The sequence below is a fragment of the Musca vetustissima genome, unplaced genomic scaffold, assembly GCF_032173495.1.
Source record: "Musca vetustissima isolate MV318-11 ecotype Yass unplaced genomic scaffold, APGP_CSIRO_Mvet_v1 utg123765, whole genome shotgun sequence".
NCBI classification, from domain to species: Eukaryota; Metazoa; Arthropoda; class Insecta; order Diptera; family Muscidae; genus Musca; species Musca vetustissima.
In genome coordinates this window covers 1-144,179 of record NW_026874041.1, presented here as the reverse complement: position 1 = coordinate 144,179, position 144,179 = coordinate 1, and the positions used below count along the sequence as shown (strand labels likewise).

Below are 144,179 nucleotides of genomic sequence, written 5' to 3'. Positions count from 1 at the left end.
TTAAAAAAAAATAATCTGAAAAATTTGCGTGTTTCAAACAGATTTCTTTCTTTAGAGGATTAAAAATAGATCCACAGCTTTACGATTGTTTGTCTTAATTCAAAATGCCAGACTTATGTCTTCAGACAGACTTATGTCTTCAATTTTGTTGTTGTTATTAATGTTTATGTCTAATTAATTGTAACGTTGAACTTGTAATGTGGGCGAGTAAGAGTCTGATATCGGAGATAACAAGATTATCGATTTATGGGGGCCATGATAAATGGCAACAGAAGTGATTTTTTTCATATACAAAATTAGAAAGAAATAAATTAACGGAGATTTATGAATTAAACCACTTTTTATACCCTCCATCATTAGGTGGAGGGAGGGTATATTAAATTTGTCATTCCGTTTGCAACACCTTGAAACATTTACCGGAGACCTGATAAAGAATAGATGTTCTATATCAAGATAAAATTCGATGTCGATTTATCGGTTGAAATCATGATGGAGATTTTACGTTTTGCACAAACTTTGCTGTTACTTCTAGAATGTTTGGTATTGAAAATAAGATATATCGGTTCATATTTTGGTATAGCTTTCATATAACGGTATCCCCATATATATTCGGAATCTTGGAACTTGTAAGCACGTTTCTCAACCGAAATAGCTGCAGTACTAAATGTGATGCCATTTGTATTTGGCGAACCGGTGGAGCTAGAACCCTGAAATTTGGTTTGGTGGTCGATGATGGAGTGTAGGATAGATGTAGCAAAGGGTTTTTGGAAATTCGAACTATAACTATCCGAAAAGTACGTAAATGTACTAAATTTGGTGCAATTCTGTAGCATGTGAACGGATAGAGCTAAAAGCTTGGAATTTGAAATGCGAATTAGGGTTGGGAAGTAGGGTCGATATAAGGAGATGGTTTTGAAACCTTGTACTCATGTGTACGAAAAGTACTATATGGTACTATATTTAGTACAAATTTAATTTAGAGGTACAAATCGAGCTGGAATTCTGAAAATTGATATTAACATTACCGTCGGAGTATAGGATTGGGATATGTACGTAGTTACAATTTGAATATTAGGTGAAGCAATTGAGCTAGAATCATGAAATTTGGAGTCAGGATCATTGTTGATGTGTATGATTGAGATATCTAGGGAGATTTAGAAATTTGTACTAATGTGTACTAAATTTGGTACAATTTAAATTGTGGGTGAACCGATGGAATTGGAATCCTGAAACTTGGATTTAGGATCACTGTGGGGGTGTTAGTTTGAGTTAAGTAGGAAGTTTTGGAAATTAGTACAACCGATAGAGTTGGAATCATGAAATTTAGATTTTGGAGCACTGTGGTGTTGGTTTGGGTTAAGTTGGAAGTTTTTGAAATTCGTACTAAATGGTACTAAATTTGGTACAATTTGAATTTTAGGTGAACCAATTGAGCTAGAATCATGAAATTTGGAGTCAGGATCATTGTTGAGGTGTAAGATTGAGATATGTAGGGAGTTTTAAAATTTTGTACTAATGTGTACTAAATTTGGTACAATTTAAATTGTGGGTTAACCGAGAGAGTTGGAATCCTGAAACTTGGATTTAGAATCAGTGTGGGGGTAGGATTGGGGTATGCAAGAAGTTTGGGAATTAGTACTACTGTGTACTAAATTTGGTACAATTTGAATTGTGAGTGAACTGATAGAGTTTGAATCCTAAAACATGGATTTAGCATCACTGTGGTGTTGTAGGATCGGGGTATGTAGGAAGTGTTGAAATTTTGTATTACTGTGTACTAAATTTTGTACAGTTTGAATTGTGGGCGAACCGATAGAATTGGTATCATGAAACTTGGATTTAGGATCATTGTAGGGGTGTAGGATTGGGATATGTAGGATGTTTTAAAAATTCGTACAAATGTGTACTAAATTTTGTACAATTTAATTTTTTGGTGAACCAATACAGCTGGAATCCTGAAATTTGGAGTTAGGGTTACAGTTTCAGAATAGTACCAAATGTGGATTTGAGTATACCGATAGAGCTAGAATCTTGAAATTTGAAGTTAGGATCATTGGATTGCATGATTTAGGTAGTAATGGAAAGTTCGAATGTGTATTAAATGGCATTAAACAAATTGGATTTAGGTGAACCGATAGAATCCTGAAATTTGAAATTAAGATTGAGGTATGTGGGAAGTGTTGGAAATTCGTATGTTAATGTAGGAAGTTATGGCAATATATATATTTATGTTTACTAACTGGCACTTAATTTGGATTTGGGTGAAGCTATATTTAAAATTTGGAAATTTAAATTTGAAAATTTAAGGGTAAAAAATGACACCAAATTTTGTATAGAGTTTGATTTCTTTTGCGGTCAGAATTTGTGTGTAGGGTTGAGTACTAAAAGTGTTAATATTGGTTGGTATTGGGTTTTAAATACTTCCCACATTCGCTGACGAAGTAGCGGGTATATGCTAATTGGGTATAAAATCTTCCCGCCAAAAATAATCATAATTGGTTTACGTTTTGGTATAGTCCCCATATAAACCTACCACACAAGTTTATGTACTTTTATTTTTCAAACTGATGGGACTACAAATTGCCATTCCGGGTTCTTGGAAGGTAGACAACATTTTTGCAGAAAAATGTCGTTTTAGGTTCAAGCTTTGTTTTTGTTTTTTGCCAAGTTTTTTCTGAGCCGTGGATTTTTTAAATAATATTTTGTTCAAGGACCATCTGAGGCGTGGATTTTTAAAAATATTTTTTCATAGATCAATCTAAGAGTGGATTTTTAAAGAATATTTTTCAAGGGTTCCTTTTGAGAATATGCATAAAATCACTTTCTTAGACGATTTATGCATGTCCGTCCGTCCGTCCACGTATTTTTGTGAGCAAAGTACAGGTCCCATTTATGATCCGAATGGGATGAAATGTGGCACAGCCCATTTGTTTGGCCCGATGACGAGCCCTATATGAAAATAAAATCGGTGCAGATTTTGATATAGCTCCCATATATATATTCGTCCGATTTTATATAAATAGTGCGCCAAGTTTCCAATATTTGTCCGATTGAGACAACATTTTGCACAGCGTACTGAAATATGTCCAATTTGATGTCTGTGAAGTTTTGTAAAAATCGGTTCAGTTTTAGATATAGCTCCTATATATAGCTTCGTCCGATTTTATGTAAACCACCAAACTCTCAATTTTTTCCGATTGTGACAAAATTTAGTATAACGTATGGAATTGAGACTAGAATGGAGTGTGTTAAATTTCATTGAAATCAGACCAGATATAAATATAGCTCCCATATATAGCTTCGTCCAATTTTATGTTAATGGATCACCAAACTCCCAATTTTTGTCCGATTGTGACGAAATTTGGCATAACTTATGGAATTGAGACTAGAATAGAGTGCGTTAAGTATCACTGAAATCGATTCAGATTTATATACAGCTCCAATATATATAGTTTCGCCCGATTTTATGTGAATTGATCACACCTTTAATTTCGCCCGATTCCAATGCAATGGTCCTACAAATATTCTATGTATGTTCTATCTAAGGAATATAGTTATATTAACATCTCTTGTATGTGCCCAAAGTTGTGAAGGGTATTATATAGTCGGCCCGTCCGACTTTTGATATTTCTTTACGGTAAATAGTATTTTTTTCAAGTGGATTTTTTAAAGAAATATTCGACAAGAGTCTTCGAAAGCGTGGATTTTTAAATGCAAAGTTTGTAAGTGAATTTTTAAAGAAAATTTTCGGCAAAGTCCATCCGAAGTGTGGGGTTTTTAAAGAAAAATCTTCTAAGACCACGCGCTGTGTAGATTTTTAAAGATTATTTTTTTCAGCAGCCATCCGAGTTGAGGATTTCTTAAAGAATACTTTTTCAAGGACATAGACCATAGGTATATATTTTTAACGAATATTTCTCAAGGACCATGAAAACAGTTTTTAGAGAATATTTTTGTAGACTATCCGAATCGAGAATTTTTGAAGAAGAGGGGCCATCCGAATCATATATTTTTCAAGAATATGTTTATGGGTAACCCGAGCTCAGATTTTTGAAGAATTTTTTTTATGGATCCCCGAAAGGTAGATTTTTAAAGAATATTTTTAAGGAACCCATGGACCCCCGGAGCGTAGATTTTTAAAGAATATTTTTTATGGGCGCCGGAGCGTAGATTTTTTATGGACTCCCTCAGCGTAGATTTTTAAAGAATATTTTTTATGGGTCCCGGATCGTAGATTTTAAAGTATGTTTTTTACGAACCGCCTGAAGCGTAGATTTTTAAATAATATTTTTTATGGACCCTCCGAAGTGTAAATGTTTAAAGAATATTTGTTATGGATTTTTAAGGAATATTTTTTATGGACGTAGATATTTTAGAGAATTTTTCATATTTAATTTTTTTCAAAACCCAGTTGAATCGCGGATTTTAAAGAATATTTTAATTAAAAACCATACACCAAATTAAATATATCACATTATGTTGACCGTACCGAACTTTTTATACCCTCCACCATGAGATAAACATTCAAAATGCCTACATTCGATCAGGAATTTTAGATAAAGGCTATGATATTGTAAATAGCTGATAGGAGAAAACGAAGTGCCAAATTACAGACACTTAGGTTGAAAATTGGGCTAAGACCTTGAACATACCAAAAATGACCCATGACCTTTGTATGAACGTGTATTGAAAATGTTATCTGAAGACGTATATACCATCTATGGGATTGGGTTTTTTATGGGACCTTTACCGAAACATCGAATGGAAATTAATATTTATTTAAATAGCTGATAGGAGAAAGCGAAGTGCCAAATTACAGACACTTAGGTTGAACATTGGATTAAGACCTTGAACATGCCAAAAATGACCCATGACCTTTGTATGAACGTGTATTGAAAATGTTATCTGAAGACGTATTTACCATCTATGGGATTGGGTTTTTTATGGGACCTTTACCGAAACATCGAATGGAAATTAATATTTATTTAAAAAAAATATTATTCATCTACACATCGTTTTGATTTTAATTGACAACATGGTGTTTCCGTAGACAGATAAGTCATGCCACATGGTTGACAAACTAACAGAGTTGGGGATTTCTGTTTCTCCATCGTGGGATTGACAATAATTTTTCGTCTACTAAATGATACCCTTCTTTTGGGTTTTCTTTTCTTTTTAATCAAATTCAAATCCTGCATTTCCTGTTCAACAACAGCGTCTTGATCTTCTTTAAATTCCTCTTCCTCTCTTGCAGGATCTTGATATTCCCAGAAATGGCTAACTTTCACTTCCGAATTTAATTCCTCCTTCGATTCATTAGAATCTTGAGAGTTTCTTAATCGCTTTTTTGTGCGCTTCATGGAAGTTCGCCGATGTTTTGATTTTCTAATGGAGGGTTGAGATTTGAGTGGGGGTCTCTCCTCCCTCGGCTGTGGCCATTCAAATATTTTACTTGTTGGCACCAAATCACGAATATCAATTCGTTTACCCTTGTCCGACATTTTCAATATGTCTTCATTGATAATGGGTGTTTCACCCGGTATCACCTCCGTCATTTTATATTGACTTTTCATAGCGGACCGAACCAAACGCTCCAATTCCCTTTCACCATACGATGATGAACGTTTATTTTTTAGGCTGCGTTCTTTTTCTTCCTTTTCTCTTTTAAGGCGTTCCGCTTCTAAGGCCTTTTGTTGTTCCATTAGATGTTGTTTTTGTTTGCGATCCTTTTGTATACGATCACGTATCATTTGGGATTGTGTTTTAATCAAATTCCGAAAATATTTGTCATCATATACAGAGGGTTTCCTTTTCGGCGGGGCGGTTGGTGTGGGAATTGTCTCGTCAGCATCGGTCGAATACGAAGGTTTACTGGTACTGTGACGTGGTATTTGAAAATAATTGGAATTTTTTCTTAACAAGTGTATGGATTTGAAAGTGTCTTTATCCAGAGGTCGTTGAATGTTGATTTGTCTGCCTTTGGTTTTGAATTTTTTGAATTGGCGGCGCATATCTTCCAAATTGGCAGTAGGATTCTTTGGGATTGGCTTATCGAGAGGTGGTGATTTTTTGGATAATGTTTTCCTTGGCTTCAATAAAGCTTGAGATGAAGTGGAGGAAGAAGTTTTGGGTTGTCTTTTTCGATATTTTTGTTTGGGTTTATTTTTAGTTGTTGATAACCTCCTTTTAGCCATAGAGGATCGACTGGATGGGGTGATTGTTGAGCTAGAACTCTTTTTACTTCCCCTTGATCTCTTGGAATGCCTTGTTTTAGTAGACGCTCTTTTAGAATCCCCAATTGGTATGGGTTCTTTTTTACCCTTGCCCCGGCTGGCCATGGTAACTGGAGACTTTTTACCTACCAGAAAATCAAAGGGCACAAATTTATGATTTTTACTGATTTTGGCAATTTTTATAATTTTTCTAACCAAACTTTGCAAACTTTCACTGTGACCCCGTTCTGAGGAACTTTTCAAACGCAGCGACTTCTTGGTTCTTTTTATGCTAAGGGTACCAGAAGAAGTTTTGCTGGTTGACTTTCCGGAATATGACGAATTTCTATCAACAACCAAAGTCTCTCCCAGATGTGAGGCTCTCTTTTTCAAACTTTTTCCCACATTTATCAGAGATTTCTTTTTGGTTCGTAACCCATCAATACTGGAACGTAAATGTTCAATTTTCTGCTGTACAACTTCGTGTTGACTTTTCATTTGCCAGATTTTGTTCTTCAATTTCTTCATAGCAGGATGTTGACGTTTGGTTCTTTTTTTCAACAATTCCTTTCTTCTCCTCGCAGCTCTCAATTCCCTTAAGTAAATTTTCCTATCTTCTCTACTCACCCCTGCCATTGCATGCAGTCTTCTCAAACGTTCTCTTCTCACTAAATTTTTGATCCTCATTTCTCTCCTTAACTTTTTTCTTTTCTTCTTACGTTGTTCCAAAATTCTCTCCAATGTTATTTGCAATTTCTTTTTCAATGTTTTTTTACTCTTTAATTTTCTGCGAAATTTCCGAATTTTCTTTGCGCAGCGTAATCGCAATAAACGATTTCGTTTGATTTTCTTTTGTATCCATTTCAATTGTTTCTTTTTTCCGAGTATTGAAAATTCGAATTCTTTATTTTTCTCCCAAGCAATTTCACGATTTAAATTAAAGATTTTCCTTTTGCGTTTGATTTGTCGTTGTTGTAGCGTTTCAATGGTTTTGATGACATTTTTCAATTCGGCTTTTGTCATTTGAGGATTGGAAAGGGAATGGAAACAAAGGGGTTTAGAACAGAAAATAAATAGCAGAATGTGATTTAAAAAGAAATATGAAAATAGTTTAGAAAATCAACCAATACCCTTTTACATAAAGAAATTAACATTTTGGAAACAAAAATATTTAATTAGTTTGCAGATAGAAAAAAACATCGAGTAAGTTGAAGATAAGTTCCAAGTTGCCATAACAAAATCAAATAGATATTCAATCGAAAAATTACGCTAATAATCTGAAAGTAGGTTAATTTAGGGCTATGTTCAAAATTTCATTACATTATATCATAAAATTGATTCAGATATTTACCAATGGATGACGCTGTTCCTGTTTTTCTGTAGCACAGCCACAAACCAGTAGCAGTGAAATGGAGTTAACACCCTGTAATTGAGATTGTCACCCTGTGATCGAGCTATTAATTACCTTTTTATACCCTTCACCACACTGTGGTACAGGGTATTATGTCTTTGTGCATATGTTTGTGACAGGCAAAAGGAAACGAGATAGAAACATGGTTCCTTTTGAGAATATGCATAGAATTACTTTCTAAGGCGATTTATGCATGTCCGTCGTTTTGTCTGTCCATGTTAACTTGTAAACAAAATGCAGATCGCATTTAATTTTCTAATTGGATGAAATTTGGCACAGCTCATTCATTTAGCCCAAAGACGAACCCTATTAAAATTCAAGAAAATCGGTTCAGATTTAGATATAGCTCCCATATATATATTTTCGTCCGATTTAAGGTAAATGGTGCGCCAAAGTCCCTAAATAGCTTTCGATTGGCACGAAATTTGGCACAACGTACGGGATTAAGCTTAGAATGATGTGTGCTAAGTTTCGTGAAAATCGGTTCAGATTTAGATATAGCTCCCATATATATTTTCGTCCGATTAAAGGTAAATGGTGCACCAAAGTCCCTATCTATCTATCTATCGATTTACACGAAATTTGGCATAGCGCACTAAATTAAGTCTAAATTGATGTGTGTTATGTTTCCTAAAAACCGGTTCAGATTTAGATATAGCTCCTATATATAGTTTCGTCCGATTAAATGCAAATCCTTCGATTTGCACGAATTTTGGCATAGCGTACTGAATGGTGTGTCTTAAGTTTTGGGAAAATCTGTTCAGATTTACATATAGCTCTCATATATATTTTCCTTCGATTTAAACAAATTAAATCTAGAATAACCTATATTGGATTAATGTGTACATATGTTGATATATACGCTTATATCGTGTGAGTTCGTGCAAATGTTGCACCAAATAATAGCCATTACAGTATTCCCCGCTTAATTACCTCCACATTTAATTACCTTTCACGGTTAATTAATCCGATTTCAGAATACCTAGTTATTTTAAGTACAATCCCTTACAAAATTGCACGTTTAATTACCCCCTTTTAATTACCCATTTCATTTATTTGCCCCTAAATAACCGACCCCAAAGTAACCGTACCTTTAAATCTGTTCCATGTAATTACCCAATGTATTTATTTAAATCTGGCAACTTCATTTAAAATGGCTTACATTTTCTAGTGCACTTGCCACACATGTGCACATAAAATCTATTGTTTTGAATGTTTTCGTGAAATGTCTCCCAGAAATACATCTTTGTCTATCAAACTAAAGCTCCAGTTAATATCTCAAGCAAAAAAGAAAGAAAAAACAAAACACCAATGTCCTCCGATATTTACCCTTGCTGGGTATTTAACCGGGGTCCACGGATAATTACCCTAGCGAGGTAAATAACCGTGCTTGCTTAATTACCTTCCACGGATAATTACTCAAAAATCTTGAAATTTTCACTGAGGTAATTAAGCGGGGTTTACTGTAGTACGTTGACATTGTACTGGATTTCGTTAACCTAGTCGTTTCTTAACTGTAATCTACATTGCATATATGTCAAATAAATCCTTATAAAGTTGATTAACCCTGAAAAAAGTTCGAATGTAAATGCCGTTTAAATGTAGGAGGCTATGTTGAAAATTATAATAATTTTAAGGTTGACAGAAAAATTAAGCAAAAAATAATTTTCATTGAACAAGACCTAATAAATTCGGAAAACACCTCCTATTAACCTAAAAGTAGGGAAATTTGGGGCTACATTCAAAATAAATAAATAAAACATAATTCAGATATTTACCGCTAGATGACACCCTGCTTGTTTTTGCTGTAGCATAGACCCAAACCCTCTGTGATCGTAGCTTTATCAAGGATCACAGGGTGTTAACTAAATTTCAACTTTTAAATAAAACCATTCCTAAACATTTTTTTTCTGAAATGAGACGAATTAATATATGGGCGTGCATATTTTTGAAGGTCCTTTGAGTGTGGATTCTTTATTAAATATGTTTTGAAAGAATAAGCCCGGATAACAAATCGAATCATCTATTAGCAACATTTCAACTTTCAGATATTTTTATTTAATCGTTCATCTTTAGAGTGAAATCATAAAAATTCAAAACCAACAACCCTTTTTATGTTTCTTCTTTATATACAAGATTTTTTCGAAAGATATGTCGCAAAACATTTACCATCATAAATGTGATTTCAATCACAAAATATTACATGACGAACAATCTCCGATAAAATAGATAGTAAATACAAAAAGAAAGCGGAAACGTTTGTATCGATAAGTTTATTATTAATGGGAAAGGATAAAGAAATAAAAAGGTATACCGAGTAAAAAGTTCATTAAGATCGACCGCGCCGAAATGTTTAAATCCTCTACCATGATTCGATCGGAACTATTATATGGGAACTGGTAAATTCCTGCCAGGAGAAAAAAACGAAATACCAACCTACAGACATAAATATGGGATAATTGGGCAAGAACTGTTTAAGGGTTTTCCGAAATGAAATTGTTCAAGGTTCTTGCCCCAAAAAGGGGGCTATGTAGGAACATGGATTTATATTTAAGAAGTTCGGTGAAAGAGTTGTTTACCAAACAAGGAATGAACATTTTTAGTCATTCAAAAACCTATAAAGTGACTGGACATAGGGAGCTATACCAAAGGTCGAACGATTGTTTTTCATTTCTGGATGAGATGTTAAAAATATCGAATATGTGCTAACTCGGCTGAAAATCATTAGAAATGGGTCGTTCCGTAGCGAACTAGTTAAACAAAACTATTTCGCAAAAGGAACGATCGGTACTAGGTGCGGTTCTTTCGTTGAGTAATCATTCCTCTAGATCTTCTCGTATATTACCCGACATGAACTAAACTGAACTATGGAACTAAATGAATGACCTAGTTTCTTTTGAGGAGGGAAGGCCCAGATTTGTTCAGGCCCTGCTCTGAACAAATCTGTGATCAAAGAATAGAAAACCTCATGCTCTTCTATGAATAAAATACCTCCTGCTCACCCACAAATAGAAAACCTCATGCTTTTCGGTGAATAGAATAATTCCTGCTCTTCTATGAATAGAATACCTCCAGCTCGTCTATAAATATGAGACTTTCTGCTCTGCTATGAATAGAAGAGCTCCAGCTCTTTTATGAATAGAAGACCTCCAGATCTTCTGTGAATAGAAGACCTCCATCTCTCCCAAAGAAGCAGTTAGGGTTCTCCTCCTTAGAAGAGTTGTAAAACAATCGATATCTTCAATTCTGTCTTCAATAGAGGAACATAATTCATTGTTGTTATTGTCTCTGTCATTTTCCGCACATTTTCAATGCCATCATTTCTTGAGATAATACTTCCTCCTCTCCCCCACCATATTCATCGATATGGTTTATACTTTAAAACGCTTATTAAATTGTGCAGCATATTTTTTTATTTTTTTGTATAATTCTGCTCGGTTTTTTAGTGGTCCAGATTATTATAATTTTTGTTTTCGTTGTTGTTATTGTTGTTGCTGTATGTGCTCTTTAGTATTTAACTCCAGATGCATTAAATGCCACAAATAGGCGTCTTTACGTTGGCAACGGCTTTCCGGTATGCTTACACATGTCCATATATTAAAACATTTAAGCATAAATGATGCATGGCTTTGTGGTACAACCCCGTGCAGAGGCTTCACACTCCATACCACACACACACGCGAACGCACACACACACAGTGAAAATGTGTTTGCGACAACCAAAAACATAACCACAACATGCTGTTACTGTTGTTATTGTTCTTGTACGTGTGAGCGATGCTGATAAGCGTGAAACCAAAGCAACAGTAGAAATTTTTACCAGCTGGAAGGCTAGAACGTAACTTCACTGCACCACCATCAACCAAACAGAAAAAAAATACTTTATGACTGTGATTATGATGTGAATCTTAGAGCCTTAAAGCTGATGAGCTAAGCAAAACAACAACGAAGAAAGGAAAACAGTATCAGCTTTGAGGACGTCCCCATCTACTGTCGTCCATTCGCTATATGTAAATCTTTTGATACGCAAATGAGCTCCATATATGATCATCAGTATCAACATCAGTTTACCGGAGTCTCATCATTTACTGGCCACATGGACATCATCTTCGGGACGATCTGAATTTACATCTGCATTGGCATCACCTTCATCGTCATCATCTTCGCTGTGGCTGGCTGAATGGCCATCATAATGGGTGATGCGTTAAGGCCAGGTCTTAGATATACCAAACGAAGGAAGAATAACAACAACAAGATCAGCATATAGCCATCATCATATGGGGAGTGCATATTATATATGTTCCTGAATGGCTCTTGTTGTTGCTGCTGCTCGCCATTCGATCGATATGTATATTATATGGGGAGTAGTAGTTATTCAAGCGTTCGTTCATCCAACAACCACCAATAACAACACATCTTAACGAAACAATTTCCCCAAAGCTATGGAAATTCTTGCAAGTTTGTCTTCGATAGTTGTTGTAGTTTTTGTTGTCATTGCTGCTGCTGTTGTTGCTATTGTCGATATTTTGCTGGGTTTCATTTTTTATCATTGATATTATTATGGCCGGTATGGTATGACAGGACAGTGTAATATTATGATCTAGAGTGGGAAACTGGAAAAATATGGCTAGGGTGGGAGGAAGGCCGGGAGTAGTAGGGGTGGTGCATTGGGTGGCAGTGAAAGATTGTGTTGAGTTTACTGCCATCATAAAAGAAAACAATGACATTGGAAATTTATTTTGCGAACACTCTCTTGAATACTGGAAACGGAAAAATTGGTCTGGATGGTCATAGGTCCATATTGCAATTTAGAGATATAGGTTTTTATAGAGACGGAATTCCTAACACAGATCTATTTTATTCTTACAAAGACATCTAGTTTATAGACCTTTTAGCCATAACAAAGCTCAAAGTCTTCCTTTAACCGAAATTCTTGTGGATTTCACTTCGCAGAAGATCTCAAGGCCTTCTATACACAAAATAACTATATGCATTCTACTATAGAAGTTCTGGTGGTATTCTATTCTGAGAAGACCTTAGGAGGTCTTTACTACTATTCTAAGAAAGCCTGGAGGTCTGTACTACTAGAGATGTTATATTCGTTGAAGAGCTGGAGGTCCCTTATCCCTAGAAGAGCTGGATGCCCCATATCCCTAAAAGAGCTGGGGTTATAAAATATGCTCTTCTATTTGAAGACCCAATAGATTTTCTAGGAGAAGTTTTTACTACCATTCTGAGAAGGACTAGAAACCTTCTATTCATAGAAGAGCTGGAGATCGCTTATCATAAAAGAGCTGGAGTTCTACATGAAGATCCATAGGTCTTCTATGTGAAGACCCAAAAGATATTCTAGAAGAATGACTTTTTTCATTAAAAAATCTCAGATTTTCTATTCACAGAAATATTGGAGGTTTTTTATTCACATGAGAATTTATGGTATTCTATTTAAATGAGCATTGAAGGACCTCTATTTAGAATTTTTGTACCCACAATAAACTAGAGACATTTTTTCACAAAGAACAACCTTCAGTCTTCTATTTAAAGAAGATTAGATGGTATTTTATCCGTAAAATAACTGGCTATAGAATATATGAAGTTCTACTATTCCGAGAAGAATTGGAGATTTTTAATTCACAGAGTAGCAAGAGGTGTACTATTCATATATTAGGTGTACTATTCATAAAAAGCTTGTATCCGAGAAGTTGTAAAGATCTTCAAAGAAAATCGTTCATTATAAAAAGCTCTGTTATAAAGTTTATTTATGGGAGAATCGAAAACTCGCAGATAAGAAGTTGGAAGCTCTTGAATGAGACATACATATTCCCTATTAAAAGCTATAAAGTTCATTCATAGGACGACCTGAAGCTCTCCATATGAGAATACCTACGGTATTTCGAATGAAAAGGCCCGAAGCTCTTCTACATAGAGGACCCAAAACTGTTATAATGAGAAGGCTTAATATCTTCTATGAGAAGGCCTATTGTAATGAGAAGACATAAGGCTTATCTATAGGGAGCTTTAATATATTTTATAAGAAGACCTTAAACTTTTTAATAAGAATAATACTTAAAGCTCTTATAATGAGAAGACATTAAGCTCTTATAACGGGATTACCTAAGGTTCATCTAATGAGAATACCTAAAGTTCTTCTAATGAGAACACATAAAGCTCTTCAAATGAAAAAACTTAAAGCTCTTCGAATGAGAATATGTAAAGCTTTTAGATCTTCACAAACTATGAAAAACCCTACTACTTTTCCATGATAACACCTTAAGCTCTTCTATAAAAATACCAAAAGCTCTTCTATAAATATAATGTTTTTCTAGTGATAAAGAAGACCTAAAGCTCTTCTATAAGAAGACCTAAAGCTCTTCTATAAGAAGACCTAAAGCTCTTCTATAAGAAGACTTAAAACTCTTCTATAAGAAGACTTAAAGCGCTTCTATAAGAAGACCTAAAGCTCTTCTATAAGAAGACCTAAAGCTCTTCTATAAGAAGACCTAAAGCTCTTCTATAAGAAGACCTAAAGCTCTTCTATAAGAAGACCTAAAGCTCTTCTATAAGAAGACCTAAAGCTCTTCTATAAGAAGACCTAAAGCTCTTCTATAAGAAGACCTAAAGCTCTTCTATAAGAAGACCTAAAGCTCTTCTATAAGAAGACCTAAAGCTCTTCTATAAGAAGACCTAAAGCTCTTCTATAAGAAGACCTAAAGCTCTTCTATAAGAAGACCTAAAGCTCTTCTATAAGAAGACCTAAAGCTCTTCTATAAGAAGACCTAAAGCTCTTCTATAAGAAGACCTAAAGCTCTTCTATAAGAAGACCTAAAGCTCTTCTATAAGAAGACCTAAAGCTCTTCTATAAGAAGACCTAATGCTCTTCTATAAGAAGACCTAAAGCTCTTCTATAAGAAGACCTAAAGCTCTTCTATAAGAAGACCTAAAGCTCTTCTATAAGAAGACCTAAAGCTCTTCTATAAGAAGACCTAAAGCTCTTCTATAAGAAGACCTAAAGCTCTTCTATAAGAAGACCTAAAGCTCTTCTATAAGAAGACCTAAAGCTCTTCTATAAGAAGACCTAAAGCTCTTCTATAAGAAGACCTATAGCTCTTCTATAAGAAGACCTAAAGCTCTTCTATAAGAAGACCTAAAGCTCTTCTACAAGAAGACCTAAAGCTCTTCTATAAGAAGACCTAAAGCTCCTCTATAAGAAGACCTAAAGCTCTTCTATATGAAGACCTAAAGCTCTTCTATATGAAGACCTAAAGCTCTTCTATATGAAGACCTAAAGCTCTTCTATAAGAAGACCTAAAGCTCTTCTATAAGAAGACCTAAAGCTCTTCTATTAAGAAGATCTAAAGCTCTTCTATTAAGAAGACCTAAAGCTCTTCTATTAAGAAGACCTAAAGCTCTTCTATTAAGAAGACCTAAAGCTCTTCTATTAAGAAGACCTAAAGCTCTTCTACAAGAAGACCTAAAGCTCTTCTATAAGAAGACCTAAAGCTCCTCTATAAGAAGACCTAAAGCTCTTCTATAAGAAGGCCAAAAGCTCTTCTATAAGGAGACCTAAAGCTCTTCTATAAGAAGGCCAAAAGCTATTCTATAAGAAGACCTAAAGCTCCTCTATAAGAAGACCTAAAGCTCTTCTAAAGAGAATATCTAAAGCTCTTCTATATGAAGACCTAAAGCTCTTCTATATGAAGACCTAAAGCTTTTCTATATGAAGACCTAAAGCTCTTCTATATGAAGACCTAAAGCTATATAAAACCTCTTCAGCACCTAAAGCTCTTCTATAAGAAGACCTACAGCTCTTCTATGAATTGTTACCATTGCTGAAAGATTATTAAAAACTTTTTCATAATCTCAAAGAGTGGTGGGGCGGCAGTAAAGCTAATGCATGTTTGTCGTTTTGAAAAATGAACGCATTTCCGTTTCCATCGCCTACAAAAACCAACAAAATCAACCAAACCAATGCCGTACCTAGGCAATTGACTTGCCATTCGGTGATCGCGCGGTAATACATTTGCGGGTTTTTGTGTTGACATTCCTTTTTGTAAATGGTCTACTTTAAATGAGAATTTATATGCCATTAGTTTTATAGATCTGGTGTGAAATTCTTTGTTTAGGTAGGAAGGTAGGATGAGTGTGTGTTCGACAGGGACATGAATACCAACAACATTTATCCGTTGTATGTGGATTCATTTTCGTTTTATCCATGGCGAGCCATAAAAAATGACCACCACCACGAGAAAATAATGCTGTTGAAGTTATCAGAAAACAGAGAAGAAGGAGGAGAGACCAAAAATAATAAAATTTCGTATTTAGGGATGTCGAGGTGGGGAATTTTATGGGGAAGAGCTTGGATTCTCATAGACACGCATTAGGTCTTCACAAAAAAGCATTTTAGATCTACACATAGATGAGTTATGCGTCATGTCACAGAAGAACTAGATCGTCAGATAGAATAGGTTTTGGTCATCCCAAAGAACACTTTTATATCTCCTCATAGAAGAGCTTTAGGTCTTCTCATAGAAGAGCTTTAGGAAGTGTCATAAAAGAACTTAAAGACCTATCATGGAAAAGCTTTATATTTTTTAATAAGATTGGCATTAGGTCTCATAGGAGAAATTTTGGTCGTCTCAAAGAGAAGTTTCGAAATTTTTTTATTATTTTTACAAATACTTTTTTTCAATGATTTTCCCAATATTTTCCGTTCTTCGATTTTGCCATCCCTAACATTTCATTTTGTTTTCCTGCTGCTAAGTGCAGATCTTTTTAAAAAAAAACCATACATATCATACATGCGGAGGCAACTAATGTGTAGCTTTACTCGAAGCGTGGGTGTAGGTGTTAGATTGTCGCAGGCCAAGTAATACAAAAAAAAAAACATTCGCTAAGAATGTTCTTCCCCAAACCCAATGGAATGGCATGGCATGGCAGTAGTAGTGGTAGCAGCAGCTATACTCTAGTAGAGATTTGTTGTTGCCTGCCATATTCTTATGACCGGCTTGTCCATCCATACAAATGACTTCAGATTGTAAAGATTAACGTATGGCCAATGGTTTGTAAACACAACAACAACAACAACATCGAACAACCGGACAACTATTCGACCGTTGAGCCATTAAAAGATGCTAAAAGCTGTTGCTGCTAACATAGCCATGGCAATTTATTGGCAAACGAAGTTTTCGAATGAATCGGAACACCAACAACAACAAAATTGATTTCTTCTTCTTCATCTGCTTTCTGGTTGTCTCTATAACAAATGACATTTTCTTTATAGAAATGTTATGATATACCATCAAAGTAGAATATTTGTTTACCTTCTATCGTGCTTAATGATGCAAGGTGTCGCTAGAGTGTAGAATATGGTAGGAATGTAATTTTTCGAAATGCTTGACACTTAGAAGTTATAATGAGCGAACATATGAAGAGGATAGGTGGGTGGGAAGTTTTGGTATTTAATAGTAATGGCTTCGAAACAGAAAAATCGGTCAATAGATATTCTAATGAGAAGGTAATTTATCATAAATTTGTAAAAACTAGAGGACCTATCTTATTATATTTATAGAAGATCTGAAGGTCTCCTATTCATAGAAGAGCTCGAAGTGATATATTCATAGAAGAGCTGGAGGTTTTCTATTCATAGAAGAGCTGAAGGTCTTCTATTTTTAGAAGAGCTGAAGTTCGTCTATTCATAGAAGAGCTGAAGGTGTACTTTTTATAGAAGAACTGAATGTCTTCTATTCACATAGGAGCTGGAGTTCTTCTATTCTTTTTATAGAAGAGCTGAATGACTTCTATTCACAGAAAAGCTGGAGGTTTTCTATTCATATAAGATCTGAAAGTTTTCTATTCATAGAAGAGGTGGAGGTCTTCTATTTTTGGAAGAGCTGAAGGTCCTCTGTTCATAGAAGAGCTGAAGGTCTACTTTAGAAGTGCTGGAGGTCTTCTATACATAAAAGAGCTGGAGGTCTTCTATTCATAGAAGTGCTGGAGGTCTTCCCTTCATAAAAGAGCTGGAGGTCTTCTATTCATAGAAGAGCTGAAGGTCTTCTATTCATAGAATAGCTGGAGGTCTTCTATTCATAGAAGAGCTGGAGGTCTTCTATTCATAGAAAAGCTGGAGATTTTCTATTTATAGAAGAGCCGGAGGTCTTCTATTCATTATATTTATTTTTTTAATAAGCTTTCTTTGGTACAGAGAAAATGCTCATATCGCAAAACGGGAAGAACCCGAAAAGAGAAATGCAGTTGAATACTTTGGAAATTGAGACCAGGTCATTCAAGATACTAAAAATGGGGCAGGACTTCTATGTGGAAACCAAATATAACCTTTTATGCCTTTCCCCAGTTTTCTAATATTTATTGCCAAATTTTATATAGGCCTTCTTAAGGTCCTTTTCAAGGTGTCTCATATGCAGGGGAAGAACCCGAAAAGAGAAATGAAGTCACGCACTTTGGAAATTGAGACAAGGTCTTCCGAAAACCTTAAAATGGGGCGGGACTTCTATGTGGAAACTATATAGAACCTCTTATGCCTTTCCTTCATTTTCATATATTTGTCGCCAAATTTTTTTCCGGGCCTTCTGAAGGTCCTCTTATAGGTGTCATATATGCACAGAAAGAACCCGAAAAGAGAAATGCAGTCACGCACTTTCGAAATTGAGACCAGGTCTTTCAAAAGCCTTAAAATGGGGCGGGACTTGTATGTGGAAACTATATAGAACCTCCCTTGCTTTTTCTACGCTTTCTAATATATTTTTTCCCAAATTTTATACCGGCCTTCTGAAGGTCCTCTTATAGGTGTCTTATATGCAGACATTTCTCCATAGGCCTTTTATCGACAAAAGGCATTCTTATGTCATCTCTAGATTATTTAATTACAGAGAATTTATATAGACCTCTTATATATAGAATAACGTCTATATCGAACTCAGAACTTTTATCGACCGAATATATTATATATATTTTTTTATATACAGGACATGTTATAGGCAGAAGGCCTTCCAGAGATTTTCTATAGACCAAATAAGTTCTATTAGTAAATTTTCCGTCCTGCATTGCTGGAAGAGGACTTATTATAGGCAGAATACCTTCCAAAGATTTTTCTGTATACGAAATAGATTCTATTAGTTTTTTTAACTTAATTTTTCCCGCTAATTGTTTTTGCACTGTGGATTTCGTCCACAACCCACCCACTGTGCATTTAAATCTCTTATTGCATTTCTAGCCTCTATGTTGTTGTTGTTGCTTCTTTTCTCACTAGAAAATCCTCAATTGCCGGACATTATTTTTTTGAATAGCACAGAAATACGAATCATCGTCAGCATCAGTGGTGACCACAGCATCATTATCATCATATGGCAGAAGCAAATTTTATTAGCGGTACAAAGCTTTGGCAGCATCTAAAGGAAACACACATGCACGCACATAGACACACACACTCGTACACACACACATATGCATGCTTCAGATCTTGTTTTTAGTAAAGCTGTCGTTGGAAAGTGTCAAAAGTGATATCGATACAATATATTGTTTCCTTATTGCCTGATGCATTACTAGGAAGTCTATGTATGTGTGTGTGTGAGAATGGGTATGGATATGTGTGGGTAATTGTGGCTAGCATTGGTCTGGCTGGACACACATAGATTGAGTTTTTTTCTTGATATTTATGAGTTGGTATCTTAAGAAGACAACAACATCAACAGTAATGACAACAACAACAATGACGACGATACCGAGACTAGAAATGTGAGGGACTTAAGTCAGGATAAATGCTGGAAATAAATTTGTAAACGATTGTTTGACAATGTTGTCTCTCGCTCTTGTTGACTTCGCGGAGGCTTAAATGATGCGGTTTTTTTTTCGATCCGGTGGAAAAATAGGTGGTGTTGGAGGAGGAGATTTGTTGCGGAAGATATTGTTGGCATTAAATTTGTTGGGGGTTTTTTAATTTGCCATGGAGCATAGCTTAAGAATCTTTTGTCGAACAATTAATGGTTATAAATTGTAATTTTTGTTCCCCATCGCTCTCTCTTTTCAGTTGCCTGCCATGGCTTAAAGTCAGCTTAACTGCCCAGCAAGAACAACAACAACAACAAATATAAGCAAACGACAACAACACCATCAGCCATCATACACCAGTGTAGCTAGGCAGTAATTTTGTCATTGCATTATGTCACATCAAACAGCCAGACGTTCACAGGCTCCAACCAGCCTTGAATGTCCGCTGGCTTCGTTGGGTCGCAACTCAGCCGCTGTTATGGATACACTAAATGGTCTGCATCAGCCTACATTCCATCATCCCCTAAGTTCAAGTCCTTTGGATCCACAGGTCTATCAAATGTCACGTAAATCACCGAATCTAAGCATTGACACCGATACGGAGCCAATTTATCACAGCAATTCCAATGATCCCGCCGAAGATACCGTAGATGGTTTGGTAGAGCCAACAAACAACAATGGAAACCCCACCAATGCGAATAACAACGCCACACAAACGGGAGCCCCACCACCACCAAATCAATTGTACAATCTTTCAAGATCTTCGTCACAAAGTTCTCTCGACCATCCCATACAACCGATACAACATAAGGCCGCCACCTTTGAGTTGCGTTCCAGTCGTGGCCACACCATAAATGGCAATGTCTCCGCCCTACCCTCATCTGCTTCTGTGGGGCGTACAATACAACAGCAACAACGTGCCAATTTGGGTCTACCTTCCAATGCAGCGGCCGGCCCCACCAATCAACAGCAGCGGAATTTTTTAGCCTTGGAACATTTAATGCAATATGGGCGCCATGAGCGTGGACCCAGTGCCTATGTTTTACACAGTAACAGCGGAGATACAGAAGATTCCAGTGATGCCACTCCGGGTGTGGGCCCCTCCTCAAATACAAATCGTTTGGTACGCCATCAGGCGGTACGTACAAGTGCGGCGCCCAACGTCAATGCAAATGGTACGGGTCGTAATTCGCAATATTATTTGGAAAAGAAAATGGAATCATTGTATTTGGGAAGTGCCATAAGGGGTCTGCCCCTCGGTTCAGAGGCTAGCAATTATCAAAGTGAACGTTATTATCTGGAGGATGGGCTGAGAAGCATGTGCAACTTTAGTGATGACAATGAACGGCTGCAAGGTAAGAAAAGTTTTTCTAATTAAAGAAAATATATATTCACCCTCCCTACCCTATACTTTCAGATCCCCACCTAATACATCATCGAGCCTCCAGCCCCAGCGAAACATCCGGTTCGGATCGTTATCTCTTGAATCGTACCAATTCCCCCGCCAATGCATTCAATTCAGCCAATCGCCTCGATAATGGATTTTCCAGTTCGAACAACAACACCTCATCGTCATCAAATTTGGCTTTGGATCAACGATATCATCATACGAAAGTGAAAAGCCTCTCCGATGGCCTGTGTAATTTAGGTAGATTTTCACCTAGTCTTGATCAAGGTTATGCCACACTGGTATCACCCTCACCGACAGGACATCATCCGAATACCATTACGACACATGGTATTGTTCATCATCCACCACCGGCCGCCATGTCTGCGGCAGCGGCAATAGTAAGACGTCATGTCGAGACGGGTCCACCACCATGGTCGAAAAAGGGTCCACTGCGTTCGGGGCCATATTTTGATCGTTTACCCGATGAGGCCATATTGAAAATATTTCAATGGTTTGATAGCTGTGAGCTGTGCAATCTGGCAAGGGTATGTCGAAGATTTGAACAGTTGGCATGGCGTCCCGTTTTGTGGAAAGTCATTTCCCTAAAGGGGGAACATTTAAATGGCGATAAAGCTTTGAAAATGATGTTTCGCCAGCTATGCGGTCAGACACGAAATGGTTCATGCCCTGAAGTTGAGAGAGTTATGTTGGCCGAAGGTTGCCGCATTTCGGATAAAGGTTTACAGTTGCTAACACGCCGTTGCCCTGAGCTGACTCACCTCCAACTGCAAATGTGTGTGAATGTCTCAAATCAGGCCCTCATCGATGTTCTAACCAAATGTACAAATGTTCAGCATTTAGATGTAACGGGTGAGTTGGAAGGGAGGGGATGTTTAGGAGTTGAGAAAATAAGTTGTTGTTTTTGGTTTTTAGGTTGCACCCAAATCAATACCATCACACCAAATCCAAATCTAGAACCTCCACGAAGATTGCTGCTGCAATATTTGGATTTAACCGACTGCACTGCCATAGATGATGTGGGCCTGAAAATTGTCGTAAAAAATTGCCCCCAATTGGTGTATCTTTATCTAAGACGCTGCATACAAATAACAGGTAAAAATATCTATAGGTTATCTACGACGTAGATACTTTGTATACACCATGAAAATAAAACCAGTAAGGAAAGTAGTAAAGTCGGACTCGAAACTTGGCAGACATCACTCGTGCAAATCGAAATATATATAGGGGCTTTGGTGCACCATTTACATGAAATCGGACGAAACTATATATGGGAGCTATATCTAAATCAGTACCGATTTTCACGAAACTTGGCAGACACCATTCTACGTTCAATTCAGTACGTTATGCCAAATTTCGTGCAAATCGAAAGATATATAGTGACTTTGGGGCACCATTTACATGAAATCGGACGAAACTATATATGGGAGCTATATCTAAATCTGGACCGATCCTGGCAGACATCACGCTAGGCTTAATTCAGTACGTTATGCCAAATTTCGTGGAAATCGAAATATATATAGGGACTATACATATGGGGAGCTATATCTAAATCTGGACCGATTTTCACCAAACTTGGCACACACCATTCTACGTTCAATTCAGTACGTTATGCCAATTTCGTGCAAATCGAAAGATATATAGGGACTTTGGGGCACCATTTACATGAAATCGGACGAAACTATATATGGGAGCTATATCTAAATTTTCTGGCAGACATAACTCTAAGCTCAATTCAGTTTATGCCAAATTTCGAAACTATGGCAGACATCACGCTAGGCTTAATTCAGTACGATATGCCAAATTTCGTGCAAATCGAAGTATATATAGGGACTTTGGGGAACCATTTACATGAAATCGGGCGAAATTATATATGGGAGGTATTGCTAAATCTGAACCGATTTTCACAAAACTTGGCAGACATAATTCTAGGCTCAATTCAGTACGTTTTGCCAAATTTGGTGCAAATCGAAATATATATAGGGTCTTTGGTGCACTATTTACATGAAATCGGACGAAACTATATATGGGAGGTATACCTAATTCTGAACCGATTTTCTCAAAACTTTGGCAGACATAACTCTAAGCTCAATTCAGTACGTTATGCCAAATTTCGTGCAAATCGAAAGATATATAGGGACTTTGGTGCACTATTTACATGAAATCGGACGAAACTATATATGGGAGCTATATCTAAATCTGGACCGATTTTCACGAAACTTAGCAAACATCATTTTAGACCTAAATGATTAGGCTGTACCAAATTTCGTGCCAATCGAAAGATATATAGGGACCGTTAACATTAAATCGGTTAAATGTATATATGGGAGCTATATCTAAATCTGAACCGATTTTTCTCAATTTCAATAGGGTTCGTCCTTGGGCCAAATAAGTGACCTATGCCAAATTTCATCCAATTCGGACCATAAATGCGACCTGTACTTTGTTTACAATTTAACATGGACAGACGGACGGACATGCATAAATCGACTTAAAAAGTGATTCTATGCATATTCTCAAAAGGAACCATGTGTCTATCTCGTTTCCTTTTGCCTGTTACAAACATATACACAAAGACATAATACCCTGTACCACAGTGTGGTGAAGGGTATAAAATATAGATAATTTTTAGGCAAATAACTTATTTACCTTACCTATACAACTAGACCAGATAACTAATTATCTTTTTGTCTTCTCACGCCTCTCCCCTTACAGATGCAGGCCTCAAATTTGTGCCAAGTTTTTGTATTGCCCTCAAAGAGCTAAGCGTCTCGGATTGTGTTAATATCACCGATTTCGGCCTTTACGAACTGGCCAAGCTGGGTGCTGTGCTGCGCTATCTATCGGTGGCGAAATGTGATCGCGTCTCGGATGCTGGCCTCAAGGTTATAGCAAGACGATGCTATAAGCTGCGCTATTTAAATGCTCGTGGCTGTGAGGCGGTAAGTGATGATTCCATCACTGTGCTGGCGAGATCATGTCCTCGTTTGCGGGCCCTTGACATTGGCAAATGTGATGTCAGTGATGCTGGCCTCCGGGCATTGGCAGAAAGTTGTCCGAATTTGAAGAAATTAAGTTTACGCAATTGTGATATGATCACCGATCGTGGGGTCCAATGTATTGCCTACTATTGTCGTGGACTGCAGCAGCTGAACATTCAGGATTGTCAGATTTCGATTGAGGGATATCGGGCGGTGAAGAAATATTGCAAGCGATGTGTCATCGAACATACAAATCCGGGATTTTGTTGATGAGGAGAGGGAGAGAATTGGAATATTTGAATATAGATAAAATAAGAAGAAGATTTTAAGTGACCTTGATAATTGTAAATACATTTTTTTAAAATAATTTCTTTTTTTCTTATTTTCCAAAATTTTCTAACTAGAAAATTAATTCTAATACAGTGGCATATGGATATATGGAAAATTCACCTCGAATAATAAAATATTTTATATAATTAATACACAACAATTTATCTGTTCCAGAATCTGCAAGAATATCCTATTTATCGAAATTGTTTTCAAAAAGTTTTAACCCTTTCGGAGTACGAGAACCGACCAAATATTCGATTCAGATTTTCTTTATGTTAATCCACTGTGCATTATAACCGTGTTTCCGCTGATTTTAGAAACCTATTCCACTGTATTTCTTTTGTCAAAAATTCATTATCAAATTAGCCATAAATTATGAACTGATTTTTCGTTCATTGTAAAATATTTAAAGTGTAAAAAAATTATTACATTTTAATTAATTGAAATTGTCTTCTTTCTAGAAAAGTATTGAAATTTATATATATTCTATTTTTTAATTAATAACAATATTTATGCAAAGAATTTCATAATAGCTTAATAGTATATAAATCCGATTTTGTACGTATATATACATATTAGTAATATTTGTCTGTATATAAAAGAAGAAAACATACCAATTATTTTGTTTTTGTTTTACTAAATTATTATATATTAAAAAATAAAATAATTAATAACTTTTTGTAGTAACTTTTTTAAGTGTAAAACTTGTAAATTTTTTTTCAAAAATTTTAAGGTAAGAAAACTTTCCTCCAACTTTCGTCCAAATGAAAAGATTTCCAGGGTCTTTGGTGCACCGAAGACATATATATGGGAGCTATCTATATCTAAATCTGAACCCATTTTCACGAAACTTAGCACACGTCATTCTAGACGTAATTCAGTACGCTATGACAAATTTCGTGCAAATCGAAAGATATATAGGGACTTTGGAACACCATTTACCTTAAATCGGACGAAACTATATATGAGAGCTATATCTAAATCTGAACCGATTTTCACGAAACTTATTACACGTCATTCTAGACTTAATTCAGTACGCTATGCCAAATTTCGGACAAATCGAGAGATATATAGAGACTTTGGTACACAATTTACCTTAAATCTGACGAAAATATATATGAAAATATATATTCAGTACGCTATGACAAATTTCGTGCAAATCGAAAGATATATAGGGACTTTGGTACACCATTTACCATAAATCGGACGAAGACATATGTATGGGAGCTATATCTAAATCTGAACCGATTTTCACGAAACTTTGCACATATCATTCTAGACTTAATTCAGTACGCTGTGCCAAATTTCATGCAAATCGAAAGGTATATAGCGACTTTGGTGCACCATTTACCTTAAATCGGACGAAAATATATATGGGAGCTATATCTAACTCTGAACCGATTTTCACGAAACTTTGCACATATCATTCTAGACGTAATTTAGTACGCTGTACCAAATTTCGTTCAAATCGAAATATATATATAGGGACTCTGGTAAACCATTTACCTTAAATCGGACGAAAATATATATGGGAGCTATATCAAAATCTGAACCGATTTTCACGAAACTTATTACACATCATTGTAGACTTAATTTAGTACGCTGTACCAAATTTCGTTCAAATCGAAATATATATAGGGACCATTTACCATAAATCGGACGAAGACATATATATGGGAGCTATATCTAAATCTGAACCAATTTTCACGAAACTTTGCACATATCATTCTAGATTTAATTTAGTACGCTGTGCCAAATTTCGTTCAAATCGAAATATATATAGGGACTTTGGTTAACCATTTACCTTAAATCGGACGAAAATATATATGGGAGCTAAATCTAAATCTGAACCGATTTTTCCCAATTTCAGCAGGGTTCGTCCTTGTGCCAAACAAATGAGCTGTGCCAAATTTCATCCAATTCGAATCATAAATGCGACCTGTATTTTGTTTATAATTTAACAATGACAGACAGACGGACGGACGGACATACATAAATCGACTCAGAAAGTGATTCTATACATATTCTCAAAAGGAACCATGGGTCTATCTCGATTATTTTTGCCTGTTACAAACATATGCACAAAAACATAATACCCGTACCACAGTGTGGTGAAGGGTATAAAAATTTGAAAATGTTCTCTGGAGAAGTTTTTTCAACCACCAAAGTCCCGGAATGCCAAATTACACCCAATTCGGTTGGAAAATGAGCATAGGATCATCAAAATGCCTATATACGCGATAAACCTTTATAATGGGGGGCCATACCCAAATATCGACATATATTTATAATTTGTGATAGACAGATATGATATGAACTCGAATTAGTATCAATTCGGTTCGAAAAACGTACCCAAAATCCATAAAATAACTAATAAAGGGGGAGTAAAGTTATATGGAGCCTCCCTCAAAAAATGAGAATTCTCAGTAGGCAGGATTTTTGCAATCCTCTATATATATATATATATTGGTCCCGGTTCTTTTCTTCTGTCTGGTCCACTAGAGTGCATAATATTTTCGAAGGGAGTAACTGATTTCATTTAAATTTTGCACATTGTAATTTTTATTCCAAACTTACATCAAGTTCGAAGAAATGGAATGTCGGCCCAATCATTCTAGTACATCCCACACCAAATTTACCGAGTTTTTTGTGAAAATATTTTAACCATGACTTATAATGTTTAAACATGTGACTTATCGGCCCACTCATTCCAGTATCTCCCTCAATAAGGGTCAACATTTTAAAAACTTGTACATATCAAATGTAGCGAATCGAATATCCACATTCATCGAAACTTTGCACAACGTAACTTACCTAGATTATGTCCGAAGATCGGAGCCGTTGGAAGCCTCCTCCTCATCTGTGTCAACATTTTTTAAATTTGTTATATTCTGAAGGTACTAATTGTCCGTCTAAAATGATTTTTAAGTGCCCTACAAAAGGCCTTTATTTGATAAAAAATGATTTTTAAAATCTCTGCTAAAAATAATCGAGAATGGTTCTGTTTATTTTTGGTTTGTTTAATTTTGCGCCCAAAGTCCTCGTAGTCTTTCACAAATAGAAATATTCAATCTTCAAATTCTAATATTCCCACACACTTTTTTTAAACCATGACTAAGGCTCAGATTGGCCTTCGAACATAATTTTTATAAAAATCCAATCCAATTTACGATTAAGTCAAATTTTGACAGATCGGTTGAAATCATTTTGCTTATTACTCAACCTGCTTATTGGATTATGGTCCAATTTTGCCTTATATTTCTGTAATCCACGCCTAAAGTACATTTTCCTTCAAAAAAAAAAAAAAACCTAGGGTCCTGATTGTCCTTCATATGTATTTCAACCGGTTGCCAAATTTAGTCCCAATCGGACAAACTTTGCGAGTTTTGTGTACCATTATTCACTTCAAACTTCATCCAATTCGAATCATAAAGGGTATCTGCACGTTCTTTACAATTTAACATTGATAGGCGGACTGACGGACATACATAAATCGAGTCAGAAAGTGATTCTATACAAATTCTCAAAATTAATTATGGGTCTATCTCGTTCCCTTTTGCCTTTTACTAACGCATGCACAAAGACATTATACCCTGTACCACTGTGTGGGGGAGGGAATAAAAAGTTCCCGATTACAGCCCTAAAATTTCGTGAAAATTATTATATATTAAAAATCCAAAGTACTGGTATTTCTCTAAAAATAAGTCTTAAAATCTACACCCTTGTGGAATTTATTAATTTGAAAATCAATTTTAAAAATCATGTATTGATTGGCCATAAAAACTGATTCCTGAAATTGAATGTAAATTACGGTCTCTAGCCCTTTAAAATGAATTTTAAAAATCCGCACTACCGAACCTAATTTCCCCAACTGTTATGCTCTCGGGGTCTAGGATCCGAAAATACCCGAGTCTCACTTGACCATCTTCTACCGCCTCCGTCCATTGTGTAAAAGCCATGGGCTTCCATATATTCTAGAGCCAAAAATATCAAAACACTTAAACCGATATTAAAATCAGATTCTGAAACACTTGAGAACTCGATCGTGATTATAGCATACCCAAATCCTAGAAAACAAATTATATTCTCTACTACATATTAAATATGCTTCCTATTAGTGGCTTCTAATAACACTAATTTTCAAACAATTAAGTAAAATTAAATTCATTTCGCATTTCTAACAAAAAAATAAACTAGTTTATTATTTTTTTTTATAAATTTCTTTTCATCATTTGCATTTATATTAGAACACAAGAAGGAACCATATTTACACAAAGTGGAACAAAATTGGAAAATCTGTAACACAGTTCTTTCTGAGCGTTTTCTTTTGTTTTCAATTTTGTATTGCCTTTACAAGGAGGCGATTCAATACAAAAACCGATACATAGATGACTGGGAGTTCAACTTACTTTACTAAATAGTCGTGTCTTCATTTCATTTCTCGTATTTAATATAACAATTAAAAATAAAGATACAAATAAGAATAAAAAAAACACTTTCATTAAAACTAAAGCATATTTTTTAACGTCTGGCTATTGATCTATAAAACAATGTCTCTAAAAACATTTCTTTCAACTCCTCTCGACTCGGCCACGAACAATTGTGGACGACCCCAACTCATCGTTGTTTATCACCAGACCCCGTTGCATCTTCTGCCGTTGATTTTGTTTTTGCTGCCTTTAAAGCCTCCTTCAATTCCTGATCGATACGTTCTTTAGCACGGAAAACTTTCGACTGCAGATAAAATGAACCGCCTTTGGCTTTATCGTTCATGGCAAATAAATGTTCATATTTTTTGGTAATTTCTTCTATACTCTTCAGATCTTCGACATTCAGGATTTGTTTTGCTTCTTCCAGTGTCATGCCTACGAGAAAAAAAAAACGTTTTATGTTAGTTGTTATTGTTTTGTAATTGTCACCAGCCCACTTACCCGTTCTGGCATTGGCCTCTGCCCTCTTCTCACCCTGACGACCACCACCGGCTCGTCGAGCAGCCTCTTGTGATGCGGCAATCTCTTGTTTAAGGGCTTTAGCAAAGGCACGTCCAATCGCCTGTGTACCCAAAACAATAATTTGCGCTAAATACTTGGCCATGTTTTCTTGAGACTACCAGCTAATGGAACTTCACCAGATCTCCTCTGTATAAAAATGTATTCGAAAATTGTTGTTATTTAATAAATTTTATAGAAAAATTTCGAAAATTTAGAATATTTACGGAAGATATTGATATTATTCAATCGTTTCTAACCTTAAACAAATGTCAAATTTGACATAGCAGCTGTAACATATGATGGTTAGTAAAAGTGCTGCCAAGTTGTGCCATATGTTGTATGTTGTGAGTTGTTGCGTGGTGAGTATATTTTTAGCTGTTGGAAGAATTTTAATTGGGAACAGAAATATTTATTTTCAACGGAATTGAAACTAAAAAAAGGCGTGTTCGTTTAATTTCCAAATAAGAAATCATCAGTAGCATCTTTGGGGAGATTAGAAGAAAATCTATTTTAAGGGTTAACAATTAAAAACATATAGCAGAAGTATTAAATTTGGAAGGATACTTTTTTTTAATCCCTCGTTCTTCGAAAAATATATTTCTAAACCACGACTTTAAAATGGGATCTGCTGGATCATAAAAAAATATTTCAAATAATTAACGAGTACAGGTCCTTTTTAAGTGATATTATATAAAATAGGGCGAACCATGGTACAATAATACAAGGTAGGGCAGCTTGAGGTGAATAACAAAAATCAACTATGCACGTGTGGCTTCTTCTGCCAAAAATAAAATAAATATACGGAACAGGTGTTTGTGTTTATTTGACATTTTTTCAACACAAAACTAAAAACGCGAAAAATGAATGAAAGGTTATGATTTCTTCCCAAAATCCAGTAGGGAATTAGTAATTATTTCCAGACGAACGTGTTAAAAACATAATCTTCATTTCAATTAAACTTTTATATATTTCAATTTATTTTGAATTTATTTGACATAGTATTCAAAACAATACACTCACATACACAAAATATGTATTTTGATTTGATGGAACAAGCCACCTTCAAAAAAATTTTAATAAGTTGGTAGCTGCGCCCTACCTTGCAATAATTATACCATGTGGCGAACCCTTTGTATTAAGGATATGTCAAATGTTTTTCAACCTCCAAGAACCTGAAATGCCTTTTTGTTTGGAAAGTGTGTTTTATAGTACGTTACATTTAACCGGATTTGGTTAGCCCAGTGGGTTTCAATTGTCAATTCCTTTGCATATATGTCAAATAAATCCTCATAAAGTAGGTTAACCCGGAAAAAAAGTTCTAATGTTTATGCCGTTTTAAACATTAAAAATACCGAAAATGGGCTGGACCTTTATATCGGGACTATGTGAAAAATGTAGACTTATATTAATTTTTGTAGGAAAGATATACAAGAATCTTGTGGCAAAAATTCAGCTGACAGCTTCAAAATGCCGAAATTATTACTCGGTAGGACATACATAGGTACCATCTGATCAAATCCAAATATATATTTTGTGTGTTGACAGAAGAAGCTACTACATACATAGTTGTATTTTTGTTATTAAACTCAAAATGTCTTTAAAAATATTCATAGAAACATCCACGCATCTTTCTATTTATTTGAAAAAACTACAAGAATCTGCATTGCCACATTGCAGTCACTGGGGTAGGAAAATTCAGCTAACAGTTTGAAAATGCGTCGGTACTTTTATGTGGGAGCTTTATCAAAAACATGAACCATTGTTCTTAATATACAGCGATTTCGGTGGAAAAATGCTTCTAAAGCGATGCGGCAAGTAGATGTAGACAAGCAGAAGCCCAAGAGCATGATGCAATAATAAAGTGATGTATCAAAACAAAAACATTTTTTTTGTCTCGATTATCTGTCAAATTTTTCCTTATAATATTTCAAAAAATTGGCAGCATTGCACATCGAATTCAAGTAAAATTTACCACTTTGACAGTTAATCAAGACATCAGCTGCTCTAAATGGGCTACCTATTCATTGTGCCATGGATGGCATCTATTAGTCTGCTTTTCCACAGGCAGATTTTTATTTGGCAAATTTTTTGTTTTCTCTTTTGAAATTTTCGCTTGCTTTTCCATTAGCAAATTTTTCTTTGCCAAATTTGCGAATCAAAATACAAAAGAAAGAAAATAAAAGTGAAAAGTGATTGCATTTTAGAGATTTTTTTTTTTAAATTGTATTTATTTTTTTATATAAATTGCAAAAATTAAAAATTAAATTTCACTTGCACAAATGAAAGCAACAGGCTTGTAAACAAAAGCCGGCTGTGTGTCAGTAAAGCGAATAGGTTCAAAAGGAAATGTCAACAAAATTGTTTTCAACGAACAGAGCAAAGCAGAATTTGCGTGTACGGCAAATTCTGAACAGGCAAATTTTTGTTTTTCTTCCTCGCACCCCTCTCGTCTACAAACTCAGTATTTGCCAAATAAAAATTTGGCTGTGGAAAAGCAGACTAATATATATTTTTACCCTCCAACATCCCGAAATGCCAAATTACAGCGATTTAGGTGGAAAAATGCCTCTAAAGTCTTCAAATTAGCGATGCGGCACTGTTATATGGGAGCAATACAAAACGTAGACCAATATAGTATATTGGCTACCTTGATAGAGGGCAAGCAGAGGCCCAATAGACTAGTCTTCGGTTTTTATTTAGTTTAAACGGCATGTACATTAGAACTTTTTACAGTATATGCAAATGAATTGACAATTGAAACCCACTGGGTTAACGACACCCGGGACAATGTAAACGTACTATTAGGTTTGATAATTCAGCCATGACAATTTTGTGTCAAAGCTGTAAATGATGATGGGATTTATTATTTAAAATTTAACTTGAGAAATAACAGCTATTTCTCGCTCTCTGATACAACATGTTTAATAAAATAATCAATTTTGCCGCAAAACATACGTCCTACAGCAAGTTGCAACCTTATTTCTCCATTATATCAAACAATTGATTATCACATGTGAACACACCTTAATGTTTACATTCTCTGTTTGACATTGGTATTTGTGTTTTTGTCTGAAGTCAATCGACGACAATTTTCAAGTAAAGTGAACCAAATTCTTTATTTCAATTACAGTTTTTGTTGTTAAATTTATCCAAATAATTACTAATTACCATTTCCAATAATTAAAACTTGTCTGTGGAAAATTTTGTGACGAAAATTTAAGTGTATAAACGAAGTCTTTGATTACTACGAGTAAAAACAAAAGCATTATAGTGCAACCCACATCACCACCCCCAACCTGTTTACTTGTTCCTTCCAATTGGACTAGTTTATTCTTCGTGTTGTTCTTTTTCGTAGAAGCGGTTTATGTAAATAATCCTTGGGAAATGTAATACTAGGACGTGCAAATTTAAAATATGGTAAAAATCTTTTTCTAAAAAAAAAAATATTTTATATTTCTTCTGCAAGCTTGGTTTGATAATCTGGTAATAACTTAAGGAAACATGAATCATTCGTAATTGCCGAATTCTGAATTGTTATCAAAATCTCCGGGAAGAAAATTGCAATGCATATTTCAATTTTATTTCGCATTTTGATATGCCACAATTTTTTTCTGTATTTAAAGGCATTTCTCGCAGTTGGTAACGTCCAACGATTATGTGGTACATGCGCAATAGCTATCCCGTGATAATGAGAGAATGGATGTGTTGTTCTTCCAATCGAAGAGGCAAAAGCTGTTCTTGGAGGTTTTGTAAAAAAAAAACTACCATGATTTTCTTGTTTCAACAAACCGAGGTGTCCAATGTTTTCAATGCCTCGAAAATTTTAATTTGTCCAGTTTTCTAAGTTAATTATACCGCCAAAATGGGCACTCAAATTTGTACAAAATTTTAATTAAAGAAATTGCTTTTAGAATAGCTAAGGCTATAGTCATTCGTAATGCTAAAATATAGTCATTTCCGTAGGAAAATGGGCCAATGACCACAAAAATACCTTCAATGGCGCCGAAGGGTTATACCTAAAGATATTCAGAGATTGATATTTTTGATAGGAAGAATTGCCACACAATGTGAAATCAAAGATAAAACCAACTCGGTGGAAAAACATGATATAATTACATTGAGACTATATTCGATCATGAACCGATATTGGAGAGAAATGCCACCAAATTTGATCCAGTACTATATAATTACTGTCAAATAACTGAAAAAAACGTAAGAAACCTCTTAATAATGTCCGTGAAAATAAATTTAAATTTATTTCACAATATTTATTTTTACGTTTTCCAACACTGTATTTTCCAACGAGTTAAATTTAAATTTGAATGCAAGGGATAAGAGGGTTTGTCCCCACTGTGGGAAAACGGCGGGGACTTGAATATTGTGGTATGCCTTTCCTAAAAGGGCATTGAAAATGCTTCTAGGCGAAATTTCCCGAAGCTCTGTGGCTTTTCTTTGACCCGCAGTGGCCTGATTTAAATTCCATATAAGGGGAAAATAGGTTAGGTCCCACTGTGGGAAAACGGCGGGGACTAGAATATTGTGATATGCATTTCCGAAAAGGGCATCGAAAATGCTTCTAGGCCAAATTTTTCCCGAAGCTCTGTGGCTTTTCTTTGACCTTATATTCGCAAATCGAATTTGAAAGTAAGGAAGAAAATGTGTAAAGATAAAATCGTATTTAAGTTATTCTCGTTTGACTTCCTTCAAACAAATTTAGATTTAATTCGAAAATTTACAATTTACAATCCTTCTGGTCCTTAACCTCAAAGAATTTCTTATCAAAATACTTTCGCAATATTTATCATAAATATTTGGTATAGGATATTGCGTCTTTGTTCTTTTTTATTGGCCATATAAATATTGAATGATAGTTCTCCACTATTTTGAAATCGGTCTCTACATCAGTATCACTTCAATAACTATAAAGTAAAAACCCCTTTCCGTGATAACCGAATCTACGACCTAAGTTGTACTCGACCAAAACCCCTGTGTCTATCCTGAAAACAATCTTCCTTTGCATGTATGTTAGTAAAGTTGATGCCAAAATATCAATTTCTAATAGCCCAGTATAATAATTAACTTTATTAATGTATATTAAAATTGTCATTCTTTTAGCAACACCTCGAAATATACACTGGAGACCCCATAAAATATATAATATTGATAAAAACCAACAACAACAATTCTACGTTTCCACGACAGAGGGGTCTACGATCCGAAACGACCCGAGTCTTACTCGGCCAACGTCTGTCACCTCAGCCCATTGTGTAAAAGCAATAGGGCTACAACAACAACAACAATTCTATGTCTATTTAGCTATGTTAGCCTATCCTGACGAATTATAATAGAACTTTTGACAATTTGCACATTCATTACTACTCCTAGGATGTCTGGCATTAAAAAAATATATCGATCCACCTGATCAACGTTTTAGCGTAGCCACCATAAACGATATCTCTCAAATTTCGGTATTTTGGAAAGTTTGAGTAAGTTTTTCAAGCAAAATGGCTGTAAGTTTATATTTCAGATTCTCATTGGTTAGCAAATCTCCCTCCCAAATGTTTTTATTATTGGCTAAAGTTTTGGATTAGCTCCCAATTATTCAACCAAAGTGACACTAAGAGGCTGTAATTTGAAATTTCAGACATGTGTTTTAAACAGAATGGTCAAGGACCTGTTTTTCGTGTCCTCCTGGCAGCAACTTTCCATAGCATAGCCCCATGTAATAGTCCCGTTTGATTTTAGGCATTTTGTAATTCAAATAATTTAAAACTAAAAATGCAATTTTGTTCGCGACTTTTTTGTAGTTTTCTCCATTTAGACGCAGCAAGACAAGATTACATCCTTGAATACAACCATGAATAATCATCTAAATATAAATACCGAATTGATATCCAAAAACGATAATAATTGCTGCAAAACGAAATCCAAACTGCCGGTTGTCAAGGTTACAACGTTTAAGATGGACGTGTTCAGTGGCCGTTTACATAGATTCGAATGTGAACCTGCTGATAGCTTGGCGCATATCACAAGCTTCTTCCTATGCTTTTCTAATTCAATATTATACTTTTCTTATTTTATCGGAACATAATGTTATAACTGACATGTCCTGAATTGGAGTGCCGCAAATGTTGATTACAAGTACAAAAGGGAAACAAACCCCCATATGTTTACTTTATCGTGGACGATAATTTTACATGTCATAAAACAATAAAACTCCGTTGGACGACAATGCATGGACTCCAGCTTTACCAAAAGGAATATTTTCGAACAAATAACAGCCATGTTGTGGCGAACTATGCCATTTGTAAGGCTACTAAGTAGGTAAACAACTGTGTTCAAAAAATTATAAAGAAGCTTACGATTTTGAAAAAAAAATTCTCTTGAAATGAAATTGAATTTTCCAGAAAAATTCAGCCAAGCTGATTGAACTTTAGAAACCTCTTCAAACAAAAGGGGGCAATATGTTCATTGAAAATTAACAAGGAAATTGAATTCAACTTGGTAAAAAATCTATTTGTAAAAAATTCAAAAGGGTTGCCATTAAGCAGAAATGTACTCAGAAATGTGGAAAAAAAATATGAAGGCCCTTTTATGGAAAGTCTTCTTATAAAATATAAATAAGCTAACAAAGAAGTCCCCTATATGAGTCCACTATATGTCTCATTATTATATATGAGGGAAAACTCTTCAAAGGACTAGGAGGTATATAAAAAAGTAAGGAGGTCTTCAGAATTACACACAGGTATTATTATTCACTTCATATAAGTTATATGTTTTTTTTCAAAGATGTTTCGGATTTAATGTCATTGTCGTTTATTCTATTCGATTCAAATTAAATTAAAATTCGGACTAGATCTTGGCTTGGTAAAGACAATGTTTGCTTCAATTCGCCTGATATTGGATATATAAATATGGAAAATTTTGACCCTTTGTGTGGGAGTTGCGCTTATGGCTAATGTATCTTTCATTAGCCAAAAGCTGAGGCTATAAAAATAGGTATTTAATACTAACAAAGTCTACTTACATATGTCGAGATTGTATAAAAAACAAGGCTAACGAGAGACGATGAAAAACAATTCATGATCATCAATATGGTCTTCTTCTAAAATAGCGATGATTTCTTATTACAAGATGGCAAAAATTTCTTCCAGTTAATTAAAATGAGATTCTTATGACTTAAGGGGACCCCACCCATTCTCGGTTTCAAAAAAATTAATTTTTTATTTCAATTTAGTGTGAACCTACACTAACTCAAGAATGTCCCTATAAATTTTCAAGAGAAAATCTCAACAATTTTTGAAGATATAGCCGATTTATTGTTTTAGCATTCGGTGGCAGCAAGAGGGCTTCTCAAATTTTAAAAGCGTTTTTCTCCAAACAGCGTTTTTGTGAATGGCGGGCACGATAACTCAAAAACTAATAACCCAATTGATTTCAAATTTTGGGACGTTTTTCTGTGAGTGTATAGCTATTGTATGAACTAGGATAAAGCCAATCGGTGAAGATCTTCCTTATTTTTTAACTTGGTTTTTGGTCAAAAATTGACAATTTTCCAAAAATATTTTTTCAAAGGTCCGCCGTTTTGTTAATTTTAGAGCGAAGTCAATAATCCTACTTCATACGAGAGCCAGACATATACTCTTTCTAACGCAGTTGGAATTTTCGGATTCCGATGTCCCTTAAAGAATAGTAGCCCAAATCATCTTGCTATTAGGGATTGTTTGATGGTTGGTCGAAAGATTTTCTTGTAGAGGCAAATACGTCTTCTAGAATACAAAAAGTCTCTAAGCTACCAAAGACTTTATGTAGGATTTTGCTAATGAAAATGTTCGTCTCATGCATTAAAAGAATTCTTCCTCAGCTCCTGAAAATTGTTCATAGGGAACAACAATTTGTCATCATTCCTCGAAAAATGGTTCTGGAGTACAGAAAACAAAAAGGTTCCACACAAAGAAGTGCATCAAAAAAAGCAAACAATTTTATAGAATAGCAAAGGGTTTTCTTCGAGAAGGTCAAAGAGAGATGTGTTTTCCTATAGGTGACCAAATGAACCTCTTATAGATGCTCAATGGGATTTCATTTAGAATACAAAACGGTCTCCAAAAGGGTATTCTTTGCATTGAAGGAACTTTTGTGCAATTTTAATGGTTTCATTTCCGCATACATTGAGATTTCCTCCAAGATTTGAACATATTCGATTCCCCACAGACTTATTACACTGAACACCTAGCATTGATTTTACGATTGTACACCTCAGATTTCTTGACACAATCAATAGTCGTAACACTAGATGACACATTCCAGTTAAGGGAGAAAAGGGGGGATGAGATTTTTTCCTTTAACATTTTTCTTTTGGTTTATTATTTCAGATACTATTGATGATAAAAGCTGATGTTGTTCTTGTTGGGGGTGGTGGTTGGTTGGTTGGTGAAATAGATGGGGGATGGGCCAAACAAAAAAACTTTTGGTGGTAGCTTCAGCGTCGTTGTCGTAGTGATAGTATAGTAAAAGTATTCAATTCGTTACGGACGCTCGTTTCTCAGGCACTGGTACTCGTCGTCGTCGTCGTCATCGTCGTTTCCCTTCGTTCGTTAGACAATTTGTTAAGCTATTTGAAAAGAGATATACCAACGACTACAAACAGTTCTCCGAGGACATTCAGAGCAGGAAGACATACACTCTATATAGTAACAAAAAGAAATATTAAAAAAAAGAATATATAGCAAAAAATCACATTGAATTCAATTCAAACAAAGAAAAAAATTCTTAAGAAACAAATTTGAAGAAAACAATTCTAAAGAATTTCCAAAAAAAAAGTGAAAATAATTGCGTGAAACAAAGAAAAAGTAAAATTTTCAACAAAAAGAAATTCACAAAGGAAAACAATTTAAAGAAAAACTTTTACGGTTGACCGTGTGAAAGCGAAAAAAAAACGTTTGAAAGAAAAATATTGATTTTTTTCGGATTTGATTTTTAACAGATTTTTTTTTTCATTTTAGATTTTGAGAGAACTTTTTTGTGTTGGGGGTAGCTATTTGTGTAAAATATTTTCTTGATTTTTATTTTAGTTCTTTTTTTTAAGTTATTGGATAAAATATTGAAAATCGCAATTTTGTAACGTAACAACCCCTTTTTTTGTTGTAAGAACCAGCAAAAAAATGTGGTATCCATACTAATCGTGAGATTTCATACATAGTTTTTTTTTGGTTCGTCTCCAGTTTTTAATGCACACTTGTCGTTTACCGTTATATTTGTCATTTACCCTTCGGATTTGTCCGTTGAAAAGAAGTTCACGACAATTCGGATTTGCTCATTTTCAGGATTTCTCTCCAATTATCTATCTCTCTCTGGACGATTTTTATGGGGGTCAATACTTAGCAGCCCCTTTTCTCGGCGGTGATGAAAAGTTGTCTCTCTCTCTCTCTCACCATTTCTGCTCTCTCCCATTCACGTTTTTTTCTACCTCTCATGTGGGATTTAATTCCATAATTATTGTTTGCATACATTAAACATAACCTTAAAAAAATAATTCCACAAATGAAAAAAAAATAATTTTTAACAACAACAAAAACTGTGTAAAATTATAGAATTTTTTTGTTTTTGTTTATGTAATAAAAAAAGTGTGTTAATGTGCTAAATGTGTCATCTACAGAATTTGTCAAAATCGCAATAACCAAAAAAACCAAAACGAAAAAATTGTAAAAGACCAAAGGAGAAGAACGCCTAACTAAAAGCAAAACCCACAGCAAAAACAAGAAGCAGAAAAACCTCGAAGCCAACAAAAACCTGCAAAAATGTTTTCCAATATCACAAATCAATTCACATCGTTGGTGGGTGCCGTCAAAGGTGGCAACGAAGAAGACGTTCCCGCCTCTGAGGGAGCACCCGCCGCAGCTGCTGCTGCACCAGCTGCCCAACAACAGGATCCAGCAGCAGCAACAGCTGAAGGTGCCGAAGGCGAAGAAGGCAAAAGGTAAGTGTGCTGGTATTACACATTTTTTGATTTCAACATTTTCAGCTCCAAAGTGGTTCCTCTCATTCTCTGGGTATGTAGGTATATTTTTTCTTCTGAGCAAGGAACTAGGAGTGTATTTGTTTTAGCACACGTGATAAATTGTTTTGTTGTTGTAGCGTTTTTTCCAAGTCATTCTTAACTCCAGATTCCAAAAGCGGGGATGATTATTATTTTGTCAATAACATTCCAATGGTAAAAGAAAATTAACTCTCAGGACTCTCAATGAGAGAGAAAATTCTCTCTCGCTCTTTTTATTGAAATGAGAGGTATGTTTTTATATCTCTCTCTCTCAAAAACCAATGACCAACTTATCAACAAGAGAGAGTTTTGTTAAAAAAACGAACTGAAACAGAAAGCTCTCTTCTTCTGCTTCAAGGATACTATGTGTGTACATCTAACCTAGAAATTTTTTTCGTATGTGTGTGATGATTCTGTGTTATTTTTTTTTCTTTCATCGTTCATTTCATTCGTTTTTATAATCTACACGTGATTTGTAAAGACAATTTTTCGTTTCGTTTTATTTTTTTGTTCTGCAATGCTTTTTAGAACAAACACCAACAAGGGGGTGGGGGATGATGATGATGATGAACAAGAAGAAGCATAACAATTGGTTTTGCTGATTAGAATTTTCGATATGCTGAAATTATTTTGGAGAAACATTTGGATTTTTAAAACATACTAGGATGGAAAAACATTTTGAATGGAAAAAGTGGGAATCCACATTTCGTATTCGATATAGATTTTTTTTCGGAGATAGGAATTAGGAAAAGTGATTAAAAAAAACAACAAATCATAACTGCATCCGCTCAATTTGGGTCGTCGTGGTTGCATGTTATGTCATATTATGACCACTTAAGCTTAATTGTATCTTAAGTATGTCTGGTTTCCTTGTTTCCATGAGACAATTAGGTTAGTTTTTTGTAAGGATACTAGTATATCGTATACCTTGAATGAGTATCTACTGTGATTATGAATTTTGATTTTTTTCAAAGGGATATAGTTACTTATTGTTTTGAAATGTGAATAAGTAACTTTATCCCTTTGAAAATAACATAAAAAATAATCTAAACTCTCAAAATCCATTGGTTTGAATGTAGATCTATCCAAATATAATAATTATTGTTCGTTCTTCTTCTTGATTTATTTTCACATCATTAAGAATATGCAAGTGAATAACATATGTAACATTTTTTAAATAGATTCTTTACAGATTGTGAACATAAAATGTGGAACTATTAAATAGTTTTATAGACCAATTGACTCAATATCAAACTCAGTATCCCCAAAAAAACCCCTTAGATTTGTTTATTGTAATTGAAAAACAAATTGGGGCATACTAAGTGGACGACCATATTTTTTAGGGATAGGTAAATCGGCTTTTGACTAATCGATTAATTGACTTTTTGTATAAAAAAGTCTAAAAGTCCATGTCGACTTTGGATCTTTAAGATAATCGATAAGTCGACTTTTTAAGATCGACTTTCGATTTTCTTCATAAACACTTGTTTCATTATCAGAAAAACCAAGATTTTTAGTCGATTTTGAATTAGTCGTTAAAAGTCGAAAATATATTTTGGACTGGTTTGACAAAATCGAAAGATCAAAAAATCAACTTTTCGGCCAAGGGCAAAAAAAAAAAAAAAATCCCTAATATATATTTTTGGGCCTAATAATCATGTTAGAATAATTATCATCAAAAATGGTGTTCTAACCAATTGGGGTTTGAATCACGGCACTCTTTGGGAACGATAGGCCTTTTTTCGGCCTAAACGGTCTACAGTTCTCTTATTTCATCCTGTCATAAGCCTTCTGTATCGATTTTTAAAGCATTGTGATATATATATTTTTTCAAAATTATGCAATCAATTGTAAATACGAATTGTCTCTATAGTATGTTTTCAGCCAAGGGCAAAAATTGAAAAGCATAAAAATCGATTTTTTTTGTCAGAGGCAAAAATCGAAAATTACAAGAGTCGATTTTTACGCTTGACTACGTATCCCTAATATATATTTTTTTGGGCCTAATAATGAAGTTAGAATAATTATCATCAAAAATGGTGTTCTAACCAATTGGGGTTTGAATCACGGCACTCTTTGGGCACGATATTTTCAAGATAGGATTTTTTCGACCTAGACTGGGGAACAGTTGTTTTATTTCAGCTTGTCATAAGTCTCCTATATCGATTTTTAAAGCATTGTGATATATCGACGTTGTTTTATTTCAGCCTGTATGGAAGTTTCATATATCTTACGTCTGCTAAGTACATTTTTGCTATAACTTTGGTTTGGATTGATTTACAAAAATTTAATGCATTGTGATATATATATATATATATATATTTTTTTTTTTTTCAAACTTATGCAATCAATTGTGAATACGAATCGATTCAACAGAGTTTTTATTCTTAATCTCTACATATTAATCTCAATATTGTCATCCAATATTTTCCTGTGGCGATATATGGAAATGATTTTTGCCACCTCATTGAAATGGTTTGATGTCCTTAAAATGTTATATAATATTCAGTCCAATATGTTAGTGCAGTTAAAATCTTGTTCCGAGTTGCGGTCGATCTTCTCCCTGCCCTGCAACAGTCCTGAATTATATGTTCGGATGTGGGAAAATTAATTGATGTATGGCAAGTCCAAATTCAAACCCGTCCTATGCATTTTTTGTCCTACCCATGGCGGCATGTCACATTGCATATTTCAGGAATAATGTGACTGGCGGACGATAAAAGTAGTTTTATACAATTTATTAAATGTGGTACTAGCCCGGTCGGAAGGATTTTCTAGGTGAAGATCTCGATTTATTGTATTATTAAGCTCTCTCTTTATGGTCATTCCATTGTGGAGAGCCTGCAGTTACAAGCTCAAATGGTAGTAGCTTCGGCTACGAAAACGTGCAGAGTTTAGTCTGTGGGTGACCACTCCCGGACTAGCAGGCTTGTGGAATAATTGTTGGGAGGGGTGAGATGCATGGTGGCTACAAATATCGTGAGATATTGGTGGTCACTTTTGTTTTGTATCCTCTTTCAGCGAGAGAGTCTGCATGTTAGTCCTAATGGTAGTAGCTTTGGCTATGAAGCTGGGCAGAGGCTATAGTCTGTGAGTGACCAGTCTCGAACTGTTTGGGGTTCTACTGGTAATAGCTTTGGCTATGAACCTGACCGAAGGTTTCGGTAGCACGGGTGTCAGGGCCCCTAGGTCTGCGGATCTAGCCTGGCAGTTGGTGTTGGCCCTTCGGGGAGCATCGTGCTGGTTGTGGTTTAAACCCAAATCGCGGGGAGAGCTTTGGCTCGGTGTGGAGTTGCATTACAACCGGGTGCCTGACCCATAGAAAGGCAGGAGTTTTAGATGGGCTCCGCTCCTCATCCAAGGAGGTGATCGCGTCCAAATACGTGTGATCGATTGGTACCTGCATTTCGGTGTGGGGGCGTTGGTTGACGCTTTGTATTAACTGGTGTTTACAGCACCGTGGGGTAAGACCGCAAGGTAGGTACCCACGTACTCTAAGCATCTCTGTATTATTAAGCTAATTTAGACCCTCCAAGTCACCGGCATTTCCTCCATAAGCAAAAAACCAGTGAGCGGAGCAATACAGTCGGACGGGGCCGACCATATGATACCCTACACAACTACCACGGAACTAAAAATTTCTGATGTTCGGCTTTCAATTGTGGTCTATAGATCGACTCGAAAATAACACAAAAAAATAAGTTTTCGGTCCACTTCATTCCAAAATTATTATCTGATCATCACCGAAAATTATAGGCGTTGTCCTTGACCATAACTGGAACCTCATGGAACATTTCAAAGCGATCAGCGCTATAGTTCCGCTCTCTAGAGTGATAATGGGTTACTAAATAATATACGAATACGGAGATACCTATAAATATGTAGGTGTAACTCCCACATCCGAGCACATACAACAATATAATTGGTATTAATTTAAAGGTCAACCACTCCTCTTGGATATAATATCAATTTCTCGGGTCTATGACCTTCAGGGTTAAATAAATTTCTCACACAAAAGTCAAGGTCCATTTAACCCCCTAAATATTGACCGATCTTTATGAAAACAGGTATGCTTATTCTTTGGCCCGATCCCCTTCTCCATGGAAAATTTCACGATGTTCGGGCCATTATTGCGGCCTCTGCAGCGGTCAGAAAAACCGACAAAAATTTAGTATTTGGTCCATTTCATCCCCTAAATATTAACCGATCTTTGAAACAATATCCAAAACCAATAGGCGTCTTCATTGGCCAGAACCCATCCTACATGCAAAATTTCGTGAAGATTGGGGCCTGTATCGTGTTTACAAATTATAATGGACAGACGGACGGACGGACGAACACACATGTCTAGATCGACTCAGCTAGTCGAGATATGACGATCGGTATACTTAAAGGTGGGCCTAGGACCAATATTTCGCGGCGTTACAAACTTTTGGGTATAATTAAACCCTATTTATAATTTCTTATACGATTAGAATTTAATTGCCTCGGGTTTTATTCAGACATATGGGAAAATCTATTCTAGTAGGAAAAAGGAAACGAGGTAGATCCATGGTTCCATTTGAGAATATGCATAGAATCACAAAGTACAGGTCGCATTTATGATCCGAATGAGATGCAATTTGGTACAGTTTACTTATTTGGTCCAATAACGAATTCTATTGAATTTGAAAATCTGTTCAGATACAGTTCTCACATATAGATTTCTCCGATTCCACAATAGTTCACCCAAGTCAAAATATCGTCCGATTTTAAGTTAATGGTTTACTAAACTGCTTAGATTTATCCGATTGAGACAAAATTTTGCACAACGTACTGTATTAAGTACAGTTTGACGTATGCGAAGTTTTGTTGGAATCGGTTCAGATTTAGATACAGCTCCCAAAAATATTTTTTCCTCCTATTGAATGTAAATGGCACATCAAACTTTCAAAGTTTGTACGATTGAAACAGACCACATATTTCATTTTGTCGATGTCATTGTCCCTCAGCAATACTACCAAAGTGATGAAGGGTACCATAATATAACCAACTGAGAGGTATATTTTCCACTAAGAAACAAATTCTCATTTTATTTTCCTGTATATTTTTCTTTAGGAAAAATTCTCCCTGGACATTATATTTTCCAAAGAAAGAAAAACGTCTTCCAAAGAACCCGAGAATTCTTTTTTTACGCAATATGAATCGTTTCGGAGAATCGCTTATTTCTGTAGGACATATGGGAATAAAATTCGCAAAGTCGGAAAAATTCAATTTTTCTATTGAAAAATATCATCTGGTTCTGGAGTATATTCTCAGTTCGTCCCTGAGCACTATGCATTTATTTTTGCACAAAAATCGGATCCTAAAATTTACCTTTTTCCTTTGGAAAAAATCGGTCAGTCCTTAAGGAGTAATTTTACATGTAAGACCCTATTAAATTTGTCATTCCGTTTGCAACACCTCGAAATATTCACCGGAGACCACATAAAGTATATATATTCCTGATCAGAATCAAATTCTATGTCGATTCATGCGTCTGCTTGTCCGTCTTTTGAAATCACGATAGAGATAGATAAATTTATCAAAATTGATCCCCGTTTTGGTACAATCCAATAAAACGATATCCCCCTATTAGGTAATCATCTTTTTCTCACGTCTTTTTTGGTATATAGGAGTCTCCAATAATTTCACATGTTTAAATGTCATGCTCGTGGTTCTAATTTGACATTTTGAGTTCTTGTTTGGTGGTAAATCTCCAAGAAAATTATACATATCGGACGATATTTAGTTATATTCCACATATATGTCTCCTGGGTGCATTTTCCAACCGATTTAAATTACAGACAATTTTTAAACCGAATTTACTATATTTTTGCATTACGAAATTATTATAATTTGTAGTTTCGGCACCTTGGTGGGTAAATAAATTCTTTATGGAATATTTACAATATAAATCCATGTTACTGCATGACCTCCATATGGCGTTATTTTCGATATATTCAAGGTCTTAGCCAAATTTTTCAGTCTGAGTCCCTGTTGTTTGGTTTTTCCCGGCAGTAATTTTCCATGGCACAGCCAACATAAAACATAAAAATCCCGATCGATTTTAGTTATGGTTCCTTTTGAGAATATGCATAGAATCACTTTCTGAGTCGATTTACGCATGTCCGTCCGTCTGTCCGTCCATCTATTTTTGTGAACAAAGTACAGGTCGCATTTGTGATCCGATTTGGATGAAATTTGGCATAGGTTACTTATTTTGCCCAAGGACGAACCCTATTGAAATTTGGAAAAATTGGTTCAGATTTAGATATAGCTCCCATATATATTTTCGTCCGATTTAAGGTAAATGTGGCACCAAAGCCCCTATATATCTTGCGATTTGCACGAAATGTGGCACAGCGTAATAAATTAGGTCTAGAATGATGTGTGTTAAGTTTCTTGAAAATCGGTTCAGATTTAGATATAGCTCCCATATATATTTTCGTCCGATTTAAGGTACATAGTGCACCAAAGTCCCTATATATCTTTCGATTTGCACGAAATTTGACACAGCGTAATGAATTAGGTATTGAATGATGTGTGTTAAATTTCGAGAAAATCGGTTCAGATTTAGATATAGCTCCCATATATATTTTCGTCCGATTTAAGGTAAATGGTGCACCAATGCCCCTAAATATCTCTCGATTTGCACGAAATTTGGCACAGCGTAATGAATTAGGTCTAGAATGATGTGTGTTAAGTTTCTTGAAAATCGGTTCAGATTTAGATATAGCTCCCATATAAATTTTCGTCCGATTTAGTGTGAATGGTCCACCAAAGTCCCTATATGTCTTTCGATTTGCACGAAATTTGGCACAGCGTAATGAATTTGGTCTAGAATGATGTGTGTTAAGTTTCCTGAAAATCGGTTCAGATTTAGATATAGCTCCCATATATATTTTCGTCCGATTTAGTGTGAATGGTCCAACAAAGTCCCTGTATATCTTTCAATTTGCACGAAATTTGGCACAGCGTAATGATTTAGGTCTAGAATGATGTGTGTAAAGTTTCCTGAAAATCGGTTCAGATTTAGATACAGATCCCATATATATATATATATATATTCGTCCGATTTTATGTAAATGGTGCACGGATTTGCACTAAATTTGGCACAGCTTACTTAATTAAGTCTAGAATGATGTGTGATAAATTTCGTGAAAATCGGTTTAGATTTAGATATAGCTCCCATATATATTTTCGTCCGATTTGAGGTAAATGGTGCACCAAAGCCCCTCCGGCTTATGAACGTTCCGTACTGGTTTTATTTTTGTCTTTTCTGATTGGAAAAGTATTTATTTATTCCAAGAAGGAGAAAATATTCTCATTGAATACAATATTTGAAATCCTGAAGAAAAACGTTTCCTAGGTTATACTATTTTTTTTTTTCTTCTATGGTCTACCAAACAATAAATGTCCCATATGTCAGGATCTATGTAAGGTAAAACTTAACAATAAGACAATAATGTATACATTCCAATCCCTCCCATTAAGCCATTAAAACCTATCACTGCAAATCCTCTTATCGAGGATAGAGAAAGAGAGGCGATAGTTAATCCAGCTTAATGTTTTGAGGCGAAACAATGAATTGATCGATCAAGGACCTCGATATACAAATGGTTAAATGGAAAAAGTGTTATACAAGTGTTATGTATTAATGTATGTATGTTTGTGTAGGTATATAAATATATATGAATGTTTCAATATATTGATAGATTACACAACAACGACACTTAATCATGTTTGTTGTTGTTGTAATTGAATTAACCTCTTTTGCAAACGGGGTCCCATAAATACGTTATGTCAAAACTGGGATACAAGAAAACTTTCAACAACTCAAATGGATTGGCTGGAATATTGTTGTTGTTTTTGTTCGGTTTGAAATATGTCAGACTTGATGTCGTCTATGATAAACTTTGGGGGTTTTTTGATTCTATAAATTGGCCATATAGTTGGCAATTGATGATGACAGAGTGAAGAGCAAATAACAAATATTGATAATAGTTTTTTTTTGTTTTTTGGCCAAAATTAGATGTCCCAGTTTTGTATTTGCCTTTGGTTTCGTTTTTTCTTCTTCTTCTTTGTTGTTTTATTTGTTATATGCCTACCAAAAAAATCTATAGAGGTCAAATATTTGAGAGTAAAAAAAAATACCCACATACATTTTTTTCAACAGAAGATAAAAATGCAACAACGACCTCAACGATGCTGTTTGTTTTTTTTTTTCAACTCTATTTGTCCAAGGATTCTTGTGTCACTTTTCATTTTAATATTCCCATTAATGAGAGAAGAGCAGCAGCAGAAATAAATTCTTCAGTCTTTGCTTTGGCTTATCCTTTTCTTTTGTTCCAAACATTTCTGTTTGGATTTCGTTTTTTGGTTGCCAGGAATATTGGAAAACGCCAGGAAGAATTCTACTAAGGGAAGATTTTTATGGTGGTGGTGCTCGGGCTGGTGGTGCTGCTGGTGGGGGTTGTCAAGTTTATGAGTTTGCGTAGTTCTACTGTTCGGTTTCGTTTTTTTTTCATTATTTCTTAGTGTTGGGGTAGTTTTCTTATCGGAAGGCCTTTGGGAGGAGGGTTTTGGGGGGTAAGTAGTAAGTAAGTTAGGACTATGAATTGAATCATTGTTTACACATGGCCACAAGGGCCACACAATTGAATTGATTGCTTTAGAGGGGAGCCATAAATAACATTGTGTCGTACCAAGAGCAAAAACAAATCAATACCGCCGTCACTAACCAACTAACCTAACCATATGGTTTAGTTTCTCAAGCTACTTTTCTTTTCCCATGATTTTCTTTTCCCGTTTGTTTTCTTTTCCATAAAAAAAAAATAATAATAATAAACACAAGATGTGTTAATGGTTTATTTATTCATTTCATGAATGTGGATGAAATTGATTTTTATTTAAAAATTACAAAAGTCATAAAAAAGTAATAATCACGATATTTGCTCTAAAAGGCCTCCTCAGGCATTTCAGTTATTTTCTCGTAGAAAAAAAAAACATCGCCAAGTCCCTATTTTTAATAGGAAAAATTATTTTCGGAGTTTTTTGAGAAACAGGTCTTGGGAGCACTGAGAATTGTTTTCTTATATAAAAAATCCTACTTAAGCCCACATGATTATAGAAAAAAAAAAACTGTAAGAAAAGTAGTAAAGTCGGACGGGGCCGACTATATTACACCCTTCACCACAGATTAATACTAACAGACGTCGCATTTTTAAAGGACCAGTAAAATGAAATTGGATCCATAAACATGTCATTCTGCAACCGATACTAATTTTTCATTTGATCAGATATAGAAGCTATATCTAAATCTGAACCGATTTTCACGAAACTTAACATACATAATTCTAGGCCTAATTCATTACGCTGTGACAAATTCCGTGCAAATCGAAAGATATATAGGGTCTTTGGTTTACCATTTACATTAAATCGGACGAAAATATATAGGGGAGCTATATATAGATCTGAATCGATTTTCACGAAACGTAACACACATCACCTAATTCATTATGTTGTGTCAAATTTCGTGTATATCGAAAGATATATAGGGTCTTTGGTGCACCATTTACATTAAATCGGACGAAAATATATATGGGAGCTATATCTAAATCTGAATCAATTTTCAGGAAACTTAGCTCACATCATTCTAGACCAAATTCATTACGCTATGGCAAATTTCGTGCAAACTGAAAGATATTAAGGGACTTTGGTGCACCATTTACCTTAAATCGGACGAAAATATATATGGGAGCTATATCTAAATCTGAACCGATTTTCTGGAAACTGAACACACATAATTCTAGACCTAATTCTTTACTCTGTGTCAAATTTCGTGCAAATTGAAAGATATTTAGGGACTTTGGTGCACCATTTACCTTAAATCGGACGAAAATATATATGGGAACCTTACCTAGATCTGAACCGATATTCACGAAACTTAACACACATCATTCTAGACCTAATTCATTACGCTGTGCTAAATTTCGTGCAAATTGAAGGATATATAGGGACATTGGTGCACCATTTACATTAAATCGGACGAAAATATATATGGGAGCTATATCTAAATCTTAACCGATTTTTCCAAATTTCAATAGGGTTCGTCCTTGGGCCTAGTAAGTGACCTATGCCAAACTTCATCCAAATCGGATCATAAATGAGACCTGTACTTTGTTCACAAAAATACATGGACGGATATGCGTAAATCGACTCCGAAAGTGATTCTATGGATATTCTCAAAAGGAACCGTGTGTATATCTCCTTTTCTTTTTGCCTGTTACTTAGAAAATGCTCAAGACTTGTCATTCAGGTCCCTTGAGAATGACATATTTTCTATAGAAAGAATTTCTGAAGCTCCATCAAGGGGACTTTTTTCTTTAAAAAAACTAGTTCCACGAGAATAATTTATTCTATAGAAAAAATCTCAGAATATTAGGACGACAAAGTCAAATTCCATTTGCCCTGAACAAGACCTTTTCTTCAGAAAAAAAATTTCTAACGACCTGAAGAAGATTTGTTTCTACGACAAAAATCCCTAGCGAAAAACTCCTCAGGGCACTTTTTCTATAGAAAAAACTTCTAAACACCAGATGAAGACTTCTATACAAAAGAAGTAATTCACCCTGCCGAAATGACTTTTCATCGGGACAAATTCGAAGTCAGCGAGGAAGGCTATTTCAGGTCCAATGAATTCTCTATGCAAAAATTTCCTCACTAAATGTAAAACATTTTTTCTATAGAAAAATATCCTCACGCACCTTATGAAATATTGTTTCCTATATTAAAAAAATTATATCCCAGCAGTGGAAGTGTGATAAAAAAATCATGGAGAAAATCTTTACAATTTAGACCCTGAAGATGACCCCTCGCCAGAGAACTTTTTTTATAGGTAAACAATTATCAGAAAAACTTTTCTAGAAAAAGCTTCTTAGACCCTAAAGAAGACCCCTTTGTTCGCCTGCATTTTTTGTCAATAGGACAAAATTTCGTTTTGTATAAAAAATTATCAGAAAGATTTTTCTAAAAAAAAAAAATCTGACCACAAAAAAACTTTTTACAGAAAAATTATTTCCAGGACTAGAATAATACTTTTTTAATAAAAAAAATTTGTAGTCCCTGAAGAAGATCGCTCAGTTCGCCTGAGAATGATTTTTTGTCAATAGGAAAAATATTCTTTAGTATAGAAAAAAATTGCACAAAAATTCTTCTAGGGCTGAGGAAGACCTTTTCTATAAAAAAAAGAAAAAATTCCATTAAAACAGTCCATTAAAACATTTTCTATACATATAATAGACTACAATCTCCTGAGAATAACTGGCACCTGGGCTGACAATATTTATATCCTTCACCACTCTGTGGTACAGGGTATTATGTCTTTGTGCATATGGTTGTAACAGGCAAAATGAAACGAGATAGACACATGGGTCCATGGTTTATATGCATAAAATCACTTTTTTAAGTCGATATATGCATGTCCGTCCGTCCGTCCGTCTGTCTGTCCATGTTAAATAATAAACAAAGTACAGGTCGCTTTTATGATCCGAATTTGATGAAATTTAAAATAGGTCACTTATTTGTCCCAAGGACGAACCCTATTGAAATTGGGAAAATCGGTTCAGATTTAGATATAGCTCCCATATATATCTTCGTTCGATTTAATGTAAATGGTGTACCAAAGTCCATATATATCTCTCGATTACCACGAAATTTGGCATAGCGTACTGAATTAGGTCTAGAATGATGTGTGTTAAGTTTCCTAAAAATCGGTCCAGATTTAGATATAGCTCCCATATATTTCTTCATCCGATTTAATGTAAATGGTGTACCAAAGTCCCTCAATATCTTTCGATATTTGGCACGGCGTAATGAATTAGGTCTATAATAATGTGTGTTAAGTTTTGTGAAAATCGGTCCAGATTTAGATATTGCTCCCATATATATTTTCGTCCGATTTAATGTAAATTGTGCACCAAGGTCCCTATATATCTTTCGATTTGCACGAAATTTGGCACGGCGTAATGAATAAGGTATAGAATGATGTGTGTTAAGTTTTGTGAAAATCGGTTCAGATTTAGATATAGCTCCCATATATATTTTCGTCCGATTTAATGTAAATTGTGCACCAAAGTCCCTTAATATCTTTCGATTTGCACGAAATTTGGCATAGCGTAATGAATTTGGACTAGAATGATGTGTGTTAAGTTTCGTGAAAATCGGTTCAGATTTAGATATACCTTCTATATCTGACCAAATGGAAAATTTTGTATCGGTTGCAGGAGGACATGTTTATTGGTCCAATTTAATTTTACTGGTCCTTTAAAAATGCGACCTCTTTTGAATATACCCATTGTGGTAAAGGGTATCATATTGTCGGCCCCGTCCGACTTTACTACTTTCCTTACTGGTTTTTAATTAAAAATGTGACTTCAAAGGGTCCTAGAAATTTGTTATAAAAAAATAATAGGTATGGTCTTCAGAAAAAATCGTAGACTCCAATATTTTTTTCCGTAGAACAATTCTTCAGTTCCTCTATATAAAGTTAGGGTTTTCCTTAAAAATCCTTAGATTCTTTGAGTTTTTTAACGTTAAAAATTCCGATGGCCCTGAGAACAAATATTCAGCCTTTAAAAGGACTTGCTTCAATGTCATTTGAAATTTTTTTAACACATTTAATTATTCCTCTACCCATCCCGACCACGTTCTCGTGTGTTGTTTTTTTCTCTCTGCCCCAGGAAAAACATTTATTTCATGATAATGATTTCCCTTTCAAATGGCCATAAACATTCATTCTACAAAAGCTAATTTAATTTCAATAGCATTGCCATTTTTTTGCTTCGTTTTTTGTTTCTCCTTTTACAAAACTTCCATTAACGAATGAATAGTTTATTTTTCTTTTTTGTTATTGCTGTTGTTTGTTGTGCCAACGGAAAAAAGGCCAAGAACTTGTAAGGCTCCAATCCAACATATGGATATGACATTCCATTGCTCCAAAATTGATGTGTTCTACAAAAGGGGAAAAATAATCCTTGCTAACATGTGTTTCAATTTTGCAAAACAAGGATATAAAAACGAGCCCAGGACAAAAATCGAACAAACAGCCTTGCATGTCAGCGTTGAATTTTTCTTCTTTGCCTCACCTTTTGACATTGTTATTTGGACTCTTTGGGTTAGGCTTCTTGAACTGATTTTTTTCATTTTTTTTTTTGCAAAAATACCCTCTGTTGTAAAACAAAATTCTCGTTGGTATTGTGTCATGATCACAGCTGAAGTAGGTTCATTCCTTTCGCTTCAGCTAGTCTAGCTAATTTTACCGACTTTGGCCTAAGCCAGCTGAATATCTTTTAATTTGACGTGTTTTATTGACCTTGGCTTGAATAACCATTTGGCCTTTTTTTACACAAAACACCTGTGAAAACAAATAGAACCACAACTGAAAATATGCAAGACATTGTGCCAGGACACTATCACACAAAATATGGAACAAAGAAAATAAATAGTTCTGAAATTTTTAAATCAGATTGTGTCATATTTTATTTAAGGCAACACAGATATCAATCTGAGGGCTAATGAGTATAACAAATAAAGTATGAATTTGAAAAAAAGCTTTGAGATGTTTCAAGACGAAAAAAACCCCTATTAGGAAGGGTAGGCTAATATTTCCCCACGCTCATATAAATCCTATGAAACAAAAAGGGTCTAATGGGTTACCTAACATTTTTTTGGGAAACATATGGTAATTGCCTTTCAAGAAAAAAAAAATATACAAAAACAATATAAAAATACCACATTCAACATCCTAAAAGTATGCAACATTTCAGTAGAACCAAAAAATCCCCCTAAGGTATGCTTTACAATTTTTTTGCTACAATTTTTTTTTCTTTAAAATTTGCCCTTAAAATTTGTATAAAACACTTGGTATTCCCAAATAAACAAAAATACTCCCACACACACACACACACACACACACAAATTGCCCTTAAAGTATTCAAAAAAAAAAAAAAAAAAAAAAAATCATTTGAAAAATGTCAAAGTTCAAATGAAATAAAAAAGTGTTGTTCAATCTTCATATTTCAAAGTGATAAACAGAATTATTTGACTCTCAACATTTTTTTTTATTGTTTTCACAGTAAATAGAAAATTTCAATAAAATAGAAATAAATTCCCAAAAAGAAACCCCCACCCGAGTAACAATAAAATTTAAGCACCTAAAAGTATGCTCTAAATACAATAAAAACGTTTCACAGTAATAAAATGGAAAATGTTGGTGTACGTGTGGTGGTGCGCCTACGTGCATATTAAAATACTCAAAATGTAATAAAATTCTATATGTCCATTACGTATCGAAATAAATCCTAACAATGTGGCCTTACAAAACAGTTTACCCTGTTGGTGAACTGTTACAGTTGCTTGTTGTGGAATCGTGACACTGACTGACTATGAAATAAATTTGTAACAGATACTTGTATTTCAAAATGTCATCTCATTCGTTTTATGATCGTAATTAAATTCAAATAGTACATGAATAACATAACTTTAATGTAGTGGAAATTATTTGAAGCAGAATTCAATGGGAAAAAATATATTTTCTATAGGAAAAACCAGTAAGGAAAGTAGTAAAGTCGGACTGGGCCGACTATATGATACCCTGCACCACATTGGGTATGCCAGAGACTAATTTATATTACTTCAGTACGTTGTGTCAATTGGCCTAGCAACATCATTCTAGACTTAATTCAGTACTCTATACCAAAATTCGTGCAAATCGAAAGATATATGGGAATTTGGTGCACCAATTACATAATATCGGACGAAAATATATATGGGAGCTATATCTAAATCTGAACCGATTTTCAGGAACCTTTGCACACATCATTCCATACTTAATTCAGTACGCTATGCCAAATTTCGTGCAAATCGAAAGATATATAGGGACATTGGTACACCTTAAATCGGACGAAGCTATATATGGGAGCTATATCTATATCTGAACCGATTTTCACGAAATTTAACACACATCATTCTAGACCTTATTCCTTGCGCTGTGCCAAATTTCGTGCAAATCTAATGATATATAGGGACTTTAGGGGATTATTTACCTAAAATCGGGCGAAACTATATATAGGAGCTATATCTAAATATGAACCGATTTTCACGAAACTTTGCACACATCATTCTAGATTTAATTCAGTACGTTATGCCAAATTTCGTGCAAATCGAAAGATATATAGGGACTTTTGTACACCATTTACATTAAATCGGACGAAGATATATACGGGAGCTATATCTAAATCTGAACCGATTTTCTCGAAACTTTGCACATATCATTCTTGTCTTAATTCAGTACGCTGTGCGAAATTTCATGCAAATCGAAAGATATATTGGGACTTTAGTGGACTATTTACCTAAAATCGGGCAAAACTATATATAGGAGCTATATCTAAATCTAAACCGATTTTCATGAAACATTGCACACATCATTCTAGACTTAATTCAGTACGCTATGCCAAATTTCGTGCAAATCGAAAGACATATAGGGACTTTGGTACATCATTGACCTTAAATCGGACGAAAATATATATTGGAGCTATATCTAAATCTGAACCGATTTTTCCCAATTTCAATAGGGCCAAACAAATGAGATGTGCCAAATTTCATCCAATTCGGATCATAAATGCGACCTGTACTTTGTTTACAATTTAACATGGACAGACGGACGGACGGACATGCATAAATCGACTCAGAAAGTGATTCTATGCATATTCTCAAAAGGAACCATGGGTCTATCTCGATTATTTTTGCCTGTTACAAACATATGCACAAAGACATAATACCCTGTACCACAGTGTGGTGAAGGGTATAAAAAATAGGGTTTCCTAAGGTAGTTTTTTTTTAAATAATACTTTTCAGGAAGAAAGTCTTCCTCAGCCCATGAAGAAGTCTATTTTCTATAGGAAAAAATTCCTCAGCCTATGAATAAGACATTTTTTCTATAAAAAAAATCTCAGCCCCTGAGGACTTTTTTCTATAGGAAAAAATCTTTAGACACTGAAGAAAACTTTTTCGATAGAAAAAGATTCCTCAGCCCTTGAACACTTTTTCTTAGTCGCATAGAAAGACTTTTTTCCATAGAAAAAAATCTCAGCCCATGAGGAAGACTTTTCTATAGAAAAAAATCCTTAGCCCGTCAGTAAAAATACTCAGTCCCCAATGCCGACTTTTTTCCATTAGAAAAAAATCGTCAGGCCTGAGAAAGACTATTCTATAAAACAAATTCAAAAATTCTTCAGGACACCTGAGGAAGACTTTTTTCTATAGAAAGAAATTCCTCAGGACAATGGAGGAAGACTTTTTACTATATAAAAAACAATTCCTCAGGACACCTGAGGAAGACTTTTTTCTGTAGAAAAAAAAATTCCTCATCACCTGGGGAAGACTTTTTTCTGTAGAAAAAAATTCCTCAAATTTTTTATATAGAAAAAAAAAATCCTCAGGACACTTGAGGAAGACTTTTTTATATAGAAAAAATGCTCAACTTTTCTGTAGAAAGAAATTTCTCAGTCCCTTCGGAATTAAAAAAATTCCTCAGCCCCTGAGGAAGCCTTTTTTCTATAGAAAATATTCTCTCAAATTAAGTATCCAGAGCAAGTTTTGTCCTCTATATTTAACGTGTCACAACCAAGGATATTTACCAACTTAAATATCCTTTTATTTGCATCCAGTTAATTGGAAAAAACATTTAAATTTCCCCCTCCCATTTAAATGCTACCCATAAAATATCCTTTTAACAGCTGTGTACTCCTCAAACAATCGTTCGCTGTTCTTGCTGTTGTTGTCGTTGTTGTTAATGTGAAATTTATTACTACCGAAGATAGACGATGGTAGGGAACATTTCCAGTAATGGGCAGTATTTCTCTCCCCAAGTGACCATTAACTGAGCAATAAATTATTGGAAATTGTAACATCAACTGTCATTGAGATAGTGAAAGTGAGCCAACAAAACTTCGAAACAACTTTATTTTCGACAAATCGATTGCTGCTGCTACTGATGTTCCGGTAGCCTACTTCTGTTGCTGCTGATGTGGCACAAAAATAATCAATTAACTATTTATGAGGCAGAAAATTGGAAATAAAACAATAAATTGTTGTCCAATTACCGATCAAATGTGATTCTTATACCGTTTTAAGAGCAAGAGCCTGTTGAGGGATAGATTTTTTGGTTTTAATGTTACAGCCATAAATCATATGAATGAGGTTAGAGATTTTATTAGGTATCAATCTAGGGGTATAAATAGGATCATTATATAGAGAAGGACGATTAGTTATATCGAGGGATTGGAGATAAATGTGTTTTCGTATAAAAATGTCTTCCTCTGGCCCAGACGATTTTTTTTTTCGAAGAAAAGAAGACTTTCTCATGACTTGAAGAATTTTTTTCTATAGCATAGAAAAAAGTCTCTGTGGAACTTAGGAAATGTTCTCTTAGAAAGCAACCTAAAGAATTTTTTACTGTAGGAAAAAAATCTTCCTCAGGTTTAGAAGAATTTTTTTCTGTGTAACAAAAGTCTCTCAGATCCTGAAGAATTTTTTCTATAGGAAAACATTTTTCCTCAGGTCCCGAGGTACTTTTTCTCTGTAGAAAATTTCTTTCTCAGTTCCTGAGAATATTTTTTCGATAGAAAAAGTCTTTCTCCTCTTCCAACTTATTATTATTGACTATTTTCCATGTGTATTCACAATTTTAATGACACTTAAATGTATACATTTATATCCACTTTGAATTGAGGTTTCTCTATATTTTCCAATCTTCCTGCCAACCCGCAACATTTTTCACACCCATACGAGTTCTATTTTTTCAATTACAAACATATGTCTGTGCGCACTCTTAAAAAAAAAGGAAAACACATTGTACTTATTAGTTGTAGTCTTAACGAGAGAATACAATGCAGACCTAGCCACATTTATGTTAAATGGTCTTGGTTAAAATCCATGGGCGTAGGACCACAGTTCACATGTACCTAAAAACTATTTCCCATGTAAACACTTCCTAAGCAATTTATACACATCCAACCATACCAAGTTTATAAAAAGTTCACCCCCCCCCCCTTTCCATTTAAAAAATTTTTGAAGTTACGCCCATGTTGAATTGTTGTATTGCAAAATGTTTTTGCATTGTTGTCGTTTTCTTCTTATTCGACATACCACAACTTGTAGACATTCGGTATTATTATTGTGTTTTTTTTTGTTCTTTATTTTGTAGCATATTGTTTCCAACTCAGCCTAAAAGTGTGCTTTATATTTATACATTTGTTTTTGTTTATATATATTTCTATTCAACTGTTTCTCTGTGCAGTCTGTCATTGCAATCGTGGTTGTGGTTGGAATGTAAAAATTTTATAAACGAATACTATAAATTGAATTAATATACGAGGGTATGCAGAGGGTTTCCACTTCCTAAAAGTATGATATAAAAATATTTTTAAAACTAAAGGATTCTTTGTTGGTCCTTCATAAAAATATAACAAAAATCAGAATTATTTTCCGGTCCTTGAAATTTTTAAAAATAGACATATTTTTTTTTAATTAATTTTCTTGCTTTATTGTGGGTCTTTAAAAAAATATTTCTAAAATAATCCCCTCTTAATTGTTGGTCCATAAAACTATTTTGAAACTAGTAAGGAAAGTAGTTGACACACTATTTACCTTAAATTGGACGAAAATATATATGAGAACTATATCTAAATCTGAACCGATTTTCACGAAACTTAACACACATCTGTGTTACACATCCGTTTTGGAAGTGTGTTGATGGCTCAGAACGTTAAGTGGTCTGGCAACATTTGTGTTGCTCCGAGGACCTAGGTTCGAGCCCTAGCCACTTAAAATTACTTTGAAATGATCACTGCCCTTACAAGGCAAAATTCAAATAACAAAAATTAATTTCAGCTGAGCACGGCTAGGGCTCGAACCTAGGTCCTCGGAGCAACACAAATGTTGCCAGACCACTTAACGTTCTGAGCCATTAACACACTTCCAAAACGGTTGCTCAAAAACATGTGTATACCATGGAAGAAATTGTAGGTGTGTGGATTAATTATCCATCGCTACAACAGAAATCTGCTTTGAAAAGGACTGTTCCTAGAATGAAGACAAATGTCGAACTTTGACAAATTTGAATTTAATTCGCATATGCAAGTTTCGCATCAGGGCGGAATAAATACAAGTTATCACCGTACGACCTTTGCAAAGCCACATAGTCCAATATGCCTGATGAGCCGCTTAACCAACGGCGAAACGCATCGCATAATGGTGGGTACGTAGGTTCTTCTCCTGGCTTTCCTTTTCATTGCAAAACTTTGATCATCAAGCTCGACTCGAAAGAGTATAAAATTATCACTTAAAATTACTTTGAAATGATCACTGCCCTTACAAGGCAACATTCAAATAACAAAAACATAATTCAGTACGCTATGCCAAATTTCGTGCATATCGAATTATATTTAGGGACTTTGGCGCACCATTCACCTTAAATCGGACGAAAATATATATGGGAGCTATTTCTAAATCTGCACCGATTTTCACGAAACTTAGCACAAATCATTCTAAACATAATTCAGTACACTATGCCTAATTTCGAAAGATATATAGGGACTTTGGAACACCATTTACCTTAAATCGAACGAAAATATATATGGGAGCTATTTCTAAATCTGCACCGATTTTCAAGAAACTTAACACACATCATTCCAGACTTAATTAAAACGCTGTGCCAAATTTTCGTGCAAATCGAAAAATATATAGGGACTTTGGTGCACCATTCACGTTAAATCGGACGAAAATATATATGGGAGCTATATCTAAATCTGAACCGATTTTCACGAAACTTAACACACATCATTACAGACTTAATTCAAAACGCTGTGCCAAATTTCGCGCAAATCGAAAGATATATAGGGACTTTGGTGCATCATTTACGTTAAATCGGACGAAATTATATATGGGAGCTATATCTAAATCTGAACCGATTTTTCCCAATTTCAATAGGGTTCGTCCTTGGGCCAAATAAATGAGCTGTGCCAAATTTCATCCAAATCGGATGATAAATGCGACCAGTACTTTGTTTACAATTTTACACCAACAGACGGACACACGGACGGACATTCATAAATCGACTCAGAAAGTGATTCTATGCATATCCTCAAAAGGAACCATGGGTCTATCTCGTTTCCTTTTGCCTGTTACAAACATATGCACAAAGACATAATACCCTGTACCACAGTGTGGTGAAGGGTATTCAAATCCCACCTAGTTGTAAACCTTGAAAAAATATTTTTAATAAATCCACATACTGTTTTGACCTTTAAAAATTATTTTTAATAAATCCACATACTGTTTTGACCTTTAAAAAATATTTTTAATAAATCCACGTCCTGTTTTGACCTTTAAAAAATATTTTTAATAAATCCACGTCCTGTTTTGACCTTTAAAAAATATTTTTTTATAAATCTGCGTCCTGTTTTGACCTTAAAAAAATATGTTTAATAAATTCACGTCCTGTTTTGACCTTAAAAAAATATGTTTAATAAATTCACGTCCTGTTTTGATCTTTAAAAAATTTAATAAATCCACGCCTTGTTGTGGCTCTTGAAAAAATATTTTTAATAAAAAAAATTCCACGCCTTCTATAAGTCTCCAAAAAATGTTTTAGAAAAATCCACGCCTTCTAAAAGTCTCCAAAAAATGTTTTAGAAAAATCCACGCCATCTAAAAGTCTCCAAAAAATGTTTTAGAAAAATCCACGCCTTCTAAAAGTCTCCAAAAAATGTTTTAGAAAAATCCACGCCTTCTAAAAGTCTCCAAAAAATGTTTTAGAAAAATCCACGCCTTCTAAAAGTCTCCAAAAAATGTTTTAGAAAAATCCACGCCTTCTAAAAGTCTCCAAAAAATGTTTTAGAAAAATCCACGCCTTCTAAAAGTCTGCAAAAAATGTTTTAGAAAAATCCACGCCTTCTAAAAGTCTGCAAAAAATGTTTTAGAAAAATCCAAGCCTTCTAAAAGTCTCCAAAAAAATGTTTTAGAAAAATCCACGCCTACTGTAAGTCTCCAAAAAATGTTTTAGAAAAATCCACGCCTACTGAAGGTTTCCAAAAAATGTTTAAGAAAAATCCTAGCCTTCTATAAGTCTCCAAACATTTTTTAGAAAAATCCACGCCTTTTAAGTCTCCAAAAAATGTTTTAGAAAAATCCACGCCTTCTATAAGTCTCCAAAAAATGTTTTTGAAAAATCCTCGCTTTCTATAAGTCTCCAAAGAATGTTTAAGAAAAATCCTCGCCTTCTATAAGTCTAAAAAAAAAGTTTTGGAAAAATCCACGTCTCCAAAAATATTTTTAAAAAGTCCACGCCTTGTTGTAGTCCTTTTATTTTTTTTTCAAGAATACACGCTTATTTGTTCGTCCTTTAAATATTTGTCTTCCCTTTAGATAATTTTCCCACCCCTCCCTCGCATAATACGGCATCATCTCCTTTGCGCACATTTTATCTACCTTTAGCTGTTGAGTCATGTTTTTCTTCCTTCTATTATTTTGCTCGATAGTTATGACATTTTTTTATTGACTTTTTTGTTGTTGTTGTTTTTTTTTGCCTTATTGTTCAGTTTTTCTTCCGGTTCTTCTTCTTCTTCATGCTTCCCTCTTACATATATTTCCAACATTGTTATACACAAATATACGGTTCTTGGGCGCGGTATCAGACTTTGGCAACAACGGGTATCGAAACGATGATGATGAGGCTGGAAATAATTGTTGGCTGTTAGGTTTTAGGTTGGCTCGTGTATGCTTCGTGGTTTTGTTATGCTCTCGTTGTTATCCTTATCTTTGCGTGTTTTTTTCTTTCTTCGGTATGATTTCTTGTTGTTTTGTTTCGGAGCGGAAAAAGCCCTAAGGAGCTAAGTCTTCTTGGCTGACTACTTTGCCAAGTTGTTGCTTTTCAAGATAACGGAAGATGCCTGTAGTACTACTTCTTCTGGTCTGGCTGTAGACGATAATCATTTGGCTCTTCTAGATGTCTGTTTAACTCCATTGCCATCTATGTTGCCCTTTTGGGACTTTTTCTCGACCAAATGTTCTGCATCGCCTGTTTTTTTTCATTTAAGTTCAGCGACCATTTTTGTTGCGAACAAATTTCCCGTGAAATGGCAACTCTGCCCACCATTTTGTCTGCTCGTTCAAATTTAAATGGTGGGGATGGTGTTAGTCGTTACTTTTGCTATCTTGATGTATTGCTGCTAATGCTTGATTGTTTTTTCTGCCTTGCCTTATCTCAAGATCTTTAAGCTATTGACTGTTGCTTGTCCATTGTTCTTTATTTTGTATGCGAAAGATAAATGACGAACAGGAGGAGGGGGAGAGGGAACATAAATGAAGGATGAGTGTTTTATTTTTTCCCCATGTTTCCATGTTTTCCCATTTCCCAACCAAGGCACCCACCCAACCCCCTCGAGTGGGTACACACTTTTTATGCTGATGACGACGATGATGTTGTTGAGGGACCCTCAACGTCGTAGGCGTAAGGTTTCTTTTGTGCGTGTTCGAAATTGTTGTTCGTTCTTGTAGTTTTCATTTATTCGTCTTCTTAATCATCATCATGTCGTCGTCGTTGTACTTTGTGTATTTTCTTTCGCATGGCAGGCATTTATGTAACGTACGTATGTACAAGCAACTTTGATGTAATAAATTATATTGTGAAATTGTTCGTATTCGTTTTTTTCTTGATACTGCATTCCTCCCTTTTACCTCATCCTCATCATTTTCTTCTCCCAAAACTATGCCTCATAAATCATTGTTTTATTAATATCCTAAAAGTATGCTTTAATAGAAATTTATATTGAATTGTTGGCATACTTTTCAGATGAGTACTCACACACACACGTGGGAGTGTTTTTCTTTGTTAGTCTTTTTTTTTTGCTCAAGTCATTTTTCCTTTTGAAAAAAGTATATAGACAAACAAACCGACAGACAGGCAGCCAGGCAGGCAGATAGCTACGAAAGTTTTCTAAAGAAATATTTTCTTCTTGTAGTATTTTGTTATAATCAAGTTGTTAATATATTGTGCATACATTTAGGCTGAATCGTATTTAGGGATGTATGGGTGTGCGTGTTTGCTTTTGGGGTCGAGGGGAGGTTTTTTGTTGATACTAAACTAAATTTTGTTGAAAGTTGAGATCATTTATTTTAATTAAAATTTAATGGAGTACTCCACAGCCACAGAATGTTATAATAAATTGAGGGTAGATTTCTTAAATTATATGCAATATTAAAAAAAAATTGAACAGAGTTTTTGGTCCATTAAAAAAAGACTTTTTAAAAGAATAAATTATAATTTTTAAAAACTTAAAGCTTCTTTGTGGGACCTTAAAAATATTTTTTTTAATCCAACATTTCTTGTGGGTTCTTAAAAATATTTAAAAAAAAAAGGCCATGCTTTTTGTGCGTCCTTAAAAAATTGTTTTTTAACAAAGTTAAGCATTTTTGTAGGTCCTTAAGAAATATTTAAAGAAATATTTTAAGAAATATTTAAAAAAAATCACGCTTTTTTGTGTGTTTTTACGCATTCGTGGCCCATAAAAATATTCTTTAATAAATCCACGCCTTGTGAAGTCCTTAAGAAAAATATTCTTTAATAAATCCACGCCTTGTGAAGTCCTTAAGAAAAATATTCTTTAAAAAATCCACGCCTTGTGAAGTCCTTAAGAAAAATATTCTTTAAAAAATCTACGCCTTGTGAAGTCCTTAAGAAAAATATTTTTAAAAAATATACGCCTTGTGAAGTCCTTAAGAAAAATATTTTTAAAAAATCCACGTTTTATGAAGTCCTCAAGAAAAATATTCTTTAAAAAATCCACGCCTTGTGATGTCCTTAAGAAAAATATTCTTTAAAAAATCTACGTCTTGTGAAGTTCTTAAGAAAAATATTCTTTAAAAAATCCACGCCTTGTGAAGTCCTTAAGAAAAATATTCTTTAAAAAATCCATGCCTTGTGAAGTCCTTAAGAAAAATATTCTTTAAAAAATCCACGCCTTGTGAAGTCCTTAAGAAAAATATTCTTTAAAAAATCCACGCCTTGTGAAGTCCTTAAGAAAAATATTCTTTAAAAAATCCACGCCTTGTGAAGTCCTTAAGAAAAATATTCTTTAAAAAATCCACGCCTTTTGAAGTCCTTCAGAAAAATATTCTTTAAAAAATCTACGCCTTTTGAAGTCCTTCAGAAAAATATTCTTTAAGAAATCTACGCCTTGTGAAGTCCTTAAGAAAAATATTCTTTAAAAAATCCACGCCTTGTGAAGTCCTTAAGAAAAATATTCTTTAAAAAATCCACGCCTTGTGAAGTCCTTAAGAAAAATATTCTTTAAAAAATCCACGCCTTGTGAAGTCCTTAAGAAAAATATTCTTTAAAAAATCCACGCCTTGTGAAGTCCTTAAGAAAAATATTCTTTAAAAAATCCACGCCTTGTGAAGTCCTTAAGAAAAATATTCTTTAAAAACTCCACGCTTTCTGAAGTTCTCATGAAAAATATTCTTCAATAAATCCACGCCTTGTGAAGTCCTTAAGAAAAATATTCTTTAAAAAATCCACGCCTTGTGAAGTCCTTAAGAAAAATATTCTTTAAAAAATCCACGCCTTGTGAAGTCCTCATGAAAAATATTCTTCAAAAAATCCACGCCTTGTGAAGTCCTCATGAAAAATATTCTTCAAAAAATCCACGCCTTGTGAAGTCCTTAAGAAAAATATTCTTTAAAAAATCCACGCCTTGTGAAGTCCTTAAGAAAAATATTCTTTAAAAAATCCACGCCTTGTGAAGTCTTTAAGAAAAATATTCTTTAAAAAATCTACGCCTTGTGAAGTCCTTAAGAAAAATATTCTTTAAAAAATCCACGCCTTGTGAAGTCCTTAAGAAAAATATTGTTTAAAAAATCCACGCCTTGTGAAGTCTTTAAAAAATATTCTTTAAAAAAATCCACGCCTTTTAAAGTCCTTAAGAAAAATATTCTTAAAAAATCCACGCCTTGTGAAGTCCTTAAGAAAACTATTCTTCAAAAAATCCACGCCTTGTGAAGTCCTTAAGAAAAATATTCCTTAAAATCTACTCCTTGTGAAGTCCTCAATAAAAATATTCTTTAAAATCTACTCCTTGTGAACTCCTTAAGAAAAATATTCTTTAAAAAAATCCACGCCTTGTGAAGTTCTTAGGAAAAATATTCTTTAAAAAAATCCACGCCTTGTGAAGTTCTTAGGAAAAATATTCTTTAAAAAATCCATCAAAAAGTCCTTAATGAAAATATTCTTTAAAAAAATCCAAGCCTTGTGAAGTCCTTAAAAAATGTATTTATTAAGAAATCTTTGCCTTGAATGACCCTCTAGTAAATATTTTTAAAAAATCCACCCCTTGTTTAGTCATTTAAAAAACAGTAAGGAAAGTTCAAAAGTCGCAGGGGGCCGACAATATGATTCCCTTCACATCTTTGGTTCAATTCAGTATGCCACACCAAATTTCGTGAAAGTCAAAAGATATATAGGGACTTTGGTGCACCATTTACATTAAATCGGACGAAAATATATATGTGAGCAAATAACAAAAATTAATTTCAGCCGAGCACGGCTAGGGCTCGAACCTAGGTCCTCAGAGCAACACAGATGTTGCCAAGACCGCTTAACGTTCTGAGCCATCAACACTTCCAAAACGGTTGCGCAAAAACATGTGTATACCAGGAAGCAATTGTAGGTGTGTGGATTAATTATCCATCGCTACAACAAAAATCTGCTTTGAAAAGGACTGTTCCTAGAATGAAGACAAATGTCGAACTTTGACAAATTTGAATTTAATTCGCATATGCAAGTTTCGCATCAGGGCGGAATAAATACAAGTTATCAACGTATATTCGTACGTACGAACGTACGACCTTTGTAAAGCCACATAGCCCAATATGCCTGATGAGCCGCTTAACCAACGGCGAAACGCGTCGCATAATGGTGGGTACGTAGGTTCTTCTCCTGGCTTTCCTTTTCATTGCAAAATTTAGATCATCAAGCTCGACTCGAAAGAGTATAAATAATCACTTAAAAATCACTTTCAAATGATCACAAAAATTCAAATAACAAAAATGTGAGCTATATCTAAATCTTAACAGATTTTCATGAAACTTGGCAGGCAGCACTCTAGGCTCAATTCAGTACGTTTTGCCAAATTTCGTGCAAATCGAAAGCGACTTTGGTGCACCATTTACATTAAATCGCACGAAAATATATATGGGAACTATATCCAAATCTTAACAGATATTCATGAAACTTGGCAGACATCATTCTAGGCTCAATTCAGTACATTATACCAAATTTCGTGCAAATCGAAAAATATATAGGGACTTTGGTGTACCATTTACCTAAAATCGGACGAAAATATATATGGGAGCTATATCCAAATCTGGTCCGATTTTCATGAAACTTGGCAGGCATCATTCTAGGCTCAATTCTGTACGTTATGCCAAATTTCGTCCAAATCGAAAGATATATAGGGACTTTGGTGTACCATTTACTTTAAATCGGACGAAAATATATATGGGAGCTATATCCAAATCTAAACCGATTTAATGAAACTTGGCAGGAATCACTCTAGGCTCAATTCAGTACGTTTTGCTAAATTTTGTCCAAATCGAAAGATATATAGGGACCTTGGTGCACCATTTACATAACATCGGACGAAACTATTTATGGGAGCTATATCCAAATCTGGACCGATATTCACGAAACTTGGCAGACATCACTCTAGGCTCAATTCAGTACGTTATGCCAAATTTCGTGCAAATCGAAAAATATATAGGGACTTTGGTGTACCATTTACCTAAAATCGGACGAAAATATATATGTGAGCTATATCTAAATCTGAACTGATTTTCACGAAACTTGGCAGACATCATTCTAAGCTAAATTCAGTACGTTATGCCAAATTTCGTCAAAATCAAAAGATATATAGCGACTTTGGTGCACCATTTACATTAAATCGGACGAAACTATATATGGGAGCTATATCTAAATCTAAACAGATTTTCATGAAACTTGGCAGACATCATTCTAGGCTCAATTCAGTACGTTATGCCAAATTTCGTGAAAGTCTAAAGATGTATACCGACTTTGGTGCACCATTTACATTAAATCGGACGAAAAAAATATATGGGAGCTATATCGGAATCTGAACTGATTTTCATGAAACTTGCCAGCCATCACTCTAGGCTCAATTCAGTACGGTATGCCAAATTTCGTGCAAATCGAAAGATATATCGGGATATTGGTGCACCATTTACATTAAATCGGACGAAACTATATATGGGAGCTATATCTAAATCTAAACAGATTTTCATGAAACTTGGCAGACATCATTCTAGGCTCAATTCAGTACGTTATGCCAAATTTCGTCCAAATCAGAAGATATATAGGGACTTTGGTGCACCATTCGAACGAAAATATATATGGGAGCTATATCTAAATCTGAACCGATTTTTCCCAATTTCAATAGGGTCCGTCCTTAGGCCAAATAAATGAACTGTGCCAAATTTCATCCAATTCGGATTATAAATACGACCTGTACTTTGTTTACAATTTAACACCAACAGACGGACGGACGACTCAGAAAATTGATTCTATGGGTCTATCTCGCTTCCTTTTACCTGTTACAAGCACACATAAGCATGGACCTGATTCAGTGCGCTGTGCAAAATGTTGTGCCAATCGGAAAAATATTGGGAATTTTGTGCATCATTTACATAAAATCGGACGAAACTATATATGGGAGCTATATCTAAATCTGAACCGATTTTCTCCAATTTCAATAGGGTCCGTCCTTGGGCCAAATAAATGAACTGTGCCAAAGTTCATCCAATTCGGATTATAAATACGACTTGTACTTTGTTTACAATTAAACACCAACAGACACCAAGGACGGACATGCTTAAATCGACTCAGAAAGTGATTCTATGCATATTCTCAAAAGGAACTATGGGTTTATCTCGTTTCCTTTTACCTGTTACAAACATATGCACAAAGACATAATATCCTGTACCACAGTGTGGTTCCTTAAAACCCATACCTTGTATAGTCCTTTGACCAAATATTCCTTAAAAATCCACACCTTGTGTGGTCCTTTAGAAAAATATTCTTTAAAAAATATCCTTGGAAAAATATTTTTTCTCTCTATTTTTGTGGCACACTTCCACGTTGCATTTTAACAAACTTCGAAGAAAAATCATTAAACTAAATCTAATAATCTAAACGTTATAACAATTTCAACTTCCTTGCATAGCTAAATTGCATTTTAACATTCTAAATTTAAAGCACACTTTTAGGCGGCAGTTCTTTTTTTGTTTTGTTTCTTTCTTGTTCCTCTATTAAAACTTTGTCGCATTAATTTGCGGTTTCTTTCGTATTATTTCTTCGTTCGTTCATTCTTATTGGGTTTCGTGATTATAAAATATTTACATTTTATACTATTATTACCCTCATTTAAATTCTTCAAAAGGAAAATGTTTTTCTGCTTGGTCTCCCTCCTCCCGTTCTCCATTCGCTACCCAAGGTGTTAAATAAAACAAATTATTGACATTTTTCTTTGTTACACGCACACATTCACACACAACACACACCTTGATGAAAATTTTGTAGTCCAACAGAGGGATGGATATATAAATTTTGTGTTATTTTTCTTATCTACCCCAAGAAGTATGCTAAAGTATTGGTTATAACCTAAAAGTATGCAAATTTGGTGGTAGGTTAAAGTTTTTGAGGGGAGGTTTTGCATTTTTTTTTTTTTTTTTTTTTTTTTGAAGGGGATATTTATTGGGTTAAGGAAGCGGGAGACGGGAGAAGAATTATAAACTCGTGGCAACATTTAAAAACCCATTACCTATCTCATTATTAAATAAGGCTACCCTCCACAGCAAGAAAATAAAAATAATAATTGTCCACCTTTAGGCCATTATTATGACAACAACAATTTTTGTTAAATTGTTGTTGTTTTTCTAGTCAATTAATTTTCTTTGTCGCTGGGGTAATAAAATAAATGTTTGTTAAGCACGCACAGCTCTCAATTGCAAAATCTGACCCTTAATGAAAAAACATATAGGGCGCCAAAAATAAATGTCATAGTTTGAATTATTAAAGAGTATATTTTTGAAGAACATTTCCCACATTATATAACAATTCCGAAAACCTGACATAACCTCGTTACTTTTTATTTTATTTCGAAATTACAAAACTATTACTTTCAGTGGCCAAAAACAAAAAAACGGAACACTTTTTTGTTGGCCAATATTGATTACCACTCTGATGCATGTCTACAAAAAAAAAATTGTATTCTATGGATACATAACCATTTATGTGTATACGTGAACATACATATGTATTGTGTTTTTACAAATAATATTATAAAAACCGTATTTTGGCACGTTGACAATTTGTATTCAAGCCAAAAATTGACCTAAATTGGTCAAATAAATAAATACTTAAAAAGAAACGAGTGGGTAAAACGATTTTTTTTTTGTCTCACTGATTGCTTTCTAATGCAGCACAAGGGTTTTTTTGTGCAGAGCCTAAGGGTATGCAGCAAAAATAAAGATTAGGGAAAACAACAACAAAATAAGGGAAATTAAATTTTGGATATTTTAAAATATTTTTCTTTTTCTAAATTTTTTAATTTAGCCTGGATACAATTTTCTACAGAAATTCAGAGAATTCAGCTTGGCTGAATACAATTTTCTTTAGAAAAATTTCAATTCAGCCTGGCTGAATACAATTTTCTATAGAAAATTTTCAATTCAGCCTTGGCTGAATACAATTTTCTATAGAAAATTTTCAATTCAGCCTTGGCTGAATACAATTTTCTATAGAAAATTTTCAATTCAGCCTGGCTGAATACAATTTTCTATAGAAAATTTTCAATTCAGCCTGGCTGAATACAATTTTCTATAGAAAATTTTCAATTCAGCCTGGCTGAATACAATTTTCTATAGAAAATTTTCAATTCAGCCTGGCTGAATACAATTTTCTATAGAAAATTTTCAATTCAGCCTGGCTGAATACAATTTTCTATAGGAAATTTTCAATTCAGCCTGGCTGAATACAATTTTCTATAGAAAATTTTCAATTCAGCCTGGCTGAATACAATTTTCTATAGAAAATTTTCAATTGAGCCTGGCTGAATACAATTTTCTATAGAAAATTTTCAATTGAGCCTGGCTGAATACAATTTTCTATAGAAAATTTTCAATTCAGCCTGGCTGAATACAATTTTCTATAGGAAATTTTCAATTCAGCCTGGTTGAATACAATTTTCTATAGAAAGTTTTCAATTCAGCCTGATTGAATATGATTTCCCTTAGAAAACTTTAAATTCAGCCTAATTTACATAAAATTTATTGAAATCCTCTCACACAAACTATGCTGCATAATTTCCCACAATATCGCCGAACATATTTATTTATTTTTATTATTCTCATTGATAACGAGTTATTGCCAAAAATTAGCCCCTAAAAGTATGCAGCATATGCAACAAAAATTGCCAAGTAATGCAGATACTACAAAATATATGGAAAACATTATCCACACACATATACAGAGTGTAAAGAAAATTTACAAATCTTTTTTATGGCATACTATTAGGCGAGCTGGCTGATAAAATTGATTTTCACACAAAAATTCGTCGACATTGTCGTTGTATCGCACTCAACACACACACACACACATCATAATTTATGGTGAAAAATATCATTAGCATAAATTTCAATTTATTCGATTAGAACCACAAACATAACACCAAAAATCGAGCAGAGCGGCAACCAACGAAACAAAGTACCGGAGAAGAAGAAGAGCAATTGGTAGGCAGTAGGCAACAAGCCAACTCATAATTGGAATTTATGAAAACATAAAATTGTGTGGGATGGGAGCTGAGGTGCGGAGATACTGTCATTTTCATGGTAATGACAAGGGTCGGTGGGGGTAGAAGATATTGGAAATTGTGATTTTTCTCAGTGTTTTTTTTTGGTAGGGAAATTTTGAAATGCGATTAAAGGAAAAACCACAAGCCTTGGCTTATGCCATGGAAAACTGTCAATTGATATGTGCCTGAAAGTATGCAACGAACATAAAATTTGTGTATCAATATTTGACAAGTCAATCAAAAACTCTGCCTATCTAAGTGTGAGGCGAAAAGTTTAATAAACAGCTAACCTCAAAACGTGTAGAATTTTAAATGAAAATGGAAGGGGAAGAGGAAGGCAGGCAACATGTGAAAGGGAAATGGAAAAGAGAGGAAATGGGATGAATTTAAAGGAATACATTCAAACTTATTCAGTCATGCTGACTTGAAAATTGACTATACAAATTCTTATTCAGCCTGGCTGAATTGAAAGTTTCTTATTAGAAATTTATATTTAGACACACTGGATTGAAAATTTGCTACAGAAATACATATACAGCAAGGCTGAATTGAAAATTTAATGTAGTTCTGAAAGGAATTAATATACAGTCATGCTGAATTACAAATTTCTGATAGAAATTAATGTTCAGCCATGTTGAATTGAACACTTTCTATAGAAAATTACCTTCAGCCAGGCTGAATTGAAAATTTTCTAGAGAAAATTACATTCAGCCATGCTGAATTGAAAATTTTCTAGAGAAAATTACATTCAGCCAGGCTGAATTGAAAATGTTCTATAGAAAATTACATTCAGCCAGTCTGAATTGAAAATTTTCTATAGAAATTTACATTCAGCCAGGCTGAATTGAAAATTTTCTATAGAAATTTACATTCAGCCAGGCTGAATTGAAAATTTTCTATAGAAATTTAAATTCAGCCAGGCTGAATTACAAAATTCCCTATAGAAAATAACATTCAGCCAGGCTGAATTGAAATTTTTCTATAGAAAATCATATTCGAGCAGGCTGAATTGAAAATTTTCTATAGGAAATTACATTCAGCCAGGCTGAATTGAAAATTTCCTAAATAAAGTCATATTCAGCCGAGCTGAATGGAAAATTTTCCTATAGAAAATAGCAATCAGCCTGGCTGAATTGAAAATTTCCTAAAGAAAAACATATTCAGCCGTGCTAAATTAATTATTTTCTGTAAAACTTATATTCAGCTCTGCTAACTTGAGGTTTTTTGTTATTATAATTTTAAAATAATCTAAGAATGTAAAATTATGTAAGCTTTAACTAATTATATATTATTTTTTGTCTTTTTTCAGGTATGTCAAAATAAAATGTTTATTTCTGACTTCTTATTTATATGTGTAAGTATGCTTAGAAGTTTATAAAGAATATTAAAAATGAATTTGTTTCCCAACAAAAGTTACTGGGCTCAAAATGTAAATACCAACCCTCATGTTCCAAAAAAATTTACCTCAAATACCTCTTCACAATAAAGAACAATTTTCCATAAACAATAATAAATAAATTACACCTTTGAGGCCAGTTAATAGTGACGTAAAAAACTTGGCATACTTTTAGGCTGCCACAAGAAATGAAATTCTCGTTGGATTGCCAAAAAAAAATATGTATTTGAATTATTGTTATTTTACTTGTGTGGCTAATAAAAAAATTTCCGTTCCTTCTATGCAAATCGAAAGTGGGCGAACCCACCCGGCCACAAACTTGACAAAACCCCAACCCCTGCCCACACCTACACAAAACAAAAAATGACATTTCCATTTATTTAATGCCAGTTTTAACACTCAAAACTATTTCGTTTGTTTTATTTAAATGCTAAAATATTTTCGCTAGCGGAACCCAACATCAAAAACAGTTGAATGGAATGGTTATCTAACAAAAACTCTGCACTACTTGTCAGTCATGTGTATTCCTTTTGCAGTTTCGTTGTTGTTGTTCTGGTTTGTTTTGCGCTCACCGTAGAATATTTGCTTTGAGCTGAAACACACACACACACAACAACAACAATAATTGACTTAATTTAAATTGCAAACGATGATGACGAAGAAGGATAGCTAGCATCCAATAGAAAAGTTTTTTCCTTCCGTGATTTTGTTTGACATTGTTAAGCAACTATACCGCAGTGAGGAAAAGTTTTCCATGGCTTTTCACAAAGTTGCTGTCACAGAGTTGGGGTTTTGAAATTAGAAAAAAAATACTTGGGGTGGAAAATGAGGTCAACTATTCTGAAGGAGGATTATCGGAGTCGTGAATTCAAACAATAATTTTCATCGAAAATTTCCTATAGAAAATCATATTTAGCCAGGCTGAATTGAAAATTTCCTACAGAAATTTATATTCAGCAAGGCTGAATTGAAAATTTCCTTTAGAAATTCATATTCAGCCAGGCTGAATTGAAAATTGCCTAAGAAAATCATATTCAGTCAAGCTGAAATGTGCATTTCCTATAGAAATTCATATTTAGCCACGCTGAATTAAAATATTCCTTTAGAAATTTATATTCAGCCACGATTGAATTAAAATATTCGTTTATAAATTCATATTCAGCCAGGCTGAATTAAAAAGTTCCTATAGAAATTCACATTCAGCCAGGCTGAATTAAAAATTTCCTATAAAAATTCATATTCAGCCAGCATGAATTGAAAATTTCCTATAGAAATTCACATTCAGCCAGGCTGAATTGAAAATTTCCTATAAAAATTCATATTCAGCCAGGCTGAATTAAAAATTTCCTATAGAAAATCATATTCAGCCAGGCTGAATTGCGAATTTCCTATAGAAATTCACATTCAGCCAGGCTGAATTGAAAATTTCCTATAAAAATTCACATTCAGCCAGGCTGAATTGAAACTTCTCTATAAAAATTCATATTCAGCCAGGCTGAATTGAAAATTTCCTAAAAAATTCATATTCAGCTAGGCTGAAATTGAAAATTTGCTATAGAAATTCATATTCAGCTGGGCTGAAATTGAAAATTTCCTATAGAAATTCGCATTTCCTCAAAGGCCACTTTGGGTAAAGTCTTTAGGAGGCGTAGATTTTTATGGACTAATTTTCAATGGTCTTTAGGAATCGTGAGGTTTTAAAGAACATTTTTTCAAAGGTCCTTAAAAGGTGATGATTAAAAAAAATATGTTTTTAAATGTCCTTCAAATGAGTTGAGGGGTTTTAAAGAATATTTTTAGCAAGCATGGATTTTTTAATGAATACAACAAATATTTTTGCAAGATTTTATTTTTTTTTTATTCAAAAATAAAAATTTTCCACAGCAATTTTCCTAAATCATCCTTAAAAAATAATGTTTTCTTTCTCTCTATCTAAAAATATTCTTAATAGTCAATATACAAATTTATGCAGAAAATGTATTTACTTAAACCTTCCTAAAACAACAACTCTTCTACGTATATTAGACTAAAAATCCCGAATCGCATGGAGCAAACAACATCGAAAACAAGTGAATAATTTTGATTTCATTTGCATTTAAAATTGTCTACTTCTTACACACAGAGTCGAGGCATCCTCCTCCACATTTTTGCAATGCTCTATGCTGGAACGCAAAAACAAAACATATTTTAGATATGCTGCCTAAATATATGCAACTGCCATTAGAAATGTGTTGTTGTCGTTGTTCGAATTTTATGATGAATTCACTGGAATTCATTATTTGTTTCTTTTTTCCTTTTTCCTATAAAATGAATTCTTTTTTTCCTATAAAATAAATCCTTCGCATAGGATTTTTTTCTTGAATATATAGTATAAATTAGCATTTGGAAATATTTGTGTGTATTTTGGAAAAGAAAACAAAAATATTGCATATTTTAGGGTACAAATCAGCCATGAATTATGCAGGGAGATATATGCAATACAGTTTTTTAATAAGCCCTATAGAAACACAAGATATCTTATATTGTTTGTTGTGATTAGGGGGTTAGTAATATTCCTAACAAGGTAAACTTATTCCGTCAGACCAAATTGACCTAAAAAATGGTCCCGAATTTTATATAGGCCTACCTGAAACATTTTTTAAACGTCTACGCCTCAAATATTCCTCTTGAAAAAAAATATTTTTAAAAATCTGCGTCTCAACTATTCCCCTAGAAAAAAATTTAAAAGAAACTGCGCCTCAACTATTCTCCTAGAACAAAAAATTTAAGAAATCTACGGCTCAACTATTCCCAGAGAAACCATATTTTTATAAAATCTAAGCCTCGACTATTTCTTTTTAAACAAATGGTCTTACAGGATACACTTGAATCCCGTATAATAATGATTTTTTGATATCTGTACAAGAAGAGATTTAACCAGTGAGCGGAGCAGTATAGTCGGACGGGGCCGACCATACGATACCCTACACAACTACCATGGAACTCAAACTGTCTGCGGATTTTTATTCCGAGCCTGTGTGACATTTCTAATATTTGCACCCTCTTGCCCGATTAGAGGGCAACAACACCTCTTCCTTACACTGCACTATTTTCCGAAAATTTCTAACATTCAGTACAGCTCTTCTATACTTGTCCAGATTCCCTCCACCGTGGGTTGTGTTGTGATGTTCGGCTTATAATTGTGGCCTATATATCAACTCCAAAAAACACAAATTCAAATCCGCCAACTTCTTCCCAAAATTATTATCTGACCGTCATCGAAAACTATAGGCTTTGTCCTTGACCATAACTGGAACCTCATGGGAAATTTCAAAGTGATCAGCGCTATATTTCCGTTCTCAAGTGTGGTAATGGGTTGCTAAATAATATCTGAGTACGTAAGCACCTGTAAATATTTATGTGTAACTTCCACATCCGAGTACATGCGACAATATAATTGGTATCAATTTAAAGGTCAGCCACTCCTCTTGGATATACTATCAACTTCTCGGTTCTATGTCCTTTAGAAGTAAATATATACGCCGTAGAATCCACATTTTGTCATTTTTCACACAAAAGTCAGGGTCCATTTGACCCGCTTAATATTGACCTATCTTTATCAAAACTGGCATGATTATTCTTTGGCCCGATCCCCTTCTCCGTGTAAAATTTCACGATGTTCCGGCCATAATTGTGGCCTCTGGAGCGACCAGAAAAACCGACAAAAATTTAGTATTTGGTCCATTTCATCCCCTAAATATTAACCATTTTTTTCCAAAAACAATAGGGGTCTTCATTGGCCAGAACCCATCCTACATGCAAAATTTCGTGAAGATTGGTCCATAACTGTGGCCTGTATCGTGTTTACAAATTATAATGGACAGACGGACGGACACACACATGTCTAGATCAACTTAGCTAGTCGAGATATGACGATCGGTATACTTATAGGTGGGTCTAGGACCAATATTTCGCGGCGTTACAAACTTTTGGGGCTGCACAAAGCTATAATACCCTGACAACATAGTTGTGTAGGGTATAAAAAGCTCATATGCATATACCTTTTTTATCGTGAATATGGCCTAAATATAGGTGGCGTATGATTGATGTCATAATTCATTCGCCACCGATTTCGTATACTTTTATTAGAAGGCAAAGGTTTCTTGGAACTAAAAATATATAATTTTTTAAGATTTCTATTGATAAGTGTCTCTGGAAGGCTTCCATTGAATGTAGATTAACTTTCTTTACGCATTCCATGATGTACTTTTGAACTTCTCTAAGAATGGACATTTACATACGGAGCTCGATTATTAAAGGCCTATAGTTTGGAAGCATATTGTTGAATTTCGCATACATCGATTTTCTAATAACTGTGCTAGAAGAAAATCAAAAAAGTCAGGCGAATCTTCATTTCTTCATGACTATGGTATCAATATAGGTGTGGCGTATGATTGACGTCAGTCGTCATTCGCCACGGAATTCGTATATCGGTATTTGACCGTAAAAGGTTTTTAGCAATGAATAAATTTGTATTTCTTTTTTAAGATTTCGGCTGATCAGTGTCTGCAGAAGACTTTTACTGATTAAATTTTAATAAAAAATAGTTCAATATAATTTTTCAAAAAATTATAGAAGGCAAGATCACTGTAGGTTTTCTACAGATTGTCAAAGTATGCTATAGGCTTTCTCTGATTTCTATAAGAATTGTGCATGTTTATTTCGGTCTCGATTTTATATAAACTATAAAACTCCTGAGAATACAATCTATGCCTCCGTAGGTTTTCCATTGATTATTCAAGACCTCGGTAAATGTATTGAAAGCATTTCAACATAAGTTATCGAAAAATATTCGGGTATGCTTCTTATTAATGTTCCTAATATTGGTTGCGTATAATTGACATCATTATTCATTCGCCAACGCATTTGCTTTTGTAGATCGTTCTCAAACATTCGCAAATATGAAGAATCCCGCCTGGTGGACAAGAACACTGTCGGTTTTCTACAGATTGTGAAAGGGAATCCGTAGGATTCCTATTCAATATTCAAGACCTCTGTGTTGAAAGCATTTCAACATAAGTTATCGAAAAATATTCTGGTATGCTTCTTATTAATGTTCCTAATATTGGTTGCGTATAATTGACATTATCATTCATTCGCCACCGCATTTGCTTCTGTAGATCGTTCTCAAACATTCGCAAATAAAACGACATGGTTGGTGAAAAAATAGAACTTGAATGTCAGTTAAACGCATGCATGGAGTTTTTTCCAGGGTTCAAGAAATTGGCATTTATGAAGAATCCAGCTTGGACTACTTGGTAATCGCCAAACTGTTCTATTAATAAGATTACTATTAATAAATGTCTCTGGAAGGCTTCTATTGACTGTATATTAACTTTCATGATTCTATGATGAACTAATGAACTTCTCTAAGAATGACCATTTACATTCAAAGCTAGATTATTCAAGTCCTATCGAATTTCTAATAACTGCTAGACAAAAATCAAAGAGTCATGCGAATCTTAATTTCTTCGTGAATATGATATCAATATGGGTGTGTCGTTTATCTCGGATTACAAAATGAATCCGCGATTTTTTATTAACTATAGAACTCCTGGGAATACCATCTATGCCTCCGTAGAATTCTCATTCAATATTCAAAACCTCTGTAGATGTGTTGAAAACATTTTAACATAAGTTATCGAAAAATATTCTGGTATGCTTCTTATTAATGTTCCTAATATTGGTTGCGTATAATTGACATCATCATTCATTCGCCACCGCATTTGCTTCTGTAGATCGTTCTCAAATATTCGAAAATAATCATATGGTTGGTGAAAAAACAGGGTTCAAAAAATTCGCATTTATGAAGAAAACCGCCTGGACTCCTTGCTAATCGTCAAGACTTTATTCTAGTATTTGTTAAAAACTGTTCTGTTCTGCGCTAGAAGAAATTAAAAATAATTAACGTCATCAATCATGCGCCACCGAATTGATGTATAATACAAAATTCGGCCATACAAAACCGTGTGCTCCTATCAAGACAATCTTGTAGTTACTTATAGATTATTCAATTTTTATACCCTTCACCACACTGTGGTACAGGGTATTATGTCTTTGTGCATATGTTTGTAACAGGCAAAAGGAAACGAGATAGACACATGGTTCCTTTTGAGAATATGCATAGAATCACTTTTTAAGTCGATTTATGCATGTCCGTCTGTCTGTCCATGTTAAATTGTAAACAAAGTACAGGTCGCATTTATTATCTGAATCGGATGAAATTTGGCATGCGTTACTTATTTGGCCCAAGGACGAACCCTGTTGAAATTGGGAAAAATCGGTTCAGATTTAGATATAGCTCCCATATATATTTTCGTCCGATTTAAGGTAAATGATGCACCAAAGTCGCTAAATATCTTTCGATTTGCACGAAATTCGGTGTAGCGTACTGAATAAAGTCTAGAATGATGTGTGTTAAGTTTCGTGAAAATCGGTTCAAATTTAGATATAGCCCCCATACATATTTTCGTCCGATTTAAGAAAAATGGTGTACCAAAGTCCATAAATACCTTTCGATTTGCATGAAATATGACATATCGTACTGAATAAAGTCTAGAAGGGTGTGTGTTAAGTTTCGTTAAAATCGGTTCCGATTTTGATATAGCTCCCATATATATTTTCGTCCGATTTTAGGTAAATGGTGCACCAGAGTCTCTATATATATTTCGATTTGCACGAATTTTGGCACATCATTATAAATTGGGTCTAGAATGATGTGTTAAGTTTCCTGAAAATCGGTCCAGATTTAGATATAGCTTCCATATACGTTTTCGTCCGATTTAATGTAAATGGTGCTCCAAAGTCCACATATATCTTTCTGAATGAACTTAGTATAACCTATAAGTTAGATATAAATGCTTCACCGAATTCCCCAGGTGGGTCCGATTGGCACAAAATGTTTGCACAACTTATTGAATAACTTCATGAGATAACGTGTGGCAAGTTTTGTTGAAATTGGTTCAGATTTAGATATAATTCCTAAATATAGTTTCGTCAGATTTTAAGTTAAATGTGCACCAAATACCCAAAGTTATATAGTTTATATAACCTTTATAAATGCGACGTCTTCTAAGATTCATCTGATAAATATACCCAAAGTGGTGAAGGGTATCATATAGTCGGTCCCATCCGACTTTACTACTTTCCATACTGGTTTTTTTTTTTATAAAGCTGTAGGGGTATTAAAAGTCGAGCATTTAATGATGACTAGCAGGGAGTCTGTTGTTTATAGATCTTCCATGTTCGGTGGCGTATAATTGATGATGTTAATCATACGTCACCAACAGCAGAGTCATATTAGGCGTTGCTTATTTATTTCTTATCTTTTTTTAAATCTGATAGACCTATAGCCGTGCTTTATTTAAAATGTATTTTTTTTTTTTTGACTAATAGACCTTCGAAATTGGCATTTCAGTTCGTTTATTAAATCTCCCTGAGCCACAAGTTCCTGTATAAATTCTCACTGCTTCTCAGTGTACCTATAAAGACATATTGGTCTTCAGCCCGTCTTTATTGATTATATTTTTTTTTATTTTTTTATCTTGGTCTTTTTTATCTTGGAAATTCACGTGTCCAATTTTAATGATGAATTCATTCCAAATAATAAAATTAACTTTTTTAATTAGAAAATAAAAAAAACATACACCAAACAGCTGTAAACCACAAAACAAAAAAATCTGGAGCATAGTTTCAAGTGCACAGCGAAATGAAACGCCTTAATTAAAAACATACTTTGAGGGGCCAACAACTACAACAAGAAGTTGCACAAAGTTTGTAGAGCAATTAGACTTTTCGTGTTTAACGTTAAGCTATAATTATGCTGCTACCAAAAAAAATTTTGGTGTTTTTTTTTTGTTTCTCATATTTGTTGCTTTATCAGTCATTAACTTGTCCTCGAGGGAAAATGCTAATGAAATTTCAATGAAAAAAAATTAAACAAAAGAGAGAGAGAGAGAGACGGAAAACAACAAATAATTTAAACAAGTTTCTTTGTTTATTATAATTATATGGACCATTTAACAAAAAGAATGGTATATACTTTATGTCCTCCTTACCTTCTCTCTCTCTCTCGCCATCCTGCCATTTATATAATAAAGCAATGGTAGTATAGAAAAAGCATGACTTTATTATTGTAGGACAAACATATAATGAAAAGACCAATAAAAAACATGCGCAAATATTATGCAAGAACAAAAAAATAAAACCTTTTTTTAAAAGAAGAAATTCATATAAACGAAAATCCCACTACAACAACAAAAAGAAACCCATATTCTCTTGGGAGATTATTTGCCCTTCCATCACCATTTCGCATTTTGTTATTGCCTTTGATTTATTTTCTGTGCCAGTTTTTTTTTATTTTATTATTTATTATGAATTATTATTTAGGTTAATCAATGTGGAACACTAATAATGAAATTCCAGTGTAATATATTAAGGGTTAGTTGTGTGTATATCACTGAGTTTTGAAAGGGAGTCATTATGAGCAGAAGAGCAAAAAAATATTTATTTGATTGAATTAAATATCCAGAAATATAATTTACTAATAATGATTTGAAATCCTGAAAAGAATACGCCTTCTCTAGACACTCTAATAATCTCAGAAAGTTTCACTGTGGCCTTTCTAACCCAGTACGTTCCCGGATAGATAGTCCCATTAAGACCTATGATCCAGCTCTCGAATGAATTTAATGAAGTATCTATTGTATATTAATTCAGGGACAATTTTCTTATGCTTTGAAGTCCTTTGAGGGTCGGTTAAACTGTGAGAAGACTCCCATTTGGTTACCTTAAGAGGGCCTTCAAGTCGACTGACTTCTTTGGGTTTTTTATATAAGGTTTCGGTTGGTAAAGCGGAGATTTTGAATTGGTTTTATCTGCGCCAGAATAAATTAAAATATACTAATAACTGCTGTTGAAAATCTGCACTAGAATAAATTAAAATACGCGAATAACTCCGGTTGAAAATTTAATATGAGAGGCGTATGATTAACAACAACATTCATTCGCCACCGCGGATGAATAAAACACTAATAACGATTACCTGCTACTTAGCAGTAATTGGATCCTTGAAATGCAAGGAAATGATCCAAAATTGAATCGGAATATCATTTCCATCTCGCATCTCGAAGACATCCATTCCATTTGGCGCTGGTATTTATACCCTACATAACAATGTTGTCAGGGTATTATAGCTTTGTGCATCCCCAAAAGTTTGTAACGCCGGGAAATATTGGTCCTAGTCTCACCTTTATGTATACCGATACTAGTCATTTCGACTAGCTGAGTCGATCTAGACATGTGTGTCCGTCCGTCTGTCCATTATAATTTGTAAACACGATACAGGGCACAGTTATGGACCAATCTTCACGGAATTTTGCATATAGGATGGGTTCTGGCTAATGAAGACCCCTATTGTTTTTGGAAAAAGATCGCTTAATTTTTAGGGGATGAAATGGACCAAATACTTTATTTATGTCGGTTTTTCTGGTCACTCCAGAGGCTGCAATTATGGCCCAAACATCGTGAATTTTTACATGGAGAAGGGGATCGGGTCAAAGAATAAGCATGTCTGTTTTGATAAGGATCGCTCAATATTTAGCGGGTCAAATGGACCCTGACTTTTGTGTGAAAAATTACAAAATTTGTATTCTATTGCGTATATAATTACAGCTGAAGGACATAGAGTCGAGAAAATGATAGTATATCCAAGATACCAATAATATTGTCGTATGTACTCGGATGTGGGAGGTGCTTACATATTCAGATAATATTTAATATACCGGAAATTAGCGTTGGTCGCTTTGAAATGTTCCATCAGGTTCCAGTTATGGTCAAGGACAACGCCTATAATTTGCGGCGATGTTCAGATAATTTTGGGATGAAGTGGACCGAAAAAAATATTTTTTTTTGTGTTAGAATTCCATGGTATTTGTGTAGGGTATCGTATGGTCGGCCTCGTCCGACTGTACTGCTCCGCTCACTAGTTTTTTTATAGCATAAATATACGAAAACTTTCTCAAAAGAGGTTTCTTTTTAAATAATCCGCTCTGTTTTTTAATAAAGTTCCGTTCGGTAAATATGCGATTACCGGCTGCGGAAAATACAATATATCCAACGCTAGGTTATTAAATTAAAAGATAATTTAATTTAATTTAAAAAAAATCATAGAAATCTTCCTTTCATAGCACAATATCGGCTGCGGAATACACAATATGGATTGCGAATGATTAACATCGATTTACATTCGCCATGGAATAAATATACTGCAAGCGTCCAGAACTTCCGTACATCTTTCTCTAAGAGGTTAATTTAGACTTCATTCTGGCCAACCTCTAATCTCCAAGATCCAAAATACATTTTTCGCGTTGCCTCAAATTCTTAACTACCCTTTGTATTGGATTATTAAAGAGTAAAATAAATTATTAAGAATTCCATCGAAAAATCATTTTGATTATTGAGAAGCATTCCCACCTCGGTGGCCTCGGTTACCAAGTAAAATTGTCCCATCTGTAGCTCAAAAACCCCAAGATTTATTCCTCAGAAGATTCTTCATACTCAAAATAATTTATCTCTGGGGACTCCCGTTTAGGCGCTGACAAAGGCTGCCTTAATGTCGACTACCCTGTCTTTTATTATTTTGTTTTTAGCAAAACTTTGCGAACACTTCGCAAAATACAATATGGGTGGCGTATGATTAACAACAACATTCATTCGCCACCTAAGATACAAATAAAATGATGAAGATTCCTTGTTGGAATCTTGAAATGCATAACAATTATGCAGAATTCCATCGAAAAAGCATTTCTACCTAAGGTATTAAAAAAATTGTCCCATATGTAGCTCGGAAACTCCAAGATTTATTCCTGAGAAGCTTCTTCATCCTCAAAGTAATTTATCAAAGAGGACTCCCATTTGGGCGCCTATAAATGTTCCCTTCATGTCGACCAGAGTGTCTATTATTTTATTTTTTTTTAGCAAAACTATGCGAAAACTTCGGAAAACACAATATGAGTGGCGTATGATTAACAACAACATTCATTCGCCACCTATGATATATAAAATAAAAATAAATGACCACAAAATATTTTCAAAAGCTTGTCTGACGTAGCCCCCATATAAAAAAGAATCCAAATTCTAATATTGTGGAATATATTGTAGACTCCAGGTGTCTGTATTTGGCATTCCGGATTTCTGCTGAATAAAAACTTCTTACTAGAATGTCGTCAATATAAGTAAATGTTTTACATGAAAGATTCCTTTCTTTTATATGATTCTCCCAATGTTTCAAATCCTCTATTAAATTCCTGCTCTTTTTTAACTGTCCACAAATATTTTAAATTTTCTTACTTCTTCAAATATTTTCATATTTCTATTCCACACTTCCTAGAACTTTAATTTTCTCTTGAAATGTTTTCTCTTCCTGCCCTTACAACAACAAACACGCAGTGTGTTTGTTTTGTTGTAATTGATGTTTATTGTTATAATTGTTCTAATGAAACAAAACACAAAAGTTTTTCATTTCCTTTCCCTTGAACTCGATCGGCATGACAAAGAAGCCCAGATACTATTGGGCTTCTTTATATTTTTTTATTGAGCAGATGTGAATTTCATCAGAAACACACACACACATACGCACCTATTAGAATATGAAAAGTATAATTTTGTTTTCCGAGAAAGAAAAAAGTTTTCTGATTATTTCTTAGAAATTGTTTCGGTGTATGGCGCATCACAAAAAGATGGCAATTAGGTGGAAAAGGATTTTTTTGGCAGAATTTATTTCAATAGGGATTCTAATAATAAAAATATTGCAGCCTATTGAAAATAGAAGGGTTATAAGAAAATCTACTTTGATTACACTAAGGGTGTAGATTTAGCATATTTTTAAAAAAATGTGAACATTTAGAAATTAAATAATCGTCTTATACACTTCAATACCTGCTGCGGACAATACAGAAATGGGTGGCGTATGATTAACATCGGACAGACGGACGGACGTACATTCATAAATCGACTCAGAAAGTGATTCTATGCATATTCTCCAAAGGAACCATGTGTCAATCTCGATTCCCTTTGCCTGTTACAAACATATGCACAAATACATAATACCCTGTACCACAGTGTGGTGAAGGGTATAAAAAATCACTTAGGCCTCCTGAGGTGGCCTTTATATTTGTGAAGGCCTATATAACGCGTGGATTTTTTTAAAGAATATTTTTGTGGATGCCTATATAAGGCGTGGATTTTTTAAAGAATATTTTTGTGGAGATCTATATAAGGCGTGGATTTTTTAAAGAATATTTTTGTGGAGATCTATATAAGGCGTGGATTTTTTAAAGAATATTTTTGTGGAGGCCTATATAAGGCGTGGATTTTTTAAAGAATATTTTTTTTGTTTAAAGAATATTTTTTTCTACCATTAAAAAAAGCTTCCCTTTTAAAGTGACTGTTGAAGCCTTAATGATTGATGACCCCCAGAAAAATGGCCCATTTTCTAGGTTTATCTGTTCATTTTGACATTTGAAAAATAGAAATATCCTTTAAAAAACGGATATCCTTTTGATTGTGTCCATGTCCATGCCAATCTATGTCATAGTGAATGTGCGTCACTCGTCCACTCACATCATGTCAAATAAAAAATAAATGAATATTTCAAACGCAATAATCACATTAATATTATAATGATTAAATGTCGAGAACAACAACAACAAATGGAAAACCAACAACAACAAACTAAAACTGGTGGTAACACAGAAATCAAAGCAAACTTAATTAAAATTCCAAAAGCTTGTTCTATAAATTATAAAACATTTGTAAATGTATTTGTGAGTGAGTGTGTTTGTGTGTGCGAACAGGGACTGGGCGAGTATGTGTACGTGTGTGTATGTCCCTGGGTGTGTGTGTGTTTTAAGAGTTTTGCCAACGACAATTAAGACGACAACTACAAGTATGTGTCAAGAGTGTGGCACCAATTTGAAAAATAACAGTTTTCTGTTTTTTTTTTTTATTCGATTCAGTTGTGCCCAGAGGAACGTAACGAAAAAAAAAACCAAACCAGCAACTTAACATGAAAAATTAATCCCCAAGATGGCGTCGTCTAGAATGATGGCTGGTGATGGGTGGTTCGGCAAAAGGATGGCGGTGGTGACAATTATGAATAGTGACTGGTTGGTATTGTTTTTGCTGATGGTGGCAATTAGTCCCATTCCATTCGCCACCACCACCGTTACCATCCGTTACATCCCCTAAGCAAAATCGTTATATAACTCTTTATCCTCGTTCGAAAAAAAAAAACACACACACAATAACAACATCGCCAGCATGAACAATCCTGACATTAGAATAAAAACAATTGCCATAACTACAACAACGACAGCATTAGCTTTAAAGTGCCATGACTAATTTAATTGAATGCGAAAGATGAATACACAAAAAGACAACTACAACAACAATAACTAAAACTTGCAAATTGAGATAAAAACCGGAAGTAGTCTAGTCACGTTTCAACGCTAACAACATTTCGCCGCCTGACTTTCATGCCAAAGTTATCGCGTTGTGCCACTAAAATTCTTTCGTAACGTTGAATGGTTTCTGGCCACCAGGAGGTTTGTGAAGAAAATTTATTGTTTTAAAAGATATTTGTGTTCGAGTTTTTTGTTTTTGCTTTTATTGAAGGATAATTGCATTACCTTCAAAAGGACACAAATGAAATTTTATAGGAAATATTATTTTAAGAAGAAGAATTCTTAAGGATATTTTACGGATAAGCAAAAAAATTCTAATGGAAACCTCTCAAATGAAATTGTGAAGCTGATAGTCCCCATAGGTTAGACCTGACTTTCAGTTCATCTTCGAAGGATTCATTGATCCGGCTGTAAAATATCTACTATTCATCCATACATAGACATCCCGGCCATCAGATCTTTTAAAAACGAATTCTGCACCTCCAATTTATATATGAAAAAATCGTTGGCACCTCATATAGTCTCTGAACGACTCCCTAAGATACCGCTGTTCTATGAATGAACCCCACAACCTATTGCTCATTTCTGAAAGAGGTCCTGTTCTTCATTAGGGTCTTCGCAAGACCCCCGATCCTCCATTGAAAGATTCCCTGCTTTAGCACATGCCTTCCATTCGCCAAAGATAGACCTTTAGGTCTTTTATAAAGAAATCCAGTACTTATACCTCATATATGATTAACTCGCAGGTCCTTCACATTTTCACTGCAAACAAAAACCTTGTAATGTAGCTCCTTGGACTTCAAATCTTCTGATATAAAAATCTCTTCAGCTCATATAAAAATCTCGTAAACTTCACCCCTTCATTGAAAGAACCTCTGACCTTTGAAAGACTTCCTAAGCCACAGATGTATTCTGAAGATCACATGAACGTCATTTCATCTTTGAACGACTCTTTGGGTCTTCAGATCATCTCTGAAATATTTCCTGTCTTTCAGTTCAGTTCTATGAAGAATTTTCGAGTTTCAACACATTTATATATGAAAGGCTTATTGTATATGAAATTTTTCCTGGCCCCTCAATTCTACTGTGGACACCCCATTTAGCTTGTCTATAGAGGATCCCTTCAGCTCGGCTATAGGGACTCACTTCAGTTCGCCTATAGAAACTTCCTTCTTAATCTCGTCTATATAGCTTTCCGTAGAAATATGGGCTTCCTTCAGCTCGACTATAGAGAATCTCTTTCTGGTTGTCAGTAGGTACTCCATTCTTCATGTTGTCAATAGAGACTCCCTTCGTCAGGTCGTCTATAGATACTCCTTTCAGCTCGTCTATAGATACTCCCTTCAGCTCCTCTATATAGACTCCCATCAGCTCTATAGAGGCTTCCATCGGCTCGTATATAGAGGCTCCCATCGGCTCGTATGTACAACTCGTCTGTAGACACTTCTACAGTTGGTCAATATGGGCTCCCTTCAGCTCGATTATTCTCTTTCTGGTTGTCAGTAGAGACTATCTTCTTCAAGTTGTCAATAGACACTCCCTTCGTCAGCTCGTCTATAGAGGCTCCCATCAGCGCGTCTACAGAGACTCCCTTCAGAAAATCCTATAAGATCGCCTGTCTATAGACACTCCCAGCTCGTCTATAGAGGCTCTATAGAGACTTCTTTCAACTCATCTATAGAGATTCCTGCAGATGGTCAATATGGACTCCAATCAATTTGTCTACAAATACACCCTTCACCCCGTCTATAAAGACTCCCTTCATTTCGTCTAAAGAGACTCCCTTCAGTTCGTCTATAGAGACTTCCTTCAGCTCGTCTATAGACAATCCCTTCAGCTCGCCTATAGAGACTCTCATCAGCTGTTCTTAGAGACTCCCTTCAGCTCGCCTATAGAGACTCTCATCAGCTGTCCTTAGAGACTCCCTTCAGCTCGCCTATAGAGACTCTCATCAGCTCTTTTTTAGAGACTCCGTTCAGCTTGTCTTTAGAGAGTCCCTTTAGCTCGTCTATAGAGTCTATAAAGACTGTCGGAGTTTCGCCTATAGAGACTCTCATCAGCTCTTCTTTAGAGACTTTATTCAGCTCTTCTAAGGAGACTCCCATTAGCTCGTTTTTAGAGAGTCCCTTCAGCATGTCTTTAGAGAGTCCCTTTAGTTCGTCTTTTGAGTCTAAAAAGACTGTCGGAGTTTCGTGTCTATAAAGATTGTCGGAGTTTCGCCTATAGAGATTCTCATCAGCTCTTCTTTAGAGACTCCCTTCAGCTCGTTTTTAGAGAGTACCTTCAGCTTGTCTTTAGAGAGTTCCTTTAGCTCGTCTATAGAGTCTATAAAGACTGTCGGAGTTTCGGGTCTTCTACATTTCGACTTACTTGTATTCAGCTTGTCTTCAGATAATCCTTCAAATCTTCTAATCTTTCAAATCAGACCTTCAGTTTGTCTAAATAGAGTCCCTGATTCAGTTCATATGTTAGAATTTTCTGCCTCTACTCCTGTTAAAAACGATTTTCTTAACTTCAGAGGGTATACCCTTGGCCCTTATGTTCCCTAGCTCTCAGCTCATCCATTGATGGAAACATCACCCTCCAGCTCGTGTCTATAAATAGACCCATTATCGCTCCATGCATTTCCTGACCTAATCTTGCCCACATAGCCTATAATGATTGTCATAACTATAGCACTGTCGCTCCATGTATTTCCTGACCTAATCTTGCCCACATTTGCCTATAATGATTGTCATAACTATAGCACTGTTGGGCCAGCCAATCAATATTGACTCCTTGGCTCTTCTTTATAATTTATGAAGAGAAGGATATTCAAATAAATTAGACATTTCAACGCAGCAACATCGCCCATCCCCCTGTTTGGTAAACTTTGTTATATTATCATAAATTATTGCCTCGTTAAAGACTTGAATTCTGAACGACGACGGCGACGACAATTATCAAACGAGCAAATAAATACATGCGTACTACATACCATACACAACCTGAAACTTAAATTGGTATTCTAAAATTCGAAAGAATTTCATTTGATATTCATTGTTGACCCTAAACACAATTTCCTGTTCAAACGAAAGGAAAAGAAAAAACATCGAAACGAAAACCATGGCCAAACGAACGCACCACAATTATGGTGTCCTTTTTGTTGTTGTTTTTCAGTTTTGAGTCTTATCATCCACCTCCACCCTCTGTCTTCTTTGGACGCACGTCCTAAATAACTTTTAATGTTGTTAGAGGGAACATTTGTATGTCTACCCATCCATCCACCCTCTGCATCCACCCTAGGCGTTTCCGGTAAAGCTAGAATTTTATTATTATTTTCTTTGTTTTCTTATTTCACTTCCTGTTTCCCCGCTCTTCTTGGAACTAAAAAAAATAACTTTTTCTGTTGTTCGTTTTTTTTTTGTTTTCTTGTAATTTTAATTTAAAGTAACTGGTATTTTTCTTCTTCAGCTCCTGCCACTTGTCTGTTTCTGCAACATTATGACAATTTTATGTTCTCCCCATTAATTTGGTTGTTGTCCATATCCAAGACTCCAAAATGGCAACAAAAGGAAATAACAACAACAAACTTTTAATAACTTTTGTTTTAAACAAAAAAATTGTCTTCACTTTTGGTCATTTCAATTTTAGGGCGTCTTTGTCCTTAAGTCTACCTTTTTTATGTACTCTCTCTCCCCAGCCCTTGTTCTTCCAGGGCTTTAAGGACATATTCAGTTGCTTCTTTTTATACCTTACTTTGACATTTTAATCCTTTGGTCTAAGATATTAGAGATTTATTTATTTAGATTTAGATAAAGTCTTGATTAGCATCAAATTTGTTGTTATTTATTTGCTTTTGTCCTTGCCCTTCGTGTGTTGAAAATGAAATGGGATACAAATCTTTTAGATTAATTATCTTAGCTTAGATTTGTTCCTGTCATCGCCTTCACGAACTTTGAGGAATTTAAATAAATCGCAAATAGTCGAATTTACAGATGAACTGATGGCATAGAAGGAAGCCAAGAAGGATTTTTCTATGGAAGAGAGGAAGGGGGTCCTGAAAGGAGTCCCCATAGACAAGCTGAAGGGAGTCTTTATAGGCGATCTGAGGCGATCCGAGTCGAGTTGAGTCTTTATGGACGAGCTGAAGGCGAATCTCTGTAGACGAGCTGAAAGGCGAGTCTCTATAGACGAGCTGGAAGGCGAGTCTCTATAGACGAGCTGAAAGGCGAGTCTCTATAGACGAGCTGAAAGGCGAGTCTCTATAGACGAGCTGAAAGGCGAGTCTCTCTATAGACGAGCTGAAGGCGAGTCTCTCTATAGACGAGCTGAAGGCGAGTCTCTCTATAGACGAGCTGAAGGCGAGTCTCTCTATAGACGAGCTGAAGGCGAGTCTCTCTATAGACGAGCTGAAGGCGAGTCTCTCTATAGACGAGCTGAAGGCGAGTCTCTCTATAGACGAGCTGAAGGCGAGTCTCTCTATAGACGAGCTGAAGGCGAGTCTCTCTATAGACGAGCTGAAGGCGAGTCTCTCTATAGACGAGCTGAAGGCGAGTCTCTCTATAGACGAGCTGAAGGCGAGTCTCTCTATAGACGAGCTGAAGGCGAGTCTCTCTATAGACGAGCTGAAGGCGAGTCTCTCTATAGACGTGCTAAAGGCGAGTCACTCTATAGGCGAGCTGAAGGCGAGTCTCTCTATAGACCAGCTGAAGGCGAGTCTCTATAGACGAGCTGAAAGGCGAGTCTCTATAGACGAGCTGAAAAGCGAGTCTCTATAGACGAGCTGAAAGGCGAGTCTCTATAGACGAGCTGAAAGGCGAGTCTCTATAGACGAGCTGAAGGCGAGTCTCTCTATAGACGAGCTGAAGACGAGTCTCTCTATAGACGAGCTGAAGACGAGTCTCTCTATAGACGAGCTGAAGGCGAGTCTCTCTATAGACGAGCTGAAGGCGAGTCTCTATAGACGAGCTGAAAGGCGAGTCTCTATAGACGAGCTGAAAGGCGAGTCTCTATAGACGAGCTGAAAGGCGAGTCTCTATAGACGAGCTGAAAGGCGAGTCTCTATAGACGAGCTGAAAGGTGAGTCTCTATAGACGAGCTGAAAGGCGAGTCTCTATAGACGAGCTGAAAGGCGAGTCTCTATAGACGAGCTGAAAGGCGAGTCTCTATAGACGAGAAATAAAATTGACAGGTCTCCTGAGGAAGGCTTTATCCTATAAGAAAATGTACGTCGGGACCTCTAAAGGAAAAAAAATCGTCAGGTTTCCTCTTGAGGAACATTTTTTTCGGTATAAAAATTTCGCCAGGTCTCCTCCTAAAGAAAATTTCGTTAGGTCTTCTCCTGAAGAAGACCGTTTTTCCTATAAGAAAACATTCGTCAGGTCCCCTTAGGAAGACCTTTTTTCCTATAGGAAAAAAAATCGTCACGTACCCTGAGGAAGACCGTTTTTTCTATAGGAAAAATTCGTCAAGAAGACCGTTTTTCCTATAGGAAAAATTCGTCAAGAAGCAATTTTTCCCAATAGGAAAAATTCATCAAGAAGACCGTTTTTCCTACAGGAAAAAAAATCGACAGATCCCATGAGGAAAAACGTTTTTCCTATATAAAAAAATTCGTCAGATACCTATAAGAAAAAAATTGTCAGGTTTCCTGAGGAAGACCGTTATTCCTATAAGAAAAAAATTTCCAGGTCCCCTGAGGTAGTGTTTTTTCCTATAGGAAAAAAATCCGTTAAGAATTTTTGTTTTCCTATAGGAAAAAAACCTTCCTCAGGTCCCTTGAGGAAGTTTTATTTCTATTCAAAACAATTTTCAGATCTATATTGACAAAATGTGTGCTTAATAAATATATCCAAGAATTCCGGTAATGAGCCCATGGCATGATGACAAACGATAATGTGTTAATGCCTGCTAACACTGCTGCTGTTGCTACGTTTACACTTAATGACGATTACTTACGATGATGATGATGATGTCCCATTCGTTGACACCATATGTTGTTACGACCATTAGTCGAAGGAAGGAACAAAACTGAAACATTACCAGCTTCATAGCATACGGATTACAATGATATTATTCTTCTTCTTTTGTCTTCCTCTCCCTACACAACCTCTGTTAAAACTACTACCATCACTTTAGCCTCATAATGTCCTCATTTTAGATTCCAACATTTAATGTACACTAGGTGGTAGTTGGATTTAGGACGACTAACCGACCGACCAACCGAGAGAGACGACGACATTAGACGGATGATGACTATATTTGTGACGCATATTGAGATATTCTAACCAACATACCATACATTTCCATGGTCATTACGCACCATGGTGGGTGTTTTATATTTTCATTTATTACAAATCTTTTGTTTGTTTGGGTTTCTGTCTCTCTCTTCTTCCTCCTTCGGCCTTACACTTTTTGCACTGCTCATATTAATTTCCGTCTTGGCAAAAACAAAAGATGATGCTGACAGCGAAATGTGTGACAAAATTAAAACAGAATTTTATAAATAGATTAAATTAACGACGGGATATTATAACTACATTTATTTTTGTTTCGATATAAAACTGTGGGGATTTGCAATATTTTTTTGTTATATAAAATGAAGAGAGATAATTATATATGAAAACCTAGTGAGCGGAGCAGTATAGTCGGACGGGACCGACCATATAATACCCTACACAACTTCCACGAAAATCTAACTTTCTCTGGTTCTATATTCTGAGCATGGGCAATATTTTTCAATATTTGCATCCTCTTGACCGACTAGATGTCAACAAATATTACGATGCGATGCGATGTGCGATGTCCGGCTTTCAAATGTGGCCTATAGATCGATTCGAAAAAAATACAATAAATTAAGTTCACAGTCCAGTTCATCCCAATATTATTATCTAATCCTCACCGAAAATTATAGGCGTTGTCCTTGAACATTCATGGATCCTCGTGGAAAATTTCAAAGCGATAAGGGCTATATTTCGGCCCTCTAGTGTGGTAATGGGTTACTAAATAATATCTGAATACGTAAGCACCTGTTAATATTTAAGAGTAACTCCCACATCCGAGTACATACGACAACATAATTGGTATCAATTTAAAGGTCAACCACCCCTCTTGGATATACTATCAACTTCTCGGGTCTATGTCCTTCGAGAGTTAATATATACGCCATAGAATAAAAATTTTGTAATTTTTCACACAAAAGTCAGGGTATATTTGACCCGCTAAATATTGACCGATTTTTGTCAATTCTCTGGCCCGATCCGCTTCTCCATGCAAAAATTCGCGGCCATAATTGCGGCCTTTGGAGCGACCAGAAAACCCGACAAAAATAAAGTTTTTGGTCCATTTCATCCCCTAAATATTAACCGATCTTTCCCAAAAACGATAGGGGTCTTCATTGGCCAGAAGCCATTCTACTTGCAAAATTTCGTGAAGATTTGTCGGTAATTGTGGCCTGTATCGTGTTTACAAATTATAATGGACAGACGGACGGACTGACACACATGTCTAGATCGACTCAGCTAGTCGAGATATGATCGGTATACTTAAAGGTGGGTCTAGAACCAATATTTCGCGGCGTTACAAACTTCTGGGGCTGCACAAAGCTATAATACCCTGACAACATAGTTGTGTAGGGTATTATTAATTATATATGAAAAAATATACGGTATGGATATAGCGCCGAAAAGTATGCAACATACATTAACCCATTTGACTTCATAATTTTAACCGCTGATCCTGTAGCCCGTAGACTCTCTAAATAGACCTCTGGCCCTTGGAATTTTATATATATTTTGGCGATTCAGCTTTTCTATAATGGATCCATAAAATTTCCTCATACCCATTGAGACCCCCTCTGTTTGTCTACAAAGACTACCTTCAGCTCGCCTCTAAAAACTTCATACAGCTCGCCTATGTAGACTTCCTTCAGCTCGCCTATAAAAACTTCCTACAGCTCGTCTGTACAGCCTCCCATTCCCTAGTTTATAAAAACGTTCATTAGCTCGACTATGGTGACTCCCTTCACCCCGCCTATAAAAACGTCCTACAGCTCAACTATAGAGACTCCCTTCAGCTCGCCTATAAAAACTCCCTAAAGCTCGCCTATAGAGACGCCTTTCCTTATTCTATAAAAACTCCCTTCAGATCGCCTATAGAGACTCCCTTTCCCTTCAGCACGACTATGAAAACTCCCCTAAGTTTGTCTATAAAAACTCCTGTTAGTTCGCCTATAGATTCGTGTGTATAGACTTCATTCAACTGGTTATTGAGACTCCCTTTAGCTCGTATATGGAGACTCCATTCTGCTTGTCTATAAAAAGTCCCTTCAGCTCGCCAATAGAAACTCCCTTCAGCTCGCCAATAGAGACTGCCTTCAGCTCGCCTAAAGAGACTGCCTTCAGCTCGCCTAAAGAGACTCTCTCCAGCTCATCTATAGAGACTCCCTTCAGCTCGTCTATAGAGACTTCATTCTGCTCGCCTATAGAGACTGCCTTCAGCTTGCCGTTAAAGACTCCATTGAGCTCGCCTATAAAAACTAATCCCTTCAGCCCGTCTATAAAGGTTCCTGTCGAATATATCACACTTCTTGCTTGTTATCTGGTACCTCGACTTCTTTTTGGCTTATGACAAATATTTTTTATACCCTTCACCACACTGTTGTACAGGGTATTATGCCTTTGTGCATAAGTTTGTAACAGACAAAAGGGAACGAGATAGACACGTGGTGCCTTTTGAGAATATACATAGAATCACTTTCTAAGTCGATTTATGCATGTTCGTCCGTCCGTCTGTCTGTCCATGTTAAATTGTAAACAAAGTACAGGTCGCATTTTTTATCCGATTTGGATGAACTTTGGCACAGCTCATTTATTTGGCCCTAGGACAAACCCTATTGAAATTGGGAAAAATCGGTTCAGATTTAGATATAGCTCCCATATATATTTTCGTCCGATTTAAGGTAAATGGTGCACCAAAGTCCCTATATATCATTCGATTTGCACGAAATTTGGCACAGTGTACTGAATTATGGCTAGAATGATGTGTGCTAAGTTTCGTGAAAATCGGTTCAGATTTAGATATAGCTCCCATATATATTTTCGTCCGATTTAAGATAAATGGTGCACCAAAGTCCCTATATATCTTTCGATTTGCATGAAATTTGACAGAGCGTCATGAATTAAGCCTAGAATGATATGTACTAAGTTTCGTGAAAATCGTTTCAGATTTAGATATAGCTCCCATATATATATTCGTCCGATTTCAGGTAAATGGTACACCAAAGACCCTATATATCTTTCGATTTGCATGAAATTTGGCACAGAGTACTGAATTATGGCTAGAATGATGTGTGCGAAGTTTCGTGAAAATCGGTTCAGATTTAGATATAGCTCCCTTATATATTTTCGTCCGATTTAAGGTAAATGGTGCACCAAAGTCCCTATATATCTCTCGATTTACACGAAATTTGGCATGGGGTACTGAATTTGGTCGACAATGATGTGTGCAAAGTTTCGTGAAAGTCGGTTCAGATTAAGATATAGCTCCCATAAATATTTTCGCATATCTGAGTTCGTTCAATTTCATGTCAATGTTCATTCGAAATGGCGACGTCTGTTAGGATATATAGTCGGCCCAGTCCGACTTTACTACTTTCCTACTGTTTTTTTTTTGTTTTTGTTGCTATTATTAAAATGTGCAACAATACTTCGATACATACGTACCAACCAACCAAAATGTCATAATCAACAAGACTATTTATATTCATGTCCACATCTCGACACAGAGATGTTGTTAAATAAATGTGAATGTATTTCTGTATGTATTATTAATCTATGTAGATATGTGAATATGCGTAATCCGTTTTTAAATATATACCATATGTTAGTGTGTATGTGGCAATGTAGAAATATATGTGAGGAATGTCCTAGTTTGGGTCAAGGTTGTTCGATTTTTCGTCTTTCATGTGTTTACATAAGGACAAAAACACAACTACACACACATATAACCAAGTTGGCAATTGTATTAGTGTATATGATGCATAGCAGCATATTAATGAAACATATTTAGAATTCAAATAGAGGTAAACATTCCAATTGCGCTACATCCTACAAAAAAAGATATTTCCTGCTCGAAATAACATTCCATTTCTTTGAAAATCATTAAAACTTTATATAAAAAATCTAATCTAATCTTAAAACCATATATTTTAATTTATTTTACTTACTGCAAATATTCTCCTTGATCACATCCAGCTACCCCATCAAATAAAATAATAAACCACTAATGGATTATGGCTTTCCATATGCCGTTATAATTTAATAATAAAAATAAAAATTGACTTTTATATACAAAATCCATATGGGAGCTGCAAACTATAAAGCCATCAGCATCTCATCATCATCATCTACGTCCTACACAACTCATAAGTGTTATAATCAAATCCATTAGTTCGCAATAATGAAAAGAAAGCACAACAACGGCAACCTCTGTTTGCAAATTCGCCGAACAGCAATCAAAGGATAAATGGATAAACACATTAACATCCTTACATCCGCAGCATCAATTTAATTAACTTTGATTTTAATATTACAAATCAAAATGAGGAGAGTGGGGACGGGGGATTAACAGGCAGGGTAGCTATGCAATGATATCACAATCTTAAATAGATGGCGCCAGAGAACTGACTGCTCCACATTTTGCATTGCTCTTAACTTTCTTGTTTATTTATTTTCCCACACATACACACACACACACTTCTCCTCTTTTTTATACAATCTCAAATTCGCAGATGTAAAAATACTTGTGTATGTATGTGCGATTTTAATTTTTCAAGATTTTCAATGGGCTGGTAAATCAATACCAATGCTTGTTAAGGTTTGTAACTTTTCACATATATATTTGAAGATTTAAAATAGAAGAAAAATAATTTACAAAAAAATTTTGTTGTTGTTTTTTGTAATTAAAGAAAAGTCCATATTTTTGATGGCGGACACGATAACTCCTCACTGGAACATCGGATTCCGAAAATTCCAACGGTGTTAGAAAGAGTACATGTCTGGCTCTCGTATGAACTAGGATTATTGACTTCGCTCTAAAATTAACAAAATGGTGGACCTTTGAAAAAATATTTTTGGAAAATCGCCGATTTTTTACCAAAAACTAAGTTAAAAAATAAGGAAGATCTCCACCGATTGGCTTTATCCTAGTTCATACGATAGCTATACACTCACAGAGAAATGTGTAAAAAATTGAAATCGATTGGGTTATTAGTTTTGGAGTTATCGTGCCCGCCATTCGCAAAAAAATGTTTAGAGAAAAACGCGTTTAAAGTTTGAGAAGCCCTTTAGCCGTCACTTGATGCTGACACAATAAATCGGCTATATCTTCAAGAGTTCTTGAGATGTTCATTTTGTAGGCACATTCTATAAGTAGTGTAGATTCGAATTATATCAACAAAATTTTTGACCCCGAGAATGGGGGGGTCCCCTTAACCGAACTAATGGACTAGCGAGTCTTTTTACTGTCTAGTTAAAATGCCAGGGCAGGAAAATAGAAGTGCTAAAAGGCAAATGATTCTACGTAGACAAGCTGAAGGTGTAGGGAGTTCAAAAAGTCGAACTGAATATCCAAGGTGTCTGTAGAAACGAACTGAATAGTCACAAAATCTTTAAATGCCGATTGTAGAGCTAAAGAGTCTTTATATACGATGTGGACCCCAGGGAGTTTTTATAGATTAGCTAAAGATCAAGTAGCCTTTTTGGAGCTATAATATTCCTTGTTATACGAAACAGGGAGTATTTAATAGACAGTCTTTATAGCCGAGCAGAAGAACCAGAAAGTCCTTCGTAAATGAACTGAAAATCAATGAGCCCTTAATAGAAGTCTTTCCTAGACGATCTGAATCTCAATGAGTCCTTTATGGACCAGCTGAAGCGCAGATAATTGCAATAGGCGAACTTCACAACTAGGAAGTCTGAAGCTCAAGAATTACTTCATAAGCGAACAATATCTCAGGCAGTCCTTCGTATGATACTTGGAGCTCAGGGGTTCTTTCCAGAAGAACAGAAGTTCAACAAGTCTTTCGAGGAAGAGTTGAAAACTCAGAGTGTCTTTATATGCGAACTGAAGGGCCAGGGAGTCTGAAGACGAGCTGAAGACCAGAAAGTCTTTTATAGACGACCTGAAGGGTCCGATAATCTTTCGTTGACGCCAGGAAATCTTTCATAGACGAGCTGTAGGGAGTCTTTCATAGACGAGCTGTTGGGAGTCTTTCATAGACGAGCTGTTGGGAGTCTTTCATAGACGAGCTGTTGGGAGTCTTTCATAGACGAGCTGTAGGGAGTCTTTCATAGACGAGCTGTAGGGAGTCTTTCATAGACGAGCTGTAGGGAGTCTTTCATAGACGAGCTGTAGGGAGTCTTTCATAGACGAGCTGTAGGGAGTCTTTCATAAACGAGCTGTAGGGAGTCTTTCATAGACGAGCTGAAGGTAGTCTTTCATAGACGAGCTGTAGGGAGTCTTTCATAGACGAGCTGTAGGGAGTCTTTCATAGACGAGCTGTAGGGAGTCTTTCATAGATGAGCTGTAGGGAGTCTTTCATAGACGAGCTGTAGGGAGTTTTTCATAGACGAGCTGTAGGGAGTCTTTCATAGACGAGCTGTAGGGAGTCTTTCATAGACGAGCTGTAGGGAGTCTTTCATAGACGAGCTGTAGGGAGTCTTTCATAGACGAGCTGTAGGGAGTCTTTCATAGACGAGCTGTAGGGAGTCTTTCATAGACGAGCTGTAGGGAGTCTTTCATAGACGAGCTGTAGGGAGTCTTTCATAGACGAGCTGTAGGGAGTCTTTCATAGACGAGCTGAAGGGAGTCTTTCATAGACGAGCTGAACGGGGAGTCTTTTATAGACGAGCTGTACGGGGAGTCTGTCATAGACGAGCTGAACGGGGAGTCTGTCATAGACGAGCTGAAGGGAGTCTTTCATAGACGAGCTGTAATGAGTCTTTAATAGACGAGCTGTAGGGAGTATTTCATAGACGAGCTGAACGGGGAGTCTGTCATAGACGAGCTGAAGGGAGTCTTTCATAGACGAGCTGTAATGAGTCTTTAATAGACGAGCTGTAGGGAGTCTTTCATAGACGAGCCATAGGGAGTCTTTCATAGACGAGCCATAGGGAGTCTTTCATAGACGAGCTGAAGGGAGTCTTTCATAGACGAGCTGAAGGGAGTCTTTCATAGACGAGCTGAAGGAGAAATTCTCAATAACTGAGAGTCTCTATAGGTCAGCTGAAGGAACTAGCTGAAGCCGATATTCATGCATTGACGAGTTTAGGAAGATGTTTTAATATCGAGGAGGCTCTCATAGATAGGAATAAAATAATTCTGTCTTTCATTGACGAGCTGTAGGGAGTCTTTCATAGACGAGCTGAAGGAGAAATTCTCAGTAACTTAGAGTCTCTATAGGTCAGCTGAAGGAACTAGCTGAAGCCGATATTCATGCATTGACGAGTTTAGGAAGATGTTTTAATACCGAGGAGGCTCTCATAGATAGGAATAAAAAAAATTCTGTCTCCTTGCGAAGGCATGTTATTGAGTCTGAATACAGATGAGCTGTGACATATCGGTTATAACGACTGTGTCCAAAGTCTCGAGAAAGGTTCTGTCCATTGTTTGATATCGTTTATAGCGACCGATTTTGCGGGAACCTTGGCCGTACTTTTTAAGCGATTTAGACTGTATATGCGACCGAATAGGATAGTGGTCAAGAGAGAAAACTTTAAGAGATCTTACATAGTTCGAAGACTTTTACGAGGACTTTTCTTCCGCCCTATAAAATAGATTTATATAGATATCTAGGAGAAAAAAATATTTTCTAGATTACTTTCAAACCATATATATTTTTATTATTTTAATTAGAAAATATATAAATTATTCCATGACTCCAAAGATCGATCTCTCTAGTTAATCTGCAAATAAAAAAAATTGTGAAGAACAACATATATTTTGATTAAAAACTCCTCTCTCTCTCTCCCAACTTACCGCACAACCACATCCATTGGCTGGAACACCACGTCCCCTGCCATCCAATGAGCAATGGCATGATTTAAAATCTGGTTTTGTGGCCAAGGGATTAGCTCCGCTGGGTGATGCCAAACATGAAAACATCAACAACAAAAGTAGCATATTAACAAATATTACAACAACACTTGGAAGCTTCATGTCCGTTATGGTTCTCACTGACTCTCGACGACTAATCAGTTCGTGGCAATAATTACAACTAATGAAGCGATGTAAGATTTATAATCAAATGTCAATGATTTGTTGTTGTAGGGCTTATTACTATTATTGATGATATTTATTTTTGTATATTTTATAGAAAATTGTGGTGGTAAATTACACACACACGTAGTATATCAACTAATTGAATTACTGATTGATTGTGGTTTAGAGACTTCAATTAATTAAAACATCCAACTAGCTAGTGGGGGATTTTATTTTTAACGTTAGATGCGGGGTAAGATGGATACTTTAATGTTTTAATATTTATTACCTATTTTCTAAGAAACTCATTCGTAGTGTGTATAACAGTTTAATGAAATTCGTATAAGCACTTATATATGTAATACGAGGGCAGTTCGGAAAGTTCTTAGTCTAGCACAAAAAGAGCGGGGTACACAGAAATATGTTATGTGTTTTGGAAACTTCCATCTCTGTTATGAACACATGTTAAATTTGGTTTCGATCTGGCAACTCCTTTATATAGAAACAGGTGTTCAAAAAAAGGCGCATCCGCATTTTTATACCCTTCACCAATCTGTGGTACAGGGTATTATGTCTTTGTGCATATGTTTGTAACAGGCAAAAGGAAACGAGATAGACACATGGTTCCTTTTGAGAATATGCATAGAATCACTTTCTAAGTCGATTTATGCATGTCCGTCCGTCTGTCTGTCCATGTTAAATTGTAAACAAAGTACAGGTCGCATTTATAATCCGAATTGGATGAAATTGGGCATAGATCACTTATTTGGCCCAAGGGCGAACCCTATTGAAATTGGGAAAAATCGGTTCAGATTTAGATATATCTCCCATATATATTTTCGTCCGATTTAATGTATACGGTCCCTATATATCTTTCGATTTGCACGAAATTTGGCACAGCGTAATGAATAAGGTCTAGAATAATGTGTGTCAAGTTTCCTGAAAATCGGTTCAGATTTGGATATAGCTCCCATATATATTTTCGTCCGATTTTGAGGTAAATGGTGTACCAAAGTCCCTATATATATTTCGATTTGCACGAAATTTGGCACAGCGTAATGAATAAGGTCTAGAATGATGTGTGCAAAGTTTCGTGAAAATCGGTTCAGATTTTAGCTTCCATATATATTTTCGTCCGATATAGCTCCCATATATAGTTTCGTCCGATTTTGTGTAATTGGTGTACCAAAGCCCCTATATATCTTTCGATTTCCACGAAATTTGGCACAGCGTAATGAATAAGGTCTAGAATGATGTCTGCCAAGTTTCTTGAAAATCGTCCGATTTTATGTAATTGGTGTACCAAAGTCTCTGAAAACTGATGCTCAAGTAGTCTTTCATAGGCGAAGAAAACGGTCAGAGAGTCTTTATATTCGAGCTGAAGGGCCAGGGTGCCTCTCACAGACTAGAAAATCTTTTATAGACGTGCTAACGCATCAAAAAGTCTTCATTGATGAACTAAAGGGCCATTGAGTCTTTCGCAAACAATCAAACAGGTCAGAAAGGTTTTCATAGACAAATTAAAGAATAAGGGCGTCTTTCATAGACAACGAGCTGAGGGGTCAGAAAGCCTAAATGGACGAGCTGAATGAGGTTTTCATAAACGAGCTGAGGGAGTCTCTATAGACGAGCCGAGGATAGACTTTATAGACTTGCTGAATATAGTCTTTATAGACGATCTGATGGGAGTCTCTATAGACGATTTGATGGGGATCTCTAGAGACGATCTGATGGGAGTCTCTATGACGATCTGATAGGAGTCTCTTTAGACGATCTGAAAGGAGTGTCTATAGACGAGTGGGAGGGAGTCTCTATAGACCAGCTGAAGGGAGTCTGTATAGACGAACTAATGTCAGCTATTTTTTGTAAATATAATTTTATGTGGATAACAGGGTCGGATACAGGAATGTGTAGCTCCTAATTTGGTGCTATATAATAATATATAATTTTACGTTACAACATTAATACTTAAAATACATAATTTATTTCAAATATATTAAAAAAATAGTTAATCGAATAAATGTCCTAACAAACTAATTTTTGTCTTCTTCTCTTTTATTTACAGGTAAATTGAATATATACAATTTTTAGTGAATTAAATAGAAGTAACAAAGAAAAAATTGTGAGTATAATTTCTATATTTTATAAAGAATCATAACGAAAAGGGATTTGACGAAATGTCTATAGAGAATATATATATATATATATATATATATATAAAATCTGGATTTCTGATGGATAATGGTGTATCATATTCAAAAGAAAAGGATACTGTGGGAAAATGTGACCTCATCTGTAAAAGCTGTCATCCCGTAGTATTTAAAGTCGGAATTACTTATTTCATTTTATTTTTTATAAATTTATATTTTATTTTTGTTTAATTTTTAATATATTTTAATTACATAGTTTGTTTTTTAATATTTATTTTTAATTATGATTTTTTTTATTTTCACATGTTTTTTTTTTGTTTCATTTAGCCCCACATCATTTGTAGATTCCCTTTTAAAAGAAACAACGTAAGTAGTTTGATTTTTTTTATTTTATTATTATTATTATTATTATTTTTTGTTTAAGGTATTTCAGTATACTTGTTATTTTTTATTTATTCCATTAACACATAATTTTAATTTTATTATATACATATTTTATTATATACATATTTATATATAAATTTTTGTAATTTTTTAAATTTGTTGTGTTATATATCTTTGTTTTTCAAATATTTTGTTTAACAAACAATTTAGAAAATTGTTGATTGTTTCTTTTTTTCCAATAGAAACGTTTCGCTTTCTTATAGAAAAAATTAATCAGTTACTGAAACAACCCCTTAGAGACTTCTCAGGGATCTGATGATTTTTTTCCTAACTAATGAATGCATTTTTTTTACAGGAGATTGCTTAAAAAAGACTCTCTAAGTATCTGAAGAGGATTTATTTTAAAATAGTGATGGACTTGAGGCAAACTTTCCCATTAAAAGAAGATCCTCAGGGGATCAAGGTTTTACCTTTTTTTTGCAAAATGAAAGATACAATCCTCTTTAAAAAAATCTTCAATTTCAGACGATATTTTGGATACAGGATACAGAAAATAGACTTTCTCAGTAACTGATACATTTTTATAAAAAAAATGCCTCAGCCTTTTGCCTCATATTGAGGAAGACTTTTTTCCATAGAAAAAAACCGCAGTTGCTGAGGAAGATTTTTTTTTACTAGAAAATATTCCTCAGTTTTTTCTATAGAAGTCTTTCTCAGCAGCGGAGGAATTTTTTCTTTAGAAAAAGTCTTCCTCAGCATTTGGAAATGTTTTCCTACAGAAAAAATCTTCCTTAGCAACTGAGGATTTTTTTCTATAGAAAAGTCTTCCTCAGCAACAGCGGAATTTTGTTCTATACAAAAAAGTATTCCTCAGCAACTGAGGAATTTTTTTCTAAAGGAAAAAGTCTTCTTCAACAGCTGAGGATTTTGTTTATAAAAAAGTCTTCTTCAGCAAGTGAGGAATTTTGTTTAATAGAAAAAAGAGTTCCCCAGTTACTGATGAGATTTTTTTAAAGAAAAAAATCTTCCTTAGTTACTGAGGAATTTTGTTCTATAGGAAAAAGTTGTCCTCAGTAACTGAGAAATTTGTTTCTGTAGAAAAAGGTCTTCCTCAGTTACTATAGATTTTTTTTGAGATCACAAAATCCTCCTCAGCAACTGAGACATTTTTTCCTATAGAAAAAAGTCTTCCTCAGAGGAAACAGAGGAATTTTTTTCTATACAAAAAAGTCTTCCTCAGCAACAGAGGAATTTTTTTTTCTATACAAAAAAGTCTTCCTCAGCAACTGAGGAGTTTTTTTCTATAGAAAAAAGTCTTCCTTTTTTTCTATACAAAAAAATCTTTCTCAGCACCTGAGGAGTTTTTTTCTATAGAAAAAAGTCTTCCACAGCAACTGAGGAGTCTTCCTCAGCTACTGAGGAATTTTTTTCTATAGAAAAAAGTCTTCCTCAGCAACTGAGACATTTTTTACTATAGAAAAAAATTCCTCAGCAACTGAGGAGTTTTTTCTATAGAAAAAAGTCTTCCTCAGCAACTGAGAATTTTTTTCTATAGAAAAAGGTCTTCCTCAGAAACTGAGGATTTTTTTCTAAAGAAAAATGCCGTCCTCAGCTTTCGAGAATTTTTTTTTCTATAAAAAAGTCTTCCTCAGCAGCTGAAAAATTTTTTCCTATAGAAAAAAGTCTTCCTCAGCAACTGAGGAATTTTTTTCTATACAAAAAAGTCTTCCTCAGCAACTGAGTAATTTTGTTCAATAGAAAAATGTCTTCCTCAATTACTGATGATTTTTTTTTCTATAGAAAAAATCTGTTACTGAGGATTTTTGTTCTATAGGAAAAAGTCGTCCTCAAGAACTGATGATGTTTTTCCTATAGAAAAAGACCGCACTAAGCACTAGAGGATTTTTTTTCTATAAAAAAGTATTTCTAAGAAACTTAGAAATCCTCCGTAGACAATTTTTTTCTTCAGGAAAATTTTGTTTTTTTTTCTAAAAAAGTGTCGTCCTCAGCAGCTGAGGATTTTCTTTCTACAGAAAAAAGTCTTCCTCGGCAACTGAGGATTTTTATATAGAAAAAAAAAATGTCTTCCTCAGCAACTGAGGATTTTTATACAGAAAAATGTCTTCCTCATAAAAAAGTTTTACCACCCGATGAGAACCAAAGAACCTGCGTGATGTTCTAAAAATTCCGAGTACCGCCATTTGGAGGCTACCCCCCAAAAGTGGGCAAAACGTTTATCTCTAGAAAAATTTCCGCAGGCCACCTGATTACGACTTTTTTCTAGAGAAGAAAAATAAATTGTTTCTGCATAACAAAAAAAAATATTTTAAAGGGAATCTGAGGCCCTTAAAAAAGCTCTTCATATTGATAAATTATTCAGGCTCCTTGGAGAAGACTTTTGTGACTAGTAAAAAATTTCGGATAATAAGCAAATCGAATCAATAATTTCTACGATAGATGGTGTACCATCCAAAACTATCCGAATCTTGCTTAAAGAAAAAATAATTCTCAGGGTTATAAGTATTTGTTTCTACAGAAACAATTCTCAATTACTGAGTGGCAATTTTTCTATAGAAAAAATCCTTAGGTCCACTACTAAAGACAATTTCCTGTAAATAAAAATAAAAATTATCTTTATCATCTAAACAGCATTAAAAAATTATTTTTTCACATTTTAAGCCATATATCATTTTTGTTTTTGTCTCCTCATAAATATCCAATTTCGTTTCGTTTCATTTTTGTTTTGCTCACCAGATAAATAATTTACATAGTATCATCTCGTTTCCTAACAAGGAAAAGGGTTAGGTCGTAAAAAATGAAACCGAAACATAAATCTATAAATTATGGTCTTATGAAAGGATCATATATTCCGACAGCAGCAGCGGTAACACTTGGTATCCACATTGCCCTGCAAATGAGAACACTAGCCGGTTGTTGGGTTGGTCACATAAATAAATTAAAATTTGTGAATGTGTTAATTTTCCAGTTGGTCCTTTACCGGATGGTCCTTTGGAAAAAGGAGTGCGTGTGCGTTAGACACCATACATACTACGTATACTTGTCCTTTGGTGTCCTGCTGCAAAAAAACCGAAGCTAACTTAATTACCCAGGCTAGAAAACAATTTGCCCTCTCATTTCATATTATAAATTAAATGTATTTATTAGATGCAAGAAGACGATGGGAGAGAGAGAGAGGGGAGAAGACAAGAAGTGGGGGTTGTGGAATATCATTTTACTTGATAATTTTCATTTGCTCTCCCTCACCAACCCCCTGGTTGCTGGCTATCATCAACGTTGTATGTGGTTAATAGTTTCATTACTTTTTCTTGGTCTAGTGTCTCATTTTATGTTTTGTTGCCTGCCTGCCTGACCTAAGAGAGACACGTGCCACATGACGCGGTGGTGGCGCCAGCAATGAGAAACCACAGATATCAAACAAACTAAATTATGCATTTAATATAAAACGAAGAAGAAGGACAAGGACCAGAAGATAGTCATATTCATTTATTTGTTTGTAGTTCCCACTGCCACGTTCGCACTTAAACATTTGCTCTAACGAAGTAGAATGCTCCTCAACCCCATCCAAGTGCAATCGTCGTAATCATGAGTAGGACCTCAGGAAATATTATAAAATAATATAAAATATGATATACTCAATGCTCTACTTTTGGTTGGGTGAAAGATGTGGGGGAGGAGTTACATTATCACACAATACTAACCACCAAGCAACCGACGCATCCAACCAACCGACCATTGGAGGTCACATTTACAATGTTCGCAAAGTAAAGTTCAGAGTAATTCCGTGCAATGGAAATAATTATAGGCCTTTGAAATACACTGAGGAAACAAATTGAAAAATATTTTTCCATGGAAAATTCATCAAAATTAAAAAAATTTTGTAATGAAAGCAGTCCTCAGATCACCTATGGATTACTTTTCTATAAAAAAAAAACAAAAAAGAAGAATCCACAGATTCCTGAGGACACTTTTATCTATAGGAAAACATTCTCTGACCCCAGAGGATACCTTAGACTCTTTTTTCTAAAGAAAAAAATTCTTAGAAACCGGAGGAGTCTATTTTTTATAAGAAAAATTCCTCAGGCCCCTGATACTTTTTCCTATAGAAAAACAAAATCCACACACTTCTGAATATACTTTTTCTATAGAAAAAAATCCTAATACCTATGAGGAATGTTATTTCTATATCAAAAAATCCTCGGACCTCTGAGGGTGCTTTTTTCTATAGAAAATCATTCCTCAGACCTCTGAGGCTACCTTTTTCTATAGGAAATCATTCCTTAGACTTCTGAGATTACTTTTTTCTATATAAAATCATTCCTCAGAACTCTGAGGTCACTTTTTTCTATAGAAAATCATTCATAAGACCTCTGAGGATCCTTTTTTCCAATAGGAAAAAAATCCTCAGACCTCTGAGGATAATTTTTTTTCTATTGGAAAAAAATTCTCAGACCTCTGAGGATAATTTTTTATATAGGAAAAAAATCCTCACACTTCTGAAGTTATTTTCTTCTAAAGGAAAAAAATCCTCAGACCTCTGAGGATACTTTTTTCTATAGGAAAAAAATCCTCAGACCTCTGAGGATAATTTTTTCTATAGGAAAAAAATCCTCAGACCTCTGAGGATAATTTTTTCTATAGGAAAAAAATCCTCAGACCTCTGAGGATACTTTTTACTAAAGGAAAAAACCCTCTGATCTCTGAGGATACTTTTTTCTATAGGAAAAAAATACTCAGATCTCAGAGGATACTTTTTTCTATAGGAAAAAAATTCCTAAGACCTCTGAGAACATTTTTTCTATAGGAAAAAAATCCTCAGACTTGTAAGAATACTTTTTTCCATAGGAAAAAAATCCTCAGACCTCTGAGGATACTTTTTTCTATAGGAGCGGTCTATAGGAAAAAATCCTGAGACCTATGAGGATACTTTTTTCTGTAGGAAAAAATGCTAAGACCCTGATGATACTTTTTTCTATAGGAAAAAATCCTCAGACCTCTGAAGATGCTTTTTTCTATAGGAAAATGTCTTCCAGGGGATTCTGATGAAAATCAGGATGCTTTTTTCTATAGAAAATCATTCCTCAGACCTCTGAGGTTACTTTTTTTCTATAAGAAATCATTCCTCAGACTTCTGAGATTACTTTTTCTATAGAAAATCATTCCTCTGAGGATCCTTTTTCTATAGGAAAAATCCTCAGACCTCTGAGGATAATTTTTTCTATTGGAAAAAAATCCTCAGACCTCTGAGGATAATTTTTTCTATTGGAAAAAAATCCTCAGACCTCTGAGGATAATTATTTTTTTAATAGGAAAAAATCCTCACAGCTCTGAAGATCCTTTTTTCTATAGGAAAAAACCTCAGATCTCTGAGGATACTTTTTTCTAGCGGAAAAAAATCCTCAGACTTCCGAGAATATTTTTTTCTTTAAGAAAAAAATCCTAAGACCTCTGAGAACAACTTTTTTCTATAGGAAAAAAATCCTCAGACTTCTAAGAATACTTTTTTCCATAGGAAAAAATCCTCAGACCTCTGAGGATACTTTTTTTCTATAGGAGCGATCTATAGGAGACTTATGTGGATACGTTTTTTCTGTAGGAAAAAATGCTCAGACCCCTGATGATACTTTTTTGTATAGGAAAAAATCCTCAGACCTCTGAAGATACTTTTTTTCTATAGGAAAATGTCTTCCCGGGGATTCTGATGACACTATTTCCTATAGGAAAAAAAGCTTCACATCCCTGATGTTTCCTTTTTTCTATAGAAAAAAAATCCTCAGACCCTGAGATTAGTTTTGCTATAGCAAATAAATCTTCAGACCCCTGAGGATTCCTATTTCCTATAGGAAAAAATGCTGTGAACTCTTAGGTTTCTTTTTTATGGGACCAAAATCTGCAGACATCCTCGGTGTATTTTTTCTCTACTTTAATTTTTGGTGTAGTTACTATACCATTTTTTGCCCTCTATTCTTCCTGTGTACCATTTGCTCTGTGGTCCTTAATGATATTACTTTGATACTGAGAATGTAGTTGTAAATAACACCCTTGCTGTATTTTTTGTGTACGTATATATATATATATATATATGAGTGCCTGAGTTTGCAAAGGCTCATTGCTGACATAGTGTACTGTTCTGACCTCTAGAGTGAATATAATTAAGTGGAAAAGTTAATGGTAGTATGAAAAAAAAACTACATGAACAACTTTGTTCATCTCATTTCAATATACATTTTAGAGACTTTGCTTCAAACGGATACAACAGCAACAAAGGCAATAAAAAAGGAAATTAAATATAAAATATTGTAATACTTTTAATTATATTCGATTTTTTTTTATTTTGGACATGAAGCGAAGAGAATGCAGACATTTGAAATTGAATATTGAAATTTAAAATACTCTATAAAATGTCCTCCAATAGAGCATTTCAATTTCATTTCAGTTTTCTTTTTCTCAATTTACATGTCATGAATTTGATTATGCGACCTCCCATATTTTCGTTAAACGAACATCAATATCAGAACAATTTAGTTTTGTTTTTGTTTGCATCGTTACCAAATATCAGCATCATCCTTTTGATAGAAATCCTAACTCAGCTCTCTTGTATGTGTTGTGCTCCGAACATTTGTCAGTTGACTGGTTTATAGGATTCGATTCGATTCAATCAAGTATTAAATTTTCTATTCCAATTTTGCCTTTTTTTTGTTTGGGCTAATACATTGCAATAAATAAACAACCTTATATGGTCCTTGAAAAAATATTCTTTAAAAAATCCACGCCTTATATGGTCCTTGAAAAAATATTCTTTAAAAAATCCACGTCCTTGAAAAAATAGTCCCTGAAAAATCCACGCCTTATATGATCCTTAAAAAAATATTCTTTAAAAAATCCACGCCTTATATGGTCCTTGAAAAAATATTCTTTAAAAAATCCACGCCTTATATGGTCCTTGAAAAAAATATTTAAAAAATCCACGCCTTATATGGTCCTTGAAAAAAAAAAATATTTAAAAAATCCACGCCTTATATGGTCCTTGAAAAAATATTCTTTAAAAAATCCACGCCTTATATGGTCCTTGAAAAAATATTCTTTAAAAAATCCACGCCTTATATGGTCCTTGAAAAAATATTCTTTAAAAAATCCACGCCTTATATGGTCCTTGAAAAAATATTCTTTAAAAAATCCACGCCTTATATGGTCCTTGAAAAAAATTATTTAAAAAATCCACGCCTTATATGGTCCTTGAAAAAAATATTTAAAAAATCCACGCCTTATATGGTCCTTGAAAAAAATATTTAAAAAATCCACGCCTTATATGGTCCTTGAAAAAAATATTTAAAAAATCCACGCCTTATATGGTCCTTGAAAAAAATATTTAAAAAATCCACGCCTTATATGGTCCTTGAAAAAAATATTTAAAAAATCCACGCCTTATATGGTCCTTGAAAAAATATTCTTTAAAAAATCCACGCCTTATATGGTCCTTGAAAATATATTCTTTAAAAAATCCACGCCTTATATGGTCCTTGAAAAAATATTCTTTAAAAAATCCACGCCTTATATGGTCCTTGAAAAAATATCCAAATCCACGCCTTATATGGTCCTTGAAAAAATATTCTTTAACAAATCCACGCCTTATATGGTCCTTGAAAAAATATTCTTTAACAAATCCACGCCTTATATGGTCCTTGAAAAAATATTCTTTAACAAATCCACGCCTTATATGGTCCTTGAAAAAATATTCTTTAACTAATCCACACCATATATGGTCCTTTAAAAAATCCACGCCTTATATGGTCCTTGAAAAACTATTCTTTAAAAAATCCACGCCTTATATGGTCCTTGAAAAAATATTCTTTAAAAAATCCACGCCTTATATGGGGACTTAAAAAATAATCCTTTAAAAATCCACGCCTTATATGGTCCTTGAAAAAATATTCCTTTAAAAATCCACGCCTTATATGGTCCTCGTGCAAATCAAAAGATTTCCAGGGACTTTAGTGGACTATTTACCTAAAATCTGGCGAAAGTATGTATGGGAGCTATATCTAAATCTGAACCGATTTTCACGAAACTTTGCACACATCATTGTAGACTTAATTTAGTACGCTGTGCCAAATTTTGTGCAAATCGTAAGATATATAGGGACTTTGGTACACCAATTACCTTAAATCGGATGAAAATATATATGGGAGCTATATCTAAATCTGAACCGATTTTCACGAAACTTTGCACACATCATTCTTGACTTAATTTAGTACGCTGTGCCAAATTTCGTGCAAATCGAAAGATATATAGGGACTTTGGTGCACCATTCACCTTAAATCGGACGAAAATATATATGGGAGCTATATCTAAATCTGAACCGATTTTTCCCAATTTCAATAGGGTTCGTTCTTGGGCCAAACAAATGCGCTATGCCTAATTTCATCCAATTCGGATCATAAATGCTACCTGTACTTTGTTTACAATATAACATGGACAGATGGACGGACGGACGGACATGCATAAATCGACTCAAAAAGTGATTCTATGCATATTCTCAAAAGGAACCATGGGTCTATCTCGATTATTTTTGCATGTTACAAACATATGCACAAATACATAATACCCTGTACCACAGTGTGGTGAAGGGTATAAAAATCTATGGCCCTTAAAAAATCCACGCCTTATATTGTCCTTAATTTGTTTAAGCCACGCCTTTTATGGTCCTTAAAAAATTATTGGCTGGTCCTTTAGAAAAATATTCTTTAAAAGTCTTTGCTTTAAAAAAATATATATATATACACATATATATTTTAATCCATTCTCCTTAAATTTATTTCTTATAAGAAATTTTCCGATTGCAATCGTCTTTGACTTAATCGGAATTAATGAAATTACTTTGAAATAGTTGAGAAAAAGAAAATAAAAGAAAACTATGGATAAACGGAATTACTTTTGAAAGCAATTGTGAAACTCAACACGTCGCCCGAAAGATTGGTTTTCACTTTTCAAGTCCGTGTGTGTATGTGTGTGTGAGTAGTGTGTGTGGTTGTGTTTGAGTGTGATATTGCGTTAGTTATACGTAGTGCCCTCCCTGTGGTCCAATATAATTAAATTCACTGACAATGCAGCAACAGCACCACCACAACCAACTGAAAAAAACATTGATGCGACCAAGCGTCGGACCACATGCATTCGGACAACGGAAAAAAGGGCCAAACGACCAAAAAAAAGAAATGAGGAAAACACGTATTATACGTTTAAATCCCTTCCAGTCATCAATAAACCAACTGTGGTGATGGTGATGACCAAGCATGGAGGAAATGAAACCATAACACGAAGTGAGTCCCCTGTTACAATTTTGAAATGAGAACCCTCACACACACACACGCAGTCAAAGCATATAAGTTTTGTTTCGAAGTGTTACTAGAAACATTACTGGTGGTGGTCAGGTAAATTGGAGGGAGTGGAGTGAGGGTTCTTGTTTTGGGGGAATACGAAAACAAAACACCAATGAACTCATCATAAATTATCTTATCAGCAAATTTTGCGTAACCATATCCCCCAACCATTCTTTTGTGAAATTTAGAACTCTTTTACACACTCACATACAAACTCAGATGCAGACTCCGTTTCACAAATAGTTTACCATTTCCAAAGACAAGCAAACAGGACCCTCAAACTTTTACTGCCACAATAGACGATGGGTCACTTAGAGGACAATTGTTTGGGTTCTAGATTCATTGTAAACTAATATGTGTGTGTAAAGTGTGTGTGGGTGTGTGTTTGGAAGATTTGACGCCATTGTTCTTCTATTGGTGTGTTAAAACGTGTGGTGTGTTGAACCGATTAAAGCTCAACCAGCTACCCTATCACCCTCCTCCCTCCCAACCACCACCACACAACAGTTGAATGACAAAATTTTTCAACTGAAAGTGATAACATGTTGCCATGACCACCATCACCACCACCACAACCACATGCTGGGAATCTCATCTGAAGGTATTTGTCACCATGAAATAGTGCAAAAGGGAGGGAGTGAAGCAGGAGAATCGGAGAGCAAATAAATTCCATCAACATTTATTCAAGCATAAAATCATTGGAACCCAGGGTTATGCCACAGAGCGGGGTTGGGTTTATGTTGGTTGGAAGCTGATGAAAAATATGAAATTATTTTTAGTTCAACTCCTTAACACTTAACAGACGATTTTCAATTTAATTTTCACACAGATCATAAAGAAAATGTAACAAAGTTCAAAGAATCGGAGGTTAAGTTAAGTGGAAATTCGTTTGGAATAAAAGGATAAATGAAAAAGGATAATGAATTTTGAAAGATTTTTTCCCAAAGAATTTAAAAAAAATTATATTTGTCTAAAATACCATTAAAGGAGTAGATTTTTCTAAAGCGCCACCATTGGTTTTGAATTTTTCAAAATATATATTTTTTAAAGGAGGAATATTTCTTAAGGACTATCTAGAAGACTGCACAAGGCGTGGATTTTTTAAAGAATATTTTTTAAATACCATTTAAAGCGTGGATTTTTTTAAAGAATATTTTTTAAGTACCATTTAAAGCGTGGATTTTTTAAAGAATATTTTTTTAAATACCATTTAAAGCGTCGATTTTTTAAAGAATATTTTTTTGAAAGGACGGAATTGGGCCTGAACTTTTAACAATTTTTTGAGAGGACGGAATTGAGCCGAAGATAAAGATGAACAGACCAAAGACATATTTTACGAGCGTCTAGAAACAGCATATGACCGTTGCCCTGGCCATGACATTAAAATTCTGCTAAGAGATTTTAATGCAAAAATCGGAGGGGAAAATATCTTTGGCCCCACCGTCGGAAAATTCAGTCTTCATGAAGAAACATCCGACAACGGCATGAGGTTGATTGACTTCGTGGCAGTAAAAAAACATGGTAGTTATCAGCACCAGATTCAAGCATCTCCATATACACAAGGCCACCTGGATCTCTCCTGATCAAGTAACGAGAAATCAAATTGATCATGTTGTGATAGACGGAAGGCATTCATCCAGTGTTTTAGACGTCCGATCGATCCGAGGAGCGAATATCGATTCGGACCATTACCTTGTGGCAGCCAAGGTACGCATCCGTCTTAATGTTGCAGCCAAGGTGCGATCTAATACAACTCGGAAACTCGACGTCGAAAAGCTGCAAACACAACAGGTAGCCGAGGCCTACTCCGCTAAACTTGCCCATCTGCTTGAAGAAAACACTTCTTGTCCCGATAATAGTATAGAAGCAAAATGGCAAAGAATTGCCCACTCCCAACAAACTGCAGCAAAAGGAACAATTGGGTACCAAAAACCACCACCAAGAAACCCATGGTACGATCAGTAGCAACACGTAAGGTGATGGAGAATTATCGGTAGAAAAGGAGAGATGAAAAACGTGTTTTCAGAAAAAAGAAGAAAGAACAAGAAAAACGTGAGCGTGAGCAAATCGAGATGAACAGGAGTCAGAATGAAGTCCGGAAATTTTACCAACAAGTAAAACACCAAACCGAAGGCTTTGGTGCAGGCACATCTTCTCCTGTAGAGATGAAGAAGGAAACCTGGTGACAGATACAGACAGCGCGTTGAGGATCTGGAAGGAGTATTTCGAAAAGCTTCTGGTATCAAATAGTGGCGATGAAGAAGATACCGCAGAACCAATAATAGATGATGGTATAGAGTGTATACCACCTAGCCAAGATGAGGTCATAAAAGCAATTAATCGGCTCAAGAACAACAAAGCAGCAGGAGCCGATGGGTTACCAGCCGAACTGTTCAAGACTGATGGCCAGATGCTGGTCAGGAGCATGCACCAGCTGATTAGCAGAATTTGGCTAGATGAATGCATGCCCAATGATTGGAACCTCAGCATCCTGTGTCCCGTGCACAAAAAAAGGAGACAAAACGATATGTGCCAACTATAGAGGAATAAGTCTCCTTCCCATCGCATATAAAGTGCTATCCAGTGTGCTGTGTGAACGATTGAAGCCTATGGTCAATGACATCATCGGACCATACCAATGGGGCTTCAGACCTGGCAAATCCACCATTGACCAGATTTTCACTCTGCGCCAAATCCTGGAAAAGACCCACGAAAAAACATCGATACATACCACCTATTTGTCGATTATAAAGCCGCATTCGACAGCCCTATCTGTTCAGAGGTTTTTAAAACCATGTCTACGTTCGGCATTCCTGCCAAATTAATACGGTTATGCAGAATAACTTTAAGTGGCACAAGGTCAGCAGTTAAAGTAGGAAAGGACCTATCGGAGCCTTTCAATACCGAACGAGGATTCAGACAAGGTGACAGTTTGTCGTGTGATCTTTTTAACATCCTGCTGGAAAAGGTCATACGAGAGGCAAAAGTGAACAGAAATGGCACACCAAACAACACATGTTACTCGCCTACCCCGATGAAAGTGATATAATGGGCCGAACATTGCGAGCGGTAACAGCCACATTTGAACAAATTGAAAAGGAGTCTGCCAAAGTGGGTCTGGCAGTAAACGACGAGAAGACCAAGCTGATGGTATTAACGCACAACACGTCCAGTAGACTCGGACCAACTTTGGAACTTGAGAACTACAGCTTCGAGGTAGTTAAAGATTTTATATACCTTGGTGCCGCCATAAATACAGCGAATGACATCAGTTTTGAATTTCGGAGAAGGATTGTGATGGCCAACAGATGCTACTATGGTCTAAGTAAGCAGTTTAGAAACAAGGCCACCTCCCAGCAGACCAAACTCACACTTTACAAGACGCTGATACTACCCGTGCTATTATATGAATCAGAATCATGGGTACTTGCGCAAGCAAATGAGGCAGCTCTTGGGGTGTTCGAGGACGAAATTGAGCCTGGACTTTTAACATTTTTTTTTCAAGGATTACCTAAGGAGCGGATTAAAAAAAAGAGCTAATTGAGGCGTAGATTTTTTAAGAATATATTTTTCAAGAATTCATCGAGACGTGGATTTTGTTAAGGGCTTTTTAAGGCTTGAATTTTTAAACAAAAATTTTCAAGAATTTTTTTTCTGGCTTGAAAAAATTCAATTTCATTTTTATGGGATATTTTTCCAAAAGATTAACGAATGTGTGCAAGTATGGAATTTTTTTCAAGATCATTTTTCCAAGTTGGATTTTTATTAATTATTGAATGTTTTCAGTTGATCTCTTTAATCAATTTCCGCATGACTTATTACTTCAATTTGCCAACAAAATGAAAAATTTTGGATCTTTTTTATGACAACCGAATGTGGATAATCAAGATTGTCAGCATGGAGTCTTTGTAAATTTGTTTTTTTACTTCATATTTGTTTTTGTCCATGTTAATATTCCTGTATACCTATATGTATATGTGCGTTTAAATTTACCTTCACATTTACATAAAATATTGCCATTAACACTATTAGCACGTTGCCTTTTTCATTTTTTGTTTTTGGTTAGTATATTGTGCTGCTATAGAACACAGGAGGAATTTATCTCCCCCTCCTCCTCCTCTGTGGCACACACACACACATTTTTTATCATTGAGCTCACAGCTTCGAGCTTCGTTATTTCTTTTTTATTTTAAGCACGTGCAAATGTTGAAATTGTTTAAGAGATAAGCAAATATGTGCGTGTGTGTGTGGGTTTACTTCAGGGGATTGGGGGAAAATGGAATGATAAGGAACCATAAAAGGAACTTGGATAAAAACCCAACCCGGCAACCTTTACAATCTGCTGGATTTTTGAATCAATGTTGTTTTTTCAAAAGACTATTGAAGACGTAGATTTTTGAAAGGATGTTTTTCTAAAGAACTATTAAAGGCTAAATAATTTTTTTCTAAAGGACTATCATAGGTGTGGATTTTTGTTTAAGGGTTATCATAGGCGTGGATTTTTTAAAAAAATATGTTTTTCAGGGTCTATCTAAGGCGTGGATTTTTTTAAAAACTATTTCTTCAGGGTCTATCTAAGGCGTGGATTTCTTAAAAACTATTTCTTCAGGGTCTATCTAAGGCGTGGATTTTTTAAAAACTATTTTTTCAGGGTCTATCTAAGGCGTGGATTTTGTAAAGAAGATTTTGTTAGGGACTATCTAAGGCGTGGATTTTGTAAAGAAGATTTTGTTAGGGACTATCTAAGGCGTGGATTTTGTAAAGAAGATTTTGTTAGGGACTATCTAAGGCGTGGATTTTGTAAAGAAGATTTTGTTAGGGACTATCTAAGGCGTGGATTTTGTAAAGAAGATTTTGTTAGGGACTATCTAAGGCGTGGATTTTGTAAAGAAGATTTTGTTAGGGACTATCTAAGGCGTCAATAAAAAAATATTTTCAGAGACTATCTAAGACATAGTTTAAAAAAGGTATTTTTCAGGGTAGAAAGGCGCAGATTCACCACACCTTCACCACACTGTGGTACAGTGTATTATGTCTTTGTGCATTTGTTTGTAACAGGCAAAAGGAAACGAGATAGACACATGGTTCCTTTTGAGAATATGCATAGAATCACTTTCTAAGTCGATTTATGCATGTCCGTCCGTCTGTTGATGTTAAATTGTAAACAATGTACAGGTCGCATTTATAATCCGATTTGGATTAAATTTGGTACAGCCCATTTATTTGGCCCAAGGGCGAGCCCTATTGAAATTGGAAAAATCGGTTCAGATTTTGATATAGCTCCCATATATATTTTCGTCCGATTTAATGTAAATGGTGTACCAAAGTCCCTATATATCTTTCGATTTGCACGAAATTTGGCACAGCGTACTAAATTAAGCCTAGAATGATGTGTGTTAAGTTTGGTGAAAATCGGTTCAGATTTAGATATAGCTCCCATATATATTTTCGTCCGATTTTAGGTAAATGGTGCACCAAAGTCCCTATAAATCTTCCGATTTGCACGAAATTTGGCACAGCGTACTGAATAGAGTCTAGAATGATGAGTGATAAGTTTCGTGATAATCGGTTCAGATTTAGTTATAGCTCCCATATATAGTTTCGTCCGATTCGAGGTAAATAGTGCACCAAAGTCCCTATATATTCTTCGATTTGCACGAAATTTGGCATAGCGTACTGAATAGAGTCTAGAATGATGAGTGATAAGTTTCTTGAAAATGGTTTCAGATTTAGTTATAGCTCCCATATATAGTTTCGTCTGATTCGAGGTAAATAGTGCACCAAAGTCCCTATATATATTCTATCGCATAGCGTAAGTCTAGAACGATGTGTGTTAAATTTCGTGAAAATCGGTTCAGATTTAGATATAGCTTCCATATATATTTTTGTCCGATTTTATGCACCAAAGTCCCTTTATATTCTTGGACTACCTTCTTCTAAAGGACTACTATAGATGTAGATTTTTTAAAGGTTTATCAAAGGCGTACATTTTTTTAGGAATATTTTTTCAATGGACTATTAGAGGCTGGAATTTTTAAAGAATACTTAACTAAAGACATTTAAACAATTATCTAAGGCGTGGGTTTTTTAATAATTTTTTTTTCCAAACGACTTTTCAGGACATGCATTTTTTTAAATTTTAAAGGACTATCAAAGGTGTTACATTTTTTAAAATAATATTTTCCAAAGGATTATTAAGTGCTAGAATTTTTAAAGAATATTTTTTTTAATATTTTTTTTTAAGAATATTTTTTGTCAGGTACTATTTAAGGTGTGGATTTTTTAAATGGATATTTTTCTAAAACTTTATTTATGTCGTAGATTTTTTAAATAATATTTTTCCAAAGAACTATTTATACCCTACACAACTATGTTGTCAGGGTATTATAGCTTTGTGCAGCCCCAAGAGTTTGTAACGCCGCGTAATATTGGTCCTAGACCCACCTTTAAGTATACCGATCGTCATATCTCGACTAGCTGAGTCGATCTAGACATGTGTGTCCGTCCGTCTGTCCATTATAATTTGTAAACACGATACAGGCCACAGTTATGGACCAATCTTCACGAAATTTTGCATGTAGGATGGGTTCTGGCCAATGAAGACCCCTATTGTTTTTGAGAAAGATCGGCTAATATTTAGGGGATGAAATGGACCAAATACTAAATTTTTGTCGGTTTTTCTGGTCGCTCAAGAAGCCGCAATAATGGCCCAAACATCGTGAAATTTTGCATGGAGAAGGGGGTCGGGCCAAAGAATAAGCATGCCTGTTTTGATAAAGATCGGTCAATATTTAGCGGGTCAAATGGACCCTGACTTTTGTGTGAAAAATGACCAAATTTGTATTCTATAGCGTATATATTTACCCCTGAAGGGCATAGACCCGAGAAGTTGATAGTATATCCAAGAGGAGTGGTTGGCCTTTAAATTGATACCAATTATATTGTCGCAGGTACTCGGATGCGGGAGTTACACTTAAATATTTACAGATGCTTACGTATTCAGATATTATTTAGTAACCTATTACCACACTGGGAGGCGGAAACATAGCGTTGATCGCTTTGAAATGTTCCATGAGGTTGCAGTTATGGTCAAGGACAACGCCTAAAATGTTAGGTGATGATCAGATAATATTTTTCCGATGAAGGGAACCGAAAACTTAATTATTTGTACTTTTCGAATCGAAAGCCGAACATCACAACGCAACCCACGGTGAAGGGAATCTGGACAAGTAATTAGAGGTGCTGTACTGATTTTTAGTAACATTTGCTGACCTAGAGGTCAGTCAAAAGTGAGCGAATATCGCGAAATATTGCCCAATCTCAGAATATAGAACCACAGAAAGTTAGATTTTCATGGAAGTTGTGTAGGGTATCGTATGGTCGGCCCCGTCCGACTATACTGCTCCGCTCACTGGTTTTTAAATGATATTATTCTAATGGAGTATTTAAGGCATTGATGTCTCCTCTCTTTACATATTTTGTTACTCACCATAAGCAATATCTCCTCCCATGTTATATAAAATACATTTGTCCTTCATATATACTTGCCAGTTTCTTAGTTTTCTTCTCAAGGCTAAGAAATTAAATGCCAAAGAAATAATGAAAAAGGAAGCCAAAAGAAAAAAAACGTAAATTTATAATGACTATATATGTATATATGATGCTCTTAACAATATTAGCATAAATTTTCGCAACATCATTGCGTCATTCAGTCAGTCAGATGTCAACCAACCACCCACATTTTAACGGCAAGATATGCTATGGAATTTCAAGCACGCCTGTCATTCACTCATACCTCACATTTATTTGTTGCCAAATGAGCGAGTGAGTGAATGACATTGATGATGATGCTACTACTTAAATGACAGCTACCGACATAAGATGCTGTCGTTTTTGTTTCTCCTTCTCGAAGACCAAAGTCTCAAGATAACATTATGCGAAAATAGAGGAAAACATTGTGGAAATGTATGGCACATTTTTCATGGACTATTTTAATATTCTAATTTTATTGTTTACCAAATTTTTAATATATTAGGAAATCAAATCATTTTGGCGTATGATTATTGACAATCAATCATACGCCTAAAAACACCAATACTAATTACATTTTCGGCGTATGATTCACAGTTAACATTCATACGTTCCATGGTATCACATAAATCCCTCTGTTGGTTCATATTTTGTGTAATATTATACCGGAAACGGGAGTCAAACTTTAATATAGCAGAATCATTGTAATAATGAAAATTAGAACTATGTATGTGTGTGTGACTTAAAACCAAGTCATCAAATAAATGTTAGTCACACCCTGACGACTTCTTAAGGACAAAAGAGAAGCCTTGGTGTTTATAACATACACATGTGCTCCGTTGATAGTTTGGATATGGCCTTACATTAAAAGGAAATTGTATTTCCATCTCCCCACCAAACTGGCTAAGTTTATCTACTCTGTAATGGGGAAACGGAAATTTCAGTTAGGAATTGTCAGCATTATTGGTAGGCATACAATTTGCGTGGGAATATTGGTGGGGCAGATATATGTAAGGAATAAAAAGAGGAATATTTTCTTCGAGGACTATTCAAGACGTCGATTTATAAATAATACTATTTTCCAGAGGATTTTAGAAAATATATTTTTCTAAAGAACTATTCAAGGCGTGGATTTTTTAAAAAATATTTTTCCAAAGGACCAACCAAGGCGTGGATTTTTTAAAAAATATTTTTCCAAAGCACCATCCAAGGCGTGGATTTTTTAAAAAATATTTTTCCAAAGGACCAACCAATGCGTGGATTTTTTAAAAAATATTTTTCCAAAGGACCAACCAAGGCGTGGATTTAAAAAAAAATATTTTTCCAAAGGACCAACCAAGGCGTGGATTTTTAAAAGAATATTTTTCCACAACCATCCAAGGCGTGGATTTTTTAAAAAATATTTTTCCAAAGGACCAACCAATGCGTGGATTTTTTAAAAAATATTTTTCCAAAGGACCAACCAAGGCGTGGATTTAAAAAAAAATATTTTTCCAAAGGACCAACCAAGGCGTGGATTTTTTAAAGAATATTTTTTCCAAGGACCAACCAAGGCGTGGATTTTTTAAAGAATATTTTTTCCAAGGACCAACCAAGGCGTGGATTTTTTAAAAAATATTTTTCCAAAGACCAACCAAGGCGTGGATTTTTTAAAGAATATTTTTCTTAAGGATTTCACAAGGCGTGGATTTTTTAAAAAATATTTTTCATAAGGACTTCACAAGGCGTGGATTTTTTAAAGAATATTTTTCTTAAGGATTTCACAAGGCGTGGCTTTTTTAAAGAATATTTTTCTTAAGGATTTCACAAGGCGTGGATTTTTTAAAGAATATTTTTCTTAAGGACTTCACAAGGCGTGGATTTTTTAAAGACTATTTTTCTTAAGGATTTCACAAGGCGTGGATTTTTTAAAGACTATTTTTCTTAAGGATTTCACAAGGCGTGGATTTTTTAAAGAATATTTTTCTTAAGGACTTCACAAGGCGTGGATTTTTTAAAGACTATTTTTCTTAAGGATTTCACAAGGCGTGGATTTTTTAAAGACTATTTTTCTTAAGGATTTCACAAGGCGTGGATTTTTTAAAGACTATTTTTCTTAAGGATTTCACAAGGCGTGGATTTTTTAAAGACTATTTTTCTTAAGGATTTCACAAGGCGTGGATTTTTTAAAGACTATTTTTCTTAAGGATTTCATATTTTTAAGGACTATTCATAATAATTAAGGCGGGATATTTATACCCTACACAACTATGTTGTCAGGGTATTATAGCTTTGTGCAGCCCCAAGAGTTTGTAACGCCGCGAAATATTGGTGCTAGACCCACCTTTAGGTATACCGATCATCATATCTCGACTAACTGAGTCGATCTAAACATGTGTGTCCGCCCGTCCGTCCGTCTGTCCGCCTGTTCATTATAATATGTAAACACGATACAGACCACAGTTATAGATCAATCTTCACGAAATTTTGCATGTAGGAAGGGTTTTGGCCAGTGAAGACCCCTATTGTTTTTGGTAAAGATCGGTTAATATTTAGGAGATGATATGGACCAAATATTTAATTTTTGTCGGTTTTACTGTTCCATCTAGAGGCCGCAAATATGACCCGAACATCACGAAATTTTACATGGAGAAGAGGATTGGGACAGATAATATACATGCCTGCTTTGATAAAGATGGGCCATTATTTAGCGGGTCAAATGGACCCTGACTTTTATGAGAAAAATGACTAACTTTGTATTCTATGGCGTATATATTTACACGTGAAGCATTTAGATCAACGAAGTTGATAGTGTATCCAAGAGGAATGGTTGACCTTTAAAATGACTCCAATTACATTGTCGTATGTACTCGGATGTGGGAGTTACACACAAATATTTACAGGTGCGTACGTCTTCAGATATTATTTAGTAACCCATTACCTCATTAGAGGGCGGAAATATAGCGCTGACCCCTTTAAAATTTTCCATGAAGTTACAAATATGGTCAAAGACAACGCCTATAATTTTCGATGATGATCTGATTAAAATTTTCGGATGAAGTGGACCGAAAACTTAATTTTTTTGTGTGTTTTCTAGTTCTGTAGCTCCGGAGAGTCTTTCATGGAGAACTGAGGAGTTATGAAGCTATTCATATACGTGATAAAGCTCAGGGAATCTTTGATAGACGTGCTAAAGTTCTGAAGAATCTTCCATACCCAAACTTAAGCTCAGGAAGACTTTCGTAGAGGAGCTGAAGCGTCAGGGAGCCTTACAAACGAGCTGAAGGAGTACAGATACTTTCGTAAATGTAAGAAGCTCATGGAGTCTTTCCTAGACGACCTGATACTTAGACAGTCCTTAACAGACGTGCTGATGAGCCGAATATCCTTCCACAGACTAACTTAAGCTCACTGAGTCGTTCACAGAAGAGTAGAAGAGAAATAGAGACTAAAGGACTTTTTTTTGGAGGACGGGAAGGGGCAGGAAATTTTTGATAGAGTATCTGAAGCTATTCGATTTTTGTGAACAATACTTATTTGGCAATAATATGTTTCAGATTTTATTATAAACTTATTAATAATGCAAGCCAATCAAAAACAAGAAATACCCGAAAATGAGCAAAAATACGTTCTTCGATGCGTATGACTAACGACACAACTCATGCGCCACAAGTAGGTCGTTATTTCCTTCAAATCTCTACTTAATAGATGCGCAGAAGGGCTGGATATTCTTCGAATATAGGTGAACATCACAACACAACCCACCGTGATGGGAAGCGGAATAAACAGCCGAGTTCAGTGGTAGTTGTATAGGGTATCGTATAGTCGGACCCGTCCGACTATACTGCTCCACTCACTGGATTTAAAGAATATTTGTCCAAAAGACTATTTAAGACTTTGATCTTTCAAAAATACTATTTTAATCACCCTTCAAGATGCGGCCGTTTTAAAAAATATTTTTCAAAGGATTACACCATGTGTGAATATTTTAACCATTAATTTTTAAGGACTATTCCAGGCGATAGGTTTAAACAATTTTTTTCAAGCATTATTTAAAAAAGTTTTGAAGGGCTATTCAAGGCAATAAAAAATTATTTTTTCAAAGCACTACCTTGAGCTTGGATTTTCTATAAATAATTTTTCAAACCAAAACCACATCCGGATTTTTTTAAAAATAGTTTTTTCAAAGGACTATCTCAAGCATTGAATTAGTATAAACAAAAAAGAAATGTATTTTTAAAAAAGAACCACAAACGAGGATTTTTTATATAAAAAAATCAAAGGCCATTGTGTGGATATTTTAAAATCATTTTTTAAAAAGACAAACGAACCCATGTCCTTTTTTAAAAGTCTAAAGGACCAAAGGGCGAATTCCTTGCCATAGAATCCATTGAACTTAACAATAAAAAATATAACATCCTCCCTTTTCCTTTATTTTCATTTAATTTTATTTCATCTTCTCCTCCTTATCATTGGCTTCAGAAAATATCCTCTAAATGCCATAATCCTTTTTGTCACAACAAAATTCCTCGTTCTTCATTTTCCGTTGCTTCGGTTGCAAGTGTACACGACTTGTCACAACGACCAGCTGGGCGAGTATTTCTGTGTGTAGCGGCAACTAATCCCTTTTAATAAAAGAAATGTCATTTGATTTGAACGTCTGAACATTTCCTCTTCTAATCAAGAGTGAAAGCAAAAGGAAGAAAAGGAAATTCAAATAACAAGTGATTCGGAGTTAAGGTTTGCGGGTGTGCGGATGTATGTGTGCGCGAGTGGAAATGATTACTGCTTCAGGGGAAGAAGAGTTAAGAATAGAATTAGGAACTGTTACATTTTATGGTCATGTGACAGTTTGCCATTCATTCGCTAGTTCCTCTGTTCATTCATTCATGGAACTATAATCGTGGCTAAAGAAACAGAAGAATAAAATATAAGATAGAGATAATATAAAAACAATAACAAAAAAAATGCAATGAAGGGGAAGGACTGGAAACTATGCGAGTTCTTCAGAGCAGAATAGAATCTCTATAGACAAACTAAAGAGAGTCTTTTTAGACCAGCTGAAGGGAGTCTCTATAAACAAGCTGAAGGGAGTTTCCATAGCTAAGCTAAAGGGAGTGGAGTCACAGAGACTTTCACAGGGTAGTTTAAGGGTCATGAAACCCTATATATGTTCTAAAACTCGTGGGGTATTTTATATACAAGCCGAAGGGTCTGGAAGCCTTTAATCGATCAACTGAAATTCAGGGAGTCTTTCTCGTTAGCTCAATCGTAATTGTTTAAAGATCAGGTGAACAAAACTTGACCTTTAAAGACTACCCGAAGCTTAGGTAATTCAGAGAATCTTTCAGGTAATTTTTTAAAGATCAGCTGAACAAAACGTGAGCTCTGGTAGAACCAGAGAGTCATTCAAAGACGAACTACAGTTCAAGGAGCATTTCCCAGACCATCGAAAGCTTATATCGAACTGAAAGGGCAAGTAACCATTTATAAGCGTGCTGAAGCTCATGAAGTCTTTCATATAAAAGCAGTTTTTTTTATAGATGAGATTATGGAGTCTTAGATAGATGCGTTAAATGTCCATAGAGTATTTCTTACACGAACTTAAGCTCTCGGAGTTTTTACAGAGCGGTTGAAGAGCCTTCTACGGGCGAACTAAAGGCCTTTCATAGACGTGTTAAAGATCTGCGATCATGTTTTAAGAATGTTGGCGCTCAATTATTCCTTGATAGACGATCTTCTTTTAGACAAGCTGACGCTCAGGCAGACTTTGATAGACGTTCTGTAGCTCCGGAGAGTATTTCATAGAGACCTGAGGAGATATGAAGCCATTCATATACGTGATGAAGCTCAGGGAATCTTTGATAGATGTGTCGAAGTTCTAACGAGTCTTCCATACCCAAACTTAAGCAGAGGAAAACTTTCGTAGAGAAGCTGAAGCGTCAGGGAGCCTTACAAACGAGCTGAAGGAGTACAGAGACTTTCGTAAATGTAATGATGCTCATGGAGTCTTTCTTAGATGACCTCACACTTAGACAGTCCTTAACAGACGTGCTGATGAGCCGAATATCCCTCCACATACTAACTTATGCTCACGGAGTCGTTCACAAAAGAATTGAAGAGAAATAGAGACTAAAGGACTTTTTTTAGGAGGCCGGGAAGCCATTCATATACATGATGAAGCTCAGGGAATCTTTGATAGACGTGTCGAAGTTCTGAAGAGTCTTCCATACCCAAACATAAGCTCAGCAAAACTTTCGTACAGGAGCTGAAGCGTCAGGGAGCCTTACAAACGAGCTGAAGGAGTACAGAGACTTTCGTAAATGTAATGAAGTTCATGGAGTCATTCCTAGATGTCCTGACGCTCAGACAGTCCTTTAGAGATGTGCAGAAGGGCAGAGCATCAGACTAACTATAGCTTACGGAGTCGTTCACAGAATAGTTGAAGTGAAATGGAGACTCAAGGACTTTTTAGGAGGGCCGAAGGGTCAGGTATTTTTTTTTTTTTAATTTTTAATAATGCAAGCCAATCAAAAGCAAGGAATATCCGAAAATGAGTCAAATACGTTCTTCGATGCGTATGACTAACGACACAACTTATGCGCTACATGAACGGTCTTTATTTCCTTCAAATCTCTACTTAATAGATGTGCTGAAGGGCCGAATATACCTCTACAGACTAAGTTAAGCTCACGGAGTCGTTCACAGAAGAGTTGAAGATAAATAGAGACTCACAATGTTTTTAGGAGGCCTGTAGGGCCAGGACAATTTTGATAGATTATCTGAAGCTATTTTTTTTAGCTTTTATTTTTTGAACAATATTTATTTTGCAATAATATATTTTCGATTTTATTAGGAAATTATTAATAATGCAAGCCAATCAAAAGCAAGAAATATCCGAAAATTAGTCAAATACGTTCTTCGATGCGTATGACTAACGACACAACTCATGCGCCACAAGAACGGTCTTTATTTCCTTCAAATTTCTACTTAATAGATGCGCAGAAGGGCTGGATATCCTTCGGTAGACTAATTTAAGCTCACGGAGTCGTTCACAGATTTTATTATGAACTTATTAATAATGCAAGCCAATCAAAAGCAAGAAATATCCGAAAATGAGCAAAAATACGTTCTTCGATGCGTATGACTAACGACACAACTCATGCGCCACAAGAACGGTCGCTATTTCCTTCAAATCTCTACTTAATAGATGTGCAGAAGGGCTGAGTATCCTTACACAGACTAATTTAAGCTCACGGAGTCGTTCACAAAAGAGTTTAAGAGAAATAGAGCCTCAAGGTGTTGTTAGAACGGCTGAAAGGCCAGGAAATCTTTGATAGAGTATATGAAGATCAAGTAGTTATCATAGTCCCGCTAAATAATTTAGACGGCCTGGCTTTGAAATATTTATTGAAACTGAAAATCTTTCGTGGAGTATATGAAGGACCAGGTACCTTATTATATGTGTGCTGAAACTCAGAAAATCGTTCATAAAGGCTAATGAGTCATTCATAAATGAGCTGAGGTGCAGGGAATCTTTCTTATGGGAACTGAAGGGTCATGGAGACGAGCTGAAGCTCAGATATACTTTCATAGACGAAATTGGATATGCCCACTGTTCTGTCTTTTCTCCTTTTTAGCATTGATATTACTTTCATCAGATTACCTCCTTCCAAGACAACAAATCTAAAATAAGTATGTTTATATCCCACCATTTCAAATCTCCCACCACAAATTATATTTTCGCATGTAAATCTTTAATTAGTCAGCCAAATGCACACACACACACACACATTCACCATATTTCATTAAATCCAGCCACTTGAATAATTAGTAAATGACAGGAAATGAGGGTAGATGAATTAGGTTACAATGATTAAATGTCAAATGACTGGATGGATATGGCTTAAATGTGATGAAGGTGGAAGGGTGTGCTGTTTATTTATTTTTTTTTGGATAGGAAAGGTTGGGATTAAATTGCAGCTGACATTTCAATTTTTGTTTAATTGTGGAATTTTTTATTTTCAACACCATTTGTGGTTCACTTAAATGTCATTCAAGTCGAATACCAATTATCTATATATTGGAAACATCAGGAAGGTCGCTGTCTTATTGTCCATTCAATATTAAATTGTAATAATGAATGCCTGCGTGGCTTTTTATATTCATTTGTAATCCCCAATGCGTATAAGTAGCGACGTCAATCATACGCATAGGGTGCCACCGTTTCATATGTACGTATACGTAGTGACGTTATTCATACGCATAGGGGTCACAATTTCATGTGTGGTCATTTTAATTACTAAATCTTATTTGAGATTTTATATTTTTTGTATTAACCTAAATGTATGACGTTACTTATACGCTCTAATAACATCTAACATCATCATTAGTTATTTTAATAAACATAATTACTAGCTCATATTCAATACTCATTATATTTTTTTTTCCTATTTACCCTTACTAATTAACAATTTTCTCTTTTTTTCAATTTTACAGCGGTTGGTTAGGCAGTGCCAAGGGTTGGTTAGGCAGTGCATCAATACCATCTATGCCGGCCATGCCTTCAATGCCCACAATGGCTATGCCATCCATGCCAGCTATGCCTTCTATACCATCCATACCTGGTCTGCGCAAGGGCGGCGAGGAGGGCGCCGAAGGTGCCGCTGCCGCTGGCGCAGAAAATGCAGCAACTGTCACCGGTGGTGAGGATGACGACAAATCGAGGTATCTTAGGTATGGGCCCCACAACTTTCTTAATGATGAAAGGAAATTTTGATATTTTTTAACGGAAAGTTACAACTAAAAAGAAAAAAAAAACAACAAAAGAAAAAAAAAACAAAATAATCACCCCAAAGGAGTTTGTAATGAGTTTGTGATTTTGTTCGAAACCGTTTGTTAACAAAGTTCTTTATTTGTTTACATAAATATTCTGTTTTTGTTTTTCTAAAGCCACAAATATTTATATTTCCAAAGCAAATAGCAAATAACAAAAGCAACAAAAAACATGAAATGCTGAAGTTACAAAGTTCCAATTTTTATCATTAAAAATATTTAAATTCCAGTTAAATAATATTTAGTTAGTTACAAGAGTTTTTTTATTAGTTCTTAATTTGTTTTTATAATAATATTTATTTTGCAAATGATTTTTTTTTAGATTTTTTAAGGGAATTATTAATTGTAAAAGCCAATCAAAATCGAGGAAATACAGATAACTAGTCAAATTAGTTGTCCTATGCGTATGAGTAACGACACTACTTATACGCCACATGGACGGTTTTAATTTATTTCATTTTTTCGTCAATTTCCAAGGCATTTTCTTCAAGTTTTTTTAATAAAATTAATTTATTATGAAATTGCGGCTGTATAATCAATAATTCCCTTTGTTAAAATGTTCCTTATATTCTAAAATTTACCAGCGTTATATTCAGGTGTAGTTAGAGTGCGTTACTTTTAATTCTTTTTTATATTTCAACTTTCCATTTTCTTTATATTTATTCCTTTCAATATTTGCTTCAAAGCTTCAATACTTTATATATATTATATTATTAATTTTTGAAAACTAAATTATATGAAAAAAAACATCTTGAAACAGATCACACTTTAAATTTTAACAGACAAACGTTTTTGCAGGAGAGATTCAGGTCAGTTTTAATACAGGCTAAAATATTTATGTACTATTTAAGTCCTCAAAATGTCAAGGTATTATTTTTAGGGCAGAAGAAAGATGAGGACATTTCTTGAAGAACTGATGTACAGAAAATCCTTATAGAAGTATTCAGCTTTTCATGGACGACTTTCATAAAAGGAAAGCGATTTTTCTTGAAAAGGAGGAAACTTAATCCGAAAAATAGTTCATAAACGAGCTGAAGGAGCGACAGTAAATGTGGGTGAACTAGAAGGAGTCCTTTTATAATATCTGAAGGTGACGTGAAGGCCATTCCGAATTTGTAGACTATCAGAAGACTATTTTATAATCGACCTGATGTTAGTATTTTATAGACGAGCTGAGAGTCTTTATAGGCGAACAGAAGAGGGTGTTTTTAGACGAACAAACGACAGTTTTTCTAGCTAAAGCAGCTACAAATCAGCTAGCCTTTAAAACTAATTTAAGGGGACATTTGATAGACGGGCGGAAGTTAATTTTTTTCTAGATGGGCGCATTCAAAGGCGGAAAGTAGTTTTTATCGACAAGGCAGCTGGCATCTTTATAGATTCTTTATAGGTTATATAGGAGACCTTCAGATCCATTGCCATTCCAAGAAAAGATATGGAGAGATCCGTAGTGGAGAAAGGCGATAGTGAAGACAAGAAGCTAAAAAGGAAGTACAGAGGAAGCTATTACGTTGCACTTTCGCAACCACTTAAGGGTTGACAGGCTAAAGGGTCAGGTAGTTTATATAGACGGTCTATGGTAGGAAAACTTAATAGAAAAACGCAGTGATTTTTTTTGGAAATTCATGTAGCTTTCATAGAATATCGAACATCACAGGCTTGTTGAAACTGATCGGGAAATGGTAACTATTTAGTTGAAGATCTTGTGTCAATAAGAAGCAGCCTGAAAGTTCCTAGAATCTTTATGTACGAAGTGAAGGCTCAAGCAGATTGTATTTTTAATCTAACTTAAGCTCACGGAAGTCTTTCACAAACGAGCTGAAGGAACACTGAGACTTTCGTAAATGTTCTGTAGCTCATGGAGTTTTTCCTAATTCATAGAATATCGATCATCACAGGCTTCCGGAAACTGATCGAAAAGTTGCAAGCAAGCTGAAATGTGAAGTTTCATGTAATCCCAGAGAATGACTATTATTTAGCTGAAATTATTGTGTCAATAAAAATCAGGCTGAAGGTTGCGGGAATATTTATGTACGAACTGAAGGGCCAAGCAGGCTGTATTGTTAATATGGAGAAGGGTTATTACAGGAATTAAAGTCCCAATAAATTTTTAAAAGAGTTGAAGGAGAAATAGAAGTCTGTATAAGCTTTTTTACAGAACGACATTATGTATAAATGTTTTTCTTCAAAGGCAGATGAATTTTTTAAACAGAAGACCTACCTAAGTAAAGCAGTAGGGATTCACTTCACGAAAACCTGACAGTGAGCACCTTAGCCAGTATGAATGTTTTCTATTAATAAAATTCCTGCATCGTGATTTGTGTTGATAAAACTTATTCTTGAGATATTATTTTAAGACTTTTTGGGACCTTCTCCAAGTAGTCTAGGGTAGAAACACCGATTGATATCATAACTGGTTAGATGATATGCAAAAAATGTGAAGTTCAGTGGCTAGGACTAAACCCTGAAGAAGGGAAAATGCAAAAGAGGACTTCTGTCTTATATTCTACCGAAAATAAATCAAAGCAGTACTTCACGCCACGTATTCAATTTTTATTTCTTTGATCAGAGTTATCGTGACTACACAACATATTTTAATTGTTTTTTTTTTTATATAGACAACAAAATATTGATTTTAAGATAGTACATTCCTTAGAGTGATCTCTTTTGTTTCTATAACGATCAGAGAGAGGTTACTCTTTTGATATAAGAAATGGTTCTTACATGGAAAACCTAGATAGCTCCAATGAGGTATAATATTGATGGATCTCCTTGGAGAAGTCTTATGTTCTCAAGGAGTCTTTCTACGACCTTCTTTAATTCATATATGGGTGTAAATTGACAAATATTTCCGTCAAAGTACCTTAGAGAATATTTTTCAAACGCTATAACAGGCCTTTACAATAATCTCTCAAAGGTTTTTCAGACCATAAAATTGTCTTTCCTGTTAGTTTTATTTTTTTTTTTTTAATTTTTTTACAAGGAATAAAAATTATACAACAATGATTTGAATTAAAATTTAATAAGACATTTTTTTATTTATTCAAGCCAATTAATAGCTAACTACAGAAAAGAAGTCAATGCAGTACTCCGTGACGTATGACTAACGACACAACTCATACGCCACATAACCGTTTTTAATTTCTTTGATAACTCTGTTCGCGACTAGACAGGATATTAGAAATTAATTGGAGGTTTTTTTGAAGACAACAAAAAATATTGATTTTAAAAAAATACATTCCATAGTGTGATCTGCAGATATATAATTATACTTTTCAAGATTCCAAATTATTTCCTTTCAAATCTTTCATTACATGCCTTCACTGTAAATTTTTGAGCAAATTTAAAGTTTTTTTTTCTTATATCTATAAAGCTTTATTATATTAAATTTTTCAATACTATTCAAGTCTTAAAGCCTTTTATTTACATATTTATTACAATTTATATTACAGTAAAACTAATACCAACAATAATATTTATTTTAATTCAATATTTATATTATACAAATAATATTCTGTAAAAAGGTAACTAATATACTAATATACAGTTCGGATTTTATGAAATATTTTCATTACCACTTTCTTGTATATTAAGGTAAGTTCCCAAGCAAAGAAAATAATTCATAAAATCCTGTCCCAAAGGACATGGGGACAATCAGTCTGTAAGAGATTTTTCATTTTCAGTAATCATTTTCTTTAAACATTTTTTTAGTTTATATACATTTTTCATAAATTTCTTTTTGATTTCATTTTTTTTTTTAAATCATTTTTTGTTTATATTTTTTTCTATTAATTTTTTTTTCTCTCCACTTCCAAACATCACAACTTATTTTACCTCTTTTATATTTCCATTAGAGCAGAACCAAAACAATCAAAAAAATATCAAATTCCATCATTAAATAGTTGCGGCCCATCATCAAAACAACAACAACAACTACTTATACCATACCATAATAGAAGCCATAGAATCCCAAATCCTTGGCTTTCTGTTTTTTGGTTGAAGGATAATGAAAGCTTTGCAGTTTTCTTTCTCTTCCAACCAAAATAATAAAAAAACAGGATTGTAGAGTATCGTAAACGACGGGACCATTAATTCCCCTCATATAATTGTTGTATTTAGTAGTAGTTTTTCATTTTTTTCCCCATTTTTGTTTCAATAGATTTTCCATCTTAAGGAGACTTAAGTTGTAGAGTTGTTTTTCTGTTGTTGTACTATTTTTCTATTGTTTTCTTCTTTAATTCTTTCTTTGGTTTATTTAGTTTATTATTACTTGTTTGTTTTCTATTTTGTTGTAGAATATCATATTGTTGTAGCCTGCCCGCTCGCTCTCTTCTTTTCTTTGGTGTACCGTTTTGATAATTTTAAAATCATTTCTCTGAGAATTTCATAGAAAATAAAAGTTATCCTCCCTCTGAAGAAAACAAAACAAAAAACTGAACATCTGAGACCATGCATTTCTCGGAATGACTGTTGTATAGTGCCTTGCACAAATATTATTTGTGGATTCCAAATTCCCTTCTTATCCCTCATTTTTTGTCTCACTTGCATCATCTTCGTCATTTGACCTTTTTTTTTGTTAGCCAAAGGTTAAAACTTATTTCTTTACGTCATGTGAAGTGTGAAATTTCCTCTTCATTTCCCTTTATTAACATTTCAAAGAAGAAGAAAAAAACATTGACTCAACTTTTTTTTATATTTTGTCTTGATGGTGTCATCGATTCTCCATTTTCTTATTTTTTTTATTATTTTCCTTCGTCATCATATTCTTCTTTCAAGCATTCTTCTCATTAAATTTCATTGTAAATAACATGAAATCTTCTTCTATTTATCAAATCAAAAGGAAATTATTTGATGTATATACATATATATATAGTACGTATGTACATTGTGTCTGTATTTGTATGTGTTTGAATATTGACAATACGTGGTTTATATATATGAAAACTTATGATTTAAAAGATTATTCAAATTCCAATAAGACTATAGAATTTAAATACAGACCATACACCACGAAAATCAACCATCAAGGTTTATACATGGTCAATAGAACGAAGAGGTTGTTGACGTCCAACAAAGTTGTAGGGAACTATTAAAGGATCTTCCGAATTTTTAAACATAGTTTTTCAATGGACCTTCCTTTATTTGTAAATTAAAATATATATTTCTACCAAGGACTTTTCGAAAACATAAGGAATATTTTATTCAAAGACCTCAAATGTGATCAAACAAATATGCTATCAATGGGACTTCCGCGCCTTAGAAAATAATTTATAACCATATTTTTGCAGGGTCTTTCAGAACGTCTAAAAGTCTTTTGTCTGTGGATCTTCCATAGCCATAAATACAATTTTTCCAAAGAAATTCCGCACTTAACGCATTAAACTTTTTTATTACCATTCAGAGCTCTAATCGTGGACTTTAGAAAACAATTTTTATAAAGGACAATAGAGGCGTCAAGCGTTGACTGGACTACAAATTTCTAAAAAACCCTTTGACTCTTTACCTTTGACTCTAAAAATAATACAATTGTCAAAGGACCTTCCAAGATATATATATATATATATATATATATAAGGCCTTAAAGGCCTAACTTGAACATTAAAAACTATATTTATTTTATTTATTTTTTTATTTTATTTATTTTTTATTTATTTATTTATTTTTTTTTTTTTTTTGAAAGGCCTTAAAGGATTTAAATAAACTTTAAGGGCCCAATTTATATTTTTCAAACGAACTTATCGGTCATTTTTAGCCTCTAACTGTGGACATGCATGAACTTCAAAATACAAATTACATGAATGATCCTTCGCCCTAAAAAGGCTTAAAAACAAAATAATTCAAAATATATTATTTTCAATAGATCTTCCAGAGTTATTTTTTTTCTTTTTTTTTTTTTTTTTGCAAAAGGTCTTCAACGTGAATTTTGAAAAATATTTTTCAAAGAACCAGAGAGTATATATTCAAAAAAATTTGTTTAAGAAATCTTGTAGACCTTTAACCAAGACATTTTAAAACATACTTTTGATAGGACATCTAAAATGTTTTCTCAAAGGATCTTAAAGAGCCCAAATTATATTTTTATAGGGACATTTTAGTCTCTAAGTGTGTACATTTTAAAATTGTACTTCCAGAGCCATTAAACATATTTTTCAAACGGATCCTTTAGGCAATTGTCGGTTATTCTTTTAAGAAACCCCGAAAAAATATCGTTTACAATACCCTTGCCTTAAAATAATATTCCTTAGTCAAAATATTCTCCGCCCTGATGTGGCGATTTTTTACTATGATTGTGTCATAATAATTGCTTGAATTATTTTCCACATCAAAACAAATCTGAAACATTTTCCTTCACAACACTTTTTAATTCACTTCAGTATATTTATAAAAACTCTAAAAAAAATATTTTTTGATAGGACAACGGTGCGTATTAGTGTTGACACTACTTATACGCATAAAAGTCCGGATTCCGTTATTTTAGTGTCCAGGAAAGGAAATGCCAAATTACAGACATTTATTTTGAAAATTAACAACCTGCAAAATATTTAAAATCGGTCGGGACCCTTATACGGGAGTTATGGAAAAACGTGAAATATGGAAAACCTATATGGGTTTTATTGTTTAAATGATGTATACACGCACTTGGCGTTAGTATCTCTTTGATAGAAAATCTTAGACCACGATTTTTTTCCCAATGTTCGGCAATTAAAATAAGTCATTGGGTGCCAAGTAAAGGCTGTTCAGCGGATGACTCATCAATTCCACATTTTAGCCTTTCAAAAAGGATCTGATTTGTAAAAGCTCGCCTGGCAATGGTGGACAAAATGTAATTTTCTCTTGGAGAAATTCGCAAAATCATCAAATGTCTCCGAAGTCTCCAGACAAATAAATTGCAGTGGCACACGGTCCTAAGTAGCTCTGGAAAAAATAATATTTTAAAAATCCAGGCCTTGTGGGCTCTGGAAAAAATATTATTTTAAAAATCCAGGCCTTATGGGCTCTGGAAAAAATATTATTTTAAAAATCCAGGCCTTATGGGCTATGATGAGGCTCAACTGGGCGAAGATGGTCAGATTGGACAGGGTAAGGCCGAAGAAAAAATGTAATTTTCTCTTGGAGAAATTCGCAAAATCAGCAAATGTCTCCGAAGTCTCCAGACAAATAAATTGCAGTGGCACACCGTCCTAAGTAGCTCTGAAAAAAATAATATTTTAAAAATCCAGGCCTTATGGGCTATGGAAAAAATATTATTTTAAAGATCCAGACATTATGGGCTCTGGAAAAAATAGTATTTTAAAAATCAACGCCTTATGAGCTCTGGAAAAAATAGTATTTTAAAAATCAACGCCTTATGAGCTCTAGAAAAAATATTGTTTTAAAAATCCACGCCTTATGGGCTATGTAAAAAATATTATTTTAAAAATCCAGGCCTTATGGGCTATGATGAGGCTCAACTGGGCGAAGATGGTCAGATTGGACAGGGTAAGGCCGAAGAAAAAATGTAATTTTCTCTTGGAGAAATTCGCAAAATCAGCAAATGTCTCCGAAGTCTCCAGACAAATAAATTGCAGTGGCACACCGTCCTAAGTAGCTCTGAAAAAAATAATATTTTAAAAATCCAGGCCTTATGGGCTATGGAAAAAATATTATTTTAAAGATCCAGACATTATGGGCTCTGGAAAAAATAGTATTTTAAAAATCAACGCCTTATGAGCTCTGGAAAAAATAGTATTTTAAAAATCAACGCCTTATGAGCTCTAGAAAAAATATTGTTTTAAAAATCCACGCCTTATGGGCTATGTAAAAAATATTATTTTAAAAATCCACGCCTTATGTCCCTTGAAAATGTAGTATTTTCAAAATTCACGCCTTATTGGCTCTTTAAAAAAGTAGTATTTTAAATATCCATGCCTTATGGGCTCTGGAAAAATATATTATTTAAAAAATCCACGCTTTATATGCAATTGGAAAAAATTGTATTTTTTGGAAAAAAAATGTTAAAAATAATTACACGAAAACGTGCGAGTTAATTCTATTTCTTTCGGCAAATTTATTTTTCATGTCACTGACACATGATCGTTCGCCAAGCAGTACTAAGTACTTTTATACTAAAAAATGTCAAACTTTCCAATTTTGCCTAAGCCCTCTAGTCTTCGATAAGGTTCCCAAAGGTATCTCAAAACGTAATTTATAATTAATTCAATATAATTTCTTCGTTAAAATTTGCCTACAGACCGACCATTAAATTCCAGAATTCTAAAAATCTGGCCTTATTTTCATCTAATAATCGCATCATTGTTTCATTTCCACTTTATAATTTATAGTAGGTGTCCATATTATAATAATTTTATTGGCTTATAAAATCATTGACCAAGTCTATTAATGCTATACATTTAATTGTCCACGACTTGACTTGCCAGTAGGGCAGATATTACAAACATTCCTCCCTCCACGATATTTAAACAAATCGCAAACCCAACATTAACTACTGCATCGCTACTGGTCCTTTGAACAAAATACGCACATGCTGTCGTTTAATAAAACCTGTCATTAGATAAAATTTTCATTACGCATAAAATATGATTTTCTTCCAAACAGAGACACCCCCTTCCACCCTATCCGCTCATAATAGTCTCGCATCATAACCATCATTATTATCAAACAACAACAACAACAACGTTCCATTGTCCATTTTATATTTTTGTTCGTGGCCAAGTGGTTGTTGGCTGGCTACTCTATGCTGAGCATTGTTTTTGGGTCCATGGATTTTCAAGGATTCAAATGTCGTTAAATAAAATTACAACAAACAAACAAGCAACCGACCAGCCAGTCAACCATCCCAGCCACCATTCCATGCCACATTTTTATTTAATGTTATAAAAATTATAATTCCACTTTATGATCTCGAATAAAGTTTTATGGGTGAATTCTATGAGACATGTTTAAATAAAATACATTCTTAAGCGTAATGTGAGTTTTTGGGGTGCGGGATTTTATTTAGAAGGAGTATAAAATATGAAGAATCTAATTATGTTAAAAAAATTAATGTGAAAATCGAAAACAATTTAAACTTGGATTTTCAAGGCTTCATCTGGATTTTCTGGCGATGAAAATATTGTTGGGATGTTTATTTTTTACCATGAAGAAATTTTTATATTTCTACTAAGAAAATCGGAGTATATATTTGTATAGATTTTTTCTTAATATTTCAAAATAAGTTTGCATGTTTTATTGAATATTTTTATAAAAAAAAATAATTTTTTTTATTATAAAAAAATTCTTGCTTTTGTTCTTGCATGATGTACTTTTGTGTAATGAATGTGTAAAATTTTTGAATATTTTTTTTATTCGTATTTAATTATTTTGCTTATAATCTAAAAAATTATGTATTACCCCTAAATAACTACAACAAATTGTACTAATATAACTATTTTTATTTTTCTCTTCCTTGTCTCTCTCTCTCTCTCACTCTCTCTGTCTGTCTTACAGTGCCACAGAGGGAGCTGATTCATTAGCAGCATCCGGTGATGAGGCTCAACTGGGCGAAGATGGTCAGATTGGACAGGGTAAGGCCGAAGAAGTGAAAAGTACGTGTCACAATTCCAAAATCAAACAAAAATTGGTAACATTTTTTTTATAAAAAAAATACTAACAACAAAATTTTATTTTATTAAAAAAAAAGAATGAAAGGTTTTAATCGAGAAATTAAATTAAAAAAAAAAGAAAAAAATTGTCTTAAATGACAAAAAAGTGACAGGTTACTTTACTAACAGAAACAAAAATACCAAACAAAGTTCCCCATAACTCTTAGAACTTTACTCTCTTTCTCTTTATACATAGTATATATCTCTTTTTCTATTAGCACTCATAGCATATTTCATAAAAAAAATATAAAATTTTTGTACCCTCCGCCAAACAACCTTTTTTTGAACCAAAAATTTCCATTAGTAGACAATAAAAATGTAGCACCTACTTTTATACTGTAAAGACTTTGAAGTAGGGTAGAAAAAAAACAAAGACGAAAACGTCTCTATTTTTTACCTATTACCCTGACTTCAAAGTCTTCACTTCCTATATATCACACTTTTTCTCTCTCCCCGCCCAACCACCTATACAAAAAAAAAAAACAAAGCCCAATAAAAATTCAGATCAGTGCAACCTTTTAACCAAGTAGAACCAAAATTTCAATTTGAATGCGTTCAATCCCGCATTTCGTTGTCAAAACATTCTCGAATTTGAACCTCATTATTTAGTTTAAGTAGTTATTTCAAAACTTAACTAACCCTATACCCAGATATCATTACCACCTTCCCTGTTTTGGAACTTATTAATCCAATATCAATTTGTCTATTTTCAAAACAAATTCTCTATCTTTTCAAAATCGAACAGTTACCACAAAGGTGACTCAACAGGCCAAACATTTTGGTTCATTTTTATCATCGGCTTTCACTGAGGCTGGTTCAAAACTAAAAGAAACTGTCAAGAAGAATGTAAGTATTTTCCAAAATTTTCACAACACCCCACCCTTACCTACCTTACTAATAAAACCTTTTATTCTTCTTCTTCTCCATCTTCGCCTGTAAAGCCCATTATGGAATCATTTAACAAAGAACAAGAAGCCTTTATTAAAGGCCAGGCTGGCGGTAATGGTCCAGCTGTTGCCCCCTGGGTTGGCCTAACCAATGAGGCAAAAATTAAAGAAGAAATTATGGGTCTATCCCAGGATAGACGTAACTTTGTACGTGCACCACCGGCTGGTATTGATTTTGAATTCAACTATGATACCGCCTATCCTACCGCCCAGGCCATTATGGAAGAGGATAAGAACCTGGAAACAATGCGTTTTGAATTGGTACCCAAAATGTAAGTTTTCCCGATTTTTTTCTCTAATTTCTACTGACTTTAATAAAAAAACTCATTTATCCATAATTTTAGCATCACCGAAGAGAATTTCTGGAGAAATTATTTCTATCGCGTCTCACTTATTATCCAGGCCGCTGAATTGGGTACCTTGGGTGAAGATGGTGTTGCACAAGCCTCAAGTGGTGAAGATGGTATGTACTAATTAGTTCTTATTCTAGCGACTAGTTTCGTCCCCTTTCTCTCTGTCTCTCTCTCTCTATCCGTCTCGATCTATCTCTTATCTGTCACTCTCGACAAAACTCTATAACTCAGTCTATCTATCAAATTTCTACAAATGAAAATCTACCCTTTAGTTTTCCTTATTTTATTCTGTTCATTTTTTTAGTTTTGAATTTTGTAATCTCTCTCTTGTCATCATGAATTTATCAATTTTTATTAATTTAAATTTCAGAAATTATTTAGAGTATTATTAATCATCTGTTTATACTTTTGTAAATATTTTTTTTAGTTATTTGTAATGAAAAGAAATTTCTCAATGTGTTGCAGATGCAAATGGATTTTCAACATGAGGAAGAAAAAATCTCAAAGTTTTCAATGGAAGTGTCAGATTATCACAGGCAATATAGTATAGTAACCCTCACGTAGCAAATATACACAGCTGTGTACGAAACGTAAAAGCAGATCAACTTCGAGGAGGAGCTGAATCAGCCCAAGAACTGCTTGCAATTTTAAATTTCTTATTGTTAGTGGATGAGAAATCGTGACCGTAATCAAAATAACTTTCGAATTAATATAGATTGAAAGTTAAAATTATTCGCATTTAAGTCCAATACATCGCCAAGTCAGTTTTTAAATACCGTAAACTTCGAGTAAGCATTCTAATTCGAAACTGCTGTCCCATTCTTTGATGGCCACAATCCCTTTAGCTATTCTAAGAATTTCACTTTTACATATTCCCAAATTTTCATAATATATAGTCTCTCATGAAGACAGTTAGCAGCATAATTTCTCCTTGAACATAAATGAAATATAAGCAAATGGGTCCCGAGGTCAGCATGTCGTTTTTAAAATCGTTTTAAATTTTCAATAGATCCGATATTTTTAGTGGACTAAGTTTTTATTTCAAATTTTTTGTTTCAAGTATTGGCTCATCTAGACAATTCCGTTGAAGCTTGCCAGATTTCCACAAAAGTGAATAATTTATTTCATATCAGACTTTTGGAGACGATGGAATCTGCTAAAGCCATAATCCTGGTTCTTTCGGTTTCACAGTGGAACGATCAGTTGGTGAATTATTAATAGTTCAAGTCACTACGACTGTATTTTCATACATAGGCGGCTAGAAGGTTCTGGTTTAGTATCCCTAGCTCCAGTTCCCTCAAAAGTAAATGTATTTCGAACCTAGTTTTGCGTTATCTCAGGTTTTTGTAGTCGAAATAACTTGTCTTCTTTTTCCGAAGGAGCTTGTGCAGTGGTCACCTTTTCATATCAATTGTCTTCCTTTGTATTACGGATCTCTTTAAATCTAGGGATTACCCTCTAAAGTTCTGTTTGAGTACAGATCCAAGCCTCCAGTTTTCATTTGGTGGATTATTAGTAGTGGTTCGGATGAAGTTTGTGCCTAGGTCGCCTTTTGCACGTGTTGAAGTCACCACGAATGTCTTTTTATCCATAGGCGCCTTAAAGGTTCAGGTTTAGTACAGATTCCTGTCTCCAGTTCCCACAAAAGTAAATGTATTCCGAATAAAGCTTCGCTTTGTGTCAGGGTTTTGGATAGAACTTGTCTTGTTTTTATACCCTTCACCAAACTGTGATACAGGGCTATATGTGCATATGTTTGTAACAGGCAAAAGGAAACGAGATAGACACATGGTTCCATAGAATCTTTCTGAGTCGATTTACGCATGTCCGTCCGTCCATGTATTTTTGTGAACAAAGTACAGGTCGCATTTATGATCCGATTTGGATGAAATTCGACATAGGTTACTTATTTGGCCCAAGGACGAACCCTATTGGAATTGGGAAAAATCGGTTCAGATTTAGATATAGCTCCCATATATTGTTTCGTCCGATTTTACGTAAATGGTGTACCATAGTCCCTATATATCATTCGATTTGCACTATATTTGGCACAGCGTAATTAATTAGGCCTAGAATGATGTGTGCTGAGTTTCATGAAAATCGGTTCAGATTTAGATATAGCTCCCATATGTAGTTTCGTCCGATTTTTTGTAAATAGTGCACCAAAGTCCCTATATATCTTTCGATTTGTACGAAATTTGGTACAGCGTTATGAATTAGGCCTAGAATGATGTGTGCTGAGTTTCATGAAAATCGGTTCAGGTTTAGATATAGCTCCCATATATAGTTTCGTCCGATTTAATGTAAATGGTCCGCCAAAGTCCCTATATATCTTTCGATTTGCACGAAATTTAGCATATCGCATTCAATTAAGTGTAGAATGATGTGAGCTAAGTTTCGTAAAAATCGGTTCAGATTTAGATATTGCTCCCATATATATTTTCGTCCGATTTAATGTAAATGGTGTACCAAAATCCCTATATATCTTTCGATTTGCAGGAAATTTGGCATATCGAAATGCATTAGGTCTAGAATGATGTGTTTTAAGTTTTGTGAAAATCGGTTCTGATTTAGATATAGCTCCCATATATATTTTCGTCCGATTTAAGGTAAATGGTGGAGCAAAGTCCCTTAATAACTTTCGGTTTTGCACGAACTTTGGTACAGCGTAATGTATTAGGTCTAGAATGATGTGTGTTAAATTTCCTGAAATCGTTGAAATCGGTTCAGATTTAGATATAGCTTCTATATATGACCAAATGAAAAAATTAGTATAGGTTGCAGAATGACATGTTTATGGATCGAATTTCATTTTGCTGGCCCTTTAAAAATGCAACGCCTGTTAGGATTCATCTGTTGAATATATCCAAAGTGGTGAACGGTATCATATAGTCGGCCACGTCCGACTTTACTACTTTCCTTACTGGTTTCAAAGGAGTTTGTGTATTGGTCACGCACTTTCCTTCCTTTGTACTGGTCGATGATACAACGGATCTCTTTTCATCCAAAGGTCACCGTCGAAGGTTCTAGTTGAGTAGAGATTGCTGGCTTCATTTTTCCAGCTCTATTAGCTCTATTTACAGTCATTAGGGCTGTCTCCAGGTTTGAATTTGGAAAATAATATTTCGTGATGGTCGTTGGGTGTAGTTCAGAAGGAGGAGATTGTCAAGGCTGCCATACCTACTTCACTCGTAGTACAATAATTATTTGTTTTTTGTTAAGGAGTATTTTCTCCTTATGTCAGTTGTTGTGAGCGGTTTTTGGAATGAACTTGTCTTGTTTATTTTTCCGAAGGAGTTTTTGCAGTGATCAATTTTTCTTGCTCTCGTCTTCCTTTGTAGCTCTCACCTTCCTTTAATTATATTGCGGAGAAGATTCGTTGGTCTCCGTTCAAATACAGTCGGTATCCTGGCTGCAAACTCCGAAATACTATTGGATACGAAATCGCCAAGGTGACCTCGATCTTATGTAGAGTTAGTTATTTAAATGACGCTATTTCTGCCTAAACAATCTTGGGTCATTTCCTTCGAAACTCTCCTCCAAAACGCTTTGACTGCCAACGAATTTTATTGGGCTTCCCACTAACCTGTATACGCATCCGATAAAATTCTGCTCTACTCCTTGTAGGCCATCCATCTCCAGTAACAGTAATGCTTCACTGAAGGAAATATTAGGTGGTATAATTCAAGCCAATATTTCCAGATTTTAATTTAGACCAGAATAAGAGTTATTTTGGATAAATTATCCCAATTGTCAAAGAATTGCCATGTAATGTCAACGGATATGTATTAACCAGTACTCTCAATAACATTGTTTTCTTTGTAATCTTTACTTAAGGATCCATGCGGGATTAAATCTGAAAGATTTTCCTGCATTTTATTCATGAAGGCCTTTAAACATTAAACGGTGAACATTATTTTTTAGAAATTGTAGAACATTTATTTTTGTTTTTGTAGCAGCCCTATTGTTTTTACACAATGGGCTAAGGCGACACACCTTGGACTCAGGTAGTTTCGGGTCGTAGACCCCTCTGTTGTGGAAACGAACATTTATTGTAGAACTTTTAGTTGCCAACAATTTAGATAAGGTGTGGTCTTCGGCGGGCTATAGACCACTGTTCTCCCAAAATAATTAATTAGCGACATTTCCCGGGCATTAGCCTCCTCCCAAATATTAATCCATATTAATATTTAGATTGGATCGAACAATATTGGTCCATAAACGCTATCAACATTGAGAAATTTATTCATTACTTGATTTTTGTTTGTTTAGTTGTTCTTGTAATTAGTTTATATTTTAACTTCATGATTTAATTATAAGCCTTTCAGCTTCCTTATTTAATTTAATTTCTTAAAACCCCAAAAAATGCTATTTTTAACTGCAGCTATTTAAAAAAAAATATATATTTTCGAAAAATCGATTCCAAGCAAAAGTTTCAAATTCAACCCCTGATAACGTTTTATAACTCTTCTCAATAACGAAAAACAAAATATTTTTAAATTTAAAAACTCTACACACACCTCTCTATCTCTCAGTTTTCAAATATCACTATCTCTCTTTCAATATATTTATCACACACAATTTCAAAAAAAAAAAAAAAAACTGAAAACATTTTTTCTTACTCTCACAGTATTTTTAAAACAAACAAAAGCTTATAGTTTTACTCGATTTTGTTCATTTGTACATTTTATTATTTTAGTTCAAACTCTCTGTCAATATGTCTCTCGCTCTATTTCGAAAACTCAGACAGTTTTGTTTTCTTAATTAATTTATAGCTTTATTATTTGGTTTTTGGTAAATTTTTTTGTTTTTGGTTCTTTCAAAAGTTACGCGAGCGCACTGTAAAATTCAATTCAAGCACACATGCTATAACGTTCGAAAATTAAAAAAAACTATCTCTTATATCCTGTTACTCCTCCTCTCTCTCTCGCTCTCTTGATCTCTGTTTAATTTATACTATAACTGTCTGTCTAAGTTTCGCAAAAAATCGAAAAAAAGAAAAATTAAAATTCAATCTTAGACTCTGAACTAACACTGATTTGTGAGCAAGAAAAAAAAAACACCAAAAGAGAAATGCCTCTTAACGTTCTCATATAAATCTGTAACGTTTTCTTTTTTGTTCTGCTCTCTTTCTAAAGTTATATTTCTTTAAATTGTTTTGTAATCATTTACTCCCACATTTGTTTTGTCTTTTCTTTAATTGTTTTCCTTCTAAGCTCAGTTTTGTAATTTTTGTTTTGAAAATTGAAAACTCTGCACAATTTTATTATATTTTGAAGTTTCATTATTATTTACATTGTTTTTAAAAATTTTTATTATTATGTTTTCTTTTTTATTTTCATGTATGATTTTGGTTACTCTACTCTTTTGTTTTATCGATTTAATTTGGATTTATTTTAATTAATGAATTTGAAACTGAAATTCAAAAAAATTACACGACTCCAACAAAACCGAACACAACACCACAACATACAAAACTCAATTGTCTACAAAAAAAAAAATAATAATAAATAAAAATTTATAAATTAAAAAAATAAATTGAAATCAAAATTAAAATGGAAACCCCGTGAAAAACAACCCAATCAATAAATTAGCCAAAGTTTCTAAATCTCAAGAAACCACCACTTCCGTTGAGAGCTCAAAATTAAATTCCCAACAAACAGCATCAT

General features: G+C 34.6%; 4 protein-coding genes across 4 annotated transcripts; 2 read left to right on the top strand and 2 right to left on the bottom strand.

Annotated features, from left to right (window-relative positions):
• Window positions 1-4,997: 4,997 nt before the first annotated feature.
• LOC133330324 (transcription initiation factor TFIID subunit 3-like) lies at window positions 4,998-6,740 on the bottom strand. The gene is made up of 2 exons (XM_061538778.1): window positions 6,434-6,740; window positions 4,998-6,358 (listed from the first exon to the last, which is right to left on the bottom strand). Exons 1-2 carry the CDS (start codon window positions 6,738-6,740, stop codon window positions 4,998-5,000), a joined length of 1,668 nt encoding a protein of 555 aa, XP_061394762.1.
• Window positions 6,741-19,792: 13,052 nt separating this feature from the next.
• On the top strand, window positions 19,793-24,066 carry LOC133330328 (F-box/LRR-repeat protein 7). The gene is made up of 5 exons (XM_061538789.1): window positions 19,793-20,178; window positions 20,509-20,762; window positions 20,825-21,667; window positions 21,731-21,910; window positions 23,531-24,066. Exons 1-5 carry the CDS (start codon window positions 19,799-19,801, stop codon window positions 24,064-24,066), a joined length of 2,193 nt encoding a protein of 730 aa, XP_061394773.1. The 5' UTR covers window positions 19,793-19,798.
• A 4,677-nt stretch (window positions 24,067-28,743) lies between these two features.
• LOC133330316 (mitochondrial import inner membrane translocase subunit Tim16) lies at window positions 28,744-29,223 on the bottom strand. Its single transcript, XM_061538764.1, has 2 exons — window positions 29,058-29,223; window positions 28,744-28,991 (listed from the first exon to the last, which is right to left on the bottom strand). Exons 1-2 carry the CDS (start codon window positions 29,218-29,220, stop codon window positions 28,744-28,746), a joined length of 411 nt encoding a protein of 136 aa, XP_061394748.1. The 5' UTR covers window positions 29,221-29,223.
• A 9,675-nt stretch (window positions 29,224-38,898) lies between these two features.
• Window positions 38,899-144,176, top strand: LOC133330304 (synapse-associated protein of 47 kDa-like; the record flags this gene model as incomplete). Its single annotated transcript, XM_061538754.1, has 8 exons — window positions 38,899-39,093; window positions 101,771-101,809; window positions 127,234-127,470; window positions 137,056-137,153; window positions 137,956-138,056; window positions 138,152-138,429; window positions 138,502-138,620; window positions 144,105-144,176. Coding segments are annotated over exons 1-8 (1,123 nt in total), but the record flags the coding sequence as incomplete, so codon positions are not given.
• Window positions 144,177-144,179: the final 3 nt, after the last annotated feature.

Bases quoted from the DNA above. Each gene is read 5' to 3' on its own strand.
- LOC133330324 (XM_061538778.1), bottom strand. From the start codon at position 6,740: ATGAAGAAATTGAAGAACAAAATCTGGCAAATGAAAAGTCAACACGAA. The intron at 6,359-6,433 runs GTTTGGTTAGAA...ATTTTCTGGTAG, and splicing joins TCACAGTGAAAGTTTGCAAA to GTAAAAAGTCTCCAGTTACC.
- LOC133330328 (XM_061538789.1), top strand. From the start codon at position 19,799: ATGTCACATCAAACAGCCAGACGTTCACAGGCTCCAACCAGCCTTGAA. The intron at 20,763-20,824 runs GTAAGAAAAGTT...CTATACTTTCAG, and splicing joins TGACAATGAACGGCTGCAAG to ATCCCCACCTAATACATCAT. The intron at 21,911-23,530 runs GTAAAAATATCT...CTCCCCTTACAG, and splicing joins ACGCTGCATACAAATAACAG to ATGCAGGCCTCAAATTTGTG.
- LOC133330316 (XM_061538764.1), bottom strand. From the start codon at position 29,220: ATGGCCAAGTATTTAGCGCAAATTATTGTTTTGGGTACACAGGCGATT. The intron at 28,992-29,057 runs GTAAGTGGGCTG...TTTTTCTCGTAG, and splicing joins AGAGGCCAATGCCAGAACGG to GCATGACACTGGAAGAAGCA.